At 44.5% G+C, this 121,896-nt stretch overlaps 1 protein-coding gene and 1 pseudogene across 1 annotated transcript; both read right to left on the bottom strand.

Annotated features, from left to right (window-relative positions):
• Positions 1–361: 361 nt before the first annotated feature.
• Positions 362–78,180, bottom strand: GALM (galactose mutarotase). The gene is made up of 7 exons (XM_003926794.4): positions 77,754–78,180; positions 66,874–67,028; positions 60,371–60,577; positions 51,604–51,685; positions 6,685–6,826; positions 5,146–5,320; positions 362–2,312 (listed from the first exon to the last, which is right to left on the bottom strand). The coding sequence occupies exons 1-7, from the start codon at positions 77,941–77,943 to the stop codon at positions 2,235–2,237; spliced, it is 1,029 nt and encodes a 342-aa protein (XP_003926843.1). The 5' UTR covers positions 77,944–78,180; the 3' UTR covers positions 362–2,234.
• A 14,628-nt stretch (positions 78,181–92,808) lies between these two features.
• On the bottom strand, positions 92,809–93,557 carry LOC101038840 (small ribosomal subunit protein uS2-like; annotated as a pseudogene).
• Between the last annotated feature and the right edge of the window lie 28,339 nt (positions 93,558–121,896).

Raw genomic sequence — 121,896 nt, 5'->3', positions numbered from 1 at the left:
AAGAGAAAGAAGAGAAGACAACCGAGCATGTGCCATCAGGGCTGGTGTGTGAAGAGCACAGCATCACACCTGACATCCTGAACCCCTTCACAGACCCAGCAGAGCGCTGTGTACAGAGCAGGGGCTCAGAAAATCCATGCTGAAATCAATTAAAAAATAAGCAAGATCTTTGGTTTATTCTCGGTTATAAAGAAAGAGGAAGTATGGAAAGCTACTTCCAGTGAGATAGCTTTCCTGTTAGGTAGGGAAATGCTGGGGCTCCCATTGAAGGGTAAGGTAGAATCCAGAACACACCCACATTCTCAGTCCATTTCCCAAAGGTCCACGCCTGGTGATTTAAGGCTGAGTAAAGGAACAAGTCTTTTGAAGATGCAGATTTTGGTTTTATTTCAATTCAGTACAGTATATATTAGTATAACACTTTTTTTTTCCCCAAAAATCACCAACCCAAACCCATCACCGATGCTTTGATTGTCCAGGAAAGAAAGAGCCCCCAGCCTTCTCACATAACACTACAATCTCTGTCCCCGGTGCAATGTGTCATCCTCGCTGTGCTGTGAAAGGCAAGGCTCTCTCCTCACCCTAACACAGCTCCTGTCGCCAGTGCTTGCCTGCTGTTCTTCCCCTGCCTTGGCCTGGCTGTGCTTTCTGAGTTAACCCAAAGGCTCTTCCAGGCCTTTTCCTCTTGGAATTCCCCTCCTCACTAGAGAGAGAGCTGTCTTTTTTCTCTCTTTTTTTGAGACGAAGTTTGGCTCTGTTGCCCAGGCTAAAGTGCAGTGGCGTGATCTTGGCTCACTGCATCCTCCACCTCCTGGGTTCAAGGGATTCTCCTGTCTCAGCCTCCTGAATAGCTGAGATTACAGGCATTTTTGTATTTTCAGTGGAGATGAGGTTTCGCCATGATGGCCAGGCTCTCAAACTCCTGACCTTAAGCAATCCTCCCGCCTTGGCCTCCCAAAGTGCTAGGATTATAGGCGTGAGCCACCACACCTGGCCGTAAATGACAGATTCTTTTTGGATATTTTGATCTTGCACTTTAAGTCATACCAACTTTAATGCTATGAGACAGTTCAGTACAACCTAATGTTTCTTATAAAAATGAATCTGAGAAGCAAAGCTGGCTGCAAAAGTCAGAGCAGGTGTCATACCCCTCTTTGTCCCTCAGTGGTCCTGGGCATATCCTGGTAGACTGAGGTAGAGGCCAGGAGGGGGACTTGCATTTGCATGACCTGAATTCAAGTCTTGGCTCAACTTTTTAGGTAGTAGCTTGTTGGTCCTCAACCTCTCTAAGCCTCCGTTTTCTGACTTATCAATCATCTACTACTCTATAGAAACAGGTCCATCTGCCAGTCTGCAGATTGAGCTAATGTGACATTTGAAAACTCGGGGGTGCTGCAATAGAGTAAGGTGGTTAGAGGCGGAGGAGGAGGAACAAAAGCAGTGAGAGAATAGCTTTAAGAAAAGGAAGGGCGGCCGGCACAGTGGCTCACGCCTGTAATCCCAGCACTTTGGGAGGCTGAGGCAGGCGGATCACCTGAGGTCTGGAGTTTGAGACCAGCCTGACCAATATGGTGAAACCCCATCTTTAAAAAAACAAAACAAAACAAAAAAAAAAACAACACTTTTAAAAGGCATTGGGATTCCTCTGCTTTTAGATCATTGGTAGGCAGAAAAATAGTTTGTTCTACCAGGAATCACAAGTTGGAACTGAGTATTCTCCAAAGTGGAAATTCTAGAGTGTAGTGTCACTCCAAGCAAAGATTATTCAGTTCTCATCCCCAACATCCAAAACTACCTGTCAGAAGGGTTAAACCAGGTCAAAACAGTCCAGCACAATTAGGCTTCATCAAACAATAAAAAAAAAAAAAAAAAAAAAAAAAAAAAGAAAGAAAGAAAGAAAAGGAAGGGCGAAAAGTTGAAAGTGACAGGGTGGAGAGGTGGAGCCAACAGCAGCACGGGAGTCCTTGCCTAGCACCAGGGCTTAGATGACAACATTGGTAGTTGGGTTCACTGCCTTCTGAACTGCACAGAGAATCAAGCTGGTCATTAGACATGGCCTGGAGCCAGTCACTGGAAAAGGAAATCAATATCCAGACTGATTCTGATGACAGCCACCATTTGTATGATTGTAATCCATCGAATCATTTTGAGAGCTTCTTAATCTTCACCTTTTTTCTGGACAGGAGACAGGTGGCTGAGCTTAGCCCTGGACCAGGTCATATCCTCACAGTTTCTTAAGCCACAGAAAACTTGAACCAGGTGGTGTGGTCATACTCCTCACCAGGCCTCAGCAGCACAGGAGGGAAGTGGGGCTGTGAAGGGGGAAACAACACAGGTGATGCTTGATGGCGCAGGCTGCAACATTAACCATTCAGGTGTGCTTCTGGAAGGGCCTCTAGACCAGTGTGCTGTGGGGACAGCCGCCAGTGCAGGAACTGTTTATGACTGGTTCATAGTGAGATAAAGAACTTTGGGCTGGGCTTGGTGTGGGAGGCCGAGGTGAGTGGAACACAAGGTTAGGAGATCGAGACCATCCTGGCTAAGACAGTGAAAACCCATCTCTACTAAAAATACAAAAAGTAAGCCGGGCATGGTGGCATGCACCTGTAGTCCCAGCTACTTGGGAGGCGGAGGCAGGAGAATCGCTTGAACCTGGGAAGCAAGGTTGCAGTGAGCTGAGATGGCACCACTGCACTCCAGCCTGAGCAACAGAGTGAGATACTGTTTAAACAAAACAAAACAAAACAAAAAAAACTTTAATCAGAATGAAAATCTGCTATATCACTAAACATGCTTTGTTAAAGTGAGACTTTCCTGATGAAGGAAAGTAGTGTGTTGATCTATAATCTGGTGCAAGATGTAGGCTTTTTTTTTTTTTTTTTTTTTTTTGAGACAGAGTCTCACTCTGTCTCCCAGTCTGGGGTGCCGGGGAGCGATGTCAGCTCACTGCAACCTCCACCTCCCAGGTTCAAGTGATTCTCCTGCCTCAGCCTCCCAAGTATCTGGGATTACAGGCACCTACCACCATGCCCAGCTGATTTTTGTGTTTTTAGTTGAGACGGTTTTTTTTTGTTTTGTTTTGTTTTTTGTTTTTTTGTTTTTTTTGAGACGGAGTTTCACTCTTGTTACCCAGGCTGGAGTGCAATGGCGCGATCTCGGCTCACCGCAACCTCCGCCTCCTGGGTTCAAGCAATTCTCCTGCCTCAGCCTCCTGAGTAGCTGGGATTACAGGCACGTGCCACCATGCCCAGCTAATTTTTTGTATTTTTAGTAGAGACGGGGTTTCACCATGTTGACCAGGATGGTCTCGATCTCTCGACCTCGTGATCCACCCGCCTCAGCCTCCCAAAGTGCTGGGATTACAGGCTTGAGCCACCGCGCCCGGCTGGTTTTTTTTTTTTTTTAGACCGAGTTTCGCTCTTGTTACCCAGGCTGGAGTGCAATGGCACGATCTCGGCTTACCACAACCTCTGCCTCCTGGGTTCAGGCAATTCTCCTGCCTCAGCCTCCCCAGTAGCTGGGATTACAGGCACGCGCCTCCATGCCCAGCTAATTTTTTTTTGTGTGTGTGTGTTTTTTTTTTTTTTGAGACGGAGTTTCGCTCTTGTTACCCAGGCTGGAGTGCAATGGCACGAGCTCGGCTCACCGCAACCTCCGCCTCCTGGATTCAAGCAATTCTCCTGCCTCAGCCTCCTGAGTAGCTGGGATTACAGGCATGCGCCAACCTGCCCAGCTAATTTTTTAGTATTTTTAGTAGAGACGGGGTTTCACCATGTTGACCAGGATGGTCTCGATCTCTCGACCTCATGATCCACCCGCCTCGGCCTCCCAAAGTGCTGGGATTACAGGCTTGAGCCACTGCCCCTGGCTTTTTTTTGTATTTTTAGTAGAGATGGGGTTTCACCATGTTGACCAGGATGGTCTCAATCTCTTGACCTCATGATCCAGCCGCCTTGGCCTCCCAAAGTGCTGGGATTACAGGCTTAAGCCACCGCGCCTGGCCTGAGACAGGGTTTTGTCATGTTGGCCAGGCTGGTCTAGAACTCCTGACCTCAAGTGATATGTCTGTCTTGGCCTCTCAAAGTGCTAGGATTACAAGTGTAAGCCACTGCACCTGGCCCTATTTTTTTTTTTTTTTAAGACAGGGTCTCATTCTGTTGTATAGGCTGGAGTGCAGTGGTGTGATCATGGCTCACTGCAGCCTCAACCTCCCAGGCTCAAATGATCCTCCCACCTCAGCCTCCTATATAGCTGGGGCCGCAGGTGTGCACCACCACACCTGGCTAATTTTTCTAATAATCTGTAGAGATAGGGTCTCCTTGTGTTGCCTAGGTTGGCTTCAATCTCGAGCTCAAGCAATCCTCCCACCTCAGCCTCCCAAAGTGCTGGGATTACAAGCAGGAGCCATCTTGCCAGCCCAAGGTGCATGCTTCTTATTGTGGGCTGGTACTTTTAGGAGTACTGCTCTAGGCAATAGCCAGAAAAGAAAGCTAGGAGGGAACACATAGGAGGAGATGATATGGAAGTTCTCCTTAAGTATGGTTGCAGAAAACGAGAAGGTATTGATAAGGAGAAACATCAAACTGGATAAAGGCTTTGAAGGTACAAAATTGGAGCTTTCTTAAAAATATGTAAATGCCATGTCAGTAGCTTGACTATGGGTTTTCTGTTTATCATGACTTGGAGAAGAGAATAAGCATGAACTTTTGAGCCAGGCACAGTGGTTCACGCCTGTAATCCTAGCAATTTGGTAGGCCAAGGCAGGTGGATCACTTGAGGTCAGGAGCTCGAGACCAGCCTGACCAACATGGTAAGACCTCGTCTCTACTAAAAATACAAAAATTAGCCAGGCGTGGAGGTGGGTGCCTGTAATCCCAGCTACTTGGGAGGCTGAGGCAGGAGAATCACTTGGACCCAGGAGGCAGAGGTTGCAATGAGCTGATATCATATCACTGCACTGCAGCCTGGGCAAGAGAGTGAGACTCTGTCTCAAAAAACAAACAAACAAAAGAACTTTTTGAATCAAACAAACAAATAAAACATGAACTTTTGAATCATACAACCTGATTTGAGTGTAGTGAACTCGGTTGTGTAGTGTGACTTTGGACACAAACTGCATTCTAACAAGCTAGCCTGTGGCATTACCTGATTGACTGCATCAGGCCAGTTCTGAGTCTCCAGGCAGAAACCAGAGTGCTTGGGATAGACAGCTCCACTCTTGCCGTTTAAGGTGCCATCCAGGAAATTGCCCGTGTAAAACTGGACCCCGGGCTGGGTGGTGTGTACTTCCAGCACCCGCCCGCTTGCAGCATGATGCACCCTGGGAAGAAACACAAACCACATGAGTCCAGGAAGAAAAGCAGGTGGGGAGGAGTAGAAGCTGGGAAGTGGCTTTGAGACAGGAAATCAGATCCAGCCACAGAGCAGGAACAAGATATAAGGAGGAGATGAAGGCAGGAAGAGCAGGATGGAAAATTCTTCCAGTCTCAAAGGCAAGGCATGAGCAGGCGGCTTCGAGGATCCTCAACAGCAATGTCTCATTCTGATCTTGGCTTCTTTTGGGCATCACAAAACAGACTTACCCTTGCCTGCCAGCTGGGGAGTAGGGAGGAACGAAGCAGCCAGATTGGAGGAGGAAAGCCCTGGAGGAGCTAAGATTTTTTTTTTTTTTAAATAGAGTCTTGCTCTATTACCCAGGCTGGAGTGCAGTGGATCAATCTCGGCTCACTGCAACCTCTGCACCCTGGGCTCAAGCAGTTCTCCCACCTCAGCTCCCCAGTAGCTGGGATGAGGTGTGTGCCACCACATCAAGCTAATTTTTATTTGTTTGTTTGTTTTGAGATAGACTCTGGCTCTTCCGCCCAGGGGGCGTCCAGTGCTGCAATCTTGGCTCACTGCAACCTCCGCCCCATGGGTTCAAGTGATTCTCCTGCCTCAGCCTCTCAACTAGCTGGGATTACAGGTGCCTGCCACTATGCTAAGCTAATTATTTGTATTTTTAGTAGAGATGGGGTTTCATCATGTTGGCTAGGCTGGTCTTAAACTACTGACCTCAGGTGATCTGACCACCTCAGCCTCCCAAAGTGCTGGGATTACAGACATGAGCCACTGCGCCCAGCCCGAGATTCTTTTCGGAGTCTTGCTCTGTCGCCCAGGTTGGAGTGCAGTGGCGCAATCTCAGCTCACTGCAACCTCCAGGGTTCAAGTAATTCTCCTGCCTCAGCCTCCCGAGTAGCTGGGAGTATAGGCACCTGCCACCAAGCCTGGCTAATTTTTGTATTTTTAGTTGAGACGGGGTTTCACCACTTTGACCAGGCTGGTCTTGAACTCCTGACTTCAGGTGATCCACCCATCTCAGCCTCCCAAAGTGCTAGTCTTACAGGCGTGAGCCACTGTGCCTGGCCCAAATTAAGGCTTCTAACAATGGGCCTTAAAGAACAAGCAGAGAGGGAGAGAGGAGGCACTGAGGGTGGAGGAATATGGGTAATGGGAGGTAGGAGGAGGGGGATGAATTCTACAGAGCTCACCTGTGCCATGGGAGCTTTGAGAAGATATGAAATGTGGTACTGGGTTACCTGTAGCATAGTAAATGCTATTGATATGGCCAGAGGAAAAGCTCCAAAGGAAAATAGGAGTTGATGTCAGTTTCTTTCTTACAGATTCAGGAAGAGAAAAATACCTGACCTTGCACAAAAATGCTTTTCTTTAGATCCCTTCAGACAGAAATTGTGGTCAAAACCATTGAGATGGAAGTCCTGCAGGTGTTTTCCAAGCTCCACTGGCTTTCTCAGGTCGAATGCAGTTCCTTGCACTGGGGCCACTTCTCCTGATGGGAAGAGACAGAAAACAAAGGTGATAAACATCCAAGTCTCATATTTATTTATACAGAGCCTCCCCAAGACCCACTGGTTCTACCCTCTCAGCCTTCATTTGAATTTGTTAAGGAGATGGGAGCCCAGATCCTGGGAAACATGCAGGGAGCCCATCTCTACCAAAAAAATAAATAAATAAAATTAGCCAGGCATAGTGATGGGCACCTGTGGTCTTAGCTACTCAGGAGGCTGAGGCAGGAGGATTGCTTGAGCCCAGGAGGTCAATGCTACAGTCAGCCATGATTACATTGCCACACCTCAGTATGGGTGACAGAATGAGACTCTGTCTTGTTAAAAAACAAACAAATAGGGAGAGGGAGGGTTAGAGAAAACAAAACAAAACAAAAAAAACACAAAAAAAGAAATAAATAGAGTATATGGGAATATGGGCTCAGGTTATATGCAAATACCACAGCATTTTATAGAAGGAACTAGAGTAGGCTAGGTGCGGTGGCTCACGTGTGTAATCCTAGCAATTTGGGAGGTGAAGGTGGGTGGATCACCTGAGGTCAGGAGTTCAACACGAGCCTGGCCATCATGGTGAAACCCCATCTTTTTTTTTTTTTTTTTTTTTTTTTGAGACGGAGTTTCGCTCCTGTTACCCAGGCTGGAGTGCAATGGCGTGATCTCGGCTCACCGCAACCTCCGCCTCCTGGGTTCAGGCAATTCTCCTGCCTCAGCCTCCTGAGTAGCTGGGATTATAGGCACGCGCCACCATGCCTAGCTAATTTTTTTGTATTTTTAGTAGAGACGGGGTTTCACCATGTTGACCGGGATGGTCTCGATCTCTTGACCTCGTGATCCACCCGCCTCAGCCTCCCAAAGTGCTGGGATTACAGGCTTGAGCCACCGCGCCCGGCTGAAACCCCATCTTTAAAAAAAAAAAAAGAAGGAACTAGAGTATCCATTGATTTGAGTATCAGTAGGCTGTCCTGGAACCAATCTTCCATTGATTCCAAGGGACAATGGAAAATATACTCATAAATATATAGTAACATATATATATATAAACCAGAGTTGTTCTAGCTGAATCAAGTACAGGTTCTGAGCAGCTCAGGTGGAAAACCCCAGGATGAGATGACGGCAGAGGTCTACTTCTTAAAATTATGGCCCACCCAGGAGTAAGTAACAGCCAGGTGATAGAACCTTGCACCAAGTACAGAGAATCCCAGGTTCCTCTGTAGCAGGTCAAATCACTGGCCATTTTTTCTTGAGGAAGAAAGAGAAAAAGGCTCTTTTTAGAGCCCTAAGCAATGATACGGTTGAGTCTTTTTTTAAAAGTTTTTTTTTCCTTCTTTTTTTCTTTTTTTGAGACAGAGTTTTCCTCTTGTTGCCCAGGCTGGAGTACAACAGCACGATCTCAGTTCACTGCAACCTCTGTGTCTTGGGTTCAAGTGATTCCCCTGCCTCAGCCTCCCAAGTAGTTGGAATTACAAGCACAGGCCACCATGCCCAGCTAATTTTTGTATTTTTAGCAGAGACAGGGTTTTACCATGTTGGCCAGGCTAGTCTCAAACTCCTGACCTTAGGTGATCCACCTGCCTCGGCCTCCCAAAGTGCTGGGATTACAGGCATGAGCCATTGCACCGGCCTAAAAAGTTTTCTTACAGTCCCAGAGCTGTCTCATATATTTTAAAGGTAAATGCAACTATTAGGAGGTTAGCATACTCTTTTAGGGTGATAATTATTTTTTCCTTTCATGTGGTCTGATGGCAATTTTAGGAACTTGGCTTCTACTGTTATTAGGGGAGAGATGTAGCATGCAAAGTAGAGCTGAAATCTTAGGAGGCTAAGAAAAAGCAGGAACTTGTACCTTACCATTAAAATAATTTAAAAAGTAAAAGAAGAACCCACTGCCAGTCATTTAAAACATTTGGTTCTGCTTTGTGGGTTCCTAAATGCTGAGAGAACACACAAATCTGAGTAAAAGAGGATTTTTTTTTTTTTTTTTTTTTTTTTTTGAGACAGTCTCACTCCGTTGCCCAGGCTGGAATGCAGTGGCATGATCTCAGCTCACTGCAATCTCCACCTCCTGGATTCAAGCAATTCTCCTGCCTCAGCCTCCCAAGTAGCTGGGACTACAGGCGTATGCCACGACTTCAGCTAATTTTTTTGTATTTTCAGTAGAGTCAGGGTTTCACAGTGTTGGCCAGGCTAGTCTTGAACTCCTGACCTCAAGTGATCCACCTACCATGGCCTCCCAAAGTGCTGGGATTACAGGTGTGAACCACCACACCCAGCCTCATTTTTTTTTTTTTTAAGACGGAGTCTCGCCCTGTTGCCCAGGCTGGAGTGCAGTGGCACAATCTCGTCGCACTGCAACCTCCACCTCCCAGGTTCAAGCAATTCTCCTGTCTCAGCCTCCCGAGTAGCAGGAACTACAGGCACCCACTGCCACACTCGGCTAATCTTTGTATTTTTAGTAGAGATGGGGTTTCACCACGTTGGCCAGGCTGGTCTTGAACTCCTGACCTTGTGATTCACCAGCCTCGGCCTCCCAAAGTGCTGTTATTACAGGCGTCAGCCACTGCGCCTGGCCCCCATTTCTTTTCTTAAACTCACAGCTGCAGTTCATGAATCAAGTCTGGCATGATCATGGCTCACTGCAGCCTTGACCTGCTGCAACCTAGTGTTTGCAGACTGGGATTCTGAGTTCACATACGGCTCAGGGTGCCTGGGCATAAAGCACTCAAGTGAGGCACTAAGGTCTAGGCGATACCATCCTGGTGTCCACTGTTCAACCGAGAGAATCTGGGAAGCACACATAGGAATCCTTGCTCTTTTTTGTTTGTTTTGAGACAGAGTTTCACTCTGTCATCCAAGCTGGAGTGCAGTGGCGCAATCTTGGCTCACCGTAATCTCCGTCTCCCAGGTTCAAGTGATCCTCCCATCTCAGCCTCCCAGGTAGCTGGGATTATGGGTGTACACCATCATGTCAAGCTAAATTTTATATTTTTAGCAGAGATGGGGTTTCACCATGTTGGCCAGGCTCGTCTAAACTTCTGACCTCAAGTGACCTGCCTACCTTGGCCTCCAAAAGTGCTGGGATTACAGGCGTGAGTCACTGTGCCAAATTTTAAAATAGGGAATATTTGCACATGCAACCAATTTTTTCTTTGACTTTTTAAATTTTTTGAGACAGAGTCTTGCTGTGTTGCCCAGACTGGAGTGCAGTAGTGTGATCTTGGCTCACTGAAACCTCCACCTCCCAGGTTCAAGCGATTCTCCTGCCTCAGCCTCTGGAGAAGCCGGGATTACAAGTGCCCACTACCATGCCTGGTTCGTTTTTCTTTCTTTTTTTTTTTTTTTTTGATTTTTAGTAAAGACCGGGTTTCGCCATTTTGGCCAGGCTGGTCTCGAACTCCTGACCTCAAGTGATCCACCTGCCTCAGCCTTCCAACGTGCAGGGATTACAGGTGTGAGCCACTGGGCCCAGCTCCACATGCAACCAATTTAATGGTAACGAATGTAAAAGGTAAAAAATATCATATAATCAGAGGCCAGGCGCGGCGGCTCAAGCCTGTAATCCCAGCACTTTGGGAGGCTGAGGCGGGTGGATCACGAGGTTGAAAGATCGAGACCATCCTGGTCAACATGGTGAAACCCCGTCTCTACTAAAAATACAAAAAACTAGCTGGGCGTGGTGGTGCATGCCTGTAATCCCAGCTACTTAGGAGGCTGAGGCAGGAGAATTGCCTGAGCCCAGGAGGCGGAGGTTGCGGTGAGCCGAGATCGCACCATTGCACTCCAGCCTGGGTAACAAGAGCGAAACTCCGTCTCAAAAAAAAAAAAAAAAAAAAAAAAAAAATCATATAATCAAAGAACTTTTCTTATCTTTGTTCCCCACATATCCAGTTTCTTACAACAGAAGCACCCATCATTACTGGCTTCTCTCTTTTAAAAGCATTTTTATTTATGTATTTATTTTTTAGAGATGGTATCACTCTGTTGCCCAGGCTGGAGTGCAGTGGACGATCATAACTCATGGAACTGGAACTCCTGGGCTCAAGCAAGCCTCCTGCCCCAACCTGTGGAGTAGCTGGGACACGTGCTTGCCTCCATGCCTGGGTTGTTACTGTTTTCCATGCACAATTCCAAAGGTATTACAAAGATACCAAGCATCTAAGTGTACACTCACAAACACACACAAACCTGGCAGCCAGTCTCCACCTTGATCTTTTCACTCAGTGTATCTTAGTTTGTTTCCAAATTTATTCCTAAGCATTTCATTGGACAGTTCAATATACACTCATGTTTTTCTCCATGATAATTAGTCTATTCAGAATTTCTTTTTTTTTTTGAGACGGAGTCTGACTCTGTTTCCCAGGTTGGAGTGCAGTGGCTCGATCTCGGCTCACTGCAACCTCTGTCTCCTAGGTTCAAGCAGTTCTCCTGCCTTGGCCTCCCAAGTAGCTGGGATTACAGGCATGTGCCACCACACCTGGCTAATTTTGTATTTTTGATAGAGATGGGGTTTCACCATGTTGGTCAGGCTGGTCTCAAACTCCTGACCTCAGGTGATCCGCCCACCTTGGCCTCCCAAAGTGCTGGGATTACAGGTGTGAGCCACCACACCCAGCCTATATAAGCATTTAATCCTCCTTTTCTTAGATAGAATCTGCTCTCAGCTTCTTCCTCCCTTTTTCTCCTTCCTCTGCCACCTGAGTTAGGTTGCAGACACTTTCAACTGAAAGCATTCTAATAAAGGCACTTTTGTTTCCCAGTAGATGGTGCTAGAGACACAATAGAAAGAGGCTGTTTTACAGCCTCTAAACCCTGATCAGCCTATAAACCCTGGCAGAATTCAGTTTAACCTTTTCGATCTTGAAAGCCAAGGGCCAAATCCTAGACAGCAGTGTGACCCGCTTGGGTATGCTTTTGTTCTGCGATGTTAACATGATAAACCACCTCCCAGACTTGCATGGTGCCTCACGCCTGTAATCCCAGCACTTTGGGAGGCGGAGACAGGCAGATCACTTGAGGTGAGGAGTTTGAGACCAGCCTGGGCAACATGGTGAAACCTGGTCTCTACTAAAAATACAAAAATTAGCCAGGCATGGTGGCGCGTACCTGTAATACCAGCTACTCGGTAAGCTGAGGCACGAGAATTGCCTGAACTCGGGAGATAGAGGTTATGCTGAGCCAAGATTTTGCCACTGCACACCAGGCTGGGTGACAGACCCTATCTCAAACAAACAAACCAACAAACAAACAAAATAAAAGGAAAAGGCAACAATAAATCTTCTTTTTCTCTTTTTTAGAGACAGGGTCCTGCTATGTTCAAATGATCCTCCTACCTCAACCTCCTGAGTAGCTAAGACTACAGGTGTCTGGCCAATTATATATATGTATATAAATAACTTTTTTTTTTTAAAGAGGCAGAGTCTTGCTCTGTTACCCAGGCTGTAGTGCAGTGGCATGATCATGGCTCACTGCAGCCTCAACCTGCCAGGCTCAGGTGATCCTCCTGCCTCAGCCTCCCTAGTAGCTGGGACCCCAGGCATATACTGCCACGCCTGGCTAATTTTTGAATTACTTGTAGAGATGAGGGTCTCACTGTGTTGTGTAGGCTGGTTTCAAACTCCTGGGCTCAAGCAATCCTCCTGCCTCAGCCTCCCAAATTACTGGGTTTACAGGCATGAGACACCATGCTCAGCAATTCTTCATGAAACAATAAGACTCGGGAAAAAAAGCCATTATTCTCATGGGCTAAAGAAGTTTTTAATCTTACCAACCTATATTCTGAGTAGTAACTTACTATTTCTTCTATAACTTTAAATGGGGTTCACAATATTCTTCCTAAAAGCTATAGTCAACTCAAAATCTAACCCTTGTGACAGTCCTAGTGTGATGGACTTAGGTCAGCCAAAATTGCTTATAATTATTTCCCTTAAAGTATAACTATAGGTAGAAGACTTTAAGGAACAAAAAAAGCTACAAAATTTTGGTGAAGGAAAGACAGAGGGCATATGTCAGGCCTGTTTCCCTGTTACTGAGCAATCCACAAATCAGTGTTTGCTTCAGCTCTTCCCTCTGTTAAATGAAGCTGTTATTTGCTGCCACGTTAGATGGAAATATTTGATAAATGATATGCCTGAGCACCTTCAGGAGGCTGGCATAAATAAATATAACAAGGCCAGATTTCAGGCTGCCATACAGCATGCAGAGCAGAGGGCGCAAAAAGTTAAGATTTTTTTTTTTTTTGAGATGGAGTCTTGCTCTGTCACCCAGGCTGAAGTGCAGTGGCACAATCCCGGCTCACTGCAACTTCCGCCTCCTGGGTTCTCATGATTCTCCTGCCTCAGGCTCTTGAGTAGCTGGGACTACAGGTGTGTGCCACCATGCCCAGCTAATTTTTTTGTATTTTTAGTAGAGACGGGGTTTCAAGGCCCCATGTTAGCCAGGATGGTCTCGATCTTCTGACCTTGTGATCCGCCTGCCTCGGCCTTCCAGACTGCTAGGATTACAGGTGTGAGTCACCACACCCAGCCACAGAGGGTAAGACTAAGCATGACAAAGAAGCTCTGAATTAAAATTAGAAACTTGGGGGCCCGGCGCGGTGGCTCAAGCCTGTAATCCCAGCACTTTGGGAGGCCGAGGTGGGTGGATCACAAGGTCGAGAGATCGAGACCATCCTGGTCAACACAGTGAAACTTGGGACAATTCTAAAATGAGATTTTTGCTAAATGAGAAGAAAAAAAAGAGAAGGCTCTAATCTATCTTGTCCAGCCTCATGCACGGACATACTTGCTCGTGTGCTAAAGGGTCAGGTATATGGAAAATGTGGAATTTGTCCCCCAGATTCATCACGTCTCTGGGTCCTTTCTCATAACTGGAATGAATTTTCCTTCTGGGTCCCCTATGCCCACCACATTCTGGCAAAGTCCAGTTGATTGCTCAAGAATATTCTCTAACATAATTTCCTCTTGTGAAATATTATAACCTCTATAGCCAGAGCCAATCTTTTTTTCTTTGTTCCCATTATACTTAGAACAGACTTTTCTGGAAACATTCATCACATTATGACATAATTACAGGAATTGTCAAAGTCAAAATAAAATGTAAAGATGAATATCTCAATGTTTTATTTGAAAATCACAGAACTGGCCAGGTGTGGTGGCTCACGCCTGTAATACCAGCACTTTGGGAGCCCGAGATGGACAGATCACTTGAGGCCAGGAGTTTGAAACCAGCCTGGACAACATGGTGAAACTCCATCTCTACTAAAAATACAAAAGTTAGCTGGGCATGGTGGCACAAGCCTATAGTTCTGCCTACTCCTGAGGCTGAGGCAGGAGAATTGCTTGAACTGAGAGGAGGAGCTTGCAGTGAGCTGAGATCACACCACTGTACTCCAGCCTAGGTGACATAGTGAGACTCCGCCTCAAAAAAAAAAAAGAATCACAGAATTGCAATTCAGAGTGCACAGACAGCCTGGGTGGTCTTCAGTATGTCCAGAAAACAGAGAAGGTTGAGTGTTTTATTAGGTATATATATATATATATATATATATATATATATATATATATTTGTTTTTGTTTTTTGAGTCAGTGTCTCGCTCTGTCACCCAGGCTGGAGTGCAGTGGCTTGATCAGAGCTTACTGCAGCCTGAAACTCCTGAGTTCAAGGGATTCTCCTGCCTCAGCCTCCTGAGGAGCTATGACTATTGGAGTACACCACCATGCCAGCTATAATTAAAAATTTTTTTTTTTTTTTTTTTTTTTTTTGAGACGGAGTTTCGCTCTTGTTACCCAGGCTGGAGTGCAATGGCGCGATCTTGGCTCACCGCAACCTCCGCCTCCTGGGTTCAGGCAATTCTCCTGCCTCAGCCTCCTGAGTAGCTGGGATTACAGGCACACGCCACCATGCCCAGCTAATTTTTTGTATTTTTAGTAGAGACTTTTTTTTTTTTTTTTTTTTAATGAATGAGAGGTTCTTATGTTGCCCAGACTGGCCTCAAACACATAGCCTTGCCTCCTCAAGCGCCAGGACAACTGGCCTGAGCCACAGCAGCTCAGCCAGCTATAATTTTTAAATTTGTTTGTAGAGATGTGGTCTATGTTGCCCAGGCTGGTTTTGAACTCCTGGCTTCAAGTGATCCTCCTGCCTCAGCTTCCCAAAGTGCTACGATTACAGACATGAGTTGCTGCACCCAGCCGGAAGTTTTATTAGAGAAATGTTACATACTGTTCTGAAAGAATGCTCATTGGCACTAGAGAAACTTCTGGGAGTTGGCAGGGTCCGACTGGTGAGTGACAGCGGTCGGCAAGACTAGGGTTAGAGTCACAGCAGGTCATTTTAGTAATTACTAAGGTGAAAGTGGTCTTAGGGTTACAGCAGGCTGTTTCAGCTTTGCAGAAAAATCAATTCTTGGAGCAGGTGCTACATATTCTAACTGCTCTTTTCTCCCTGGCCTCTCGACTCTGAGTTAGTTGGGTATGACCAAGAATGACCCAGTTTTTATAACCAACTTTCACATGTATCAAGCCATTTGTCTATAAGGAATGTGAGTTCCTAAAGGGCAGGAATTAGGCCGGGCACGGTGGCTCAAGCCTGTAATCCCAGCACTTTGGGAGGCCGAGGTGGGTGGATCACAAGGTCAAGAGATCGAGACCATCCTGGTCAACATGGTGAAACCCCGTCTCTACTAAAAATACAAAAATTAGCTGGGCATGGTGGCGCGTGCCTGTAATCCCAGCTACTCAGGAGGCTGAGGCAGGAGAATTGCCTGAACCCAGGAGGCGGAGGTTGCTGTGAGCCGAGATTGCGCCATTGTACTCCAGCCTGGGTAACAAGAGCGAACTCCGTCTCAAAAAAAAAACAAAAACCAAAACCAAAACCTAAAGGGCAGGAATTGTGCCCTATGTATCTCTCTACATTCTGGGCATGAAGCAGAGCCTTTCCTTGACTGAAAAACTGATGAATGAAGGCAGGAGAGGCAGAAAAAAAATCAGAGGCAACTGTGTATGTTGTATCATCTGTGATGAAGAATGAAAGATCTAGAAAGGGGCGTAGGAGTTCCCTCATCCCATCCCCTCACTTTGCAGCTGGCGAGCTTGAGCCCCTGGCAGCTGACGGGACTTGCCCGAGGTGACACATCTCCATAGCATCAGAGCCTCCACTCAGGCACTTTCCACTTCCCTCTGGCGTGTCCAACTTGGCTACAGCCCCGCACGCCCCCAATTCCCACAGGTGCTCTTGATTTTTTTTTCACAACGAATTTAGAAAATGAACATGCAGTTTTTCTAACCTTGGTTTATCTGCATATATGGCTTTGTGCTTTGGTGCTAAGAATAGAAGGAGATGTCAAAATAGCTCTCTCAGCAATGCTGAGTGTTCAGAAAATGAAGCGGAAATGGAAAGGGTACCCTCAGAGAGAATGTCACATCCTCTGACTTTAGTTTTGAAGCCACCAGAAAGCCAGGGGTGTTAGCAGGGAGAAGCAATTTTCTGAAGAGGATTTCTTATTCTCCTGGAGGCCATCTGGGTGTGTATTAAGGTCTGGGCAGCAGTACCTGGCAGATGAGGGGCTCTGACCCAACGAAGTAGGGTTACAGCTCTAGGCGAGAGGAGCAGCTCATGCCCTACTTCAGAGAAGGTCTAACTGCAGACAGCATCAAGGATCCATTAGAAGTTGTTTTCATAAATGTAGAGGCCAGAAGTTGCATGGTGACAGCTGTGGAGGGTGTGGTTAATCAGGGCTGGGTTTGTTAGGAGCATACAAGGAGGAGCGGGGGCGGGGCAAGAGAGTTGAGGGTGTGCAAAGGGGTGATTCTCATGATGGATTTCTTCTTTTTTGAGACAGAGTTTTGCTCTTATTGCTCACGTTGGAGTGCAATGGTGAGATCTCAGCTCACCGCAACCTTTGCCTCCCAGGTTGAAGTGATTCTTTTGCCTCAGTCTCCTGAGTAGCGGGATTACAGGCAAGCGCCACCACACCCAGCTAATTCTGTATTTTTAGTAGAGATGGGGTTTCTCCATGTTGGTCAGGCTGGTCTCAAACTCCCAACCTCAGGTGATCCACCCACCTCGGCCTCCCAAAGTGCTGGGATTACAGGCGTGAGCCACCACACCCAGCCTCATGATGGACTTCTTACTAGAGACAGGGTTTCACCATCTTGGCCAGGCTGGTATCGATCTCCTGACAAGTGATCCACTGGCCTTGGGTCTTCCAAAGTGCTGGGATTACAGGTGTGAGCTACCTTATCCAGCCCATACGATGGACTTCTGTTCTGGGTCAGGGCCGGGGTGGTGGAGAAGGGTAGGTATAGTTGGGGAGGGACAGTGAAAGGGTGGTAGTTCTGGAGCTGAAAGACATCTAGAACAGAGATCATGGAAGGTTGCAAGGAGAGGTCATGACAAAGCCAAAGAAGTGAGCAGCTGAGAAGGGTGAAGGACAAGATCATTGCAAGAGTGGATCTCAAGCTGAGTGGGCCAGGCGCGGTGGTTCACGCTTGTAATGCCAGCACTTTGGGAGGCCGAGGTGGGCAGATCCCTTGAGTCCAGGAGTCCGAGACCAACCTGGGCAACCTGGTGAGATCCTGTCTCTACTTAAAAATTAGCCAGGTGTGGTGGTGCACACTGGAGCTACTCAGGAGGTTGAGGTGGGAAGATCACTTGAGCCTGGGAGGTCAAGGCTGCAGAGAGTCATGATCATGCCACTGCACTCCAACCTGGGTGATAGAGACCCTGTCTCAAAAAAGAAGCAGAGTGGTCAGGGTATCACCAACACGGATAAGAAAATAATCAAGGATTATGACAAGATTGATGTTAGAGTGACAGTGACCCAGGAAGAGGTGGAAGTGACTAGGAGTGGGGGATGACTTAACAAAGAGAGTTCGTGAGGGTGTAACTCTAGCCCCTATGACTGCCTCATTTTTGCAAGAAGATGAAGTAGATCTGATCACGGAAAATAGGACTTTCTAACATTCCCGATCTCTCTCACAAAAGATTAAACCTTCCTCTTTCTATTTGCATGCTTGACAGAGTTAAAATTACCTGCACTCTGAAAGTGAAGGAAAAACTCACTGCCTTCACAAAATCCATCTGCCTTGATTCATATCTCTTGTCTTACATAAGAGATTCACACTCACATTCTATTATGAGGAATTTGGCCTTTTCCCCGTGACTGCTTGTGACAGATTGCATTTTTCAAAGATGGCCACACTAGTCTAGATCCCATCCACATGCTCTCCTTACAATGTGATGTTGGCACTTCTTCACTGAGTGGTGGAGTCTTTGTTTCCTTTTGAACCTGGATGGCCCTTTCTAACCATCTTAACCAAAAGAATGTGGCACAAGTGATGCTGTGTGATTTCTGCGGCCAGGTTATATAAGAGGCTCCAGCCTTGTCCTCTCTCTCTCAAGACACTTGCCCTTGGAGCCCAGCCACCATCCTGTAAGGAAGCTCATGTCACGTGGAGAGGCTATGTGTGGGCTGTTCTGGCTGACAGCCCCAGCAAGGCCTCCAACCAACAGCCAACATCAACTGCCAGACATGTGAGTGAACAAGCCTTCTGATGATTCCAGCCTTTCTCTAATCTTTTAAGCTGAGGCCTTAGGTAGACATCATGTGCAGAGACAAGATATGCCCTGTCTAAATTCCTGGACAATAGAGAGATAATAAATGAAGCGCTGGAGTGATCTGTTGTATAGCGATAGATTACTAGTATACTGCTAGTATCTACGATGTTTTCACCTCCTAGCACTGACTTCACCGGTTCTGACGGGAGACTGATTCCCCTTCCCGGCTCCTCCTTGTCCCACCACCCGTTTTTTTTTTTTTTTTTTTTTTTTTTTTTTACATAGTCAGAAGTGACTTTATGTGATTATACCTTAAGAACACTAATCCTTGCAATTAGTTTTGGATGGGGGAAAAAACAAACACAAATTTGTTAGTTTACCAATTTTAGAGCATCTTTTATGTGCCAGGCATTAAACTAACCTCAGGAAGCCTAGAATGTGGTGGGACAGATTAAAACAATAAAAAGTTATTTATTTATTTAGAGACAACGTCTCACTCTGTCACCCAGGCCAAGTGCAGATCATAGCTCAATGAAGTCGTGACCTCCCTGGGCTCAAGTGATCCTCCCACTACAGCCTCCCGAGTAGCTGGGACTACAAGTGTGTGCCATTGTGCCTGGCTAATTATTATCATTATTTTAGCGGAGACGGGGTTTCACCATCTTGCTCAGGCTGGTCTCAAATTCCTGGGATCACACCGGTCTCCCAAAGTGCTGGTGTGAGTCACCACACCTGGCCAAAACAATAAAAATTTATAGGAGAGTGTGAGACATGCAAGGACAGTAGCATTCCTAAGGCTCGGTGTAGGGGGCAGGGAGTAGGAAGAAGCAGCCTCGAACTCAGCCCCAGGGGTCAAGAAAGGTTCTCTGCTGAGGTGTGACAGGATCCTAATCTTTTTTTTTTAATTTCTTTTTTTTTTTTTTTTTTGAGACGGAGTTTCGCTCTTGTTACCCAGGCTGGAGTGCAATGGCACGATCTCGGCTCACCGCAACCTCCGCCTCCTGGGTTCAGGCAATTCTCCTGCCTCAGCCTCCTGAGTAGCTGGGATTACAGGCACGTGCCACCATGCCCAGCTCATTTTATGGATTTTTTAGTAGAGACGGGGTTTCACCATGTTGACCAGGATGGTCTCGATCTCTCGACCTCGTGATCCACCCACCTCGGCCTCCCAAAGTGCTGGGATTACAAGCTTGAGCCACCGCGCCCGGCCTTTTATTTTTTTTTTTTAAGAGATGGGATTACACCATGTTGGCCAGGGTGGTCTCGATCTTCTGACCTTGTGATCCACTCACCTCAGCCTCCCAAAGTGCTGGGATTATAGGCATAAGCCACTGCACCCGGCCTTCTTTTTTTTTTTTTTTTTGAGATAGAATCTCCCTCTGTTGCCCAGGCTGGAGGGCAGTGGCGTGATCTTGGCAACCTCCACCTCCCAGGTTCAAGCAATTCTCTGCCTCAGCCCCCTGAGTAACTGTGATTACAGGTGCCTGCCACCGTGCCCCGCTAATTTTTGTATTTGTAGTAGAGATGGTGTTTCACCATCGTGGCCAGGCTGGTCTTGAACTCCTGACCTCGTGATCCACCTGACTCTACCTCCCAAAGTGCTGGGATTACAGGCATGAGCCACTGCTCCCAGCTAGGATCCTAATCTTGAAGGATAAATTGGGATTGGGTAACTGATGAGGCACAGGAAAGAAAGAACACGCACAAGACTGGGCTCCAGCCACCTGTGAAGGTGCAGATGTGGCACAGGCAAGACATATTTATGCCACACACATCCTAGAGCTTCTAGCTCTGCCTTAATTTTGAGGGGAAAAGACTTAAGAAATGGGGTAGAAAGTGAACTGGGACTATGAACTCCTAAACAAACACTGATTACAGGAAAATAGCTTTTTTTAAAAAAATATCTGGGCATGAACACTCTCTCACCTGGGGTGAATTTTAATTCATGCTTTTAATTTCTCATGATCTGAAATCGTGTTTTTCCCTGCCTGGTGGCCCTCATGCCTGACTCTGAGAAGAGGAACAGATGGTAAATACGCTGTAAGAGTCATTGACTCTTGACGTTCACTCATTTTTAGACGATTCCTTCCCAATATATCCTCTTTCTAGCTCATCTTCACACAACCTAGTAGACACTGCAGGAATAAAACCACAGTCCCACCAGACACTCCTCAGCACAGGTACATCCTGTTTATAATAACTAGTAAAAATTATTTTAAGGTAGAAAAGAGAAAACGCCGGGCGCGGTGGCTCAAGCCTGTAATCCCAGCACTTTGGGAGGCTGAGGCGGGTGGATCATGAGGTCAAGAGATCGAGACCATCCTGGTCAACATGGTGAAACCCCGTCTCTACTAAAAATCCAAAAAATTAGCTGGGCATGGTGGCACGTGCCTGTAATCCCAGCTACTCAGGAGGCTGAGGCAGAAGAATTGCCTGAACCCAGGAGGCGGAGGTTGCGGTGAGCCGAGATCGCGCCATTGCACTCCAGCCTGGGTGACAAGAGCGAAACTCTGTCTCAAAAAAAAAAAAAAAAAGAGAAAACAAAGGAAATCTCACATAGACTTCCTATTAAAATCTGGGAAATAAGTAGGAAAGAAATTTTCTTCAATTTTTTTTTTCTCCCCTAGAAAAGAAATACTTGGGCCGAGTGCAGTGGCTCACACCTGTAATCCCAGCACTTTGGGAGGCTGAGGTGGTCAGATCACCTGAGGTCAGGAGATCAAGACCAGCCTGGCAACACAGCGGGACCCCTCCACCACCTTATCTACACAAAATAGAAAAAATTAGCCAGGTGTGGTGGTGTGTGCCTGTACTCCTAGCTACTTGGGAGGATGAGGTGGGAGGATCGTTTAAACCTGGGAGGTTAAGGCTGCAGTGAGCTATGATTGTGCCATTGTACTCCAGCCTGAGCTACAGAGCAAGACCCTGTCTAAAAAAAAAAAAAGAAAGAAAGAAAATTGTTTTATATAATCTGTTCTGCATTTTGCTTTACAAATCTATGCAAGCTGTCTTAGAGCTTAGGACTTACTAACTGATCTTGGGTATTTCTACGCCTCTGTAAGATTCAATTTCCCCATTTATAAAATGGAGCTAAGGTTGGAGACAGTAGCTTCCACCTGTAATATCAGCACTTTGGGAGGCTGAGGCGGGGCAGGGGGTGGGGGATCCCTTGAGGCCAGGAGTTCAAGACCAGCCTGGCCAACATGGCGAAATCTCATCTCTACTAAAAATGCAAAAAGTTAGCCAGGCATGGTGATGTGCACCTGTAATTCCAGCTACTTGGAAGGCTGAAGCACGAGAATTGCTTGAACCCAGGAGGCAGGGGTTGCAGTGAGCCAAGATCATGCCAGTGTACTCCAGCCTGGGTGATAGAATGAGACTCTGCCTCAAAAAGAAAAATGGAACTAATATTAGTATTTACCTGGCACATAATGTGTGTTCTCTCTTTCTTTTATACACACACACACACTCTCTCTCTCTATATATATATACACATATATATGTATAGGCTCCTAGCTCTGACTTAATTTTGAGGGGAAAAGACTTAAGAAATGGGGTAGAAAGTGAACTGGGTCTATCAACTCCCGACCGAACACTGATTACAGGAATATAGCTTGTTTTTTTTGGTAAGATCTGGGCATGAACACACACACACACACACACACACACACACACACACACACACACAAAATCCCTTAATACACAGACCAGGTATTAATCATATCGTAATTTTTTTTTTTTTTTTTTTTTTTTTGAGACAGAGTCTCACTCTGTCACCAGGCGCCAGGCTAGAGTGCAGTCGCACAATCTCGGCTCACTGCAACCTGAGCCTCCCAGGTTCAAGCAATTCTCCTGCCTCAGCCTCCCGAGTAGCTGGGACTACAGGTGCACGCCACCATGCCCATCTAATTTTTTGTGTATTTTTAGTAGAGATGGGGTTTCACCATTTTGGCCAGGACGGTCTCAATCTCTTGACCTCGTGATCCGCCCGCCTTGGCCTCCCAAAGTGCTGGGATTACAAGCATGAGTGCCTGGCCAATTTTTTTTTTTGAGACTGAGTTTCACTCTTGTTGCCTAGGCTGGAGTGCAGTGGCACAATCCTGGCTCACTGTAACCTCTGCCTCCCAAGTTCAAGCGATTCTCCTGCCTCAGACTCTGGAGTAGCTGGGATTATAGGCACCCACCACCACACCTGGCTAATTGTGTATCTTTAGTAGCTCCTACCATACCTAGCTAATTCTGTATTTTTAGTAGAGATGAGGTTTCACCATGTTGGTCAGGCTGGTCTTGAACTCCTGACCTCAGGCAATCCATCCGCCTCAGCCTCCCGAAGTGCTGGGATTACAGATGTAAGCCACCCCATAGCATAAATCTTTCATGCAAAAAAGAAGGTGTATTCCTGCCTCCAGGACACACTGTCATTTTCATTAGAGTACTTAAGGTTTCTGCTTTTTTTTTTTAGAGTCAGGTTCTCTTACGTTGCCCAGGCTGCAGTGCAGTGGCTATTCACAGGCCCAATCACAGCTCACTGCAGCCTGGGACTCTTGGGCTCAAGCCATCCTCCCACCTCAGCTTCTTGAGTAGCTGAGACTATAAGCACACACCACTGTACCTGGCTTATTTTGTTTTCTGAAGCTTCCTCTTCTAATGATTTTAAAATTGAGAACAATGGGTTTTAAATGATTTTTTGAATCATGAACTCCTTTGAGAATATTATAAAAGTTATGAGCTCTCTCTCCAGTAAAATGAACACAAATACAGAATGTTCCGGAGCCTCTGAAGCCCCGCCTTGCATCCCTGGTCTACAGAATATGTTCTACTTTTAGTGCTATTCATAACAAAACAAGTTGCCCGTTACGACCTGATGTTGAAATACATATTTGGAATCTTGCAGTCACATAACCTCAAGTGTTTGGTCAAGAAACACAGATTCCTCTCATAGCAATGTGGCAAAGACTTTGCACAGTACACGAGGGCCTCCTTCTGGACTGTTTATGATTCCTTCATACTCTTGAGCACGTACACAACAATCTGACATGCGAAAGGCACAGAAGCTGGTCTTCATCTGAGCAAATCAAGAGCTTTCAGAAGCTTCAGGGAAATGAAGCATTAGAGAAAGTGAAAATTGTCCCTAACAATAGCTCAGAAAATAGGGCTGATTATGCAAACTGTGTATCCCTGGTTTCAGTGGATCTCAGAAGTCATAGATCACTCATCACTGATAGCAACCTCCTGGGAGCATCCTGCTCACCTGTTTGGCAGTCAAACTCAATAGAACAGATTTTAGAGTCTGGCAGGCCTGGATTCAAATGCTGGCTTTCCTTGCTGTATAAATTTGTGGAGGCTGCTTAGCTTCTCTGAACCTTGGTTAGGTCATCTGTAAAATGGAGATAACAAGGTAATCTACCTCATGGGATTACTGTGAACAGTAAATGAAAGAAGGCATGTAAAGGGTTCAGCACCCTACTCAGCAAGTGGGAAGTACTCAGTAATATCACTGTTACTATGGACAGTAGCAGAGGGCAATTTAACAGCGTAACTCTGGAGTTAGGGAAACTCAATTCCAGGCCAGATGCAATGGCTCACACCTACAATCCCGGCACTTTGGGAGGCCAAGGCTGACGGATCGCTTGAACTTGGGAGACCAGGCAAGACAACACAGTGAAACCGTGTCTCTACAAAAAATACAAAAATTAGCCTGGTGTAGTGGTGCATGCCTGTAGTCCCAGCTACTTGGGAGGCTGATGCAGGAGAACTGCTTGAACCTGGGAAGCAGAGGTTGCAGTGAGCCGAGATCACACCACTGCACTACGGCCTGGGTGACAGAGCAAGACACTGCCTCAAAAAACGACAACGACAAAATCTCCCCCAAACCAAAGTGTAGTTCAATGAGCTAATAATGCATGTACTATATGTGCTTAGACATGTCTGGTACATATTAGATACTCAGTAAATAGTGGCAATAATGATGATGGAACTAATGATAGTTAATACTTACAAAGCTCTTACTAAATGCCAGGAACCGTTCTAAGCACTTTACATGTATTATTTTTTATTTAGTTGTCACAACCAATAAGGTAAGTCCAATTATTATCTTTGGATGAGGACTGCAGAACTCAAATAAATTGTCCTAGATCACAGAGCTCATAAATTTTTTTTTTTTTTTTTTTTTTTTTTTTTTTTTTTTTTTTTTAGGCAGGGTCTTGCTCTGTTGCCCAGTCTGGAGTGCTGTGGCATGATCACGGCTTATCACAGCCTCAACCTTCTGGGATCAAGTGATCCTCCTGCCTCAGCCTCCTCAGTAACTGGGACTGCAGGTGTGTGCCACCACGCCCAGCTACTTTTTAAGTTTTTTGTAGAGATGGGGTCTCTTTATGTTGCTCAGATTGTTCTCAAACTCCTGAGGCTCAATCCATCCTCCCACCTTGGCCTCCCAAAGTGCTGGGATTACAAACATAAGCCAACACGCCCGACAAGATTTCAACCTAGAAAGAGCTTGAGACATGCCCTAAACCACTGTTTTCCTGAGAATAATGTTTCAAAATCAGCCCTTGTGGTCACTTCACTAAGATTTGAGACACTTCCCATTTCTGGCTGGAGCTTCCCTGCCTAGGACAGGGCAGCCACCACTGTCCAAGAACAGGCGCATTGCTAGGGCCACATGCTGTTCTAGAAACAAGACAGCCTTCGTCCAATCCTTCTAGATCTGCCGTTAGGCTCCGTCAGCCAATGGCCACTGAATGCTCTAGTATGAGAGAGACAGCCCTTCTATCTGACCACATCAAGAGAAGGCATTTAGGGTTTGCTTGATGATTTTATGAGGGGAACATATTGGGTGGAAGACTGTTCCCTGCATGCTTGTTTTGCTACTTCCCAGCAGCTCGGGCAGGTTCCAGTGACAATGGTGTGATTAGGGAGCCCAGACTGATGGCAGACCCAGGGCCTCCTGCTCTCCTCCAAAAGTTGCAAAGCTCCCACAGTCACAGCTCACAGGAAGCCAAGAAGGGCACCAGGGGCAGGTGGCAGATATCCTGGCATCGTGAAAAGGATGGGTAATTGAACAGAGCTAGATTACATTAATCATCCAGGGTCAGAGAGTAGAACCAGAAAAGGAGAGGGGAGAAATCAGTCCAGCCTTTCTGATCAGTTGGCACAGGAGCAGTGGCACAAAATAGGCTTTATGGAGGGGGGGTGTTTAGCTCCCATAATCTCTATCAGGCACCCCCCCTTTGCAAATTCCCCCAAATAAACATACAACCTTAATTCAAGACCAGTCCCAGCCTCCCCTCTGATGAGATTGCTGCCCTGAGCTCCTCCTTTGTAGAAATGCTGGCAACACCATGGCTGCTCAGCCACCTATGCTTTAGTGGGAACACAGAGGCTTGCATTTGCACTGCTAGAGTCAGAGGCAGGGAGCCCTGAAGCCCAGTGACAGTCTCCTAGACCTAACTATCTTCAGGGATTAATTGGTCATTATCACCTCTGGGATGTGTGTTATGCAGACCCTGCTTTCTGTTTGTTCCTTGCATCTGGCCCTGTCCAGAGGATTCATTTCAGCAACTATAAACTTGCAGGCTGCTGTCCATCTTGGGAATGATTCTGGAATGGAGACCTGAAAGCGAGGAGGAAACGTTTCCCAGAAATGAAATACAAATATGTTCCAATAGAAATCATGCCTGACCACTCCCTAGCTTCTCTGAGTGGGTTACAAGGCTGCAGGCTCAGGGAGCCTCAGGAGATGTGCACCATCCCGGCTTCCATGAGCAGAATGTAGGGAACTGCCACATGGCCTCTGGCCTTGTATATGATCCAGGCGAAGATACATATTTTTCTCACACTATGACAAACAGCATGAAGGTAGGAGGCAGACACACTTGGGATGACAGAACCAGGAATCCAAAAGATAGTGTAAAGTAAGGGTAAAGTGCTGAGTAAAAGATGAAATTTATGAATAGCAGGAACAAACATGGTCTTGCACTTGCATCAGCAATGAAACAAACAAAACCAACCAAAAGACACTGCCCAGGTTTAGATTCTTGTCACTGTTACCCTGGGCACAAAACATAATCTTGTGAGGTCCCATTTCCTCACTTGTAAAACTGTGATAACAACAGCCCCTACATCGTGAAGTTGTTATGAGAATTAAATCAGTTAATGTAAGCAAAGTGCTTACTTAACATAGTGATGGTGATGATGATGGTGGTACTGGTGGTGATGGTGATGGTGATGATGGTGGTGGTGGTGGTGGTAACAGTGATGATGGAGGTGATAGTGATGGTGATGATGGGGATGGTATGATGATGATGATGGTGGTGGTGATGATGGTGATGGTGATGATAGTGGTGGTGCTGGTGATGATGGTGATGGTGGTGGATGATGGTGATGGTTATGATAATGGTGGTGATGATAGTGGTGATGGGGATGTATGATGATGGTGGTGGTGATGACAGTGATGGTGATAATGATGGTGGTGGTGGTGATGACAGTGATGGTGATAATGATGGTGGTGGTGGTGATGATGATGGTGGTAGTGATAGTGATGGTGATGATGGTGATGGTGATGATGGTGGTGGTGATGACAGTGATGGTGATAATGGTGGTGGTGATGGTGATGATGGTGGTGGTAATAGTGATGGTGATGATGGTGGTAATGGTGATGATGGTGGTGATGGTGATGATGGCGGTGATGGTGATGATGATGGTGGTGATAGTGATGGTGATGATGGTGATGGTGATGATGGTGGTAATGATGGTGATGATGGCAGTGATGGTGATGGTGGTGAGAGCGATGATGACGATGATGGCGGTGATGGTGATGATGGTGGTGGTGATAGTGATGGTGATGATGGTGATGGTGATGATGATGGTGGTAATGATGGTGATGATGATGGCAGTGATGGTGATGGTGGTGAGAGCGATGATGATGATGGTGATGGTGATAGATAACACATGGTGCTAATCATAGTGCTTCCTACTAGGCAGTCTAATTCCAGAGATGTTCTTAACCATCTTGCTATACTAGCTCTCTTAAGTGTCAAGTATAATTATTACTGACTAGGAAGAAATGTGGCTGATCCACAGCATGTGTGAAAATGACTTTAAGGATGACAGCTGACAGCAAGTTCAGCACAAGTCACATAAAGGCTATCTGTAATGAGGTGGTGACAGTCCCAAGCTACTTTTTGCAGCATGAGTATCACAAGAGGAAAGGCCTAGAGTCACACAGAGCAGGATCAGAAGGAAATGACCAGGGCCAGGTGCAGTGGCTCATGCCTGTAATCCCAGCACTTTGGGAGGCTGAGGCAGGGGGATCATCTTAAGTCAGAAGTTCAAGACCAGCTTGGTCAACATGGTGAATCCCCGTCTTTACTAAAAATACAAAAATTAGCTGGGTGTGGTGGCGGGTACCTGTAATCTCAGCTACTCTGGAGGCTGAGGCAGGAGAATTGCTTGAACCGGGAAGGTGGAGGTTGCAGTGAGCCGAGATTGCACCACTGCACTCCAGCCTCGGTGACAAGAGAGAAACTCCATTTTCAAAAAAAACAAAAACAAAAAGAAGAAGATGACCAGAATGACCAAACCATAGCATACAAAGAATAGCCAAGACCAGGCATGGTGGTTCATGCCTGTAATCTCAGCACCTTGGAAGTCTGAGGCAGGAGGATCACTTAAGCCCAGGAGTTTGAGACCAGCCTGGGCAACATAGTGAGACCCTGTCTCTAAAAAACTTTAAAAAATAATAGCCAGAGGACCTGGCATGTTTTGCCTGAAGAAAATACTTGGGGCACATGCCGGCCACTTTCTAAGGCCTTAAGACCGCTACATAGGATCCAAGGCCCAGAAGTAGCCCAGGTGAGGGTGAGCTCTAGGTGGAGATCTCAGCTCAATACAGGAAGGCCTTTCTGAAGTGTTGACCCAAGATGGACAGTAAGCATGCTGTCCTAGAAGCATCTGAGTGCTGGCGGAATCCAGAAGTCAGTCGCAAACACTGGATAGGGAGTAACTATTTTACAGGCTCTAAGTAGCTCCTCCAGCTGTGAATCTAGGACCACCTCTTGTTAGATACACAGATCCAGAGGCTCCACCCCAGCCACTGAGTTTGAGTCTGCATTTTCACAAGTTGCACAGGTGATTTTTGCATACATGAATGCTGACAAGCACTGATGTGGAGATCACTCAGGTTCAGGTGGGTTGCTGGTCTGAAAAGCAAGAGTGAGGAGGATCACTGGGGCAGCAGGAACAGCACGTGGTGCTAGAGTCTGGTCTCCATGGGGACAGCCCAGCTGTGCTTCTGGCCCAGCTGCTCCAGTTATGTCTGTTTCTTTATCTAGTCGGGCTCAGAAGAGTCAGTCAAATTTGCATAAGGAAGTCTGCGGTAAAGGCGCTCTCATGGGCACAGGTACTCATCTGACACCTCATTAAGGCATCTTGGCAAATCATCTCTAGAATGCCTGTTGTTATTTCAGGAAGCAACATAAAGAGGGTGATAATTAAAAGTAACACCCTGGGTGGGAATTTTTACTTGCTTCCAGTGGTTGGCAAGTAAAGCACCTTGGGAATTTTTGGGTAAGGCAGCATTTCTATACATTTTCACAGATCACACAACATCAAAGCTTGTCTATGCTGCAGGTTTTTTTCCCTTTCCTCTGCTGGTGCTTTGGGTTTGTGGCTTTATTCTACTGCTGGTTTTTTGTCTTATGTTGTTTTTTTTTTTTCTTTTCCTTACCACCGAGCATTTTCTGACTTTACTTTGACTTCCAACAGAGGAGGGTATTGCTTCTGAATGTTACATGACATCTGAAGCATAAAATGCTAAACCAAGCTGCAGGTCGTTTTCAGGTGAAAAGGCAATTTTACGCTTCATGGTTAGGACCATGTAAAGCATTTTTATGGTGGGGTATTTTTCATCTTAGATCTCCATCAGGATGGCATCCAGGGATTTGCTGTCCAGTACAAAGTTCACCTTTTGGTTACCCACTGTCTGTCTGCAGCCTCCTAGCCTTGCTGCTTCCTATACAGGTGCAAGAGCATTCCTGCTAGACCTGCTCCCCTCTGGGGACTGCCAGGCCCTGGTGTGGCCATATTCCCCTGTCTTCAGGGCCCCTTGCCATGCATCTTCCCTGTCCCTCACAAGCCTCCTTGCCTACCTGTCTGGGTCCAGGGTCTAGAACCTGAGCCCCTTAGTAATACTCATTGATCGCCTTACGCCCTGCTCCTCCTCTCTGATAAAACCCCAACTTCAGGTCATCGCACCACCTACCTTCTCTGCTCCTGACTCCATACTGCCAAGAGAGCTGGAGAAAGCCCACAGGAGCACCGGCTAAGCCAACACAGATTCACAGTCTCAAGCCTTCCCTGGATTCTTGTGCTTTCTGACAACCATTTCACTTGTCCTAAATCAGCTCATCTCTCCACTAAGAAAACTCCCCAAAACCTGTTATTTGATCCCACTTCCCTGTCTCACAGAGGCGCCTTCTCTTTGTCACAGCTTGTTGACAGCACTTTCAATACCAGTGCTTTCTGTTAACTCACAGAGGCAGCTTTTAGGATGCTGGGACAGTTTCCATGGCCCTGTGCTAAAGCAAATGAAGCAGATTCTCTCAGGTGGGGCCCAGGGTTCTTTTTTATTTCTTCTTCTTCTTATTTTTTTAGAGACAGGGTCTTGCACTGTGGGGAACACTCCTGTGTGAGACCCCCAAAAGGTGTGGGTCTCACTATACGGTGAGCTTGATCCCAAACACAGTTTCCTGCTGGAGGCAGTCGACCTATTGGAAAGAAGGAACTGAAAGATGACTGATCAGTTTCTAATATCAACCACGATATCGTTTGGGCCTAAACTATGCGGTGTTGCTAAACTAAGTGACTCCATACCAGCAACCAGTTTCTGCTTTTAACTTTTATGACTCTTTCTTTAAGAATAGCTTTAACCTTTTCTTTACTTGCATGACTGCCTTGTACCCTAGATAATGGTTTAACTGTGGGGATATTTGCAAAGCAAATGCCACTATACGATAGCTTTGATCCCAGACTCAGAGACTCCTGAATAGGCGGAGTTGAGATAAGTTGAGTCAGGAGCAGACAAAGGAGAATCTGGTTAAAAGATATTCTGATGAGCAAAACCAGAAAACCTTTTCACATGTGAGTCCTAAAACAAGATCAAACCAGAAATACCTGCAGCCATGAGGAATAATGTCTGGATGTAAATAAGCTTTGTGATCACAGGAAATTGAATTACTTTTTACAACTACTGATTGTGTATCTGACTTCTCTATTGTATAGGCCATGTAAGGTATAGATTTGCATTTCCTCTTGCAATGACGTAAACCAGAGCAGAGAAAATGTATTTATTCCTGGCCTTTTGAAAAATAAATTTGCTGTTTTGGGCACTGCCTACTCAGCCCTCCAGACCCCTGCTCTCTCTGTCTTTCTTTATTTCTTTAAGCGTACTCTCTCTTCCAGGTTTTGGGACCCTCTTGCTGGTCAAGAGATCCCCGGCAGATGTGCTGTCCCGACCGGTTCCCGACATCTCACTGTCACTCAGGCTGGAGTGCAGTGGCGTGATCATAGCTCACTGGGCTCAAGAGATCCTCCTGCCTCAGCCTCCTGAGTAGCTGGGACTACAGGTACAAGCCACCATGACCAGCTTATTTTATTTTATTTATTTATTTATTTATTTATTTATTATTATTATTATTTTTTGAGATGGAGTTTTGCTCTTGTTACCCGGGCTGGAGCGCAATGGCACGGTCTCGGCTCACTGTAACCTCCGCCTCCTGGGTTCAGGCGATTCTCCTGCCTCAGCCTCCTGAGCAGCTGGGATTACAGGCATGCGCCACCATGCCCAGCTAATTTTTTGTATTTTTAGTAGAGATGGAGTTTCACCATGTTGACCAGGATGGTCTCGATCTCTTGACCTCGTGATCCATCAGCCTCGGCCTCCCAAAATGCTGGGATTACAGGCGTAAGCCACCACGCCTGGCCTAGCTTATTTTGTTTTATTTTTGATACAGAGTCTAGCTCTCTTGCCCATGCTGGAGTGCAGTGGCATAATCTTGGCTCACTGCAACCTCTGCCTCCCAGGTTCAAGCAATTCTCCTGCCTTAGCCTACCAAGTAGCTGGGATTATAGGCACATGTTACCATGCTCAGCTAACTTTTGTATTTTTGGTAGAGACAGGGTTTCACTATTTTGGCCAGGCTGGTCTCGAACTCCTGACCTCGTGATCTACCCACCTTGGCCTCTCAAAGTGCTAGGATTACAGTCATGAGCCACTGTGCCCGGCCTCTAATTTATCTTATTTTATTTTTGTAGAGATGGGGTCTTGCTGTGTTCTGAACTCCTGGCCTCAGTGATCCTTCCACCTCAGCTTCCCAGAGGACTGCAATTCTAGGCGTGAGGCACTGTGCCTGGCAGGGTTCTGTATTCAAGAAAGCTGCCTAGTTAGGAACCAGTTATTGGCCTATATTCCTGAATCTTTCCTCACTTTTTGTCACTTCTCAAATGGTTACTGTCTGGCTTTTGCCCTGACCACTATGCTAAATCCTTAAACAGGGCCAGGACAACAACCACCAGAGCCAAGCTCATTCCCAGGCCTCCTGGACTTGACCTCCCTGGAGTATTGACACTGTTGGTCACTCCAAGACTTCCAGACACCTCTTCCTCTTCTTTGCCTTCTACCCATGGCCATCTCCCTTGACACTTTAAGGGAAACGTTTCTTGGGCCTTAAGTATTGATGATTGGTTCCTAGAGTTTCCCAGGGTTTGGTCCTCAGACCACTGCTCTCAATCTATGATTCCTCCCTGGGAAATCCACATGGCTTAATCTACAAAGTACACACTGAGGTATGTCTCCAGGTCTCATTTCTCTAACGTCACACTCATGTGTCCGACTGCTGGAGGTGTAAGGTGCCTATGGGTATACATTTCCCTTGTATCCCCCACAGGCATCCTAACCTCAAATGTTTCAAGATCAAATCCACAGTTCCCCCAGCCCCCAGTCCCACGCCAGCTCTCTCTCCTCCCCTACTCACGACTCACTGAACATCCCCATCTCTACTGCCCAGCAGCTGACCTAGAGTCCCGGGGATCACACAGCCTTCCTGCTTCCTCATCTATGCATTCAATTCAGGCCTCCTGATTTTTACCTCCTAAATATAATCAAACAGCCTTCTTCTACCTCACCCTTAGTTTGGGTCTCATCCCTTGCTTAGACTATTAAAATAGCAACTCCTAGCCCACCAACCCCCCCCCCCCCTTTTTTTTTTTGAAGAGATGGAGTCTCACTATGTTGCTCAGACTGGACTTAAACTCCTAGATTCAAGTGATCCTCCTGCCTCTGCCTCCCAAGTAGTTGGGACTACAGGTACACACCGTTGTGCCTGGCTCCAACAACAGCTTCTAAAGTGGTCTCTGTCTCTAGTCAAGTCCCACTATAACAGTTGCTGGGGTGATATTTCTTTGCTTTTGAAACGATCTCCCACTGTCACCCAGGCTGGATCACAGTTCACTGCAACCTTCACCTACCTGGCTCAAGGGATCCTCCCACCTCAGCCTCCCAAGTAGGTGAGACTATAGCCACCTGGCTAATTTTTTTTTTTTTTTTTTGTAAAGATGAGGTCTCAGTATGTTGCCCAGGCTGCTCTCGAACTCCTGGACTCAAGCAATCTACCTGCCTTGACCTCCCAAAGTGCTGGGATTACAGGTGTGAGCCACCATGCCCAATGTGGGGTGATCTTTCTAAAATGCCAATCTTGCCAGGTCAGTCCCCAGCTTAAAATGCTTGAAAGCCCTCCATGATTTAAAGTTAAAATTCCAGCCAGGCATGGTGGCTCACCTCTGTAATCCCAGCACTTTGGGAGGCCAAGGTGGGTGGATCATCTGAGGTCAGGAGTTCGAGACCAGCCTGGCCAACAAAGTGTAACCCTGTCTCTACTAAAAATACAAAAATTAGCTGGGTATGGTGGTACACGCCTGTAATCCCAGCTACTCAGGAGTATGAGGTGGGAGAATAGCTTGAACCCGGGAGGTAGAGGTTGCAGTGAGCCAAGATAGCACCACTGTACTCCAGCCTGGGTGACAGAGTGAGACTCTGTCAAATATAAAAAATAAAAAAAATCTCAGCTCCTCAGTATGGCCCAGAAAGCCACTCGTGACTGTACCCAACTGCAGGGCTGGGCAAATGAGGTGTCTAGACTACAAATTTTAAGGAGACACACACTCTCAGGTGCCGACCCTGCATGTGCATGACCCTGAGAGTGAGTGCTGCCTTAAATTTTGCACCCTAGTCCTCACCCTGCCCAACTGTGTCTTTGGCTTCTTGGCTTATCAGCCACCCCCGCTCCTGCATTCTGGGCTTTTGGTACTCTCCTCGTGGCCAGATCCTCACAGACACTGACAAGCTTCTCACAGCTCAGGACAATCCTGAGAAGCCTCTTTCTACCCTGGCCTCTATGCTCCTTCAGTTCCACGGGCATTATCTCTACAACTGCTCTGACCACCTTAGGTTCTCCCTAACCCTCTGAGCTTCTCAAGGACAGAGACAGTGTTCTGTCCTCTCTCTCTGTCAGGCAGTATGTAGCAATCAGTAGGTGCTCTATAAATGTTAGCTGAACTGAACACGAATCTGCTCTGGGAAGTCAGTTGAGTTAACATCAGGTCTACTGCTCAAGGCCCACAGTCCCACTAAGCCCTTTCTGAATGTAGTGACCACTAAGGATGGCAATGCACCGGGAATAAACTAGAGCCAGCACCTGTCTGGACCTGGGCTGGAGGAAAGGTAGATGTGAACCATCAGCTCTCCAAGGGTGGTGGTCAGAACTCTAGCCAGTAACTCCCCTTCTGACAAATTCACTGAATGTTAGCCTGCAGTTTTGACAGGAATTACACATTGCCTGGCCAAGTGCTAAATTTTGAGCTTTCTTCCTGCCAAATTTCTACCATGTTGGTTCATGTTTGCCAATCTTGTAGTGGTAATGTGTTTTCCAGTGGGGAACATGAGTAGCTTCAGGAGTGATTCTGGAGGCTCATAAAATGGATCTTGTGATCATTTTATAGGAAGGATTCAGTAATGTGCCCTCTTAAAGAATACCATTGCTACCAAGAGAGGTCCTTGGAGTTTTTGCATTAAACCTCAAATACTATCCAGGCAGAACCTATCATACAATAAACAGCTCTAGGAAGCCAGGCACAGTGGCTCACGCCTGTAATCCCAGCACTTTGGGAGGCTGAGGTGGGCGGATCACGAGGTCAGGGGTTCAAGACCAGCCTGACCAACATGGTGAAACCCCGTCTCTACTTAAAAACACAAAAATTAGCTGGGTGTGGTGGCACACACCTGTAATCCCAGCTACTTGGGAGGCTAAGGCAGGAGAATTGCTTGAACCCAGGAGGTGGAGGTTGCAGTGAGCCAAGAGTGTGCCATTGCACTTCAGCCTCGGTGACAGAGTGGGACTCTGTCTCAATAAATAAATAAATAAATAAATAAATAAATAAATAAATAAACAGCTCTAGAGTAAACACATTTCATAGGGTCCAATGTCATGAGTTTAACTTTTACGGATATCCAAATACTTTCTTACCTGTAGCCTTACTTTTTTTTTTTTTTTGGAGATGGGGTCTTGCTGTGTCACCCAGGCTGAGTGCAGTGGCACAATCATAGTTCAACGCAGCCTTGAACTCCTGAGTTCAAGCAGTCTTCTGCCTCAGCTTCATAAGTAGCTAGCATTACAGGTGAATGCTATTGGGCCTGGCTAATTTTCTGATTTTTTTTCATAGTAGAAGTGGGGTCTCTCTGTATTTCTCAGGTTCTTGAACTCCTAGACTCAAATCAATCCTCTTGCCTTGGCTTCTCAAAGTTCTGGGATTAAAGGCATGAACCACTGTGCCCAGCCTCAATTTTTTTTTTTTTTAATTAGCTGGGCATGGTGGGACGTGCCTGTGGTCCTAGTTACTCAGGAGGCTGAGGTGGGATGACTACTTGAGCCCATGAGGCCAAGGCTGCAGTGAGCTGTAATCGCACCACTGCACTCCAGCCTAGATAACAGTGAGACCTTGTCTCTAAAAAAATAAAACAATAAGGCCAGGCGCAGTGGCTCATGCCTGTAATCTCAGCATTTTGGGAGGCTAAGGCAGGCAGATCACGAGGTCAGAACTTCGAGATCAGCCTGGCCATGGTGAAACACCATCTCTACCAAAAATACAAAAATTAGCCAGGCATGGTATTGTGTGCCTGTAATCCCAGCTACTTAGGAGGCTGAGGCAGGAGAATCACTTGAACCTGGGAGGTGGTGGTTGCAGTGAGCTGTCACCACTGCACTCCTGCCTGGGCAATAGAGTAAGGCTTTATCTAAAAAAAATAATAAATAAATAAATAAACAAATAAATAAAATAGGGCACATAGACTATCATTACCTTGAAAAAGGAAAACAAAGATAAGAAAACCCCTTCTGTGGGCCAAGATGATTCAGCCAGCTCACTTGCATAGGATTTTACACAGAATTTATTTTAATTAATTAATTAATTTTTTGAGACAGAGTTTCTCCTTGTCTCCCAGGCTGAAGTGCAATGGTGTGATCTCAGCTCACTGCAACCTCTGCCTCCCAGGTTCAAGCAGTTCTTATGCCTCAACCTTCTGAGTAGCTGGAACTACAGGCGTCTGCCACCATGACTGGCTGATTTTTTGTATTTTGATAGAAATGGGGTTTCACCATGTTGCCCAGGCTGGTCTCAAACTCCTGAGCTTAGGCAATCCTCCCAAAGTGCTGGGATTACAGACGTGAGCCACTGAGTCCAGCCTTGGATTTTACATAAAATTTAAAGAGCTCATGATCCCCTTGAAGTTCTTTCATCATCTTCCCAGATATACAAGAACCCTAGTTAAGAACATCTGGGTTAGAGTTTCTGTGTGGTCTTTGAATCAGGGTGTAAAAAATGAACAGGACCTCAGAGTTCAATGAATATAATCCTTATCAAGTCAGATTTTACGGATTCAGTCAATGAGTCCCAGAGAGTTTTCAAAGCTGACTCAGCATAGTGGATGGTAGAACGGAGACCTATATCTTCGTTTTCTAAATCCCAGTTCACACACAGTGTTGTGTTAATACACTGTGTTTAAGGCAGGGCAAGGTGACTAGTGCCTGTAATCCCTGCACTTTGGGAAGCCGAGGCAGGCGGATCATGAGGTCAGGAGATCGAGACTATCCTGGCCAACATGGTGAAAACTCCATCTTTACTAAAAATAAAAAAACTAGCTGGGTGTGGTGGCGTGTGCCTGTAATCCCAGCTACTTGGGAGGCTGAGGCAGAAGAATCGCTTGAACCCAGGAGGCAGAGGTTGCAGTAAGCTGAGATTGTACCACTGCACTCCATCCAGCCTGGGTGACATAGCAAGACTGTCTAAAAAAACATACTGTGTTTAAAACAAATGTAAAGAAGGAGAGAAGGTGAGAGGAGTATGGAGAGACTGGCTGGGGGCAAAAAAAGCAATAATTATTCCTAGGATGTATGGGTTGGGTATTACTCAGTTTCATTTTTGTGTTCAGCATAGTTTTCTAGCTTCCACCCAAAGAGATCAAGCCTGAAGCTCCCTTCTAGCTCCCTACTTTGGATCTGTGACTAAATCTTGATGGATTGTCTGAGCAAGATCTGTGGAGAGGCAGATAGCGGGGCCTTGGGCACACTGTGAGTTCTAAATGGTGGATGTCATTACAAAAACTGTAAGCAAGAAAAAAAATCTACTGTTCCCAGGAAGTGGGGGGAAAAGTTTCTAAGGCGAAAGTATGAGTCTTGAAGAAGGTGGGTGGGGGTTATGTAGCAAAGAACAGGTTATTGGGTGGTCCCTGTCGGCTAAGGGTGGGAAGAGGGGTGCACAGCAGGGTGGGTTGAGAGTGAGGCATGCTCAGAGATCATTTTTGTTTCTGTTTTTTTGACCAGTAAAACGTTCAATTTTTTAAATTTTTATTTTTTAAATTTTTAAATTTTTATTTTTTTGGTCAATGAAATGAGAGATGGTTTTGGGGAGGCCTGGGAGCCATCTAAGAGGTTGATTAAGCTGGAGATTATCAAAGTAAGATTTGCATTTTAGATAGATGGTTTTACATGGAAGATAGATCTTAAGATAATTTTTTCTTCAGTTAGGTGTTAGAGTGTAGTTGTCCAGATTATGAATCATTCATTCATTGATCCTACTTTATGAAGCTCATAATATAAGCCAGGCACTGATCTAGACAAGAAAAGATAGTCTAAAGCAGCACAGTGACAATAGAGATAGAGTTATATAACCAACAATACATACTGAGGAGACAGATCTGAGGAATACCTAGGAGTTAAAAATCATTGGGACCTAATGACTAATGAAGGCAGCAGGGAGTGGAATGCAAAGAGTAAGGATATTGACAGATGCTTGAAACAAATATGTTCAATATTTTAGAACTATATAAAAAATTTAAAGGAACTTTCTGTCAAGAACTCCAGAAAGATTAAAACCCAAATGCTAATATATAAAGATCAAAACAGCCTTCATTTGCAACATCTTTGAACGGGGAGACTACTTTGGACCTTGTTATTTCTCCGAGGCAGAGATACAGACCTGCCCTAGGGAAGTAATTACATCATCTACTGAATTGTAGGTTTAACCGAGAGAGGCTGAAATAAAATACAAAAGTCCTGCTGGGCCTCTCTCCACAGCCTCGTGGTAAGCCTTTCCTACCAGAATTCTAATTTTATCAAAATGGGGTTGCTTTCATGTAATTTTAGAATAAGCTTTTAAAAATTGAAAGCAGCAAGAACAGCAAGTGAACACAGATGGGCTGGGGGGCAGAGTGAATTGGGTAAATTTTATAAGAATAAAAAAGAAGAGGGGATTTTACTAATGTTACTTTAAAAGGCAAAAGACCTAGTCAAAGCACTCACTTTTGCTTTCTTAACTCCCTATCCACGACTATAAATAAAGAGCAGCAAAACTAAAAGAAAAAAAAAAAGCTATGGGCTGTAAATGCCTTTAAAGACATCTCCTTAGTAGTGCACTATGTGGTACACATCATAATCTCTTGCTGGGCAGGCTGTCCAGCTCACCTAATCTCACAGTTCTTTTTTTTTTTGAGACGGAGTTCGCTCTTGTTACCCAGGCTGGAGTGCAATGGCGCGATCTCGGCTCACCGCAACCTCCGCCTCCCGGGTTCAGGCAATTCTCTTGCCTCAGCCTCCTGAGTAGCTGGGATTACAGGCACGCGCCACCATTCCCAGCTAATTTTTTTGTTGACCAGGATGGTCTTGATCTTTTGACCTCATGATCCACCCGCCTCAGCCTCCCAAAGTGCTGGGATTACAGGCTTGAGCCACCGTGCCCGGCAATCTCACAGTTCTATAAGGCGAAAGGTGAAATGTAATTTTACAGTCCTGGGAATGAATTAATCCCTGGAAAAATAGGATTTGATTTTCTCATCTGCTCACATCTCCCTGGCTCAGTACCTAAGCAGGGTACCAGGGATCTGCTTCTACTTGTTGCCACAGAGCAGGGCACTAGAATCAGGTCCTGAAACTAAATGTCTGACATGTCTCAGACAAGCAAAAACGGACAGAATTCATCACCACTAGACCAACCTTACAAGAAATGCTCGAGGGAGTCCTACGTCTGGAAGTGAAATGATAATTACTATAAGAAAACACAAAAAAGTATAAAACTCACCGGTAGAGCAGATACACAAAAGAGAAAGAGAAAAGAATTAAACTTTATCACTACAGAAAACCACCAAGTCACGAGAATGAACAGTAAGAGGGGAAGAAAGGAATAAAGGACATATTTTTAAAAAAGAAAAAAACAGAAAAGAATTAACAAATTAACAGAAGCCCTCCCCTAACAATAATAATCTTGAATGTAAATTGATTAAATTTCCCTCCTTAAAATATATAGACTGGCTGAATGGATTAAAAAACACGGCCCAACTATATAGGTTGCCTACAAGAAACTCACTTCATCTATAAAGACACACATAGACTGAAAGGATGGAAAAACATATTCCGTGCAAACAGAAACCAAAAGCAAGCAAGGTAGCTATACTTGGGTCAGATGAAACAGACTTTAAGTCAAAAACGATTAAAAAAAGGACAAAGGTTATTATATAATAATAATCCACTCAGCAAGAGAATGTAACAATTCTAAACATACATACACCCAACACTGGAGCACCCAGATATAAAATATAAAGAAAATATTATTAGATCTAAAGGGAGATATAGACTCCAATATAATACCTGGGGAATTAACACCCCATTTTCAGCACTGAACAGATCATCTAGACAGAAAATCAACAAGAAAACACTAGATTTAAACTGCACTTTAGGCTGGGCGCGGTGGCTCACACCTGTAATCCCAGCACTTCGGGAGGCCGAGGTGGGCGGATCGCTTGAGGCCAGGAGTTCAAGACCAGTCTGGCCAACATAGTAAAACTCTGTCTCTACTAAAAAGTAGCTGGGTGTGGTGGCAGGCACCCGTAATCTCAGCTACTTGGGAGCTAAGGCACGATAATTGCTTAAATCTGAGAGGTGGAAGTTGCAGTGAGCCGAGATCATGCTATTGCAGTCCAGCTTGGGCAAGAGAGCAAGACCCTGTCTCAAAAAAACGAAAAACCAGCCAGGTGAGGTGGCTCACGCCTGTAATCCCAGCAGTTTGGGAGTCTGACTCAGGCGGATCATGAGGTCAGGGGTTCTGACCAGTCTGACCAACATGGTGAAACTCCATCTCTACTTAAAAATACAAAGAAATCGGCTGGGCATGGTGGCATGCACCTGTAATCCCAGCTACTTGGGAGGCTGAGGCAGGAGCTTGAACCCGGGAGGCAGAGGTTGTGATGAGCCAAAAGCTTGCCATTGCACTTCAGCCTGGGCGACAGAGCAAGACTCCATTTCAAAAACAAACAAACAAACAAACAAACAAACAAACAACCCCCTCTGCATTTTAAACTAACAAAGGGACATTTACAGAACATTTCATGCAACAATGCAGAAAACACATTCTTTCATCAGCACAAGAAACATTCTCCAGAATAGACCATATGTTAGGCCACAAAACAAGTCTCAACAAATTTAAAGTAATGAAATTATATCAAGTATCTTTCTTGACCACAATGGAATAAAACCAGAACTCAGTAACAAGGGGAACTTTTGAAATCGTACAAATACACGGAAATTAAACAGTATGCTCCTAAACGATCAATGAAGAAAATTTTAAATTTTCTTTTCTTTTCTTTCCTTTTTTTTTTTTTTTAAAGACGGGTCTTGCTTTGTTGCCCAGGCTGGTCTTGAACTTCTGAGAGTAGGTGATCTGCCCACTTCAGCCTCCCAAAGTGCTGGAATTACAGGTTTGAGCCACCAAGCACGACCTAAAGGTTGTTTAATGGATACAAATGTATAGCTAGATAGGGGGAATAAGTTCTAGTGCTCTAAAACTCTATAGGGTGACTATAATTAACAATAATTTATTGTATATTTTCAAATAGCTAGAACAGCAGATTTCAAACGTCCCAACACAAAGAGATAATAAATGTTTGAGGTGGTAGATATACTAGTTACCCTGATTTGATCTTTACACGTTGTAAATATATCAAAATATCACACTGTACCCTGTTAATATGTAGAAGAATTAGGTATCAATTAAAAATAATAACAGCTGGGGCTGGGTACAGTGGCTCATGCCTGTAATCCCAGCACTTTGGGAGGCCGAGGTGGGTGGATCACCTAAGGTCAGGAGTTTGAAACCAGTCTGGCCAACATGGTAAAACCGTGTCTCTACTAAAAATATAAAAATTAGCTGGGCGTTGTGGCAGGCATCTATAATCCCAGCTACTTGGGAGGCTGAGGCAGGAGAATCACTTGAACCCAGGGGGCAGAGGTTGCAGTGAGCCAAGGTTGTGCCATTGCACTCCAGCCTAGGCAACAAGAGCGAAACTCCATCTCAAAACAATAACAATAATAATAATAATAATAGTAACAGTTCATCATGGTTCATGCATGTAATTCCAGCACTTTAGGAGACTGAGGTGGGAGGATTGCTTGAGCTCAGGAGTTCAAGACCTCCTGGGCAGCACAGATAACCCATCTCAAAAAAAAAAAAAAAAAACCTTAAATAATAAATAAACAAACGTCTGACATAGCAGTACAGGATCTGGCACTGAAACATTCTGTCTTTGGACATCCATTACCTGTATCCCTGTCCTTTTTGGAAAACAGCTTCTGGGAGTTCTACTTCTAGGAAACTACAGGAACAGCCCTGACAACAATAAACACAGAAAACACAAGCCAGAGGATCGCAAATGCTCCACCAAGAGAGTGTGCTCCCATCCTACAGAGCAGCAAATGCTTTATGGGTGTCATTTTTTTTAGAAGTAGCTAAGAACAATTGCTCTGAAGACGCAAGCTACACTAACTGCTAACAGGCAAACACAGCCTGACAGTGTAGCTGCACACTTTGCTCGTGGTCCACGGGTAACAGGAGCTCTCAGCCTAGCAGAAGCCTTCTGCTGGCGCCGCCTGCCATGGAGCAGGAAAGAAGCACCTGTGAGCAAGAGCCACGCATTCAACACACCACTGCTGACTCCTGAGTGCCCGGAATTTCATCTAGAGAAGTAGCTTTAGAAGTTAGGTGATGAATTCTATTCATTTATTTAATATATTTTTTTCTTTCCTGTTCTTTTCTTTTCGAGGCAGAGTCTTGCTCTGTTGCCCAGGTGGCAGTGCAGTGGTGCGATCTTGGCTCACTGTAACCTCTGCCGCGGGGGTTTAGTGATTCTCCTGCCTCAGACTCTTGGGTAGCTGGGATTACAGGCATCTGCCACCATGCCTGACTAACCTTTGTATTTTCAGTAGAGATGGGGTTTTCACCATGTTGGCCAGGCTGGTCTCAAACTCCTGACCTCAAGTGATCCACCTGCCTACGCCTCCCAAAGTGCTGGGATTACAGGTGTGAGCCACCTTGCCCAGTCATTTTTTTTTTTTTTCTCAAACAGAAAAGCAAAGATGAGGGCCTCTTCCAGCCTAACAGCACACAAAGGATATTATCTGCCTGCATTAGGAAGCCTCCAGGGTCGACAGGATGGCAGGAACTTCCACTGGGGTGAATTGGAATTACTTGATGGGGCCCCTTTGGAGGCTTCTGATACCTCCACGCTTGCTGAGGCTTTTCCACTGGGTTTGGGAAAAGGAGAGCCCTTTAATATAAGAGCAGAGAAAGAGGGAGAATGGAGAAGCCACCTAACACAGTCTTCCGTATTTTACCGGCTGAAAGGGCTGCAGATTTTTTTTTTTTTTTGGATGGGTTTTTGCTCTTGTTGCCCAGGCTGGAGTGCAAAGGAACAGTCTTGGCTCACCACAACCTCCACTTCCCAGGTTCAAGTGATTCTCCTGCCTCAGCCTCCAGAGTAGTTGGGCTTACAGGCATGCGCCGCCACAGCCAGCTAATTATGCATTTTTAGTAGAGATGGGGTTTCTCCATGTTGGTCAGGCTGGTCTTGAACTCCCGACCTCAGGTGATCGGCCCACCTTGGCCTCCCAAAGTGCTGGGATTATAGGCATGAGCCATCACACCCAGCCAGGGCTGCAGACATTTTACATGTCCCCAAAATTGCCAACAGGCCGGGCACGGAGATCAAGGTCAGGAGTTCAAGACCAGCCTGGGTACATGGCGAAACCTCATCTCTACTAAAAATACAAAAATTAGCTGTGCATGGTGGTACACACCTGTAGTCCCAGCTAATTGGGAGGCTGAGGGAAGAGGATAACTTGAACCCAGGAGGCAGAGGCTGCAGTGAGCCGAGATCGCACCACTGCACTCTAGCCTGGGTGAGAGAGTGAGACTGTCTACAAAGACTGTAGTGAGTGAGACTACAAAGAATGAGACTGTAAAAAAGACTGTCTACTTCTTCCTGCCAACAGGAAGAAGGCAGGGGCAAAACAGGTGCTCATGCCAGCCAGAGGTTTGTGGGCCCTCCCTGGGGTACAGGTCTAAATGCCGGCTCTGTATTTAAGACTTGAGGGAATTTATTTGCCTTGCGCTTGCTCCGTCCAACTCCCTGTAACGACATCCCATGGTATCTCTTTCCTTTCTAGGTGACAATGCCCCATCCGTAAGCAAGTTACTAACAAAATGGGGAACAGGACCTCACTCCTCCCCAAACACCTACAGGGGGAAGATCCCCTTTTACTGAGCACCATGGCCACAGTTTTCACAGTTACTGAAAAATAAAAGTTGTACTTTCTCATGATGATGGGTTTTCCCATCACCTGAAAAATTACTGAGTGTCTGCAGCCAGGGTGAAAAACACCCCTGAAGTTTAGATATGCATCAGTATTTCCCTCAAGAACAGCACAGGTTAAAGCTTTCATGAAGAGAAAATAAAAATAAGGAGTTGAAAAACATATAAGTATAAATTAATAGCCACAAAAGGGGAAGTCAGAGAGAGACTACGAAAACATCTTCGTCTTGCAGAAAGATACAATCTGCGAAGCAACCCTGCAGGACTGGGCTGAAATGGGAGGCTGATCAAATGAAGCGATAGAAGCCAGGCAGTTTCTCATATCAAGCATCTGCGACAAACCCACACAGAATCCGAGGAATGCAGGTGATTTGACAAAAGGCCTCATGTTTAAAATTTGCCCTAAGTTTCCCCAAATCCACCACAAATTTCCCCGCATGAGCCATTTTTTCAGATACGGTTTAGTTATCTGTTCTTGTGACACTAGGTGCATTTAAAGAGTTCTTGGGGGCCGGGTGCGGTGGCTCATGCCCATAATCCCAGCACTTTGGGAAGCCATGAAGGGTGGATCACTTGCAATCAGGAGTTCGAGGCCAGCCTGGCCAACATGGTGAAACCACGTCTCTATTAAAAATATAAAAGTTATCCGGGCATGGCAGTGTGTGCCTGTAATTCCAGTTACTCAGGAGGCTGAGGTGGGAGGATTGCTTGACCCAGGAGGCAGAGGTTTTTTGTATTTTTTAGTAGAGACGAGCTTTCACTGTGTTAGTCAGGACGGTTTCAATCTCCTGACCTCATGATCCTCCCACCTCAGCCTCCCAAAGTGTTGGGATTACAGGCTTGAGCCACCATGCACTGCCCGAAGACAGATTTAAAAAACAAACACACAGGACAGGCGTGGTGGCTCATATCTGTAATCCCAGCATTTTGGGAGGCTAAGGCAAGTGGATGGCTTGAGGCCAGGAGTTCGAGACCAGCCTGGCCAACATCGTGAAACCTTAAAATTAGTCAGATGTGGTGGCATGCGAGCCTGTAGTCCCAGCTACTCGGGGGGCAGAGGCAGGAGAATCACTTGAACCCAGGAGGTGGAGGTTGCCACGGTGAGCTGAGATCAAGCCACTGCACTCCAGCCTGGGTAACAGAGTGAGACTCCATCTCAAAAAAAAAACAAACAAACCAAACAAAAACCAAACACATAAACAGGGATTTGGGGTGGGAAACAGAAGACTAGGATGGAGAGAAAAATAACTGATGTACAGAGCAAAAGTCATTCATAAGCAAAAAAACCAAAGCTGTTTTAGAGATGTTTTCCACTTTTGACTTCTGAGAGTTTCAGCACAACCAAGCAGCAGCCTCAGGGAAAGCCAGGTAGAGCAGAGGGTCTAAAATGAACTCATTACCCGGCATCTCTCCTGGATAAATGAGGCACCCAACATGAGGGACGGCTCCAGATAGCTGAATGCCATCCTGTAAGTGGTACAGCTTTTCTTTTCTTTTCTTTTTTTTTTTTTGAGACAGAGTTTCGCTCTTGTTACCCAGGCTGGAGTGCAATGGCGCAATCTCGGCTCACTGCAACCTCCACCTCCTGGGTTCAGGCAATTCTCCTGCCTCAGCCTCCTGAGTAGCTGGGATTACAGGCACGCACCACCATGCCCAGCTAATTTTTTGTATTTTTAGTAGAGACGGGGTTTCACCATGTTGACCAGGATGGTCTCGATCTCCTGACCTTGTGATCCACCTGCCTCGGCCTCCCAAAGTGCTGTGATTACAGGCTTGAGCCACCGCGCCCGGTGTGGTACAGCTTTTCTTTGACTATGTTTGTAAAATTTCTTTTTTTGAAATTTAAATCTCTTTATTTACTTAATTTGTTAATTTTGAGACTGATTTGTGAGATTGGTTAATTTTTGTGTTTTTGGTAGAGATGGGGTTTCACCATCTTGCCAAGGCTGGTCTCGAATTCTTGGGCTCAAAAATCCACCTGCCTCCCGAAGTGCTGGGATTATAGGCATGAGCCACCATGCCCAGCCTGTTTGCAAATTTTCTACTGAAGGTGATTTTCTATCATCTTCAGCAGAGATAACCAACATACACACTTATAGGAAGTGAACTTACAACACAACTTGGTCATAACAAGATTTTGCAGATGAGAAAACCAAGAACCGGAAAGACAAGGGATCTGTCACAAACATCGTATGTTGCAACAGGACAGTGACCTCTGAGGTGACTTTCCCTTGACTCTCCCTTTCTTGTCAGGCTAACAAGGCCAGACACTTAAATTCATGCTCTTTAATTTCAAGAAAACCTCTCCCTCCTTCCCTTTTTCCTTTCCTTCCATCCTCTTTCTCTCTCTCCCTTTCTCATATTTAATTTAAACAAACTTGGTTTCCTGTTTTCTTTGTAGAAAAGTAGAAATAAATTGAAGGGAGGAAGCAACAAGGAGAAGACAATGAGAGGACTGGGGAGACTCCCGTACGAAAGGTGGCAAGAGAGCTGAGGACTGACAACTGGCAAAAGCCTGGCAAAGTTTGTTCTTGGTTTTTGGCTTACTTCCCATTTCTTGACTATGATGCACTTGCCTGTTTATATAGTAAAGAAATTAATTTACTTTTCTTTCTTTCCTTGATCCTTTCTGCCTCTCCCCTACCTCCTAAATAATCATCATCGTCTTCTTCTCTTTTTTTTTTTTTTTTGAGACAGAGTCTTGCTCTGTCACTCACATTGAAGTACAGTGGCACGATCACAGCTCACTGCAACCTTCACCTCCTGGGCTTAATCATCTTACCTCAGCCTCCCAAACAGCTGGGACCACAGGCGTGCACCAACACTCCTGGCTAATTAAAAATTATTTTGTTATTAATGGGGTCTCCCTATGTTGCCCAGGCTGCTCTTGAACTCCTGGGCTCAACCAATCCTTGGCCTCCCAAAGGGCTGGGATTAAACATGTGAGCCACCGTGCCTGGCACCAAACCTTCTTGACATCTAACTACATCGTAAAATCTGTAGAGTGCAGGTCCACGTAAGAGCCCCAGTTCTAATACTAGACTACCTTGGTGTGAATCTCAGCTTGCCCCAACTTGTAAACTGGGTTAGCCTCCGTAAGGTACTTAAACTCCTTGTTCTATAGTTTTCATATCTGTTAAAAAAGAAAAATGAACAGAATCTACCTTATGGGCTCAAGGTATGAATTATTTATAAAATCCTCCCTGACAATAATAGCTAGTTATTATTATTAATATTAATATTTATCATAATAGCTAGTTGTTATTAATTATTATTAATAATTAGTTGTTATTAATAACTATTATCATAAATCTTCACCTCATCTCACAGATAATCAGTATCTTCTTTTTCTCAATTCAACAAAACCACAGTCTGTAGGTACTGCATATTTATTTTGAGAAGGCTTTTGTTCAAGCGATTCTTCTGCCTCAGCCTCCCGAGTAGCTGGGATTATAGGCATCTGTCACCATGCCTGGCTAATTTTTGTATTTTTAGTAGAGACAGGATTTCACCATCTTGGCCAGGCTGGTCTTGAACTCCTGACTTCATGACCCATAGCCTTCCAAAGTGCTGAGATTATAGGCGTGAGCCACTGCGCCTGGCCTTGAGAAATTTTAATGGAGTATAGCTGGTCTAATGGTTCTTTTCTTTTCCTTTTTTTTTTTTTTTTTTTTTTTTAGAAATGGAATCTCACTCTGTTACCCAGGCTGGAGTAAAGTGGCGTGATCTTGGCTCACTGCAACCTCCACCTCCCAGGTTCAAGCAATTCTCATGCCTCAGCCTCCCAAGTAACTGGGATTACAGGTGCCCACTACCATGCACGGCTAAATTTTGAATTTTTAGTAGAGACAGGGTTTTACCATGTTGGCCAGGCTGGTCTCGAACTCCTGAACTCAAGTGATTCACCCACCTCAACCTCCCAAATTGCTGGGATTACAGGCGTTAGCCACCACACCAGGCCTGGTCTAACAGGTTCTTGCAGCACATCTCAGGACAGTGGCCCTTGTGGTTCAGCTCAGCTCTGGCAGAACATGCTGAAGTTTGACACTGGACTCAGGTATACCTATCGGCCTTGAGCTCCAGGCCAGCCTGGGGACCCCCAGGGCCACCCTAAGGGATTGCAGTTCCACAAAGTCTGGTGCAGATCTGACATGGCCCCATCAGCCTCTCCCTGCCCATCCACTCTCTGCCACTAAAATTATGCCCTGAATGCTCTGCTTCAAAAGCACGGCACTTCCCTGGGCTAGTCCTGCTGTTTCTTGCACTGCTCATGCTTGTTCATCTTTATTTGGAATACCTTTCTCCTCCCCACTCCCTGGCAAACTTCCACTTTCCCTTCCAGGTTTTATTTAAGTCTCATTTCCTCTATCTGGAAGCCCCCTCAGCAGTGCCTGCCCTCTGTGCCAAGTCTCCTAGTTATGTCTATTCTGGTATTTTCCAGATTAATGGACACAATTCTGGCTGACCTTTCCAATAGACTGCCAACTCCTGGAGAGCCCGGCAGAACAGGGAAGGTACTTCTGAATGATCAAATGATGGGCAAGCCTTTTGGACTTCTTTCAAATTTAAGCTCACAGGCTTTTGATCAGTGTTAAGAATTATGAGGCCCAGTGTGGTGGCTCACACCTGTAATCCCAGCACTTTGGGTGGCCCAGGTGGGAGGATCACTTGAGCCTAGGGGTTCAAGACCAGCCTGGACAACATAGGGAGACCCTGTCTCTACAAAAATAACCAAAAAAAAAAAAAAAAAAAAAAAAAAAAAGAGTTACATAAAATCTGGGCTCCTAGAGATTTGCTCTTGGTTGAAAGTGGGCCAGATATGTGAATTCTTACATTCCTAAAGTTCAAGGTAGCAGTTACCACCCATTTTTGGAGGACATTTCAAAGGAATCAGACAGTTGGCTTGTTTCTTAAGGAATTCTGAGAAAAGAGAAAACAATACTATAATTTCCATTTAAGTGTCACTGGGCAAACAGGTGTAACATGTAGGTCTGGCTCAAGTAGGAATAGGCAGGAGAGAACTACAAATTTTTTATGAGCTCTGAAGTTGCAGTAACTTTTTTATGTAGATGATAGAGCTCTAATGGATTTGAAGGGTGGTGGAAGTAGCAGTAAAATGTCATACTAGGAGCCTCATAGAATTAGAGAATGCAAGAGCTAGAAGTGGCCTTACAGATCAATGACTAGTTTGAAATTATGAGTCCGTGATAACATTTTCACTGGTCCACAGAAAATTGAGATACATTTGGAAAATCTGCTACTTATTTTTTTATAGTATTGGCTCCAAGTAATATTATATATTTTTTAAAAAGTTATATAAATTCAATATAGCCAGGCGCGGTGGCTCAAGCCTGTAATCCCAGCACTTTGGGAGGCTGAGGCGGGTGGATCACGAGGTCAAGAGATCAAGACCATTCTGGTCAACTTGGTGAAACCCTGTCTCTACTAAAAATACAAAAAATTAGCTGGGCATGGTTGCATGTGCCTGTAATCCCAGCTACTCAGGAGGCTGAGGCAGGAGAATTGCCTGAACACAGGAGGCAGAGGTTGCGGTGAGCCGAGATCGCACCATTACACTCCAGCCTGGGTAACAAGAGCGAAACTCTGTCTCAAAAAAAAAAAAAAATTCAATATAAAGAACTGTTCTTTATTCTGAGATTAAATTTGTGTACACTTTTGTGGTACTAAAATATTCTTTTTTTTTGAGACGAAGTCTCACTCTGTCACCCAGGCTGGAATGCAGTAGCGTGATGCTGGCTCACCACAACGTCCGCCTCCTGGGTTCAAGCAATTCTCCTGCCTCGGCCTCCTGAGTAGCTGAAATTACAGGCATGCACCATCACGCCTGGCTAAATTTTTTTGTATTTTTAGTAGAGGCGGGGTTTCACCATATTGGACAGGCTTGTCTCAAACTCGGACCTTGTGATCTGCCTGCCTCGGCCTCCCAAAGTGCTGGGATTACAGCACCGGAGTCACCATGCCTGGCCCCAAATAATGAAAAGATGGTGATTATAAATGGTAGTTTGGTCTTTTTGTTTTTGTTTTTTTTTGTTGTGGTGGTTGTTTTTTTTTTTTTTTAAACAACTATTAAATATATAATACATATATTTCCAATTAGTTTTTTTTATTTTTTATTTTTTATTTTTTTTAGATAGGATCTTGCTCTGTTGCCCAGGGTGGAGTGCAGCAGAGATCATGGCTCACCACAGCCTCCAACTCCTGGGCTCGAGACCCTCCTGCTTCAGCCTCTTGAGTAGCTGGGACCCCAGGTGCATGTTACCACGGCTGGCTAATTTTTGTCAATTTTTTGTTGAGATGGGATCTCACTATGTTGCATAGTCTGGTCTTGAACTCCTGGGCTCAAGTGATCCTCCTCTGCCTCGGCCTCCCAAAGTGCTGGCATTACAGGTGTGAGCCACCACACCCAGCAAATGCAAATTTTATATGGTCCATTAGAGTGCATGTTAAACCCTACTGTGCTTTGCCACAATGACGTTTTACAATCATGTAAAATAAATTGGCTTTTACAGGGCCTTTAAATGCATAAATTATGTGTTGTTGTGATTGTCATCTGATCAAAACTCAACTGGATAGCATAAGAAGATTTTATAAATAGACACAAATAAATATATACTTATTTCATAAGCTCCACTTATAAACTCATTGGTTCACTTTCTTCCTTAGCAGTAATTAAACAGCAGCCACTACCATTTTTTCCTTGCAGTTCACAACATATAGCTCTAAGGCAATAATTTTGCCTCTAGGACCAGATGGGCCAGCTTACTCATGCCCTTCTGTTGAGTCATGTAAATATCACAAGATGACACATGCTACCAAGACAAACAGAAAAGCCTTTCAACTCAGCTCTGGAGCCCGAAAAATATTCAAAAATTGTGATGCCAAAAACTTTAGCCAATTGATCTCAACTTTTCATTATTATTCCAATTAGTTTCGTAGTCACTGTATTTATGGGAGTTCCTAATGCCTGCTGTTAACTGAAGTTGCTATTTCGTATGCAGATTCACATGCTTACCTTTCTTCCATGTAAAAAGTTTGAATTAGCAGCTAGAAACTCAACCCACTAAAGAGGCCAAAGTGGCTGGGCAGTGGTGGCTCACACCTGTATTCCCAGCACTCTGGGAGGCTGAGGAGGGCAGACTGCTTGAGTCCAGGATTTTGAGACCAGCCTGGGCAACATGGTAAAACACTCTCTCTACTAAAAATACAATGGGCATGGCGGCGTGTGCCTGTGGTCCCAGGTACTCAGGAGGTGGAGGTGGAAGAATCACCTGAGTCTGGGAAGGTTGAGGCTTCAGTGACTTGAGATCCTGCCATTTTTTTTTTTTTTCTTTTTTTCATCCTTCTATTCCTGGGATCAAGACATCCTGACACTGTACTCCAGCCTGGGCAACAGAGTAAGACTCTGTCCCCCTGCCACCAAAAAAAGCCAAACTAAAACAAAAGCTGTTACCTAGTGTAAGACAGGTATCCAGTAAACTTATTTAAAATGCTTTTAATTTAAAATAATTTTTTTTGCATTAAAAAAATTTAATCTTAAAAAAAATAAGACAGGATCTTACCATGTTGCCCAGGCTGATCTCAAACTCCTGGCCTCAAGTGATCTGCCTGCCTTGGCCTCCTAAAGTTCTGAGATTACAAGCATGAGCCACGGCACCCAGCCCCAGTAAAGTATTATCTTACTCACCGTTTTTTCTAAATTTTGAAATAATTTTAGACTTATAGAAAAATAGTAAAAACACTACATCCCTGTCCCAGCTTTCCCTCATGTTAACATTTTATATAAACGCAGTACAAATACCAAAACTAAGAATTACCACTGGAATAATTCTATTAACTAAACATAGACTTCATTAAGATTTCGCCACTTTCTCCACTAATGTCCTTTCTTGACCTTGAGTTCCAGTTCATGATCCCACATAACACAAAAAGGTTAAATTCACAAACCTGTAGGAATCAGGGTTTCATCCACAGGCAAATATGTATCTGCTTCTATGGTGACTTCATGGTCATATATATTCGGAGAACCCTGGGAGGAAAAGGGAGGAGAAAAGGTTGTTTGCTTAGTCTTATTTCATATATTTGCTTTTTAACTTCCCTTGCAAAAATGTTTTCAGGCATTGACAAAAACTTTTAAAATTTTGTTTGACTCATGGTGATGATTAAATATAATCATTTAAGTGTAGGTAGATAAGGCCTCAAAATAGCAACAGGTACATTGGGAAGAAACTTTCAAGTATTCACACATTTTCTTTTCTAAATAGAAGATGAAGGTGAAAAGTCAGAGACCACAGTGGCTTGAAAGCCTTTTGGATCCTGCTTTATTAGTGGAGGTATTTCTTCTACTCTTCACACATGCCAGGCAAACAGAAGGGCAAGGGCTGGTAACCAGGAATACACACATCCTAAGAGGTCAGGGCACTGCTCCAGGCTCACTCCTAGGGGTGCATCTGGCACTTCTCTCTGGCCTAGTTTCCATGTAGAGGCCCCACTCTCTGCTCCATGACAGAACCCCAGGGGTCAGAACTGTGGTTCCTGCTTTTGAGAATTTGTCTGCTTCCTCTGTGAAGATGCAGCCTGCCCTTTTCTGGGGAGTCTGGTGCAAGAAGTACTGGTCAGTGTCAGAAGGCCTGGGGTCTAGTTCCAGCCCTTCCTGAGTGGTCCCAGGGAATTCATGTAACCTCGTAGAATCTCATTTCCTTTGGTTTAAAATTGGGCTAATGATGCTGCTACCTTTTCCAAAGTCCTTTGGTAAAGGCATGTTTAGTAAAGGCATGTTGTGCTGTGCAAATACTTTACACACGAATGTTTCTTCTCCCTTCCTTCCTTCCTTCCCTTCCTCCCTCCCTCCCTCCCTCCCTCCCTCCCTCCTTCCTTCCTTCCTTCCTTCCTTCCTTCCTTCCTCCTCTCTCTCTCTTTCTTTCTTTTTGATGAAGTTTTGTTCTTGTCACTTAGGCTAGAGGGCAATGATGTGATCTCAGTTCACTGCAACCTCCACCTCCTGGGTTCAAGCTATTCTCCTGCCTCAGCTTCCCAGGTAGCTGGGATTACAGGCACCTACCACCACACCCAGCTAATTTTTGTATTTTTAGTAGAGACAGGGTTTCGCCAGGTTGGCCAGGCTGGTCTCAAACTCCTGACCTCAGGTGATCCACCCATCTCAGCCTCCCAAAGTGCTGGGATTACAGGTGTGAGGCACCAGCTGTTTTTTTTTGTTTGTTCATTTGTTTTGCTTTTGTTTTTGTTTTTTGAGACAGGGTTAGAGCAGGTTAGCTGGAAACAGATTCTATGATCCGAAAGACTGGTCCACACAATCAAACCAAGTCATTCTGAGAAGAAAGGCCAAGATTGTAGAGACTTTGAGAATGCATATTTAAACATGACAGAAACTGATTTAATTATACTACTAGTAGGCTGTTTATGAAAAACTATGATTCTCTTTTTTTTCTGAGGCAACACTGAGTCTCACTGTGTTGCCCAGGCTGGAGTGCAGTGGTACAATTTTGGATCACTGCAGCCTCCACCTGTAGGGTTCAAGCAATTCTCCTGCCTTAGCCTCCTGAGTAGCTGGGATTACAGGCACCCATCACCACGCCAGAGTAATTTTTGTATTTTTAGTAGAGACAGGGTTTCACCATGTTGGCCAGGCTGGTCTCAAACTCCTGACCTCAAGTGATCCGCCTGTCTTGGCCTCCCAAAGTGCTGCGATTACAGGCTTGAGCCAACATGCCTGGCCAGAAGAACTATGATGCTCTTGTATTCTCCAGTGGGTGCACAGTGGGCAGTGGTAGGAGTGGGTAAGGGACAAGGTCAGGGCAGAGGCCTCTTCTCTGCACTTCCTACAGCTTGTTTGGTCCCTGCTCTGAGCTGGAGCAGCAGGTCCAAGACGGGAGAGGGGTTGCACTCCTGCCTAGAGCAGGTCTAGAATACAGGGGATGTCTCTTCTGTGTGGCTCTCTTTCCTGCCATTCTCTCATGCCTTGGGGTGGTGCCAGCACCCGAAGGTGTCCCTGGGACTGTGGGAGAGAATGCCCCTGGGACTGTGGGAGAGGATGCCCCTGGGACTGTATTTTTAGTAGAGATGGGGTTTCTTCACATTGGTCAGGCTGGTCTTGAAGACCTGACCCCAGGTGATCCGCCCACCTTGGCCTTCAACAGTGCTGGGATTACAGGTGTGAGCCACCACGCCCCGACAACCTCTCTAATGTCATCCAATGACCGAGACCCAGATGGACCAGAGAATCTACATACTTCCTGTGCACCAATAAGCCTGGAGGAACACAAACTCTGTTTCATCAATGAAGGATGCCTGCAGGAGGCAAAGCCATTCTCCATTAATTCAGGTCTTCCGTCTGTTTCCTAAGTGCCTGCCTCCATAGAAACAAAACCACGCAGTATATATTCTTTTGTGCTTTGCTACTTCCACACAACATAATGCTCCTGGGATAATCCGTGTTATATTTCTTTATATTCCATTGTATGACTCTATCGCAATTTGTCCATTCTCCTGTTGATAGACTTCTGGGTTATTTCCAGTGTTTTACTATTATAAATAAAGCTGCTTAGAAATTTCCATTTTTGGAGTTTTTTTTCTTTTTTTAAGCATTGGAGAAATGAATCAACATGAAAATCATACACCAAATAAACTGATGAGTCTGAGATTTAGGAAGAAGCCCAGGAGGAGAAGGGAAAAAACATTCATCAGGCACCCACTTCCTGGTCACTGGGTCACGAAGTGGTAGTAACATTCCTTCATTAATGAGATGCATGCTTCGGTTTATGACTCTTCTAGGCTGGAAAAATGTAATTATCTACTCTGGTGGAATACTACTGTTGGAATCATTTCCTTTCAAGGTTGATGGAAACTTGGCAAGAAATGATGATTCACAAGCACACCTTGAGGCCCATCTCTGGGTTCAGTGTTAGTTTTGGTTAACTTTGCTTGGCTGCTACTCATTTGTAACATTAACCATTTATAGAGCCCATTATGATTTGCAGGGGACTTTAAAGGCTTTCTTGTGCAGGGTCCACTACCACAGCCATAACTCAGCTTTCATCACCTCTAGCAGGAGGGTACAGACACTGCGGGTTCCTACCCACAAGCCATAGCAGCTCCTTTACCAGCAACTCCCTGACCCCAGGCAGAAATCGGGCTTGCTGATTTATTCTATGCTAGACCAGATATTCTGATATTCAGGGAAGGGGACCTCCCTCTCCATTCCCAGAGGGTGAATTTTGATTGGTCTAAGCCAATCATGGTGGTCTAATTCCCTTGCTGGCGATTGGGTTAGGAAGAGCATAGGCCACACTTCTGGCCAATGAGAAGTTAGAGAAAGTTGGCTGGAGGACTTCCAGGAAAGGTTTTGCTTTTTCTTAAAAAGAGAACATTAGGGCAGGGTACGGTGGCTCACATCTGTAATTCTAGCACTTTGGGAGGCCGAGGTGGGTGGATCATGAGGTCAGGAGTTCGAGACAAGCCTGGCCAACATGGTGAAACCCCCTCTCTACTAAAGATACAAAAAATTAGCCAGGCGTGGTGGTATACACCTGTAATCCAGCTACTGGAGAGGTTAAGGGAGGAGAATCACTTGAACCCAGGAGGCAGAGGTTGCAGTGAGCCCTGGAGCCATTGCACTTCAGCCTGGGTGACAGGGGCGAGACTCTGTCTCAAAAAAAAGAGAACATGGCCAGCGGCAGTGGCTCACGCCTGTAATCCCAACACTTTGGGAGGCCGAGATGGGTGGATCATGAGGTCAGGAGTTCAAGACCAGCCTGGCCAAATGGTGAAACCTCATGTTTAAAAAAAAAAAAAAAAAGAGAATATTAGAGATATGAAAAAAGAAATAGGTCTTTTTTTTTTTTTTTTTTTTTTTGAGACGGAGTTTCGCTCTTGTTACCCAGGCTGGAGTGCAATGGCGCGATCTCGGCTCACCGCAACCTCCGCCTCCTGGGTTCAGGCAATTCTCCTGCCTCAGCCTCCCGAGTAGCTGGGATTACAGGCATGCGCCACCATGCCCAGCTAATTTTTTTTGTATTTTTAGTAGAGACGGGGTTTCACCATGTTGACCAGGTTGGTCTCGATCTCTCGACCTTGTGATCCACCCTCCTCGGCCTCCCAAAGTGCTGGGATTACAGGCGTGAGCCACCGCGCCCGGCAGAAATAGGTCTTTTTGTCTCTGGATATGACTATATGAGGAGGTGATTCCTGGAGCTGTGGCCCTGAGGGGAGAAGCCTGAAGACAAAAGCCAAAATACTGAGTAAGCAGATGGAGAAGTAGAAGAACCTGGGTCCCTGATGACCTGTCTACCTGGTCATACCAGAGCCACAGTTACTGCTTTTCATCTCAAATTCCCCCAGACCTGCTTTCATAACTCTCTAGGTGACGTTTCCGTTTTGTTTTTGTCTTTATTTTTATTTATTTATTTATTTATTTATTGAGATGGATTCTCACTCTGTCACCCAGGCTGGAGTCCAGTGCACAATCTTGGCTCACTGCAACCTCTGCCTCCTGGGTTCAAGCAATTCTCATGTCTCAGCCTCCCAAGTAGCTGGGATTACAGGTGTGTGCCACAACGCCCAGCTAATTTTTTAAATTTTTAATAGAGACGGGGTTTTACCATCTTGGCCAGGCTGGTCTCAAACTCCTGACCTCAAGTGATCTGCCCGCTTTGGCCTCCCAAAGCGCTGGGATTACAGGCATGAGCCACCACACCCAGGCCTTTATGTAAAGTTTCAATAAAAAAAATGTTATCCCAGTTTTGTGTTAGGCACAGGAAGGAACAGGAAAAAAAAAAAAAAAACAATAAATGACCTGCAACCTACATAACTTTTACATTCCATGAAAAACCCAGTTTGCCCCTCCTCCTCGGGTCTCCAACACTCAAACTGAGAAGTGATGAACAATGCTTGGGCCCAAGTAGAACAAAAACACCACTCATTAAAATTAAAAAACAAAAATGTATAAGATGAGCTGATTAAATATCAGGTTTTGAGCTATGTCCCTGGGGAGGGTTTGAGATACATGATAATGCTTCTCAAGGTACGGTAAGAGATATTCTGAAGATGCAGAGGCCCTTGACTCCAGGCCTAGCCTGGTGATCATCCACTGCTATCAGAGTGCCTCAGAAGGCTGGTGCCCCCACCGACCTTCAAATCTGAAGCTGGTGGCTTTGGATTCAAGCTATGTTTACTAAGATACAGGTTGAGCATCCCTAATCTGAAAATCCGAAATCTGAAATGCTCCAAAATCTGAGCTTTTTGAATGCTAACATGATGCCCGAAAGCAGTCATCAGAACATTTTGGATTTTGAGTTTTTGGATTAGAAATGCTCAATGGACAAGCATATATAATGCAAATATTCCAAAATCCGAAAATCTCCAAAATCCAAAACATTTCTGGCCCCAAGCATTTTGGATAAGGATACTCAACTTGCGGTATATGGAAGGAAGTTTATACTGACCACCCTTTTGAGTGGGGTCTATGATCTAGGAAAGCATTCAGCCTCTGAAAAGAGATTCAAAAATACCTGTCACTCCAAGCCCCTGCCACATTGGAAGACTGGTGAAAAGCCTGTAAACCTAACATCCCCATGTTGTCTCCTTCACTGGAACACATCAGCAGACAGAATATTGCATGCATAATTTCTTTCTATTTCTGAATTTATTCCTTTAGATTCCCTTCCTCATTTTTTTTTTTTAACTTTTTGTTTTGTTTTGTTTTGAGACAGAGTCTCACTCTGTCACCAGGCACCAGGCTGGAGTGTAGTGGCGCAACCTCGGCTCACTGCAACCTCTGCCTCCCGGGTTCAAACAATTCTCCAGTCTCAGCCTCCTGAGTAGCTGGGACTACAGGCGTGTGCCACCACGCCCAGCTAATTTTTCTTTTTCTTTTTGTATTTTTAGTAAAGATGGGATTTCACCATGTTGGCCAGGATAGTCTCAATCTCTTGACCTCATGATCTGCCCGTCTCAGCCTCCCAAAACGCTGTGATTACAGGAGTGAGCCACCGTGCCGGGCCTCCCCTTCCCTATTATTAAACAGGATGTCCTAAGCATGAAAAATATAGAAAACAGAATAATCACCATAGTTTATCACCTACATAAAACAATACTTTGTTCTATTTCTGTCATTTTTTTCTGAACTTATTTTTAAAGTAGAGCCTCTTAGGCCTGAGTGTTTTTGTTTTGTTTTTGGCTTTTGTTTTGTTTTTTTCTTTTACGGAGTTTCGCTCTTGTTACCCAGGCTGGAGTGCAATGGCGTGATCTCGGCTCACCGCAACCTCCACCTCCTGGGTTCAGGCAATTCTCCTGCCTCAGCCTCCTGAGTAGCTGGGATTACAGGCACGCGACACCATGCCCAGCTAATTATTTTGTATTTTTAGTAGAGACGGGGTTTCACCATGTTGACCAGGATGGTCTCGATCTCTTGACCTCGTGATCCACCCACCTCGGCCTCCCAAAGTGCTGGGATTACAGGCTTGAGCCACCATGCCTGGCCCTTTTGTTTCCTTTTTAAAATTTCTTTTCTTTTTTTTTTTTGAGATGGAATTTTGCTCTTGTTGCCCAGACTGGAGTGTAATGGCGGGATCTTGGCTCACTGCAACCTCTGCCTTCCAGGTTCAAGTGATTTTCCTGCCTCAGCCTCCCAGATAGCTGGGATCACAGGCCCATGCCACCATGTCCAGCTAATTTTGTGTCTTCAGTAGAGATGAGGTTTCACCATATTGGTCAGGCTGGTCTCAAACTTCTAACCTCAGGTGATCCACTTGCCTCAGCCTCCCAAAGTGCTGGGATTACAGGTGTGAGCCACAGCACCCGACCTTGTTTTTTAGATTTCAAGAAGCATGATGAAAGCTCCTGAAGATAAGGAACATGCAAGTGAAGGGTCAACTTTTTTAGAGGGAGAACTTTGGAAATTTTACAAGAACCAATAACTCTGTAATTAGAGAAAATTCTAGAAAACAGAACCCAGCAGATCATCAGCAAACTCCTGAAACAGTATAAAAATGTGAGATATTACTGGCTGACTGTGAACATCATCTTGCGGTAGAAAATCATGCCAAAGTGAGTCAAGTATAGTGGACAATGATGAGTTCTTCAGATAAAAAGGAAGTAATAGATATAATCTACAGAGTTCAGTTAAGCTTTTTATCTCGTCTGATATGATAGTCTCCTCAATGAGCTAAATTGCTACCATTGTAGGAGGGAATGAGGTAGTTCTGAGGGGATCCCTTAATGGGGGTAGTCAGCAGCTCTACACCACTCTTAGGTGGGCATTTCAAGGGGTCCCCACTGGGGTTTATCCCTCTGCTGGGTTGATTTTAGTGTCTTTTTTTTTTTTCTTTTTTAAGATGGTGTTTCGCTGGGCGCGGTGGCTCAAGCCTGTAATCCCAGCACTTTGGGAGGCTGAGGCGGGTGGATCATGAGGTCGAGAGATCGAGACCATCCTGGTCAACATGGTGAAACCCCGTCTCTACTAAAAAATACAAAAAAAAAAATTAGCTGGGCATGGTGGCACGTGCCTGTAATCCCAGCTACTCAGGAGGCTGAGGCAGGAGAATTGCCTGAACCCAGGAGGCGGAGGTTGCGGTGAGCCGAGATCGCGCCATTGCACTCCAGCCTGGGTAACAAGAGCGAAAACTCCGCCTCAAAAAAAAAAAAAAAAAAAAAAATGATGATGTTTCACCACATTGGTCAGGCTGGTCTTGAACTCCCAACCTCAGGTGATTCACCTGCCTTGGCCTCCAAAGTGCTTGGATTACAGGCATGAGCCATCACGCCCGGCCCGTCCTTTTTTTTGTTTTTTTTTGAGATGGAGTTTCACTCTTGTTGCCCAGGCTGGAGTGCAATGGCAGGATCTCGGCTCACTGCAACCTCCACCTCCCAAGTTCAAGTGATTCTCCTGTCTCAGCCTCCCAAGTAACTGAGATTACAGGCACCTGCCACCACGCCCAGTTGTATTTTTAGTAGAGACGGGGTTTTGCTATGTTGGCCAGGCTGGTCTCAAACTCCTGACCTCAGGTAATCCGCCCACCTTGGCCTCCCAAAGTGCTAGGATTACAGATGTGAGCCACTGCACCTGGCCAGATTTTAGTGTCTTAACCAACAACCTCATAAAGGGCTTATAACAGCAGCTGACAAATAGTAGGTAGTGTTATTATCATGAAATTGAGAATATGCCTATTAAGCTAAAAAAAAAAAAAGGATCTTCTAAATCCAAGTCCAGTGCTGTTGACACTGTACAGTGCAGGGCAGGACTGGCCCACCCAAACCCCAGGGAGGAGCCGGCAGGCTCACAGGGGAAGTACACATATTGGCAGCATATCCAAAGGAGCTGGGCCATGCCCATTTCCAAAGCTCCAAGCATGGAAGGCACCTTAATTGGAAGAAATTTTGGGGGAGTAGAAGTGGAATAAGGGAGGCAAATGTAAGTACATGTTACAATTAGATTCTGAGAGGGAGTTCTTGAAAGAGTTAGTTACTTGTCTGAAGCAAACGGGAAACAGATACTTCTCTTGGCAGTACAACGTACTCATTTTGTCTTTCTCTATAATTTTCATTTATTGAGCACCTACTATAAGCCCTCTGCTGGGGTTTCATCATCATGAGGGTGATCTCATTGTCAGAGCAATTCCACACTGCTCTGGTCTTTCCAGTCACAGCCCAGGACATTCCACAAAGCACGAAGTAGGAAAGAGGAAACAAGTTCACTTACCTGGCCTGCCAGGTTGAAGTAGGAATGATTGGTCAGATTGACTGGTGTGGCCTGACTAGCCTGTGCTCTATAGTTGACCACGAGCTCCCCACCATCCAGGGTGTATGTCACCCAGACTTTTAATTCTCCGGGGTAGCCTTCCTCACCGTCTGGACTGACACGCGAGAACTGGACGCCATTGAACAGCACCCGAGGGGTCCAGAGCACCTGGAAAAAAGTGTTTTCAAAGTTGTGTAGTTGCTCCAACCTCAAGCTAAATGCCACATTTCAATATTTAAAGGCAATTGATTTCACAAGGAAAATGATTACACAATCAATTAAGACTTTTGAATGATAGCTTGGATTTTTTTTTTTTTTTTTTTTTTGAGACAGGGTCTCATTCTGTTGTCTAGGCTGGAGTGCAGTGGTGTGATCTCGGCTCACTGCAACTTCTGCCTCCCAGCTTCAGGTGATTCTCGAGCCTCAGCCTCCTGAGTAACTGTGATTACAGGCATAAGCTACTGCACCCAGCTAATTTTGCATTTTTTGTAGATAAGGGGTTTTACCATGATGGCCAGGCTGGTCTCAAACTCCTGACCTCAAGTGATCCGCCTGCATTGGCCTCCGAAGGTGTTGGGGTTACAGGCGTGAGCAACCACACTGGTCCCTGGATTTTAATTATTCAAAATTTTTTGTTTTCTCTACCTACTCACACTCCTCATTCTCTTTTCTCTAACTTTATACATACATGTGCATCTATAATATTTTCCTCTCCTCTTCTTTGATGATTTTTCTTTGATTTTTTTTTCTGTACTATTAGAATTAGAGTCCTTAGCAGATGATTTTTCTTTGATTTTTTTTTTTATCTTGGAGCCCACTCTGCTAAATGCCATATAGCAATATCTGCTGATAGTATTAAAAAAACTTTATTAAATCAGCCCGTCTCCTGGGGGTACTATACACAAATATTTATTAAAAGTCCTGCAAGTTTCTCTGTGTTCCCTAAGCAGAGTTCAAAACAAATAAGACATCTGTGGCATTAAGAAGAGTTGTAGCCCACACGTCAGGAGTCCTGATTCAGGGGGCCTCATTTGTCCCTTGCTCATTGTGTGACTCTAGGCATTAATCTCTTTCATCAAACAAGGAGGTTGAAGAAATTATCTTAGTTTTTTCTTGTTCTAGAAAATATGATTCTAACACTGGCAAAAAAAAAAACCCCAAAGTATGAAGAAGAGCTTATTTTTAAAGGTTTTTTGGGCCAGGTGCAACAGCTCATGCCTATAATTCCAACACTTTGAGAGGCTGAAGCAGGATGATGGCTTGAGTTCAGGAGTTCAAGACCAGCCTGGGCAACATAGTGAGACTTCATCTCTACAAAAAAGTTTAAAAAGGCCAGGCACAGTGGCTCATGCTGGTAATCCCAGCACTTTGGGAGGCCGAGGCAGGTGGATTGTGAGGTCGGGAGTTCAAGACCAGTCTGGCCAACACAGTGAAACCCCATCTCTACTAAAAATACAAAAATTAGCCTGGTGTGGTGGCTGGCGCCTGTAAACCCAGCTACTAGGGAGGCTGAGGCAGAGAATCACTTGAACCTGGGAGGTGGAGGTTACAGTGAGCCAAGATCATGCCACTGCACTCCAGCCTGGGCAATGGAATGAGACTCCATCTCAAAAAAAAAAAAAAAAGTTTTAAAAATTAGCTAGGTGTGGTGGTGCACACCTGTAGTCCCAGCTACTTGAGAGGCTGAGAAGGGAGGATCGCTTGAGCCCAAGAAGTTGAGGCTGCAGTGAGCTGAGATTGTGCATACCACTGCACCGTCTGGGTAACAGAATAAGACATTGTCTCCAAATAAATAAGTAAGTAAAAAGCTTTTTGCTTTTGGAAATAGGAATTGGAATCTTGGATTAACATAGTGGCTGTTCTCAACTTTGTCCTAGAGGCCCTAAGACTGATTACACTTATAGGGAAGAGAAAACCAACATTTATCAGGTGCCCATTATGAGTCAGGATGCTCTGCTAGAAACTTCACAGACACTGTCTCATCTGTCTTAAAGCAGACTTAAAGTAGATACCATCATCCTCATTGAATAATGAGAGAATGGAGGCTCAGTGAGCTAAACCACTTGCCCCAAGCCACACAGTTAGTGTGTGGCATTGGATTGGATCCTGAGCCTGTTCCCTTATTCTATACTATCGGGGGATGAGTTGGCCAGAGATTCCCAGTCCTTTTAGAGAGCTCTGGGATGATTAATGAAGGGGCCTGTTGCAGGTGTGACACCTCCAGTTTATTGAGTGCTCAATAGTCAATGACTTGGTGCTTTTACATAAAGCATCTTGTAAGGTAAAGAGTTGGTTGAACCAAATGAAATAACTGTCATCGTAGGTCAAAACAGTTGAACACTGGTAATTTCATACAGCTTCAACAAATATTATTTACCCCCATTTTACAGATGAGCAAATTGAGTTCAGTGGAGTTAACTTATCCTCTACCTTCCACATCCCAGTGTGTGTCTGGGCGGTGGGGGAGTTTCGTATTTTCTGTCCATTGTTTAAAAAGAAAAAGAATGTTGTTTAAAGTCACACATGTGGCCAGGCATGGTGGCTCACATCTATAATCCCAGCACTTTAGGAGGCCAACATGGGTGGATCACTTGAGGTCAGGAGTTCCAGACCAGCCTGGCCAACATAGTAAACCCAAAAATGATCCAAGCGTGGTGGCTTATGCCCGTAATGCCAGCTACTCAGGAGGTTGAGGCAGGAGAATCACTTGAACCTGAGAAGGGGAGCTTGTAGTGGGCCGAGATCACACCATGGCACTCCAGTATGGGGAACAGAGCAAGACTCCATCTCAATAAATAAATAAATAAATAAAGTTATCCATGTGATCTGTGACAGAGGGTTCAAACTCAGGTCTGGCCATCTCCACTATTCCACATCTTAGTCTTGGCAAAGTTTTTGTTAGAATCTTCCTTTTCAACTGAAGAGTTGAGGCCAAATTCATAGACCTGAAAGATAATAGCCTCTGTGAGTCATGGGAGAGGCCTATGAGCCCAGGCTCTGCCTCACAGGCATGGCATTTGCCAGGAATGGGAGCCCAGCAGGAACGGAGGTCTCTGCCTTCACCTACAGTGAAAGCAGCTGGTATGTGAAATACTTTCACCGAGCTTAGTGAAAAACTAATTTTACACCCTAGTTATCTCCCAGAAAGGCTGAACTTTCAAGACACTCAAAATATGATGCCTGTTACATGTGTAATTAAAGAAGAAATCGAATATCCCAAATGGAACATTTCAGGAATTAAATGTTTGAAATGAAATCTTAACTTGCTACCTAGTTTTTCTTTTGTAGAGAAAGGACACGCTGGAAAGATTTTTGTGTAAACCAATATGATTGGTTAAGTATAATTCCTATTCGTGGAAAGATTTCCCTGAGCCTGTACCAAATTTGCAGCTCTACACCTTTTCTTTTTTTTTTTTTTGAGATAGAATCTGCTCCGTCGCCGAGGCTGGAGTGCAGTAGCGGGATCTCAGCCTGCTGCAACTTCCACCTTCAGGGTTCATGCAATTCTCCCGTCTCGGCGTTCTAAGTAGCTGAGACTACAGGTTCCCGCCACCATACCTGGCTAATTTTTCTATTTTTAGTAGAGACAGGGTTTCACCATATTGGTCAAGCTGGTCTCAAACTCCTGACCTCAGGTGATCCACCCTCCTTGGCCTCCCAAAGTGTTGGGATTCCAGGCATGAGCCACCGCACCCGGCCACAGATCTACACCTTCTTATACCATTTCAAATCCTGTCAGGTTATTCAACTTTCATCTTAAAAAAAAAAAATGTGAGGCCGGGCGCGGTGGCTTAAGCCTGTAATCCCAGGACTTTGGGAGGCCGAGGTGGGTGGATCACGAGGTCAAGAGTTCGAGACCATCCTGGTCAACATGGTGAAACCCCGTCTCTACTAAAAATACAAAAAATTAGCTGGGCATGGTGGCACGTGCCTGTAATCCTAGCTACTCAGGAGACTGAGGCAGGAGAATTGTCTGAACCCGGGAGGCGGAGGTTGCGGTGAGCCGAGATTGCGCCACTGCACTCCAGCCTGGGTAACAAGAACGAAACTCCGTCTCAAAAAAAAAAAAAAAAAAAAAAAAATGTGTTGGTATAAATAGAAAAACACATACCTCCAAACCAACAATTATTCAGTCATTGTTGAGACGTAACACAAAGTAAAACGAAGTTCATCTGATGGGCACATGGCACTATGTCAAAACCGACTGTTCAAAAACTCAGTGGCTTCACAAAAATGTTCAAAGTCTTTCCCCATCCCCTCAGGCCACTGTGCAGCCATTCTCTCCCATATCCATGTATTGAATGAAATGCTATTGGCTCTCCAAGGGCAGTCCCAATCCCACTTCCTAGGGTGCTATTCATTTGTTCACACCCAGTCCCTGCAGTGCCTTGTTGGCATCTGGTACAGGGGCGCTTGTGGCCACTTATCTGTAACAGTTATCACGTGACAGTCCCCCTCCCTCATTGTGCTGTGAGCCTCAGGAGTCCCCGGCCTACTATGCCCCCAGCTTCACACAAGAGGCTGAAGGGCACACTGCACTGGAGGCTATGTACACTCACAATTTTGCTGTGTTCATGAAGGGAATATAAGTTAAGCAACACCATGGAAAACGCCACAGTGAACAGGGTGAGCAGGAGCAAGCTGGAACAAGGTGCTCTGCTTGATGAAGAGCACTGTCTGATGCCTGGCTGAGCCTTACTTCCTCTGGTTGGGATTTGCCCGTGATCCTGGCATGTTCTAGAGACTCTCTGCACTCATATTGGCAGAGCAGATGCTGCCCTTTGCCTCCCTGGCGTGAAGAGTCCCATCACCGAGGAAAGGGAAACTCATGGGGCAGTCAGTCTGGTTCCAGGCCACTAGCAGGAAGCTCATGGGAGAGGGGACGCCAGAGCCACCAGCCTCCTTCCACAGGACAGGTGGTGGTCAGAAGCAGAAGAGAAGAAATGGTGCTCATTAGTGGCCATACATGTTCCTGTCTTCTCTGGCTCTTCTCTAGCACTTATACCATTGGGTGGTATAATTTTTTTTTTTTTTTGAGATGGAGTCTCACTCTGTCGCCCATGGTGGAGTGTAGTGGTGCAATCTCGGCTCACTGCAATCTCCTTTTGGGTTCAAGCGATTCTCCTGCCTCAACCTCCCAAGTAGCTGAGACTACAGGCACCTGCCACCATGCCTGGCTAATTTTTGTATTTTTAGTAGAGATGGCGTTTCACCATATTGGCCAGGCTGGTCTCGAACTCCTGAACTTGTGATCCACCCACCTCAGCCTCTCAAAGTGCTGGGATCAAAGTGCACTGTGCCTGGCCCTAGGTGGTATAATTTAAAAGAAAGTTAACTACTGAAATTTATTCCTTCACAGCCTGAAATTAGACTAGTAAGAGAGCAATCACTGGGATTAACCCGTAGACTCCCATTGGGCTAGGAAGCAGGAGGCCAGGCACTCCCACCTCAGGGAGAAGCTGTTTGATCAATTTGCTTTCCCGACCTTGATTTCCAGGGATTCACTTGGAGCATGGAAGTTTTCCTGTGGAGAGGAGGAAGCGGGGAGAATCTGAGATGATTCCGAGGCCTGAGGCACTTCAGTGGAAGGGCAGGCCTCAGTGCAGGGCCATGATGCTTGGGGAGGGGGGCTCAACGACAATTTCAGGGAAGCATGTTGCATGGGAGAACCCATATGGCCTGGGTGGACACCAGCAGCTGTGGTGTAGGAATGAGGGTTTCAAGCCAGGCAGCCCTGGTTGTTCCATTTAGGAGTCATGTGGCCTTTTATTTGTTTTTTATTTTTTTGAAATGGAGTCTGGCTCTGTTGCCCAGGCTGGAGTGCAATGGCGCAATCTCAGCTCACTGCAACCTCCACCTCCCAGGTTCAAGTAATTTTCCTGCTTCAGCCTCCCAAGTCGTGGCATTACAGGTGCCAGCCACTACACCCAGCTAAGTTTTGTAATTTTTGTAGAGACAGGGTTTCACCATGCCGCCAGGCTGCTCTTAAACTTCTGACCTCAGATGATCTGCCTGCCTCAGCCTCCTAAAGTGCTGGGATTACAGGCGTGAGCCACCGTACCTGGCCACGTGGACTTTTAGTGCCTCAGTTTTCCCACTTAATAAGGGTAAGAGATAATATATGTCAATGTCTTGTGCAATAACTGGAAGATGCTGTTATCAATCCACATTTCTTCAACCCAACTCCCTGATCTCAACACTGTGAAAAAGTTGTTTCTTGTTTTTCTAAGTGAAGGGCAGACATCCTTTCTCTTGGAGCTCCCCTATCTGTTACAACAGAGGAGCTAGAGAAGAATGGGTCCTGGCACGTGGCCATTGCACCTGCTGCCCTGAACCACAGGAGCAGCCTCTTTCCTGCATCTCCTGACCACGCATGTGCCCTAGGGCCTAGGACAGTGCCTGGCAAGCAGAAGGTATGCGTCAAGTGAGCGTGAAGGAAATGTGGTCACATGCACCGGACTTACCTTATCAAACCCTCTGACTCCTCCATGCAGACTGTTGGGTTCCTTGTTAAGGGCCAGGTGATACTCCTTCCCATCCATCTTGAAGGTTCCTTTGGCGATTCGGTTGGCCACCCTCCCAACAACTGCTCCAAAGTACGGCTGCTTTTGGAGGTATCCTGCAAGGACAAGGGATGACAACACCTCTAAAGCTTCAATCCAAAGGTGTATCGCATGCCACTGCCCCCACCTTCTTCTGAGGGATGCTACACATGGTACATCTTGGGCATGTCAGAGTCCTCCCGAATCACAGAAAATGGCTCTCACTATGTATGACCCTTTCGTTTTCCAAAAGTAATTAATGTTCATTACACAAAATTGTAAAGAATTTTGTAAAGCACAAATAAAAAACTGAAATTATCCTTAATCTTCATCTCATCACTACAGAGAACGACTGTTAATTTTTTTTTTTTTTTTTTTTTTTTTTTTTTTTTGAGATGGAGTCTTGCTTTGTTGCCTAGGCTGGAGTGCAATAGCACAATCTTGGCTCACTGCAACCTCCACCTCCCAGGTTCAAGTGATTCTCCTGCCTCAGCCTCCCGAGTAGCTGGGATTACAGACTCATGCCACCATGCCCAGCTAATTTTTGTATTTTTAGTAGAAATGGGGTTTCACCATGTTGGCCAGGCTGGTCCCGAACTCCTGATCTCAGGTGATCTGCCCTTCTCGGCATCCCAAAGTGCTGGGATTACAGGCGTGAGCCACCGTGCCGGCCTTCTCTCTCTCTTTCAAAACATCTAATTGTAATGTATGCACCTATTTTCAGTCCAAAGTCGATTCTGGGTAACTGAAACTGTAGGAAGCAAAACTATGGATGAAGGGGGCCTAGTGTATAACAGTTTCGTCATGTCCTTTTCTCTAGGCCAAAATTATACTTTTGTGTGGTCTTGAAGAAAAACTATCTTATTATTCTTTCTCTTCTTATTTTTTTAAAAACATAATTAGCACATTAAAATATCCTTTAGAGAGAGTTAGGTAATACACAAGGACATAGAGTAAGCTCACCAGAGGAAGTATAGAATGCTTGGTTAAATGTGAGTTTCAGATAAACAATAAATAATTGCTTAGTATAAATATGTTCATGTTATTATTATACATGGGACATACTTATTATACTTTAAAAGTATAAATTGTTTATCTGAAATTCACATTTAACCAGGCATCCTATACTTTTATTTGTGAAATCTAGCAACCTAAACAAAGAGTAAAACACAAAAGCCTTCCTTCACCTCTCCACTCGCCTCCTTTCCAATGGTAACCACTATTCCCACTATTCACAGTCTGGTATGTACACTTCATTCTTAAATTTGAATTAACTACATATAAGCAAATATACAAATATACAAGCACACATATTCTATATAAAGAGAATCATACTATATAGAGCATCACACTATAATCATACATTGTTTTGTAACTTTCCATTCATCAAATTTTTTTTTTTTTTAGGCAGAGTTTTGCTCTTGTTACCCAGGCTGGAGTGCAATGGCGCCATCTCGGCTCACCGCAACCTCCGTCTCCTGGGTTCAGGCAATTCTCCTGCCTCAGCCTCCTGAGTAGCTGGGATTACAGGCACGCGCCACCATGCCCAGCTAATTTTTTGTATTTTTGGTAGAGACGGGGTTTCACCATGTTGGCCTGGATGGTCGATCTCTTGACCTCGTGATCCACCCGCCTCGGCCTCCCAAAGTGCTGGGATTACAGGCTTGAGCCACCGCGCCCGGCCCATCAAATATCTTAAGATCTCTCCATGTCATGACATATCTACCATATTCCCTTTTTTTTTTTTTTTTTTTTTTTTTTTTTTTTTTTTTTTTTGAGATGGAGTGTTGTTCTGTTGCCAGGCTGGAGTGCAGTGTCGAATCTTGGCTCACTGCAACTTCCGTCTCCTGGTTTCAAGCAATTCTTCTGTCTCAGCCTCCCCAGTAGCTGCGACCACAGGTGCATGCCACCATGCCTGCCTAATTTTTGTATTTTTAGTAGAGACGGGGTTTCACCATGTTGGCCAGGATGGTCTCGATCTCTTGACCTCGTGATCCGCCCACCTCAGCCTCCCAAAGTGCTGGGATTACAGGCATGAGCCACCGTGCCTGGCTACCATATTCCTTTTTATTGTTTTAGATAGGATCTCACTGTCCCCCAGGCTGGAGTGCTGTGTAGCCATCATAGCTCACTGTAGCCTTGACCTCCCAGGCACAAATGATCCTCCCACCTCAGCCTCTGGAGTATCTGGGACAACAGGTATATACCACCATGCCTGGCTAATTTTTTTACTTTTTATTTTGTAAAGACAGAGTTTCCCTATGTTGCCTAGTCTGGTTTTCAACTCCTGGGTTCAAGTGGTCCTCCCACCTCGGCCTCCCAAAGTGTTGGGGTTACTAACTGGCATGAGCCACCGTGTCTGGCCCTATATTCCTTGTGATGGCTATGTGGTATAATAATCAGCATAAATTGTTGTGGGGCTTTTTAGGGGAGGGGCTACAAAAAGTAACATAGCTTCCTCATACTTACAACTTTGTGCGTGGACATATTATGGTACTTTCCATGTCTTTAAATTCCTCTGTGCTTAGTTTGCAATGGAAAAGATTAAGGTTTGGAGATTGTTTTCTGTATCATCACTAAGATTACTTTCTACTCTATTTTCCACTTAGACGCCCTCTGAATTCCATTCCCTTTTCCCGTGGTACTCTGTATCTGTCATGTCTACTTCAGATCAGCAGAGAATGCAATTCAAGCATATGAACTATTTTTCCACGGGATGGAGGGGCCCTCAGGAGACAGTCCCTGAGCTGACTAGGCCAGCAACAGGTCACAGGTTTCCATTACCCAACAGGTTGGGTACAAATGAAACATTAATCCTTCCCTTCCAGGCCTTTCCTGGTTTGCTTCTTTGCTAATCTGCAGGTGCGTCAGAGTCCTGCCCATGGACTATCATAATAGCTAACACCTACTGAGTGCTTAGAAAGCACTTTCTGAAGTGGCTGAAAGCGTCTTTATTTTATTTTATTTTATTTTTGAGATGGTATAGTCTAGCCTGGAGTGCAGTGGTGCAATCTTGACTCACCACAACCTCCACCTCCTGGGTTCAAGCGATTCTCCTGCTTTGGCATCCTGAGAGATTACAGGCGCCCGCCACCACGTCTAGCTTTTTTTTTTTTTTCTTTCTTTTTTTTTTTAATACAGATGGGGTTTCACCACATTGGTCAGGCTGGTCTTGAACTCCTGACCTCAGGAGATCCACCCACCTTAGCCTCCCAAAGTGTGTCCCAGCCACTTTCTAAGTGTTCTCCATCTCCCTCATTTCATATTCAGAACGTTTCTATAATGTAGATACTATTAGTATCCCAATTTACAGATGTGGAAACTGAGGATACAGGAGTTAAATAACTTGCCCCAAAACACACAGCTAAGTAGTGGCAGAACCAAGACTTTAGCCCTGCCAGTATGGCTGGTGAGTCCATGTTCTTCAATGTCAAATTATGTGGAAAGCAAAGGCTTTTTGGTTGTTGACCTTAACTCCATCCCAGGCACAGGCCAGGCTGATCTTTCTCCACCTCTCCCCACCCTCTTCTCTTTCTGAAACTAACTTCAAAACCGCATACACTGGTTAACCAAAAGGAGTCCCGATGAGCCAAATAATATTTCTTTGTTTTGTTTCATCTGCTTTCAGAAGCTCAAAAATGTAAAGAAATGCTTCTTGTTTTTTCTAAAAAACAAGATGTTTGACTGTAGAGATTTTTGAGACCCACTTTGATTCATTCAACAAATGAACACTGAGATCCCGCTCTCTGCCAGAGGTATATTGGGTGTTGGAAATAGTTGCAAAGCCACCGGTAGGTTTTCTACCATGTGGGCTTGCAAGAATTCCCTTACAAGTGACGAGGCCAGTTCCTTGGTTTGGAGGAATAGGTGTTTTGTTTTTTTCCCATAATTATCAGGTGTTTGTGTGTGTGTGTGTGTGTGTGTGTGTTTTGAGACAGGGTCTTTCTCTGTCACCTAGGCCAGAGTGCAATGGTACCATCACGGCTCATTGCAGCCTTGGCCTCCAGTCTCAGGTGGTCCTCCCGCCTCAGCCTCCCAAATAACTGGGACTACAGGCATGTGCCACCACACCTGGATACTTTTTATATTTCTTCTAGAGACAGAGTGTCCCTACGTTGGCCAGGCTGGTCTTGAATTCCTGAGCTCAAGTGATCCTCTCACCTCGGCCTCTCAAAGTGCTGTGATTACAGGAGTGAGCCATTGTGCCCCTGGAGGAACAGTTTTTAAGAATTAAAGTCTAAGCACAACAGAAACCACTAATTCTGTCTCTGAAAAACCCTTTAGAACAAATTTTATACTACCTTCAAATGTTACTGATATGGTTTGGCTTTGTGCCCCCACCTGGTGGAGGTAATTGGATCATGGGACAGTTCCCCCATGCTGTTCTTGTGATAGTCAGTGAGTTCTCACGAGATCTGATAGTTTAAATGTGGCAATTTCCCTGCTTTCTCTCTCTCCTGCTGCCGTGTAGTAAGACCTGTCTTGCTTCTGCCTTGCCTTCTGCCATGATTTTAAGTTTCCTGAGGCCTCCCCATCCATGAGAAACTGTGAGTCTATAAACCTATTTTCTTTATAAATTACTCTGCCTCAGGCAGTTTTTATAAAAGTGTGAAAATGGACTAATACCATAACTAAGCTTTCACATGAAATCAGAATTACAAAAAGTGACAATTCCCAAATCCCAAATAAGGCATAGCTAAAAATTTGTTTTGAAATGCAGAAAACACCCATTTGCCACAAAAATGTTCAAAGTTCATAGGTCAAGCCATGAATGTTGATTTAACCAAGTCAATTGCTGAGCTGGGAGTAGAGGAAATGCTTGCCCCTTTTCCAGGGCAAGGCACTGGTGAGAATAAATTAATGCTTAAAACCATGGGATGTGGCCCTTTCCACTTTAACATCCCAAGGACCCCAACTGTGACACCCACCTCAGATAGCCCAAACCCTAGCGAGAGTGCACTAAAGTCTGAAATAAAATTACCACTCTCAATCAGAATCTCCATCCACAGAATGACTTATCCTTTGGTTATATGAAGAAAACAATTTAATTAATAAGCACTTTAATAATTTCAGATAATTTATATACTTTTTAGCGGCTGCTTGCTGTCCTAGGTGAATCTCTATACCATTTTTTGCAGTGTTAATGAAGTGAAATGAAAAGTTCTAGTAGAGTGAGAGATGGTATTTGGGGGCAAAGAAAAGAAAGGGGGATAAAAATGATTAATTGCTCACTCTGGTCAGAGGCATATAAAATATGTGGTCAGATATAATCAGACACATATCATAGCCCATAGCTCATTACATCATCACAATCCATTTGTTTCATGTGAGGAAATAGGTCTGGAGAGGTTAAATAAATTGCCCAGGGTCGCACAGCTTTAAGGAAGGAAGCAGAGCTTTAAACCAGTAATCCTCAGTGTTCCCACCCCACTAGGATGCAGCCTCTAACCTGATTCTTTTTTTCCCCTCATCTTCTCTTCTGAACCCAGGTTTTCTTTTTTTTTTGAACCCAGGTTTTCTAAAGGCACTAAATTTACTTTTTCTATTTTTTTCTTAATGCCTTTCATGGCAGTTAATAGCCAGGTCTTTGGTGGTAACTGGGGGAAACATGAAAAGGAAGGTGTTTCAATGATTGTATGGGTAGGTTGTTTATACCTGTGGCATATAAGCAAATATTCTTAGCACAGGCTTTGAAAGAAATCATAATGACTGTAGATGGGACGTGCCAATGAAAAACATTTTTAGGCTGGGCCTGGTGGCTTATACCTGTAAAATCCTAGCACGTTGGGAGGCTAAGGCTGAGGCAGATCTCTTGAGGTCAGGAGTTTGAGACCAGCCTGGTGAACATGGTGAAACCCCATCTCTACTAAAAAGACAAAAATTAGCTGGGTGTGGTGGTACCCACTTGTAATTCCAGCTACTCGGGAGGCTGAGGCATGAGAACTGCTTGAACCCAGGAGGTGGAGGTTGCAGCGAGCCAAGATTGCACCATTGCACTAAACAACAAGAAAGTCTTAAATACAAAAAGCGGTAGAAAAACTCATAGGAGGCGTTACTGATTTTTTCCAGGCTGTAACTGAAAATTCACATAATTTTCCTCTTTATAATTCTATGGAAGAAAAAAATCTCATTTTCCCAGGGAGAATCTGAACCATTCTGACTTCTGGTTATGGCTGTCATCCAAGCAGTTTACATAACCTGTCTGGGAAATTGAAGATTGTTCATATCTAACTCTACAGTTACAAAAGGATCATGTCTCATGGAATTATCCAGGCTTGGATCTTCCCTATGGCTCAAAGCCATTTTTGGGACATGGTAATTTCAAGATAACCCCTTATTTTGTCAAGTCTCAAAATTTTTTTTTTTTTGAGACGGAGTTTCGCTCTTGTTGCCCAGGCTGGAGTGCACTGGCGCGATCTCGGCTCACCGCAACCTCCGCCTCCTGGGTTCAGGCAATTCTCCTGCCTCAGCCTCCTGAGTAGCTGGGATTACAGGCACACGCCACCATGCCCAGCTAATTTTTAGTATTTTTAGTAGAGACGGGGTTTCACCATGTTGACCAGAATGGTCTCGATCTCTTGACCTCGTGATCCACCCGCCTCGGCCTCCCAAAGTGCTGGGATTACAGGCTTGAGCCACCGCGCCCGGCCCAAAAAAAATTTTTTTAATTTAAATTTAATTTTGTTTGTTTTGTAGAGACAGGGTCTCACTATGTTGCCCAGGCCGATCTCACACTCCTGGCTTCAAGTGATCCTCCCACTTTGGACTCCCACAGTGCTAGGATTATAGGTATGAGCCACCATGCCAGCCTCTGTCACGTCTTATTACTTTAAATTATTTGCTTCTGTTTGTTTATATATACTTACATACTCTGACATTTTAAAAGAATATACAGTGAAAATTAAGTCTCCTTCCTACCCCCTACACCCTGGGTACCCAGGATCCTTTCTTAACAACCACTGTCACCAGTTTCTTGTTAACATGGGTTTTAATGCACCAGAAATGTAGTATCAGAGCACCATTAAAATAGTTAACAGTGCCGTATATCTCCACTGTTTAAGGGTCACAGCTCACACCTCTACAAAAAACACAGGTTAACAAGAGAAAAGCAAAACAGCTGGGCACAGTGGCTCATGTCTGTAATCCCAGCACTTTAGGAGGCCGAAGTAGGAGGATTGCTTGAGGCCAGTAGTTCGAGGCTGCAAGTAAGCTATAATTGCACCACTGCACTCCAGCCTGGGTGACAGAGTGAGACTCCACCTCTAAAAAATAAAATTAAAAAAATGCCAAACAAATTTATTTTATTATAGTTTGATGTGACACAGAAGCTTTCAGAATGCAGACCCACAGATACAGAGAAAACAATCCATTTTTATGCTTAAGTCCAATGGAGTATAAACAGCCATGTAGAAATATGATTGTACAAAATGCGTAAGATCTGTTGCTGAGAGTGAGCGGGGAAACTCAGCAAGTTCAGATTTTTCTTGGCCTCCCCATGCAGCATTCCTTCCTCCCGGGTATGGGACAGGACCCCTCTGGAATGAGGGTCTTAATTTCTTTATGGTCAGCTGTTACACAGAAAGGTTAGAGTGTATTTTTATTTATTTTTTTATTTTTTTTGAGATAGAGTCTCACTCTGTCACCCAGGCTGGAGTGCAGTGGTGGCCTATTAGCTCACTGCAACCTCTGCCTCCTGGGTTCAAGCAATTCTCCTGCCTCAGCCTCCCAAGTAGCTGGCATTACAGATGCCAGCCACCAACCTAGCCAACATGCTGAAACCCCATCTCAACTAAAAATACAAAAAAAAAATTAGCCAGCTGTGGCAGCGCATACCTGTAATCCCAGCTACTCAGGAGGCTGTGGCAGGAGAATCGCTTGAACCCGGGAGGCGGAGGTTGCAGTGAGCCGAGATGGCACCACTGCACTCCAGTCTGGCCGACAGAGCAAAACTCTGTCTCAAAAAAAAAAAAAAAAAAAAAAAAAGGCACCAGATGCCATGGTAGTTATTGTCCTCAAGTCCTCAATAGGTATTTATTCAACCTCAACACCAACATCCTGGCTGATGGAGAAATGAGAGGATGGCCCATCTCCAATTACTTTAACTAGCTCTGGAATTCTAGGCCAGAAATCCAATACTTGTTTGACTCAGTGGAGTGACTTTGCATGAGTCAAGTAATGTCTTTGCAATTCTGTGTCAGCCTAGACAACGGTTATGCTACTAGAAGAGAGAGGACTCAGCGAAATGATTCCAAAGGATCCTCTTTTGTCACTTGCCAGCCCTCTTGCCTTCTGACTCTGAAGATGTCTTCCCTAGAAGTTTTGGGGGAGGTAGAAAGGAAGGGGAGGTGGAGCTTATTTCCCCCACCTCCCTACACCTTCCTACCAGTAAGTGTCCTGCAACAGACTCACATAAGTTATCAACAACCTTCTGCTGTGGAAAGAAGGCTGCCTCCTCTTCCTCCAAGTTAAGCTGTAGAGGCACCAAAGCAGATAAAGACAATTATAGGCCGGGCGCGGTGGCTCACGCCTGTAATCCCAGCACTTTGGGAGGCCGAGGCGGGTGGATCACCAACTCAAGAGATCGAGACCATCCTGGTCAACATGGTGAAACCCCGTCTCTACTAAAAATACAAAAAATTAGCTGGGCATGGTGACGCGTGCCTGTAATTCCAGCTACTCAGGAGGCTGAGGCAGGAGAATTGCCTGAATCCGGGAGGCGGAGGTTGCGGTGAGCCGAGATCGCGCCATTGCACTCCAGCCTGGGTAACAAGAGGGAAACTCTGTCTCAAAAAAAAAAAAAAAAAGACAATTATAAGCCAAGAATAGGATGCTCAGGAATATACTTATAATAAATGTTGTTAAATAAGCAGAGAACAGGCCAGGCACAGTGGCTCATGCTTGGAATCCTAGCACTTTGGGAGGCCAAGCCAGGCAGATCACCTGAAATCAAGGAGTTGGAGACCAGCTCGGCCAACATGGTGAAACCCTGTCTTTACTAAAAACACAAAAAAATTAGCTGGGCCTGGTGGCACGTGCCTGTAATCCCAACTAGTCAGGAGGCTGAGGCAACAGAATCACTCGAACCCAGGAGGCAGAGGTTGCAGTGAGCCAAGAATGCACCACTGCACTTTAAAAAAAAAAAAAAAAAAAAAGGCCAGGTGCAGTGGCTCACATATGTAATCCCAGCACTTTGGGAGACTAACACAAGGCGGATCACAAGGTCAGGAGTTAAGACCATTCTGGCCAACATGGTGAAACCCCATCTCTACTAAATACAAAAATCTAGCTGGGTGTGGTGGTGCATGCCTGTAGTCCCAGTTACTAGGGAGGTTGAGGCAGGAGAATTGCTTGAACCTGGGAGGTGGAGGTTGCAGTGAGCCAAGATCATGCCACGGCACTCCAGCCTGGCAACAGAGTGAGACTTTGTCTCAGAAAAAAAAAGAAAAAAGAACAAATTTCAGACTTCTAAGGGGAAAAAACAAAACTCAGAGTTCTGTTGAACCCCAAACCATGAGCCAAGTTTTGTATCTAAAGACCAAACAGTCCGGGCGCCGTGGCTCAGGCCTGTAATCCCAGCACTTTGGGAGGCCGAGGCAGGTGGATCACAAGGTCAAGAGATCGAGACCATCCTGGTCAACATGGTGAAACCCCGTCTCTACTAAAAATACAAAAATTAGCTGGGCATGGTGGCAAGTGCCTGTAGTCCCAGCTACTCGGGAGGCTGAGGCAGGAGAATTGCCTGAACCCAGGAGGCGGAGGTTGCAGTGAGCCAAGATCGCGCCAGTGCACTCCAGCCTGGGTAACAAGAGCGAAACTGCGTCTCAAAAAAAAAAAAAAAAAAAAACCAAACAGACAGAATGACACACCAAAAGGAAAACCTCAAACCTCCTCTCCAGCAGAATTTGTCTACACCCAACCACTGAGCAGAGGTATTAATTCTCAGTTTCCCTTTGCCAGCTTTATTTAACACCTCATTTTCTGTCTAGTTACACCATAATGCTAAGAGAGCATGAGGCACATTTTCCTTTGTTGCAATCAAGCTGCAATTATCATTATTTATTTATGCAATTATTGGGTTAAAGTCTATCTCCCCAGGCAAACCCCAAGAATGGGGACCTTGTCTGTCCTGTTAGATGAGGTCATTGAATTAATAGTTTTCAAATGTATGAATTAATGCCTAATTCTAATTGCCTATGGTTTCTGGGATAAAAGACCATTCTAGTTGGTAGGAGATCTGATCTCTATAGACACTTGAGTTGGTCTTCTCTGTTTTGTTCCCTAAATGGTTATTGGGTAGCTGGTATACTAGGTAACCACGGATCTTACTGGAGCATTTCTGAGATTACCAGGCCTCAAAGAGAATCTGATCAAGGAAGAAGGAAGTAGAAGAGGCAAGTCTTTGAACTTCCTTCTTCAGAAGGGGCACAAGGGAAGAACTGGGAGGCACACCCCCTCTTGCCTGCTCTTTCCTCTCCAGCCTTCTCAATGAGTCAGGCAGTTCAAAGGTCAGGTAGTTCAGCGGTTGCTCCAGGATCGCTGAAGTGTATCTTACCATCAGCTGACTTTTTACATTAATTGGGGCAAAGCCTGAACGGATAACCAGAGGCCAACTCCCATAGCTTTTCCCATCCATTACGGTTTTTCCCAAACGTCGGAAACACAGCCCTCTGTTAGCATGATGCACGCGCTCCCAAGTTAGACGGCCACTTCTCCCTCAGCCCCTCGCATTGCAAGTGGCCCAATCGATCCGGGAGGTTTGCAGCCCGGGGCCGGCTCGCAGCCCGGGGCAGAGTTCAACCCACCTTCCAAGTCGGCGAAGCCAAGCACCACGTCTGAGGCTCTCCCCTGCCTGTCTTTGAACTCTAGGGCTGTGATTGTGCAGCCCCAGGAGATGATGTCCACTCTCAGGAGGTCAGACTGCAGCCGGAACTTCTCCACTGTCCCTCCTCCCAAGGGCAGCTCTCCAAACACAGCTCTGGTAACCGAAACCATGAGGAAAGTTTGGGGTGTGCGGCTACTGCCCGCTCTTCAGACTCCAGCGCGCGTTAAGCCAGGGGCGACCTGAGTTTACAGGGACAGGGGCGTGACTCGGCTCCGACTCCTCCCTTTCCTTGCCTGGATTTAGGGAGTGACCGCTCCTGCAAAAAATAGCCCTTGGGCCTTTCGAAATCATTCCTTTGCCCGAGGGTAACAAGAGGGGCAAACTTTGCAGCCAGGCTTGCAAGGTTTTTTTCCTTGGCTCTCCCAGGTTGCATTGCATGTTGGGAATGGTAGTTTTTGGGAGGTGAAATTGCATTTTGGGGCCTGTAGTCTTTCTAAACTCAAATCCTGAGTTAACAGTGTTGTACCTCCATCTCCCCTCACCTCAACATACAGTGAGCTGGTCATTCATGTTGGTGGCTGTTTCCATTCTTTTTGTCCCACGGATGAAGTCCTGGACATGGTTCCGCTGGAGTCACTGCCCAGAAGGCTCTCCTGACAGCCATTGTGCCACTCTCAAAGAGCTTGGCCCAGACAGGGTCAGGTAGATGGATTAGACCCTCCGTGTGCGGAGGTGATTAGAGACAGCCCAGACTCTCTTTACTTACGGGGACTGGGAAGGGACCTCGGGTGTCTTCTGATTCCTGAAGGCCACAATTCCTTTAATATGGGATTCAGGGAGGCCGGGCACGGTGGCTCACGCCTGTAATCCCAGCACTTTGGAATGCTGAAGCAGGTGGATCACCTGAGGTCGGAGTTCGAGACCAGCCTGGCCAACATGGTGAAACCCTGTCTCTGCTAAAAATACAAAAAAAATTAGCCGGGCCTGGTGGCGGGCGCCTGCAATCCCAGCTACCTGGGAGGCTGAGGCAAAGAGAATCGCTTGAACCTGGGAGGGGGAGGTTACAGTGAGCCGAGATGGCACCACTGCACTTCAGCCCGGGCTACAGTGCCAGACTCTGTCTCGGAGGGGTGGGGGTGGGGGGCGGTGTGGGGAAAGAGGGATTTGGGAAACAAATATTTATTGAGATCCTTGTAAATGCCAGGTACTGAACCTTTGCTATCTCCTTTTCTACAAGTAGGATGGAGTTTTTAAGTAGGTACAGTTGGAGAGGAGAGACACTAAGGTCATTAAATAATTGTCTTGCTTGATTGTGTCTCAGAATTATCTGAGGACATTTAAAATGCATATTCCCAGGCCCACCCCTGGAATTTCTAATTCTGAAAGTCTAGGGTGAAACTCAGGAATCTACATTTTTCATATTCCGCAAGTTATTCTTCTGCAGATTACTGGGACCAGATTTAGAGAAATACTGCTCCAAGGTCTGGTGACTAATCTGAAATTCCTCCCCCCCACCCCCAAATAAATAGGCTCTGACGGCAGAAGGATTAAGATAACGCTGTTAAGGGCCTTAATGAGATAACATAGAGGCACCTATGTATTTCCTCGCTAAGTCTGGCAACTATAGAGGAGTACTGAGTCTAGTAAGTGGGAGGGGGCTTGGAGCCTAAAGACAAGCTTTACTCAAGCCATCTGCATAATCATCTATCTTTCCTTGATACTGCTCTTAGGTTGGTTCCTGGGTACTTCAGAGGATATACAACTAGACTGTGGTGAGTGCAGAAATGCATCTTTGATTAGGAAATTAGGAGAATTGGGATCATGTGCCTGGAATCAGATGCTAATAAAACATCATAACTATCTTTCAGCCTCTTCTGTCTGTAATTTAAGGAATATTTAGCATTCTTGTCATAAAGCCTCAATTCTCCATCATGAAGCAGAAGAATTCTGATAGCAGAGGAAAGAAAAAAAAAAGCTTGCAACAGGCTTCAGTGAAGCTCAACATATAATAATAAAAAGACCCAAACAAGTCAAATTATAGACTTCACCACACTCATACAATAACCAATACACACTCATGTGCTGCTTCATCAGAAATTCTCATAAACTCAGAGTTTCATCAGCCACTTAACTTTGTGGTTGATTCATACACAACCCTTTGGCAATGCTGCGTTAGCAAGGATGTCTTAGAATCTCTTCTGTGAGCAGGAAGACCACATTTTTTTTTCTCAACCTCCAGTTCTCAGTGTTCTGCCAAGCACATGCTGTTACAGAAAGAAATAAATGCATTTGCATGCCCAATGCTAAATGTCTCTGGGGAGGTCTTGTTATTCCATTTGGTAGAAAATGAAATGTATCATGATGTCTCTCTTTAAATCTCGATTAAATAATTGTCTAACTTGATTGTGTCTCAGAATTATCTGAGGACATTTAAAATGCATATTCCCAGGCCCACCCCTGGAATTTCTAATTCTGGATGAAATGTACCATGAAATCTGTACCATGATTTAAAGAGGGCCGGGCGAAGGAACTCACGCCTATAATCCCAGCGCTTTGGGAGGCAGAGGCAGGTGGATCACCTGAGATCAGGTGTTCAAGACCAGCCTGACCAATATGGTGAAACCCTGTCTCTACTAAAAATACAAAAATTAGCCAGGTGTGGTGGTATGTGCCTGTAATCCCAGCTACTTGGGAGACTGAGACAGAAGAATCACTTGAACTTAGGAGGTGAAGGTTTATATATATATTTGTATATATATACCCACTTTATATGTATGTGTGTGTGTGTGTATATATATATATATATATATATGCACTTTTTTTTTTTTTTTTGAGACAGAGTCTTACTCTGTTGCCCAGGCTAGAGTGTAGTGGCACAATCTTGGCTCACTACAACCTCCACCTTTCAGGTTCAAACCTCAGCCTCTCAAGTAGCTGGAACTACAGGCATGTGCCATCATGCCCAGCTAATTTTTGTGTTTTTAGTAGAGATGGGGTTTCGCCATGTTGGCCAGGCTGGTCTTGAACTCCTGACCTCAGGTGATCTGCTTGCCTCAGCCTCCCAAAGTGCTGGGATTACAGGCATGAATCACCATGTCTGGCCAGACTTACCATATTTTTAATTTATTTTATTTACTTAATTTATTTTTTGAAACAGGGCCTTGCTCTGTCACCCAGGCTGGAGTGCAGTAGCACAAACATGGCTCACTGCAGCCTCGACTTCCTGGGCTCAAGTAATCCTCTTGCCTTAGCCTCCCAAGTAACTGGGACCATGGGTAGGCACCACCACATCCACCTAATTTAAAAAAAACTTTTTAGAGATGGGGTCTTGCTATGTTGCTCAGGTTAGTTACAAACTCCTGGCTTCAAGCCTTCCTCCTGCCTCAGCCTCCCCAAATGCTGGGATTACAGACATGAGTCACCACACCCAGCCTGACTTACACATTTTTGCAACCCAAACTCACTGTACTTGATTCCAGATAAAAATTACCTATACTGGAATCTAGGAATACCTCAGAGAATCTCATCAAGTTTACAAGAGGTAGAATTCTTCACAGTTTAATTTTTTGTTGTTGTTTTAAGATGGAGTCTTTCTCTGTCACCCAGACTGCCATCCTGGCTCACTGTAACCTGTGCTTCCTGGGTTCAGGCTATCTCCTGCCTCAGCCTCCCAAGTAGCTGGGACTACAGGTGTGCAGCATCAAGCCCAGCTAATTTTTGTATTTTTAATAGTTACGGGTTTTGCCATGTTTGCCAGGCTGGTCTCAAACTCCAGACCTCCTTTGGCCTCCCAAAGTGCTGGGATTACAGGTGTTAGCCACTGTGTCCAGATTTCACAGTTTAATTCAACTAAATTTCATCTATGATTTTGGAGCACTTGTTGGGGAAGGCATTATGGGGGGCATGTGAGAAGTTATTTAGGAAGATGGATTAAATTTGATTGCATGACGTGTTGCTTATTCATCAAATATTCAATGAGTATGTGCTAGGTGCTGTGCTAAGTAATGGTTATACACTGATAAGTAAGTTGGTCTTTGCCTTCAAGGAGTTTACAGTCTAATCTGATACAATCCTTATCTCCATCCCCCATAAAAATGCCAATAAAATCTTCACACTTCATTACCATCCAATGCTGAATGAAACAGAGTGCTGGGACTGGCCTCAGGATATGTGTAATGTCAGGGTTGCTCAAAGATGACCAGCTCTATTAGGAATATTTTAGAATTTCCTAGCATCAAGTAACTGTCATATAGTAGATGTTCAATAAATAATTGTTGGATGAATACTGATACATTCATATATACAAGCAATGTTGTAGTGGAGAATTGGCCCTGGTATCAGAAGACCTGGGTTCAGGAGATGCTAGCACTTACTGGCTGGACAATTTGTTCAACCACTCAGAACCTCAATTTCCTCATCTGTAAAAGAGGAATAATGTCACATGGTTGGCTTATTTAATTATTAATTGGCTGGTAGTAAAATGTACCGGACACCATGATAAGCACCCCTATGAGTCAGGTACTTTTATCTGATGTGAAAACTAAGAGAGGTTGGCCGGGCTCGGTGGCTCACGCCTGTAATCCCAGCACTTTGGGAGGCGAGACGGGCGGGTCAGGAAGTCAGGAGTTCCAGACCAGCCTGACTAACATGGTGGAACCCCATCTCTACTAAAAATACAAAAATTAGCTGGGCGTGGTGACGCGTGCCTGTAATCCCAGCTACTCAGGAGGCTGAGGCAGGAGAACCGCTTGAACCCAGGAGGTGGAGGTTGCAGTGAGCCGATATTATGCCTCTGCACTCCAGCCTGGGTGACAGAGTGAGACTCCGTCTCAAAAAAAAAAAAAAAGAAAAGAAAACTAAGAGAGGTGAAGTTCAGAGTTCAAGGTCACAGGGTTGATAAGGCAGGAAACCAAAATTTGATTCTGGGTGGCGTGACTGCGAAGATGGGAGCACTTCGCCACTTCCTCATATACTACCTGGTATTATGGTCATCTGAGAACTTGGATTCCAAAACACTGTATATTTTAGCACATTACAGCAATGTAAAATGTTCATCTTCGAATTTTAAGGTAATTACACGTTTAAAAAGATGGGTTCGTTGAATTAGGTCATGTTGGGCTCATGAGGGCATTGCATTCACTTACTGTAAATAAAAAAGGGCCCAGGAGGAAGAGCTAGTCCTTTGTACCCACAAAACCTAGAAACAAAGCACTCAGCCAGGCATGGTGACTCACACCTGTAATCACAGCACTTTGGGAGGCTGAGGCGGGTGGATCACTTGTCAGGATTTCAGGAGCAGCCTGGACAACATGATGAAACCCCATCTCTACTAAAAATACAAAAAGTAGTTGGGCAAGGTGGCAGGTGCCTGTAGTTCCAGCTACTCGAGAGGCTGAGGCAGGAGAATCACTTGAACCTAAGAGGCAGAGGTTGCAGTGAGATGAGATCACGCCACTGCACTCCAGCCTGGGCAACGGAAAGACTTTGTCTCAAAAAAAAAAAAAAAAAAAAAAAAAGAGACAAGGCAGTAATCACCTCCAGATGTATTATGTATTCATTTGTTTATTTGTTATTGGATGTCTCAAGAGAATGGAAGCTCCAAGAGAGTGGAAACTGTCACTACTGCATACCAATAAGCATAACAAACCAGTAGCTCACTAATAAATATTTGTTGAGTGCTGGAGAGAATGTGAAGCATCTCTTATATACAGCTGGTGGATGTCTCAATTGATAAAACCACTCTGGAGGACAAATTGTTGATATAATGAAGTCAAATTGCACGTGAACCAGCAATAGCCCATGAAGATCCAGCGTTTTCATTCCTTGTAATATACTCTGGATGATCTTCTGCATATGTGTGTAAGAATATTTACAGCTGTATTACGTATAAGAATAAAAATGTGAGCCAGGCGCGGTGGCTCAAGCCTGTAATCCCAGCACTTTGGGAGGCTGAGGCGGGTGGATCACGAGGTCAAGAGATCTAGACCATCCAGGTCAACATGGTGAAACCCCGTCTCTACTAAAAATACAAAAAATTAGCTGGGCATGGTGGCGCGTGCCTGTAATCCCAGCTACTCAGGAGGCTGAGGCAGGAGAATTGCCTGAACCCAGGAGACGGAGGTTGCGGTGAGCCGAGATCGCGCCATTGCACTCCAGCCTGGGTAACAAGAGCGAAACTCCGTCTCAAAAAAAAAAAAAAAAAAAAAAAAAAAAAAAAAAAAAATTAGCTGGGCATGGTGGCGCGTGCCTGTAATTCCAGCTACTCAGGAGGCTGAGGCAGGAGAATTGCCTGAACCCAGGAGGCGGAGGTTGCGGTGAGCCGAAATCGCGCCATTGCACTCCAGCCTGGGTAACAAGAGCAAAACTCCGTCTCAAAAAAAAAAAAAATAACAAAAATGTGGAAAAAACTTCAGGTTCTTCAGTTGAAGAGCAGATAAGCAAACCGTGGTATATCCATGCAATGGAAGATGAGGAAACAGGAAAGTGATTGTGCTAGGACTCCACAGATCATCACACATGAATTTCATAATTACAATGTTAAGTGGGGGTGGGGGCAAAAAAGCAGTGACAAAAGAATACATAAATATCATTTATATAATACTATTTTTATTTATTTATTTATTTATTTTTGAGACCGAGTTTCGCTCTTGTTACCCACGCTGGAGTGCAATGGCGCGATCTCGGCTCACTGCAACCTCCGCCTCCCGGGTTCAGGCAATTCTCCTGCCTCAGCCTCCTGAGTAGCTGGGATTACAGGCACGCGCCACCACGCCCAGCTAATTTTTTGTATTTTGAGTAGAGACGGGGTTTCACCATGTTGACCAGGATGGTCTCGATCTGTTGACTTCATGATCCACCCGCCTCGGCCTCCCAAAGTGCTGGGATTACAGGCGTGAGCCACCGCGCCTGGCAATATAATATTAAAAATTACAAAACAGGCCAGGCAGGGTGGCTCATGCCTGTAATCCCAGTACTTTGGGAGGCCGAGGCAGGTGGATGACTTGAGATCAGGAGTTCACAACCAGCCTCGTCAACGTGGTGAAACCCCATCTCTACTAAAAATACAATAATTAGCTGGGCATGGTGGTGTGTGCCTATAATCCAAGCTACACATCAGGAGGCTGATGTGTGAAATTGGAACCATCACCAGGCTGTCCTACAGTAGCAATCTGAGTATAAAGCAAGCTTCTTATTCCCAGTAGTATCAACAGAAGTCCTAGTATTGAATAGCACTGGGCAGGCTTGAATCATTCATGTGCCCTTGTGAACCAGTTACCTGGTGCTTGGTAGGGTAGTGTCAGCCTCACTCAACAGGATGGACTGGTAGTAGGAATGGGTGGTTCTCCGAGGGAGAATTTGGATGCTGTTCCTAAAGTGAGAATGAATGCTGAGCTGGCAAAAACAACATGCATCCAAAATAGAGTGATGGTGCTAATTTCATTAGAGAATTGTGAATATGTTAGAAGTTGGAAATCAGAAATAACTACACAGGGAATTATGGTTGAGAAATCAAGCATTTAGAATATTTTGACACATCAAAATACCTATGTCTTGCAGAAGAGCTTTTGACATTTTGTACATGGCTCAGTAGCAGGTGTTGCCATACCCTCACATCTATTCCTGTTTTATCTGTGTCTGCGCTGGTCTCCTGATTTATGTGGTAGTGATACAAACTTATTGGAACCTTTCTCAATATTTCCAATTACACTGATGTTCTTAAAAAACAAGGGCTGCCGACATGCTAGAAAGAATTTTGGGGACAAGTCACATCAGGGATTTGCTCTACAACTTCATCTGGGCTCCATTCCCTGTAATAGGAATCTTATATTTAAAAGCATGGATTAATCTAATTCGTGGAGGAAAATAACACTCAAGCAGCTTTTAAAAATTATCTTACTTGGCCAGGCGTGGTGGCTAATGCCTGTAATCCTAGCACTTTGGGAGGCCGAGGCAGGCAGATCACCTGAGGTCAGGAGTTCAAGCCAGCCTAGCCAACATGGTGAAACCCCATCTCTACTAAAATACAAAAATTAGCCAGGCCTGATGCTGCGTCCCTATAATCCCAGTAACTCTGGAGGCTGAGATGGGAGAATCATTTGAACCCAGAGACAGTGGTTGCAGTGAACTGAGATTGCACCACTGCACTCCAGCCTGGGTGGCTGAGTGAGACTCTGTCTCAAAAAAAAAAAAAAAAAAAAAAAAAAAAAAAAAAAATTATCCTACTCAAATGTGAAGTCACTTAAAATTTTGACAGCCTGATCCAGTAACAGTGCCTTTGATCTCTGCTAACTCTAGTAACCATGCATAGTATGTTCTTCCTATTTATTGCTTTCTGAGACAGTGTCTGGCTCTGTCACCCAGGCTGCAGTGCAGTGGCTCAGTCATGACTCACTGCAGCCTCAACTTCCTGGACTCAAGCGATTCTGCATCAGCCCGCCAAGTAGCTGTGAATGTGTATGCCACCACACCTGGCTAATATTTCTATTTTTTGTAGAGACAGGGTTTCACCACGTTGCCTAGGCTGATCTTGAACTCCTGGACTCAAATGATCCTTCCAACTCCACCTCCCAATGTGTTGGGATTACAGGCGTGAGCCACTGCACCTAACTAGTGTGGTCTTCATAATTTCTATGTGACACCACCTGTTCAAGAGGTCCTAACTAATGTGCACGTGTCACTCTTATAATATCTTGCTTTTGAATGGATTGTATGTGGTTAGCTCGAATGATAAATATCCAATAAGATATAATAAGCATGATTTTTTTTTTGCCAAATCAGAACTTGGAAAAGTTACTGTTTGATTAGTTAGGATTAGGACTGGCTGCCTGTGACAGAAATCCAAAATAGCAGTTTGGGATTCGGTTTAAAAGAGATACAAGATGACTTCTCACCTAAAAACAACCTTCAGGCATGGATGAATCTGGACGAAAACTATGTCAGTATGACTTGTTTTTCTCATCCTGTTGGTTCTGTTTCCTACCAGGTTCGCCTTATTTCCAGTCCTGCTTTTTGTACCTAATGATCTCTAGCATCCCCACGCTATCTGACAGTAAAAATCTGTATCTCTGGAATGGAGTCAGAGGCAGGTATGTCAGGTTCTGGAATTTGATCCTACTACTATTTCATGGATGCTGGCAGAAGATGCCCTTGTCTGAGACAAACAACTTCAGGTTCTTTGGTCGAAGAGCAGATAAGCAAATTGTGGTATATCCATGCAATGGAAGATGAGAAAACAGGAAAACGATTGTGCTAGGACTCCACAGATCCTCACACGTGAATTTCATAACTACAATGTTAAGTGGGGCAAAGAAAGCAATGAAAAAATGATACATGTATGTCATTTATATAATTTTTTTTTTTTTTTTTTTTGAGACGGAGTTTTGCTCTTGTTACCCAGGCTGGAGTGCAATGGTGCGATCTCGGCTCACCGCAACCTCCGCCTCCTGGGTTCAGGCAATTCTCCTGCCTCAGCCTCCTGAGTAGCTGGGATTACAGGCACACGCCACCATGCCCAGCTGATTTTTTGTATTCTTAGTAGAGACGGGGTTTCACCATGTTGACCAGGATGGTCTCGATCTCTTGACCTCGTGATCCACCCACCTCGGCCTCCCAAAGTGCTGGGATTACAGGCTTGAGCCACCGCGCCCGGCTAGAATATTAAACATTGCAGAACAGGCCAGGCAGGGTGAGACAAAAATTTTATTACTCACTGCACAACAAGTAGCATACTCATCATTTTGGGTCTAGTTCTCCGTGTGCCCCAAGACCTATGAAGACAGCACAGAGGAAACCAGGTGAACACTGTGCACATAGTGGACTCACATTACAGCTGAAATTGGACCACTTTCATAGAGTAGCAAGCAAGCCTGCTTTCTGTCTGGGAGATGTTACCTCACTCCTCAAGGCTACTCACGCAAACTTAACCCCGAGACATGGCTGACTACAGAGCGGTCAGGTCATTTTTTTGCTTTTTTGGTATATCCAAAAAAGATGTTCAGGGATGATCAGGGCCCTGGCTGATTGATTCACTCAATAGGTGGTCCAGGGGTAGTATGGCAGCTGTGCTCACTATGGTAATCTGGGACCTAATCCTCTTCTAAGTTACTGTCTCATCATCCCTAGGCTGTGGGGTATGCCTTGAAGTGCTCTTGGCCAAGGATACCACCATGTCCACATTTAGAGAAGCAGGATAAGAGAGAGGGGACAGGGGAGGGAATGCTGGAGAAGGGGAATTGCCCCTCTATTTTTTTTTTTTGTTTGTTTGTTTGTTTTATGCAGAGTCTTGCTCTTGTTGCTTAGGCCGGAGTGCAATGGTGCGATCTTGGCTCACTGCAACCTCTGCCTCCAGAGTAGCTGGGATTACAGGCATGTGCCACCGCACCCAGCTAATTTTTGAATTTTTAGTAGAGACGAGGTTTCACCGTGTTGATCAGGCTGGTCTCAAACTCCTGACCTCAAGTGATCCTCCTGTCTCAGCCTCCCAAACTGCTGGGATTACAGGCGTGAGCCACCGCACCTGGCCAGCCCCCCTCTTTAAGGACACATCCTGAAAGTTCCATACACCACTTCCCCTCACATTCCATTGGTCTACTGCAGGGTAGATTTGGAAATGTATAATCATTCATCTAGGCATTCTGTTAATGTAGCAAAAAGGGGAAGCCATCGGGGGAATAACTAGAACTCTGCTGCATTCTTTATGAATAGTTGATGGCATTTAAATATACACTTTCCTGGGACCTTGGAGGGTTGGCAGTGTTTCCTCATTCCTCCCATCCTTCATATACATTAAGAATCTGAGCCTGCCGGGCACGGTGGCTCAAGCCTGTAATCCCAGCACTTCGGGAGGCCGAGGTGGGTGTATCACGAGGTCGAGAGATCGAGACCATCCTGGTCAACATGGTGAAACCCCGTCTCTACTAAAAATACAAAAAATTAGCTGGGCATGGTGGCACATACCTGTAATCCCAGCTACTCAGGAGGCTGAGGCAGGAGAATTGCCTGAACCCAGGAGGCAGATGTTGCGGTGAGCCGAGATCGCACCATTGCACTCCAGCCTGGGTAACAAGAGCGAAACGCCGTCTCAAAAAAAAAAAGAAAAAAAAGAAAAAAAAAAAAAAAAGAATCTGAGCCTGTGTCTTAGGTGTGTACTGGCTACCAGGTGTTTATGAGCACATCCCTGAGGTGTCAGATACAATTCAGGCACGACCCAGCTTCTAAGAACACAGAGTCAGATGATTTCCAGGGATCTAGAAGAACAGCAATTTTAGTCTAGATGATGGTGCACTCACATGTGTGGAGCTAGAGGTCCTGAGGATTGTAGTGGGAAGGTCTGAAGGAGCTCTAGACAGAGATGCTTATTATGACCAGAGGGTGATGGTACAGAGGAAGAGCCATTTTGATGGCAATGGGCTTGTCAGCAGAAGAGCTCAAGCCATGCGGGGTTTTCCCAGAGCAACCCTCACAGAACAGCCCACCAGGTACGCTGTGGAGCTGGCTCTCATGAAAGACATGGAGAACTCCAAGTCACCGGAGACTGAGACAGAGTTGGAAGGAGAGGTTTCCAGGAGTTAGCACTGACCCAGTATAGTTACAGTAAGGAATTTCCTTGGACCAAGTGACTGGGAGCTACCTGGCAAACTATCCCAAGTCTTATCCAGCTAAGGTCCCCAGGGATGGCTTTGCAGCTGGTAGGTGCTTCCACAAATTAATGGGAGCTCCACAGTATGTCCCTGTAGTCCCAGGAAAGCCTCTGTATAGATGACTTGAGCCTCTGTTCAAAGTAGAATCTCAGCCAGCAAATTCCACTTGGAGTTCTACAGCTCTTTGAGCTTCAGTCATGTCCCTTGATTTTGTGCCATCTCTTACCAAATTCTTCCTTGCAGGTGAGGGAGACACTCATTGACCAGGTTAACTTTGTTCTGAATGGGGTCCTAGCAGAAGAGTCCGTGTCAAGAAATGCCACATTTTTGTAATAATAATAATAAAAAAGACCGAGAATGAAGCCCTTTTGAATGGTTTCAAGTACGCCAGCAGGTACACCAAGGCGGATGGTGCTGTGGTTTGAATGTATCCCCTCTAAAATTCACGTTGAAACTTAATCATCATTGTGGTAATATTAAGAAGTGAGGCCTTTTGGGAAGTGATGAAGTCATGAAGATTCTCTCTTCATGAATGGATTAGTGCCTTATACAAGCTGGCACTTTTGCCCTTCCTTCCTTCCACCACCTGAGGACACAGCCTTCAAGGCACCATCTTAGAAGGAGAGAGCTGACCCTAACCAGGCACCAAGCCCTCTGGTACCTTCATCTTGAACTTGCTGGCCTCCAGAACTGTGAGAAATCAATTTCTGTTGTTGATAAATGACCCAGTCTCAGGTAGTTTTGTTATAGCAGCACAAATGGATTTAGATGGGTAGCATTGATTGATGATACTGTGTGGCTTCTTCAGAAGGAGAGAGAGAATGGAAGGCGAGGAGGGGAGAAGATGGCGTTTAACCACACACTGGGACAGCAGCATGGCTGTGCCCTCAGGAGCAAGAGGGAAGTCTTTTCGGCAGAGCCTTTGCCTGGGCTCCTGGGGCACATTCAAGTGGAAATAGCTGAGTAAGTTTATTTCAGCAACTTTGGGGCCCTAGGAAAAGCTGATCCACTGAAAAAAAGCCGAGAGGAACCAGGGCAAAGCATCTAGCCAGATAGGACGACTCCAGCAGACCCCATGTGGCCAGGCTCACAAGACAGGGTCCCTCCACAGTCAGGGCGGGCAGTGAGTCCATCAGATGACCAGCAAGAGTGTTCCACCCTGTTCTAGAGCAGAGGCCCTATTCTCTACAGTCTGCTGTAACAGCCCACCAGGTGTGGTGTGGTCTATAGTCAGAAGAAGATCAGAAGCCCACAGGCAAATCCAGCCCTGCCTTGGGTAGACTTGAATAGAGAAATGTAAGCCTCACTTCTGCGTCTCTTCAAAAGGCTAACGGTGAATCTAGGTCAGAGAATTGCAATGGAATTGGCAGTTTCTTCTGGGCTTAACCACATCCTATAAAGATGTGTGATTATAACAAGGGCCAGGTGAGGTCAGGAGGGAGCAAATGTGACAGGCTCCTGTGCAGTGTTTTTTCTGACACCCAATCGCACCAATTCTATAACACCAGTTGGGGGGGTCCCATAATTCAATTCAATTTTGGCTATCTGGAATTAGTGTCAGATCCCACAAGTTAAAGGGCTCAGTCTCATAAGACTTCCCCTGTCTTCAGACACCAGCTGCAAATAGGGTGCCCAGGCTACCCACACTTCTGCCCAGACCACTACAAATGTGAGGGTTTCCGTGACCTCCTTTCAGGTTTGCTAATTCACTAGGGTGACTCACAGAACTCAGAAAAATACCTTACATGTGATTACTTGTTTCTTATAAAGGCTAAAACTCAGGAGAAGCCAAATGAAAAAGATGCATAGGGCAAGATATGGGGGTGGGGTGGGGCAGAGCTTCCTTGACTTCTCTTGCGCCCCACCTTTCCAGCACATCAATATGTTCATCAAACCAGAAACTCACCCAACCCATTGATTAGGGGTTTTTGTGGAGGTTTCATTATATAGGCAAGATCGATCAAGTCTTTGTCTTTGATAATCAAACTCAATCTTTCATCCCTCCCCACCACCTAGGGAAGTGGGGCTGACAGTTCTAATCCTCAAATCTCTTGATTGGTTTTTCTGGCAAGCAGCCCCGATCCTGAAGCTATCTAGGGCCCCCCATCTTGAGTCATCTCATTAGCATGTTAAAAAAACCCTTATAACTCAGGAGATTCCAAGGGACAAGACTATATATACACATATATGCATTTTTTTTTTTTTTTTTTTTTTTTTTTTTTTTTTTTTGAGACAGAATCTTGCTCTGTTGCCAGGATGGAGTGCAGTGGCGCAATCTCGGCTTGCTGCAACCTCCGCCTCCTGGGTTCAAGTGATTCTTCCACCTCAGCCTCCCAAGTAGCTGGGAACACAAGAGCGTGCCACCATGCCTGGCTAATTTTTGTATTTTTAGTGGAGACAGAGTTTCACCACGTTGGCTAGGATGATCTTATCTCTTGACCTCGTGATCCACCTGCCTCGGCCTCCCAAAGTGCTGAGATTACAGGCGTGAACCACTGCACCCAGCCACATATATAAGTATTTTTTTAGATAGTGTCTTGCTATGTTGCTCAGGCTGGAGTGCAGTAACACCATCATAGCTCACTCTAGCTTTGACCTCCTGAGTTCAAGTGATCCTCCTACCTTAGCTTCCCAAGTAGTTGAGACTACAGATTAATGCCACCACACTCAGCCAATTTTTAAAAAATTTTTGTAGCTCAGGCATGGTGGCTTATGCTTGTAATCCCAACTATTGGGAGGCCGGGTGGGAGGATCGCTTAAGCTCAGGAGTTTGAGACCAGCCGAGCAACATAATGAGACTTCGTCTCTACTGAAAAAAAAAAAAAAAAAAAAAAAAAAAAAGCCAGTCATGGTGCTGCATGCCTATTGTCCTGGCTACTCTGGAGAATGAGACCGGAGGATCACTTGAGCCTGGGAGATCAAGGCTACAGTGAGCTGTGATTGTACCACTGCACTCCAGCCTGGGTAACAGAGGGAGAGCATGTCTCAAAAAAATAGTTGTTTGTAGAGATGGAGTCTCACTATGTTACCCAGGTTGGTCTTGAACCCCTGGGCACAGTGATCTGCTTCAGCCTCCCAAAGGGCTGGGACTGCAGATGTGAGCCACTATGACTGGCCAGTTTAAGGATCTTACTTGGGTTTTATTTGCAATTCTAGAATCGAGCAATACTTCATTCCACAAAATATGATGAGTGTTCCGATAGCCTGAGCAGAGGAAGTTGGCTTTAGAAATAGAAAATGAAAAGTGGATTGGAGGTTTCAAATTTCCTTTCCTTGTAAAGGTTAAAGTAGAGATTTTCTTTTTCTTTCTTTCTTTCTTTTTTTTTTTTAGAAACTCGATGTTTATTTTCCATGAATCTTATTTCCATGTTGTTTAAGAGCCCACGCAAGAACAGCTTAAGACCATTCAGTGGTTGCTCCTATCCATTCAGAGGCCTGAGCAGTGGGAGCTGCAGACCAGTCTTCCATGGCAGGCTGGGTGCTCCAGTCTTCAGTAGGGAACTGCTGGATAGGCACAGAGGGCACCTGCACGCCTTCAGACCAGTTGGCAGCCTCAGGCTGAGTAGCAGTGAACTCAGGAGCGGGAGCAGTCTATTCGCCCTGAAATTCCTCCTTGGTCACAGCCTTTTCAGCAGCAGCCTGCTCTTCTTTTTCAATCTCTTCAGGATTTCTGTAGAAGTAGAGATCAGGCATGACCTCCCACGGGTGTTCACGGGAAATGGTGCCACACATGTGCAAAACTTGCTGAGCCAGCATCCACCACATCAAACCCACTGACTGAGCTCCCTTATTGTTGCATGGGATGGCAATGTCCACATAGCGCAGAGGAGAATCTGTGTTACACAGAGCGATGGTAGGCAGGTTAACATAAGACGCCCCCGTGAGAGGCTGGTGGCCAGCCCTTTGGTCTGTAACCACAAGCAGCTGTGGCTCCCGGAAAGCTGCCTGGATCTGGTTGGTGAAGGTTCCAGGAGTAAAGCGGCCAGCCACTGGAGTGGCTCCAGTGAGAAGATTTTCTTATCATACCAGCTCAAACCAGCTTGCTTGGAGACTGGGCTATTATCTCACTCTCAATTTGTGGGAGGGTCTGAAAAACAACTTATTTTCAACTCGGTGGGGTAGAGCTTCAGCATGAGTGACTCCATTTTGGTTTGGTCTGTCAGGCCGAGTGCAGCAGCTCAGTCCAAACCAAAGGGCTCCTTTAAATTTTATCTAACAGCAGTAAGTCTATGGAGGGACCTGCCTGTTATAAGTAAAATTTCAATGCCACAAAAGAAATAGCACTTGAAGATAAATCCTCCCAGCAAGGCAGTTTACTTCTATAGAAGGGTGCAGTGCACGGGTGGAGCAACAGTGGCTGCTACATGCTTGGACAAGTGGGGAAGGCATACTTATGCCTGATGAGGGTTGTCCCTATTGCTGTATCATTCTCCCATTGGCTAGGGTTAGACCACACAAGCTAGACTAATCCCAATTGGCTATTTTAAAAAGAGCAGGGGTCTGAGCTGGAGTAGCAGGATGGGTGTTTTGGCAGGAAGGACGGTTATGGATGGGTCAGAGCAGGTAGCCAAGTGACCAGGATGAGTCAGGATGGAGCTGGAGGGAGAGGGGGAACAGATGTGAGCTACTGATTAGAACCAGTGGAGAAGGTTGTTTACTGGAATTACAAGAAAGTTAAACTTTAAAATAGAGAATTAAAGAAGAAGAGAACTGAACGTGCTGACATACTGATTCTTTGAAGAGAAACTTGGGATTCACTATAACATGCCTTTATTTATTTATTTATTTATTTTTGAGACAGAGTGTCACTCTGTCGTCCAGGCTGGAGTTCAGTGGCATGATCTCAGCTCACTGCAACCTCCGTCTCCTGGGTTCAAGCAATTCTCTGCCTCAGTCTCCCGAGTAGCTGGGATTACAGGTGCCCACCACCATGCCTAGCTAACTTTTGTATTTTTTTTTTTTTTTAGTTGAGTCGGGGTTTCACCATCTTGACCAGGCTGGTCTTGAACTCCTGACCTTGTGATCCACCTGCCTTGGCCTCCCAAAGTGCTGGGATATCAGGCATGATCCACTGCACCTGGCCCTGGCCTCTATTTGTAATAAACACTCTGATTCCCATGCTCACTAAAGTTTGAAAACAAAAGGGTGTGCATTTTTTTGAGTCCCCCACCCCCAGCACCACTCCTTCCCATGAAGCCTATTCAATCATGCTCTGAAGGAAGAGCCCCAAGTCTGACTCCGGTTATGGGCTTCTTCCTTGAGGGCCGGGCAGAAGGACGACTGGGGACAGAGGATGGCTCAGCAGAGCACATCTTCTTTAGGATTCTGGAGATTCTGCTGCAGGTTGGAATCAGACTCTCAGGAAAAGGAATCAGAATTCACACTGGTGAGTGTCTGCTGTGTCAAGCGATGTACATGCTACACATTTTTATGTGGTTTAATCCATGAGGGAGGCATAACCACTGTCATTTCATAGCTGAGAAAATTGAGGCTCAGAGAGGACTGGGGACAAAGAGTCACAATGGTATTCAAACTCAGGCCTCCCTGGCTCCAATGTCTACCTCCAAATAGTAATGGCAGGGGATGTGGAGAGCTTGTGTGACTTGGCTGTCAGCTCAAGCCGCTGCAGCCACAGTGTGGTGCTGATTGCTCCAACATTACTGTGACTGGAACAGTGGGAGGGATGGGACAGCTTTGTGCTCCCAAGTAGGAGCAGCGTCAGCTCCCAGATGCTGTTTCCTGAAGCACAACTTTCTCAAAGCCTCCCTGGGAAATCAGCAGTCCTGCTGAATGTGTCCCTGTCTCTCTGTAGAGTGTGCTGATCTCCTGGAGATTGTTGGAACCTCCACATTTAGTGCTGAATCTAGCTTGGTTGACGCCAATTTGACCTTCTTCTGTTGCAGTGAATGTCCCCTGGATGGCTCTCTGATCCTAAGTCCTGCCTGCAAGGCCAGGGAGGGTCAGGTAGAACAGCCCTTCTGTTCAGGGCTGGCATAGAGGGAGATAGGCTGAAATAGAAAGGTGTCACTTAGGACTTTCTGAGTAAGCCAAAGCCAAAGCCAACAGCAACAGTGGGAAAATGAATAGAAGAAATATATAAATCAGCAGCCAGAACTTTGATAGTAGGTCAGAATAGAGGAGAACAGGTGATGGGAGGTGATTTAGGGATGAGTCAGTGAGGCCACAGCTTGCTTGGCCAACACACCTGGATTGTGTCACAGGGCAAGAATAGGAGCTTAGAAAAAATATGTGCCCATGGACAAACTGTGCTATACTTCCATGAGTTTGTTTGTTCATCGAAGGTGGAGTTGGCAGTGACATGAGACTGATGGAAGGGACAGTACAGGAATGTAGTGGTGTTGTCAGGAGAAACTAGCCAAGTGATCACCAGGGTGTAAATTCACCTTTTAGCCCAGGGTCTGGTCCTCAGCCTTTTAGGCAAGAAACTTGGTATTGTCAGTGCCCCAGTATTCGTCCTGCTTAGAAACTAATCCCAGCTACACATTTAAGGACTGGTATATATGATAAAAGCCTATTCTATTTATTTAAAAGAGATTATCCTCTTCCAGGGACTGGAATGTTCTAATCTCCCTTTCCTAGTATGGAAGAACTGGTGATGATGAATTACATGAATTAACAATCAAGGGCCATTTTATGAGCATGAGTTGCTGCAAAAAGCTGGCTAGGAAATGTGCATGCCCAAGGAAAGGTCCATGCTTTACAAGAGGGAGTTCCTCTCAGGTTGAATGGCTGATGCTCCCCAGATTCGGTGTCTTCCCTGGGCAGTGCTGGGTATTATAGCCAATGTTTGTATCTTCAACTCTTCCTTTTCTGTGCTTCTGTATCAGAGTTGCATAATTTTTTTATCCCCCTGGGGACAGAGACTCACTGTGTCTCACAGGCTGGAGTGCAGTGATCTCAGCTCACTGCAACCTCCACCTCCCATATTCAAGCGATTCTTCTGCTTCAGTCTCCTGAGTAGCTGGGACTACAGGCACATGTCACTATGCCCAGCTAATTTTTGCATTTTTCATAGAGATGTGGTTTCACCATGTTGGCCAAGCTGGTCATGACCTCAAGTGATCTTCCTGTCTCGGCCTCCCAAAGAGAGTTGCGTAATTTCACCTACACTACAACTTTGTTGTGCAGATGAAATGGGTTTTCCTATCATTTTGTGCATAGCTGCTCTGGTCTTCTCTTAAGCCACCACTCACTTGTTCAGTTGGTGGTGGTGGTGGTGAGGATGATTGAAATGTCCAATCTGTTTTAAGGCATGCTAATGCCGATCGTTGACACGATTCCTTTAGCTATGTTCAGTTTCTCTTGGGTGAATTCTCTCAATAACCTCCCTATCTTCTTGCTTCTTCTCCTAATGTGGTGAACAGATGTATGGAGAAGGAAGAGCAGTATGGCTTATGAGTCTTCACCACAGGAGGAAGAGCCAGGGGCCCCTGCTGTGTCCTGTCTTCTCTCTCCTTCGTTCACCTGTTTTCTGTGTGCTCTGCAGGCTTCTGATGCTGCAGCCTGTAACAGTTAGCATGTAGTACTCAGCTGAAGGTCCTGCAGGTCCTGCACTGGTCCTGTGGTCCTGAACAGCCTTGGTGATACATCTTGGGAACATTGGTCCCCTTTCCATTACAGACTTGACTTGCCCTCAGCTCTGACTTTAAACCCTCTGCTTTGTCCCCCACTTGTCACCTGCCATGGTGGTGAAACCTGCCCAATTGTCCCATACAACTAATGTTTATAGTTTCTTTTGAATAAACATAGAAATTGACCCTGTCGGCTGGGTGTGGTGGCTCATGCCTGTAATCCCAGCACTTTGGGAGGCCGAGGCGGGTGGATCGCAAGATCAGGAGCTTAAGTCGAGTTTGACCAACATGGTGAAATCCCATCTCTACTAAAAATTTTAAACATTAGCTGGGTGTGGTGGTGTGTGTCTGTTATCCCAGATACTCAGGAGGCTGAGGCAGGAGAATCACTTGAATCTGGGAGGTGGAGGTTGCAGTGAGCCGAGATTGCACCATTGCACTCCAACCTGGGCGACAGAGCAAGATGCTGTCTTGGAAAAAAAAAAAAAAAGAAAGAAAAAAAAAAAGGAAAAAAAATTGACCCTCTCAGTCTTAAAACTTCAGAAAGTTCCATTTCGCTTATCTGAGTTCCATTCTCAGGAGAACAACCATCATGCTTCCCAGAGAGTATCAGGAAGCTGAAACTTACCAGATCACTGCATCAGGATGGTGAGACAGATGCCTCACTCATCATGATTCCCTAACCTACCACCTGGTTCCTGTTGACCAACTCCTCTTCCTTACCCCTCCCTAATTCCAGTTTTCCTGCATGTAGTTTCATTTCTTCCTTGCTATATAAAACCCTGATTTTAGTTGATCAGGAAGATGGATTTAAGACTGATCTCCCAATTCCTTGGCTGAAGCCCCAATTACAGCTTTCTTCTCTGGCAATACTCACTGCCTCAGTGATTGGCTTTCTGTGTGGTGAGAAGCAGGACCTAGACTGAAGCCCTGGTGCGGTAACAGTGGCCCGCTGCAGCCTACACAATGGGGTCTTCTCTTGGTTCAGACTCGTGTCCTCTCTCTTAGTTATACCATAATCATCTTTGAATAGCAAATAACAGTACATTAGCAAAAAAGTTACTTTTCTGATGTACTGAGAAGCCAAAGCTGAGCAATACTGGTGTAGCTGCTAAGAAGTGCACCCAAGGGGCAAGGCTCTTTTAGTTTTTCTGCTCTGCCTTTCCTAACTTAGGGACTTTTTTTTTTTTTTTTTTTTTGAGTTGGAGTTTCGCTCTTGTTACCCGGACTGGAGTGCAATGGCGCAATCTCGGCTCACTGCAACCTCCGCCTCCTGGGTTCAGGCAATTCTCCTGCCTCAGCCTCCTGAGTAGCTGGAATTACAGGCACGCGCCACCATGTCCAGCTAATTTTTTGTATTTTTAGTAGAGACGGGGTTTCACCATGTTGACCAAGATGGTCTCGATCTCTTGACCTCATGATTCGCCCGCCTTGGCGTCCCAAAGTGCTGGGATTACAGGCATGAGCCACCGCGCCAGGTCGTTAGGGACTTTTATCCTCATGCTTGACACCTCATGTTACCAACTGGCTGCTGCATCTCCAGGCCTCATGTCTGCTTTCTAGACAGGAAGAAAGGGAAGAGGCAATAGGAACAAAAGATGCAGGGTTCTGCCTGCTGTATCTATCCCTTTTCATCTGGAAAGGAACACCTTACATTTTATTGGCCAGAACTGAATCATATGGCCACCCTTAGCTGCAAAAAAAAAAAAAAAAAAAAAAAAAAAAAAGAAAAGAAAAGAAAAAGCCAACCCAGAAATATTTTGATTTTTAACTTTTAAATAGCAGAAAAGGGCAAGAGAACAGGAATCTCATGTCTATCACCATGCTGTATTGGGTGATACTACCCATCAAATAAACAATGAAGTATCTTGATAGAAGGTGGAGAGAGAGAATGGTGAAATGTTATGGTTTTGGTTTTTTTTGAGATGGAATTTTGCTCCTGTCGCCAAGGCTACAGTGCAGTGGCACCATATGGGCTCACTGCAACTTCCGCCTCCTGGGTTCAAGCGCTTCTCCTGCCTCAGACTCTCAAGTAGCTGGGATTACAGGCATCTGCCATCACACCTGGCTAGTTTTTATTTTTAGCAGAGATGGGGTTTCACAGTGTTGGCTAGGCTGGGCTTAAACTCCTGACCTCAAGTGATCCACCCACCTTGGCCTCCCAAAGTGCTGGGATTACACATGTGAGCCACCACACCTGGCCAGGTATATCAGATCAAAAAACCTCAAAGTCTGTCATTAGTTTCTTGGCCTCTGCGCTTTAGCAAAGAAATCATACAAATCTAACAGACCTCTAACTTCTCTTTTTTTTTTATTTTTTTTTTGAGACGGAGTTTCGCTCTTGTTACCCAGGCTGGAGTGCAATGGCGCAATCTCGGCTCACCGCAACCTCCGCCTCCTGGGTTCAGGCAATTCTCCTGCCTCAGCCTCCTGAGCAGCTGGGATTATAGGCATGTGCCACCATGCCCAGCTAATTTTTTTTGTATTTTTAGTAGAGACGGGATTTCACCATGTTGACCAGGTTGGTCTCGATCTCTCGACCTTGTGATCCACCCGCCTCGGCCTCCCAAAGTGCTGGGATTACAGGCTGGAGCCACCGCGCCCGGCCGGGTGTGATTATGGGTAAGGCTTTAATTAAAAACAAAAACAAAATTTAGCCCACGCCAGAAGCGGCCAAACAAGCTGCTCATTGACAGTGACACTGGAGCCACGTGCCTTTTCTTCTCCCCTGATATCTGTGCAGGACCTATCCACTTTAAGTGTTATTCACAAGAGATAATCTACTGAAATGAAAACCAGCAAGGAAGCCTAGGACTCAAGAGTAATTGCTTTCATTATTGTTGCAGCATTCCCTCTGTCACATCCTGCTCCACTTTATACCTGTTGGGTTGAGATAAAAGAGAAAACAGGAAATGAGGTTGTTATTTAGCAAAGAAAGGTAAACAACTCTCACCAAGAGGTTCCAGGGCCAAGGCTTTCTGGTCAGAGGTTGAGGAGTTGTAAAGAAAACCAGATTTGTACCAGATACTAGGAGAAAAGAAAGCTGTGGAAGTGAGGGGACATCCCAGTGTGCTGGCTTTTCATATTGGGTTACTACCTCTTAAGGTAGACAGATCTTATTTATCCCTCACGACTGCAGATCTGCAGATCTGAATCTTGTTCATTTGGTTTCAATCAGGAAGAAACTACCAAGTTTCTTTTTCTTTGAGCTATTTGTTTTCGTTTGGCTTTAATTGATATTGCTGTAGCAGAAAGACTTTTTTCTTTTCTTTTCTTTCTTTCTTTCTTTTTTTTTTTTTTTTTGAGACAGAGTCTCACTCTGTCGCCAGGCTGGAGTGCAGTGGCGCGATCAGCTCACTGCAACCTCTGCCTCCCGGGTTCAAGTGATTCTCCTGCCTCAGCCTCCCGAGTAGCTGGGACTACAGGTGTCTGCCACCACGGCCAGCTAATTTTTGTATTTTTAGTGGAGATGGGGTTTTATCGTGTTGGGTAGGATGGTCTCGATCTCTTGATCTTGTGATCTGCCCGCCTCGGCCTCCCAAAGTGCTGGGATTACAGGCGTGAGCCACCATGCCTGACCCAGAAAGACATTTTGTACCAGTTTGCTATTTAAAAATGATTGAGTAGGCTGGACGAGGTGGCTCGTGCCTATAATTCTAGCACTTTGGGAGGCCTAGGCTGGTGGATCACTGAAGACCAGGAGTTCGAGACCAGCTTGGCCAACATAGCAAAACCCCATTTCTACTAAAAATACAAAAATTAGCCAGATATGGTGGTCCATGCCTGTACTCCTAGCTACTCATGAGGCTGAGCCAGGAGAGTCACTTGAACCTGGGAGGTGGAGGTTGCAGTGAGTGAATATTGGGCCACTGCGCTCCAGCCTGGACGGCAGAGTGAGACCTTGTCTCAAAAAATAAAATAAAATAATGAAATAAAATGATCAACTATAAAGTTAGCTTTTTTCTTATTTTTATCTTATTTTTTGAGATTTATATAAATCACTCATTAAGTGGATGCTTTCGAAACTGAAGGGCTAATCTAATTAGGTCTGCCAGATTTAACCTGCCCTGCTTTCTTTTGGTCCGTTGCTTTTTGTTAATTTTTTTTACCCATGCATCTAAAAGCCATGCTGCTAAACGCTATTACTTAACCTTCACTGGTTTCCTTATTGATAACATTTCTGATGTATACATCACCATGATAACAGTTGCTTAAGTTGTTTTATCAGGAATTTGAGAGCAGCTTCTGTTCTGTTCAAACCATTTGAGACCACCTCCCCTTCAACTGGACCTGTTCAAATGCATGAGACATGGCCTTTTGATGTCAGAGGGCCAAAAACTCCACCTTCAAATCATGTTAAAGCCACTATTTTCTGAACATGCATCCTGTAAAGAGCCACGGACCTGGATTACGCCTGCACAGAACACTGATTACTTACTTTTCCCCACTGCCAGTCACCTTGCCCCGTGCCTTGGACCACCCACTTCTTTAATCCATAAATATTCCTAAGCCTTATCTTTGCTGAGGCAGATTTGAGAGCTGTGCTCCCACCTCCTTGCTGGGCTGCCCTGGGAATAAATCTTCTCTTTTATAAAACCCATTGGCACAGTGATTGCTTTACTGGGCTCTGGCAGAGTGAATACCGTCAGCATCACTTGAATTAATGTCATCTCTGAAGAAAAGTCCCTGTTTTCAAATTTTTTCCAAATTAGAAAGTTCATAATTGAGAAAGTATTTCTGGCTTCTAGAATGTATGGGCTTCTTAATAATCAGTTTTTGCTTAGCTGCTATTTTTCTTATCTGTTTGCTATTAAAATGTTTTAGCATGCAAAAAAAAAAAAAAAAGGTAGAGGAAAATAAACATTTGAATTCCAAATTTTGATCAAGAAATAAAACACTACAGGCCAGGCACAGTGGCTCACACCTATAATCCCAGTGCTCTGGGAGGCCTAGATGGGTAGATCACTTGAGGTCAGAAGTTCAAAAGCAGCCTGGCCAACATGGTGAAACCCCATCTTTACAAAAAATACAAAAATTAGCCAGGTATAGTTGCCCCGCCTGTAATCCCAGCTACTCAGGAGGCTGAGGCAGGAAAATCACTTGAACTTGGGAGGCAGAGGTTTCAGTGAGCCAAGTCATGCCACTGCACTTCAGCCAGGATGACAGAGGGAGACTGTCTCAAAAACAAAAAAACAAACGAAAAACCACTACAAACCCAATTGGCCTTTTTGTGTATCTTTCCCCTAGTGGATTCCTCCACCGTCTCTCTAGAAAGAATCAAATTTATGCCGTGGGTTCATGCCTGTTCTCAGGCATATCTTTATAATTGTGATAAATATTCATAGACTCCCTAAACAAAATCAGGTTGTGTCTGCATATTTTAAACTTCAAGGTGAGGGAAGGGCTGTAATTCCTGCCGCAGCTTTGGTTTTTGGAAACCTAAACAGTGGAATGCCTATTTCAGTGTGATTTCTGGCACCTGCTTCAGCGGTCGAGGCCCAATCAATGATCATGTGATTACGTGGGCAGATCATAGTCATTTTAGGCCATGGTATCAGTTACATGAACAAGACATGTTATTTCAATTTATTGTTAATAGCTGGAAAGTCATTTTCAAACATTAGTAAACATATTCTAGATGTAACTGGGAGTGAAAATATCTTTGTGTTCCTGTGTATGTTGAGATTTTCAGTAGGCTGAAGTACGGATATGTATTTATTATTGCTAGAATTATTGTGGTAATATTACTATTTTTTTTAGTGGGGGTGGGGGAGGGAGAAATGGGGGGAAGAACTAATTACTTTTTTGAAAGCTGTTAATTTCCATACAAAATTATTAAGAACTTTTCAATAGTTCAATATGGAAATAAATAGTTAATACAAATATTGACAGTGTATTAGTTGACAATTTTAGGAAGAATGGTAGATTTTTATTGACCTGATAACTCCTTATAAAAATAATAAGGCCAGGTGCGGTGGCTCAAGCCTGTAATCCCAGCACTTTGGGAGGCCGAGGCGGGTGGATCACGAGGTCGAGAGATCGAGACCATCCTGGTCAACATAGTGAAACCCTGTCTTTACTAAAAATACAAAAAATTAGCTGGGCATGGTGGCGCGTGCCTGTAATCCCGGCTACTCAGGAGGCTGAGGCAGGAGAATTGCCTGAACCCAGGAGGCGGAGGTTGCAGTGAGCCGAGATCGCGCCATTGCACTCCAGCCTGGGTAACAAGAGTGAAACTCCGCCTCAAAAAAAAAAAAGTTAGAATAATAGACATTATATTGTAATTTTAATCATTGTAGAGTTGTTTGTATACTAGTATCCAAAACAAATAATCTTTAAGGACTCTATTTGACTTTTAGCTTTTAAATTCCATTTCGATCATGAGTGTTCAAGAAAAACGTGTCATTTCGGAATTCTTTTATCTTTTTTATTTGATCTATTTACTTATTTTTTTGAGACAGAGTCTTGCTCTGTCACTCAGGCTGTAGCGTAATGTAGGCTTGGCTCACTACAACTTCTACCTACTGGGCTCAAGCAATTCTCCTGCCTTGGCCCCCCAGGTAACTGGGGCCACAGGCTTGTGCCACCATGCCCAGCTAATTTTTGTGTTTTTAGTAGAGAGAAGGTTTCACCATGTTGGCCAGGCTGGTCTCAAACTCTTGACCCCAAGCAATCTGCCAGCCTCAGCCTCCCAAAGTGCTGAGATTTCAAGCATGAGTCACCATACCTGACCTCTTTTCTCTTTATGAGGATAATTGTTTTTTTCCCCAAGACTGAGTCTCACTCTGTTGCCCATGCTGGAGTACAGCAGCCTGATCTCGGCTCATTACAACCTCTGCCTCCCAGGTTCAAGGGATTCTCCAGCCTTAACCTCCCAAGTAGCTGGAATTAGAGGCGTGCACCACCATGGAAAGCTAATTTTTGTATTTTTTGTAGAGATGGGGCTTCACCATGTTGGCCAGGCTGGTCTCGAACTCCTGACCTCAAGTGATCTGCCTGCCTCAGCTTCCCAAAGTGCTGGGATTACAGACATGAGCCATGGAACTTGGCATTTATGAGGATAAATTTGAAGTAGAATATTACTTTTGTCATCTCAAAATTTCACTGAGGAAAAGCTTCAAATTCATGTGCAACATCTATAATAAATCAGTTTTTGATTCAAACCTAATAAAAAATGTAAAATATACAAAGGAAAGAAAAAACATTTAGAGAAAAATTAAAAAATTAGATATAACCCAAATATCTTGCTCCTCAACTGACCTCAGGTGCAAGTAAGTGTCTTTTTGGTTACATACATGGGCAGATCAGTGACTTCGAGAGCAACACAGCATCTGACAGTTCTAAAGAAATCGTTGTTCATGTGCTATGATGCAATTACTACTAAAATTAATAACACAATAACCATCAATGTTTTAAATATAATTTCATGTTTATTTATTTATTTATTTATTTATTTGAGACAGAGTCTCATTGTGTCACCCAGGCTGGAGGGCAATGCTGTGATCTCAGCTCACTGCAGCTTCTGCCTCCCAGGTTCAAGTGATTCTCCTGCCTCAGCCTCCCGAGTAGCTGGGATTACAGGTGCCTACCACCACACACAGCTAATTTATTGTATTTTTAGTACAGATAGGATTTCATCATGTTGGCCAGACTGGTCTCAAGCTCTTGACCTCAGATCATCTGCCTGCCTTGGCCTCCCAAAGTGCTGGGATTACAGGTGTGAGCCACTGCATCCAGCCATAATTTCAGGTTTAATCTTGTACCCCAGAAACCATTCTTTGATATTTATTTTATCCTCAACTAAATATTGACTTCAATTTATTGACCTTATGCCAAAATGTTGATTTGGAATACTTCTAGTAGTGCTACATATTTTATAAATATATATTGATAATATATAAATATTTATATATAAACATGTTCATATGAATATATATATATATATATTTTAAGTAACAGGGTCTTGCTATGTTTCCCAGGCTAGTCTCAAGCTATCCTCCCTCAGCCTCCTGAGTAGCTGGGATTACAAACCTGAACCACCATGTCTGGCTTAGTGCTATGTACTTTAAGTAATCTTCCTCAACCTGCTTTTTGCTCCACTTTTTATTTGTGAGATTAGCTATTGTTACATGTAATTCAAGTTACTCAGTTTCATAAGTGCTGTGTAGTTGAGCTTGAATTACGTGTATTATTCGTTTAACTCTTCTTATTGATGGAAATATAGTTTGTTTTCAAATTCTTGTAATTCCAATGTTGCTCTGTATGTTTGTGTACTTATTGTCCTGTGAGTGCTTCTCTCATATTTGTAGTAACGAGTGGAAGTGACATGCTGGGTCAGAGGGTGCTATTACTTGCAAAGTGAGCTTTTGAGTTTATAAAAATGGATAAGTGTTTGTAGGGAAAGCATAAAATTCTGTGAGATAATCTCTCGCTTCCCTTTTTGTTACAGTTTGAGACCTGTTTAAGAACAATTTTCTTCAAATTTTTTTTTTTTTTTTTTTTTTTTTTTTTTTTTGAGACAGAGTATCACTCGGTTGCCCAGGCTGGAGTGCAGTGGTACGATTTCAGCTCACTGCAACCTTCGCCTCTCAGGTTCAAGCAATTCTCCTGTCTCAGCCTCTTGAGTAGCTGGGACTACAGGCACCTGCCACCATGCCCAACTAATTTTTGTATTTTTAGTAGAGACAGAGTTTGACCATGTTGGCCAGGCTGGCCTCAAATTCCTGACCTCAGGTGATCTGCCTGCCTTGGCCTCCCAAAGTGCTGATATTACAGGGGTAAGCCACCTGTAATTTAAACAATTAAATATTTTTAAATTTATTTGTTATTGTTGCTGAACAAATTAAATTTATTTATTTAAAAATTGATATGAAATTGTAAGAATTTACTATATACTCCATAATGTATTAAAATATATATACATTGTGGAATGGTTAAACTAGCAAATTAACAAACACATTACCTCATATAGTTATCATTTTTTTGGTGAGAACACCATCCACTCTCTTAGTATTTCTCAAGGATACAATATTATTGTCATTAACTATAGTCACCATGCTGTACAATAGATCTCTTGAATTTATTCCTTGTTTAAGAGCAATTTGATGCAATGATTGCCGTGGTAAATACTTTTCATGAGAACTAAGTATTGTTGAAAGCTGTTATAATTTACCATTATATAGTTTCAGAGTGATTTGAATGTTTTTACTTTCCCCCTTCATTTAAACATTTTAAATATTTTATTTGGATCAGAATTTCTTTTTAAAAAATGTTTCTGGAAAAGACGTACTGTTTGATCCTTTTCGTCTGACGGATCTCTTGTTTTAGGCTGTGCACAGGTAGAATCTCAGGCTTCAGCAGTTCAGGAACAAAAGCGCAATTGAGTCATCTTATCATGAAGGGGTGTTTATGAATGCACACTAAAAATGTGCTCAATAGCATAGTAATGAAATTAGACTTTATTCAAATTCTAAAAGACAAAATGTAAATGTAGTTTTTCGACACAGCTGAGTTCGGCAGCTGTGGCAACATCTCCTGCAGCCAGGTATCCTATGGCTTATGTTGTTAATTGATACCACGCTACTCAAAGATACCAAGATAATAAAATGAATTATTCTCAAACAGAAAAGGACTCTAACACAAAACGTGACATCAAGAACGTCAGTGGATACACACAGGACTGAGAAACAGGAGGAAGGAGGATTTTTGTTGAAACCATATATGGTTTCAACAGCTTTCAACAGAGCCGAAAATGTTCCGGTATATTTTAGTCACAGGGTTAGAGACTTGTATCCTTCTAGGATAACTTTAGCTCTCGTCTCTCAAAAAAGAAAACTTCTTATTTTCCACCGTGACACTGTGGGTTTATCTGGTTTTTCCTTTTTTTCTAGGATGAATGATAATCTTGCCCGTTAGTGAGTTACCTGGACATATATCGAGCTCTCTGCTCTCTTTCCTCCTTGTCCGTCTCTGGCCTTCTCTCCCTCCCTCTTTCTCTCCTTCCCTCCCTCCGTTTCTTCCCCCATTCTTTCTCTTTCTTCTTTCCTCCCTACCTCCTTTTCTTCCTTCATTCCTTTCTTTTTGCTTTCATTTTAGTTTAAGACCATTCCAAGGGAATCATTGATGTGATGATGGCATAGGTATAGATAATGGTGGGTGGGAAAGATGAAAGAAATGGAGATGAGGTGGAGGCATGAAAAACTCTGAATCATTCATTCGGAGTCATTTTTTTTGCTTTCTTTTTTTATTAGAATAAGTGATAACTTTAAGTTCTGACTATATATTGGTCACTGAGTGTTTCACAGAGATAATTTTTGTATCCTTTATATCCCGAACTAGCTTCTGAAAAATGGGGACTGTTAATTATGCTTTCTGTGTCATCACAGTATCCAAAAGGAAAACTCCTCCAAGGTCCATTTTTTACATTTATGGGTACATTACATACACATTCAAAACTCATCTTCCTCAGAAATCCTTTACAAATGTACCCCCTTCTACTTCAATTGCTTCTATTTTAAAAAAAGTTTTAAATAAGTTAAAAATACAGATAACTATAAAGTTTTCTTGCCTCTTGGAATTGAAAGTTACCTGTGTCTTGACATAGTTGCTTTTAGGCTTTATATGTATGCAATAAAATATTCCCCAATAAATGTGAAGTATCTTTGACCCTCACCCTCATCACAGTCTCATCCCCTATCATAATCTGCTGTGACTCTTTTGAATTTTGTTTTTCTCTTCTTTTTTTTTTTTTTGAAATGGAGTCTTGCTCTGTCACCAGGCTGGAGTGCAGTGGCGCAATCTCGCCTCACTGCAACCTCCACCTCCTGGGTTCAAGCAATTCTCCTGCCTCAGCCTCCTGAGTATCTCGGATTACAGGCACGCGCCACCACGCCCAGCTACTTTTTTGTATTTCTAGTAGAGACGGGGTTTCACCATATTGACCAGGATGGTCTCGATCTCTTGACCTCATGATCCACCCGCCTCGGCCTCCCAAAGTGCTGGGATTACAGGCTTGAGCCACCACGCCCCGCCTCACTTTTCATACTTTCTACTATTTTCTTTATTCTATGTAATAAATGCCTTTCCTTCCCTTCTATTTCTCTCTGCCTCGCTTCCTCCCATCCATTTGTCCTTCCTTCCTTCCCTCCTTTCTTTCTTTCTTTCTTTCTTTCTTTCTTTCTTTCCTTTCTTCATTTCTCTCTCTCTCTCTCTTTCTTTCTTTATTATTTTGGTTGGAGTTCTTGCTGCTTTCTCTTAATCTTAGGACTTGCAGTTTTCCCTGATGGATTAAGCTAAGCCAGGTGGCAGCTGTATCACCAGACACCAGGTGTTGCTGAAGTTGGTCTGTGAGTTCCTTCTAGTCATCAGATTTAGTGGGGTGCTCTCTCCTAGACGTATTCTGACTTTTCCCTACTATAATTCTGCATCCTAGTCCCTTGGTAACTGTATTAGTCTGTTCTCACAGTGTAGTAAAGAACTACCTGAGACTGGGTAATCTATGAAGAAAGATATTTAATTGACTCACAGTTCCACAGGCTATATAGGAAGCATGGCTGGGTGGCCTCAGGATAAAGAAGAGGGAAATGCTACCTAACCAGATTTTTTTTTTTTGAGACGGAGTCTCACTCTGTTGCCCAGGCTAGAGTGCAATGGCATGATCTCTGCTCTCTTCAACCTCCGCCTCCCGGGTTCAAGTGATTCTCCTGCCTCAGCCTGCTGAGTAGCGGGGTTTACAGGAATCCGCCATCATGCCCAGCTAATTTTTGTAGAATTGGGGTTTCACCATGTTGGCCAGGCTGGTCTCTAATTCCTGACCTCAGGTGATCCACCTGCTTCGGCCTCTCAAAGTGCTGCGATAACAGGCATGAGCCACCTCGCCCAGCTGAACTCACTCACTATCACAAGAACAAGAAGGGGGAAATCTGCCCTCACAATTCAATCACCTACCAAGTCCTTCACCCAACACTGGGGACCACAGTTCAGCACGAGATCTGGGTAGGGTACAGAGCCAAACTATATCAGTGACATTCATAGAACAGCTCAGATAAATGCATGATGTGCACTGAATAAGATCTGGGCCATGTTGTCTTGGACTCTGTAAACAGAATTCTAATTTGCCTTTTGATTGTTCTAATCTGACTAATCTAGATTCCCACTTGGGCTGCTAGGAAGCTCAAAGCCAAATAGACAAGTCTGCCTATATTAACAGGAAAAATTCTCATGGCATTACTTTTGTGTATTAACTACATTGTGGCTTTATTTTCTAACCAGAATTTATGATTTCTTTTAATGTTGATTTTTATATTTTCATTCTGTGTAGTTTATGAATCTCTCTAGGCTGACCGATTTTTATTAAGTCAGGGGAATAAAAGCCTCTTCTTTTTTTTTGAGATGGAGGTCTCACTCTGTGGCCTAGGCTGGAGTGCAGTGGTGCAATCTTGGCTCATTTCAGCCTCCGCCTCCCAGGTTCAAATGATTCTTGTGGCTCAGCCTCTGGAGTAGCTGGGTCTGCAAGCTCCCACCACCATACCCGCTAATTATTATGTATTTTTAGTAGAGACAGGGTTTCACCATGTTGGCCAGGCTTGTCTCAAACTCCTGGCCTCAAGTGATCCACCCCACCTACCCTCCCAAAGTGCTACAGGTATGAGCCACTGCACCCAGACAGAGAACAAAAGTCTATAGTAGGTGGGCGCTTTCATTGTCCCTGATCTGGAAAAACTCAGTAAACTGCCAAGTAACAAAAAAAAAAAAAAAAAAAAAAAAAAAAAAAAAAAAAAAAATCCTCTTATAATTAGGAGGATCAATTATTTCTGGTACTGAGATACACATTAGATGTAGTATATATCTTCATTTATTACTTTTCTTTGAATACTTTGTGATTCTCCTGCGTCTGATAGTTTAAGCATATTCTGAGTGCATTAAACGAAACCCTAATGATATATGATATGGAGGTTTTCTTTTGCTTCAAAAAACAAAAGCTATATGCTGTCACTTTAAATCTTCCTTCTTTCTTTATTTGAAGGCAGTAATCAAGATATTTTATGGTGCATTTTGGGGACCTGAGACTAATCTTAAGCAGGTGGCATACGTGACCAACCTGTGTGTTGTGAGCCAGGGATGCTGATAAGAGCCTCCGATGTTTTTCCGCCAGCCTCTCATATTTTCTTTCTATTTTTTATTTTTTGAGACAAGGTCTCATTCTGTCACTCAGGATGGAGTCCGGTGGTGCAATCTCAGCTCACTGCAAGCTCTGCCTCCCAGGCTCTAGGGATCCTCCCATCTCAGCCTCCCCAGTAGCTGGAACCACAGGTGTGCACCACCACGCCTGGCTAAATTTTGTATTTTTTGTAGAGATGAGGTTTTACTATGTCACCCAGGCTGGTCTCGAATGCCTCACCTCAAGTTATCCTCCTGACTTGACCTCCCAAAGTGCTGGGATTACGGGCATGAGCCACCACACCCAGTGCTTTCTCATATTTTCTAAAATACCACTATCAGACTTAGGTTTGTTTGTTTGGTCTTTAGAAATCCAAATAATCTTTGGAAAGAGAAACCATCTCGGTGAGGATCTGTTTATTAGATAGTTATCCACGTTTGACATCTGGCTGGAAGCAAGAGTTTGAAGAAATACAAAACAAAAACAGGTATAAATTGGAGAGGATTCTGGGAAATACGATAGCAAAAGAAAAGGAAATGTCCTTGCAATCTTGCCTAGGATGAGCCCCTAATATAATTAAGGATAGTCCTTCCTCTGCTTCCCCCAGGATTTTAAGACCTGCTTTTCTTTTCTTCCCTCTTTCCTTCTTCCCAAAACAAGAAGTTCAAAAGGTTTTGAGGTATGGTAGCTCATTCTTGTAATCCCAGTGCATTGGCAGGCCAAGATCAAGGCAGGATCACTTGAGGCTAGAAGCTCAAGACAAGCCTGGGTAAAATAGCAAACCCCTGGTATCTACAAATATTACTTTAAAAAAATAAGTCAGGTGTAGTGGCATGTGCCTGTAGTCCTAGCTGCTTGGGAGGCTGAGGCAGGAGGAATGCCTATCCCAGGAGTTTGAGGCTGCAGTGAGCTACAGTGGTGCCACTGCATTCCAGCCTTGGTGACAGAGTAAGATCCCATCTCAAACACACAAAAAATAATGACAACAACAAACCAACAAAAGGTTTGGGGCCATAAAAAAAGGAATTATTATAAAAATTGTCTAAAGGGGAAAAGTCATTTATACTACATAGCAAATGTCCTATGTAGTATTTTCAGTAAAATTTTCCTCCAGTGAGTCTCAATTATATTAGAATTTTTCCTTTCAGGCACTCTTTATTTAAATTATCCTACTTAAAAATCAAATTACAAATCTCTAAAACTGTGATTTCCAAAAACAATGAAGTTTCCTAAAATGAGATTATGCATCAGCAGCATTGGCACCAGCTTAAATACATTTTTTAATGGAATTGTCAGCATTGCTGATACATTTAGGGCAAAACTTCTGCCAAATTTTGTCAGATAACAATCAAGTACTGCATGACCTTGATAGATTCTTTTCTTATTTTAGCAAAGCCACATTCTGCTTTGAGAAAGGTCAAACTCAGAGCAAGCGTACAGCTTCCTCTTTATTGGTCTTTCATGACTTTGTCACCCGATATAGAGACATGGTGAGGTCACAGGGGGAATGTGCTTTATCTATACAGTTTAAATTTCATCTCAAAGCACCTAATTCTTTGGGGCAATCCTTCATAGATTTCTATTGCTTTTCCTCTGGTGAACCATGCTAAATTTTATTATTTTGAAAGTTGTTGACTATTCTGTGATTAAAGAAAAAAATTTTTTTGTTGAGACAGAGTCTTACTCTGTCACCGAGAGTCTCACTCTTTCACCCAGGGTATTTCAAAGGGAATGAAACAAAATAAAGCAAGAAATTGCAAAATGCAAGAAAGAATACAGAAGAGTGCCCGTATAACCTATATTCCAGATAACCTCAAATCCCACCTGTCCTGATAGATTATTTAATATTAACATGGTGACCCATTTCCTTTTAACTTAACTCATTGGTAAAGTTTTGCATATATATACTGCTTTTTGAAAAGTAGTGGATCTAGATCGTGTTGTCCTTCACAAAAAAAAGCTGGGACATACGGAAAGGTAGACCATGTTCTCAGGGAGGAACTTAACAGCATCACGATGTTAGCTGATTAGATATTAGAGATATCCATTAAAATTACAATTGTGCAGCCATAAAAAAAAAATCATATCCTTTGCAGCCACACAGTTGTAGCTGGAGGCCGTTATCCTAAGCAAATTAATGCAGGAACAGAAAACCGAATACTGAATGTTCTTATGTATAAGTAGGAGCTAAACATTGGGTACTCAGGGACAAAAAGATGGCAACAAAGACACTGGGGAACAACTCAATGGGAGAGGAAGGAAGGGCAGCAAGAGTTGAAGAACAAACTATTGAGTATTATGCTCATCACCTGGGTAACGGAATCATTCATGCCCCAAACCTCAGCATCACACAGTATACCCATGGTGTAACAAACATGGGTATAGTGCATGATGAACCCCTTGAATCTAAAATGTACCCCCACACATGCATCCCTTGAATCTAAAATAAAAGTTAAAGTTATTTTGAAAAATTACAAATGTACATATATTTGGACCAAGCATTCTCTTGTATTTTTAATAATTTCTGGAGAGAGTACTGAAGAAATTTCATTTATTGCTTTTTTTTTTTTTTTTTTTTTGAGATGAAGTTCTGCTCTTAGGCTGGAGTGAAATGACATGATCTCAGCTCACTGCAACCTCCACCTCCTGGATTCAAGCGATTCTCCCGTCAGAGCCTCCCGAGTAGCTGGGATTACAAGTGCATACCACCACACCTGGCTAATTTTTGTATTTTTAGTAGAGACGGGGTTTCTCCATGTCGGCCAGGAGAGTCTTGATCTCTTGACCTCATGATCTGCCCACCTCAGCCTCCCAAAGTGCTGGGATTACAGATGTGGGCCATGGTGCCTGGCCACTTTCTTTTTTAATAGCAAAAGAAAGGATCACTTTAGAAAAATTTTTTGGAAAATACATTGGAAGCAACATAAACGTCAATTAGTACAGGCCTTATTAAATTATTTATGGCACAGCTACACTGTGGAATACTATACAGCTATTAAAAGAATGAGCAAGTGCTTTTGTATTGATTTAGACAGATCTTCAAGATCTATTAAATGTGAAAAGCAACTTGCTGGAAAAACGTGTATAGTCTTTTATAATTTGTATAAAAAAGGAAGAGGACAAAGAATATATATTGTCTTTGACTGGGAACAGCCTTCTAGTAGGCCAGACAAGAAACTAATAATATTGATAACCCATTTGAGGCTAAGAATGTAAACCAGCAGGAACAGAGTAGGAGTAAGACTGTATATATATAGTTGTTGCCCAGGCTGGAGTGCAATGGCGCGATCTTGACTCACAGCAACCTCCACCTCCCAAGCGATCCTCATGCCTCAGTCTCCTGATTATGCTGAGATCACAGGCATGTGCCACCACACCCGACTAACTTTTTGTATTTTTAGTAGAGACGGGGTTTCTCCGTGTTGGTCAGGCTGGTCTCAAACTCCTGACCTCAGGTGATCTGCCTGCCTAGGCCTCCTAAAGTGCTGGGATTACAGGCATGGGCCACTGCACCCAGCCTATTGTGTGTGTGTGTGTGTGTGTGTGTGTGTGTGTGTGTGTGTAGTTATTATTATTATTTTTGAGACAGAGTCTTGCTCTGTTGCCAGGTGCAACAGAGTGGCGCAATCTCAGCTCACTGCAACCTCTGCTTCCTGGGTACAAGCATTTCTCCTGTCTCAGCCTCCCGAGTAGCTGGGACTACAGGCGTGAGCCACCACACCCAGCTAATTTTTGTATTTTAGTAGAGACAGGGTTTCACCATGTTGGCCAGGACAGTCTCAATCTCTTTACCTCGTGATCCACCCGCCTTGGCCTCCCAAAGTGCTCTGATTACAGGCATGAGCCACTGCGCCTGGCCTATTGTGTATATTTTTATACTTGTTTGCTGCTTGGACAATGTGAATAAATGTCTTATCTATTAACATTAAATTAAAATAGAAATAATGTGTGGGCTGGGTGCAGTGACTCATGCCAGCACTTTGGGAGCCCGAGGCAGGCAGATGACCTGAGGTCAGGAGCTCAAGACCTGCCTGACCAACATTGTGAAAGCCTGTCTCTACAAAAATACAAAGATTAGCCAGGCATTGTGGAGTGTGCCTGTAATCCCAGGTATTTGGGAGGCTCAGGCAGGTGAATCGCTTGAATCCGGGAGGCGGAGGTTGCAGTGAGCTGAGATTGCACCATTGCACTCCAGCCTGGGAGAAAAAAAAAAAAAATAATGTGTGGTTCTTTGCTAAGATGATACTGTGAACCCGCAATCAGTAGGACTTTAATTTTTAGTTTAATTATAACAATGATACATTTGCACTGAATCACAAGACCACATTTCCTCAATTTTAAGATATATTTTTTTCATGTACTAAAATGTCTGAAATGAGTGGTTTTCCCCTGCCTGTTACATATAAATATATTATACTTAATTTTGCTATTTGGGTATTACTGAATATTCAGGTCATTGCTAGTTTTTTTTTCTTTTATTTTCATTTTGAATAATTGTCTCACACTGTTTATTGAATCATTAAATTGTTTTGTTTTCTCTCAACAATTAGAAACGAGGTGGCAATGTTACAGTTTGGTGCGGCACTTAAAAATATGGGCTCTGGAATCACACTGCTGGGTTTTGATGCTGGCCCTCCTAGTATCTCTAGGTTGAGTAATGTTGGCAATAACCCAAGTCACCCAATTCGTGGGGCAGATTTAGCATCATACTTGGCACTAGCTTAAGCATTCAGCTAATATTATTATTTTTTGTCACAAAAATATTTCTTGATATATAAGAATTACCTCTACCACAGATTTCTGGAAATGGTATTATTTAACATAAGGCCATAAATGCTTTAGGACCCTTGATAGATATTAATAAATTGTTTTTACAAATTCATATCGATTTATCTGCCTATCAGCAGTATCATACCAACACCAAAATGATATTTTTAAACCCCTTTGAGTTAGAGAGGCATAATATTTAAATATTTAATTTTTTAACTACTAGATTGATGGAAGATTTTTAAATTCCATATATTTATTTGCCATTTAGATTTCTTCTTGTGTGAATTTATTAATGACCATACGCCATTTTCTTTTTTTTTTTCTTTTTTTTTTTTTTGAGACGGAGTTTCGCTCTTGTTACCCAGGCTGGAGTGCAATGGCGCGATCTCGGCTCACCGCAACCTCCGCCTCCTGGGTTCAGGCAATTCTCCTGTCTCAGCCTCCTGAGTAGCTGGGATTACAGGCACGCACCACCATGCCCAGCTAACTTTTTGTATTTTTAGTAGAGACGAGGTTTCACCTTGCTGACCAGGATGGTCTTGATCTCTTGACCTCGTGATCCACCCGCCTCGGCCTCCCAAAGTTCTGGGATTACAGGCTTGAGCCACTGCGCCCGGCTCGTATGCCATTTTCTAACATAGTCTTAATATTTGTCTGATCAATTTATATGAACTGGATACAATGCTGATACTTTAACTCTACATTGTTTTTATGCGTTTTTAACTCGTTTTAAGCAAATTTTTAAATGACCTCAGATTACCTTTTAAAGTAAAAATATCATGCTAGCATTCAAACAAAAGGGCATCTACAACATACGGCACAATTTAAAGAGTAATCGTAAGCTGGGTGCAGTGGCTCACACCTGTAATTCCCAACACTTTGGGAGGCTGAGGCAGGTGGATCCCTTGAGGTCAGGAGTTCGAGATCAGCCTGGCCAATATGGTGAAACCTTGTCTCTACTGAAAATACAAAAATTAGCCAGTCATGGTGGCACACACCCATATGTAATCCCAGCTGTGCTGGAGGCTGAGGCATGAGAATCTCTTGAATCTGGGAGGTGGAGGTTGCAGTGAGCTCAAATTGAGATTGTGCCACTGCACTGCAGCCTGGGTGACACAGTGAGACTCTGTCTCAAAAAAAAAAAAAAAAAGAAAAAAAAGACTAATAAAATTAACACCTCTGTACCCCACATTTAGCTTAAGAAATAGAACGTGGCTGGGCGCGGTGGCTCACATCTGTAATCTTAGCACATTGGGAGGCCGAGGTGGGCAGATCACGAGGTCAAGAGAATAGACCATCCTGACCAACATGCTGAAACCCCATCTCTACTAAAAAATACAAAAATTAGCCAGGCATGGTGGTGCGCACCTGTAGTCCCAGCTAGTTGGTAGGCTGAGGCAGAAGAATCACTTGAACTGGGAGATGGAGGTTACAGTGAGCCGAGATTGTGCCACTACACTCTCGCCTGGTGTCAGAGTGAGACTCCGTATCAAAAATAAAAAATAAAGAAGAACATTAGCAGTACTTTGGAAAGCATTGTGTAAAACTTGCCGGTTTCAACCTTCCTAGTCTTGGGGTTACCAGTCTTAAATTTTATGCCTTGGCTTTCTTTATAGATTTACCATGCATGTATATATGTATGTGTGTGTGTGTGTGTGTGTGTGTGTGTGTGTGTGTGTGTGTCTAAATAATATATTGCTTGATATTTCCTGTTTTCAACTTTTGTATAAATGCAATTATAGTGTATGCATGCTTCTATGACCTGTTGCAGTACAGTGTTATTATATATCAGGTCTCTACATGAGTCTGTTCTCCTGGTGGATTTGTCTCTGGTCAATACCACAAAGTCTTAAATATATATATATATATATATATATATATATATATATATATATATTTTTTTTTTTTTTTTTGGAGACAGAGTTTCACTCTTGTTGCCCAGGCTGGCGTGCAATGACAGGTCTTGGCTCACTGCAACCTCCACCTCCCGGGTTCAAGCAGTTCTCCTGTCTCTCAGCCTCCTGAGTAGCTGGGATTACAGGCATGAGCCACCACACCGGCTAATTTTTGTATTTTTAGTAGAGATGGGGTTTATTCCTGTTGGTCAGGCTGGTCTCGAACTCACAACCTCAGGTGATCTGCCCACCTTGGCCTCCCAAAGTGCTGGGATTATAGGTATAAGCCACTGCGCCAGGTCCACAAAGTCTTAAATATTGTAGATTTGTACAAAGTCTTAATATCTCGTAGGGCAGATCTTTACACCTGTTCTTCAGGAGTGTCTTGACTATGCTTGGCACTTTTTTCTTTCATATAAATGCTAGAAAAACTTGTAAAGTTTAATGAAAAAAAAAAAAAAAACAACCCTGATGGAATATGATTCAGAATTGCATTCAATCTGTAAATTAATTAGAGAGAACAGATGTTTTTATGATGTTCTGTTTATGAAAAAGGTATGTCTTTTTTTTTTTTTTTTTTTTTTTTTTTTTGAGACGGAGTTTCGCTCTTGTTACCCAGGCTGGAGTGCAATGGCGCGATCTCGGCTCATCGCAACCTCCGCCTCCTGGGTTCAAGCAATTCTCCTGCCTCAGCCTCCTGAGTAGCTGGGATTACAGGCACACGCCACCATGCCCAGCTAATTTTTTTTGTATTTTTAGTAGAGATGGGGTTTCACCATGTTGACCAGGATGGTCTCGATCTCTCGACCTTGTGATCCACCTGCCTCAGCCTCCCAAAGAGCTGGGATTACGGGCTTGAGCCACTGCGCCCGGCGAAAAAGGTATGTCTTAGCTGGGCATGGCGGTTCACACCTACAATCCCCAGAGGATTGCTTGAGGCCAGAAGTTCAAGACCAGCCTGGGAAAGATGGTGAGACCCTGCCTCTACACAAAAGACAAAATTAGCTGGGCACAATGGCACATGCCTGTAGTCCCAGCTACTTGGAAGGCTGAGGCAGAAAGATTGCTTTAGCCCAGGATATTGAGGTAACAGTGAGCCATGGTTGTGCCACTGCACTCCAGCCTGGGCTAAAAGTAAGACCTTACCTCGAACAAACAAACAAAAAACCAGAGTATGTCTTTCCATTTATATTTGTGGCAGGCAGAATAATGCCCCCTGCTAAGATGTCCATGTCCTAATGCTCAGAGCCTGTGGTATGTTACCTTACATGTCCAGATGGGCCCGACGTAATCACAAGGGTCTTAGAAGAGGAAGGTAAGAGGGTCAAAGTCAGAGAGAAGATGTGAGGACTGAAGCAGGGTTTGAATTTGAGGATCAAGAATGGGACCACTAGCCAAGAAATGCAGGCAGCCTGTAGCATATGAAAAAGGCAATGAAAATGTTCTCCCCTAGAGCCACCAGAAAGAACATGGCTATGACAACTTAATTTGGTCCCATAAGACCCTTTCCTACTTCTGACCTCTAGAACAGTAAGATAATTAATTTGGGTTGTTTTAAGATCCCAAGTTTGTGGTCATGTGTTACAGCAGCAATAGGACATAAATGCAGTATTGTTCTACACATAGCTGTTACAAAAATAATTTGCTGGATTTATTTCTAATCACTTTATAGTTTTAATTGCCATTTTAATGGTATTTAAAAAATTAATTTTGGCGCTGGGTGCAGTGGCTCACGCCTGTAATCCCAGCACTTTGGGAGGCCAAGGCGAGTGGATCACAAGGTCAAGAGATCGAGACCATCCTGGTCAACATGGTGAAACCCCGTCTCTACTAAAAATACAAAAAATTAGCTGGGCATGGTGGTGCATGCCTGTAATCCCAGCTACTCAGGAGGCTGAGGCAGGAGAATTGCCTGAACCCAGGAGTCAGAGGCTGCAGCGAGCCAAGATCGCGCCATTGCACTCCAGCCTGGGTAACAAGAGCGAAACTCCGTCTCAAAAAAAAATAAATAAATAATAATAATAATTTTGGCTGGTCGTGGTGGCTCATGCCTCTAATCCCAGCACTTTGGGAGGCTAGGCAGGTGGATCACGAGGTCAGGAGATTGAGACCAGCCTGGCCAACATAGTGAAACCCCATCTCTACTAAAAATACAAAAATTAGCCAGGTATGATGGTGAGTGCCTGTAGTCCCAGCTACTTAGGAGGCTGGGGCAGGAAAACTGCTTGAACCCGGGAGGTGGAGGTTAAGGTGAGCTGAGATCATGCCATCACACTCCATCCTGGGCAACAAGAGCAAAACTCTATCTCAAAAAAAATTAATTTTATTATATCTCACACTTTATGGTAATACTGTTGATATTTGTGAACTGATTTTCATATCCAAGAACCCTACCAACTCTTATTCTAAGAATTTATCTGTAGATTATTCCATCTATCCTTTTCAAATAACTAGTTTTCTTTCTACTTTTCCAGTTCTTTCTTTCTTTTCTTGTTGGGCTCGTTAGACCCCTCGTACAATATTTGATAGATGTGATGATAGTAGGCATCATTTTAAAATTTCAGATTTTAATGAATATGATTTTAATGTACCACCTGCTAGAGGGTTTTTGAAGATACTCTTTTTCTCTTTGTACTGTATTCTGAGAAATTTCTTGACTTCTGTCCTCTAGTTTACTAATGATCTTTTTTTTCGATTAAATTTTTTTTACTTTTTAAGATAGAGATGGGTTCTCACTATGTTGCCCAGGCTGGCCTTGGACTCCTGGCCTCAAACAATCCACCTGCCTCAGCCTCTCAAAGTTCTGGGATTACAGGCATAAGCCACCTTGCCTGGCCTGATCTTCTCTCTCTCTCTCTTGCTCTCTCTCTCTCTCTCTCTTTTTTGTCATGATATCCTACTGTTAAATTTTCTTTCTTTTTCTTTTTCTTTGCTTTTTTTTTTTTTTTTTTTTTTAAGACTGAGTCTCCCTCTGTTGCCCAGGCTGGAGTGCAGTGGTGAAATCTCGGCTCACTGCAACCTCCACCTCCTGGGTTCAAGCAATTCTCCTGGCTCAGCCTCCCAAGCACCTGGGATTACACCCCCAACTCCTGACCTCAGGTAATTCACTCACCTCTGTCCCCCAAAGTGCTGGGATTACAGGTGTGGGCCACTACACCTGGGGGTGGGGGGAGAGAGAGGTGGTGTCTCAACAATGTTATTACCCACAAATGGTGTTTGCTTTAGGCCTGGGAACCTGGCCTTTAATAATTATCCACAAGTGTGTTGACTCACAGCCTCTGTCATTAAATCTATACCGAATAAATGGCCGGAGTACCCGCTGGAATCCTTGGCTTTTATTTATTTATTTATTTATTTGAAACAGAATCTCACTCTGTTGCCCAGGCTGGAGTGCAATGGCGTGATCTTGGCTCACTGCAACCTCTGCCTCCCGGGTTTAAGCAATTCTCCTGCCTCAGCCTCCTGAGTAGCTGGGACTACAGGCTTGCACCACCACATCCAGCTAATGTTTTGTATTTTTAGTAGAGATGGGGTTTCTCCATGTTGATCAGGTTGGTCTCAAACTCCCAACCTCAGGTGATTTGTCTGCCCCCAAAGTACTGGGATTATAGGCGTGAGCCACCGCGCCCAAGCTGGCTATTATTATTATTATTATTATTATTATTATTATTTCTTTTTTCTGAGATGGAGTTTTGCTCTTGTTACCCAGGCCGGAGTGCAGTAGGCTCTTTGGGCTGGGCGTGGTGGCTTACGCCTGTAATCCCAGAATTTTGGGAGTCGAAGGTGGGCAGATCATGAGGTCAAGAGACTGAGACAGTCCGGGCCAATATGGTGAAACCCTGTCTCTACTAAAATACAACAATTACCTGGGCGTGGGCACATGCCTGTAGTCGCAGTTACTCGGGAGGCTGAGGCAGGAGAATTGCTCGAACTCAGGAGATGGAGGTTGCAGTGAGCGAGACTGCGCCACTGCACTCTAGCCTGGCGCCTGGCGACAGACCAAGACTGTGTCTCAAAAAAAAAAAAAGGCTCTTTGGAAACTCGGTGCGTTGGCAAGGTATGTTGCCTAAAGGGCTTTTCTGTAGGATGATTAGATGATGAACCAGCTTTATTATTGCGGAACCCTGTAATGTCAGAGCATGAAGGCCTTTTCTCTGGGACTATCCAGTTTCTCCAGAGGATACTCTCTAATTGATTAGGTTTGGTAGTGGTGGGCATGGGGTGGGAGTAGGTATATGCTTGGTTGCTAGCATTTTGGGAGCAGGAAAGGGACGTGCCTGACATGTTCACAGTTCAGCACGTAAGTCTTACATAAAACTCCAGTTTTCAGCTCTGTAACTCATTTTGTCCTGCATGTGGCTTAGTCTTCAAGTTCAGAGACTGTTGGGTTAATTTCTTCAGAGTATGGACCTCTGTTCTTTTTTGGGGTAGTGAGCTCTGAGGGGAATATTCGGCTGCTTGAGAGTTGTTGAGGAGACTGGAAGTCCAACCATTTTCCCAACATATAGCCCCCCAATCCCATTAATTTTGGAGTCACAGCTTCACTTCTTTCTGTGGTTCTTGCCGCCTGCAATCACCGAAACTCTGTTTATAGCTCATTACTCATTGAAATTCCCCTCCAAGATGCTTAATTTCCACTTCCTCTGCCCTATTATGTCATTTTTACTTCTCTATTCACTTTCCATCTTCCCTAAGTTTGTGAAATATTCTTTGTTCTTGTTTTTTCTCCAACTTGTTGCTGGGGGCTAAAACCTCTTTTTTCTATATTCTTTTACTATTGTGTCACTGGTGTTTGGGAGGAGGCACAGAAGTGTGGTCACTCTATCATGTTTTCCTTCTTTTTTCTAGTTAACCTTATTCTGAATCCCAGAATTTATGGTAGTGAGCATTTGTCCTAATCTGTTTTATGTTGCTCTTATGGAATATCACAGACTGGGAAATTTATAAAGAAAATACACTTATTTCTTATAGTTCTGAAGGCTGAGAAGTCCAATGTCAATGGGTCTGCATCTGGTGAGGGCCTTCTTGCTGTGTCATAACTATGGCAGAAGGGCAAGCAAGCACACAG

The sequence above is a fragment of the Saimiri boliviensis genome, chromosome 1 (genome assembly GCF_048565385.1).
Source record: "Saimiri boliviensis isolate mSaiBol1 chromosome 1, mSaiBol1.pri, whole genome shotgun sequence".
Taxonomy (NCBI): Eukaryota; Metazoa; Chordata; class Mammalia; order Primates; family Cebidae; genus Saimiri; species Saimiri boliviensis.
The sequence above is the reverse complement of the archived record's forward strand: the minus strand, read 5'-3'. Positions and strand labels throughout refer to the sequence as shown.

Excerpts from the sequence above, each read along its gene's own strand:
- GALM (XM_003926794.4), bottom strand. The coding sequence starts at position 77,943 with ATGGTTTCGGTTACCAGAGCTGTGTTTGGAGAGCTGCCCTTGGGAGGA. Across the intron at positions 51,686-60,370 it reads ACTTCAACCTGGCAGGCCAG|GGTTCTCCGAATATATATGA; the intron begins GTAAGTGAACTT and ends TTTTCCTCCCAG. Across the intron at positions 2,313-5,145 it reads GGCCTGATGCAGTCAATCAG|CCCCACTTCCCTCCTGTGCT; the intron begins GTAATGCCACAG and ends CCCCCTTCACAG.